This window comes from Micromys minutus, assembly GCF_963924665.1.
Source record: "Micromys minutus genome assembly, chromosome: 1".
Lineage (NCBI taxonomy): Eukaryota > Metazoa > Chordata > Mammalia > Rodentia > Muridae > Micromys > Micromys minutus.
Genome location: NC_137969.1, coordinates 35,731,492 through 35,858,391, shown reverse-complemented (window position 1 = coordinate 35,858,391; position 126,900 = coordinate 35,731,492). Strand labels below are relative to the sequence as shown.

At 44.2% G+C, this 126,900-nt stretch overlaps 2 protein-coding genes across 29 annotated transcripts; one reads left to right on the top strand and one right to left on the bottom strand.

Moving 5' to 3' along the window:
• Positions 1–9,963: 9,963 nt before the first annotated feature.
• Positions 9,964–11,997, top strand: FIGNL1 (fidgetin like 1; the record flags this gene model as incomplete). 4 transcript variants are annotated; one of them, XM_080919548.1, is made up of 2 exons in its annotated part: positions 10,061–10,148; positions 11,549–11,997. In XM_080919548.1, 2 exons carry the CDS (start codon positions 10,061–10,063, stop codon positions 11,995–11,997), a joined length of 537 nt encoding a protein of 178 aa, XP_080775674.1. The 4 variants fall into 4 exon arrangements, with proteins under 4 accessions (XP_080775671.1, XP_080775674.1, XP_080775673.1 ...); XM_080919547.1 differs by having other exon boundaries at positions 11,303–11,997; XM_080919546.1 differs by having other exon boundaries at positions 10,238–11,997.
• A 28,500-nt stretch (positions 11,998–40,497) lies between these two features.
• Positions 40,498–123,137, bottom strand: IKZF1 (IKAROS family zinc finger 1; the record flags this gene model as incomplete). 25 transcript variants are annotated; one of them, XM_080916711.1, is made up of 9 exons in its annotated part: positions 40,498–41,201; positions 48,269–48,403; positions 51,339–51,461; positions 55,383–55,550; positions 60,860–61,120; positions 69,096–69,155; positions 100,601–100,717; positions 108,015–108,068; positions 123,080–123,137. In XM_080916711.1, 9 exons carry the CDS (start codon positions 123,135–123,137, stop codon positions 40,498–40,500), a joined length of 1,680 nt encoding a protein of 559 aa, XP_080772837.1. The 25 variants fall into 25 exon arrangements, with proteins under 25 accessions (XP_080772837.1, XP_080772848.1, XP_080772855.1 ...); XM_080916722.1 differs by lacking the exon at positions 69,096–69,155; XM_080916729.1 differs by lacking the exon at positions 69,096–69,155 and having other exon boundaries at positions 48,299–48,403.
• Positions 123,138–126,900: the final 3,763 nt, after the last annotated feature.

The window sequence follows — 126,900 nt, the reverse complement described above, 5'->3', positions numbered from 1 at the left end:
ACCTTTAGATTATATCTGTGGCTGTTAACTTGTCCCGTGTGTGGCTAAAAACTAAATAAACAACCCATGTGCAATACTAACTGTATTGAGTAAGCACCTTGTTTTACACTGTATCAGACTCATTCTTGTGAACTTGACTACCCCTTTCAGACATTTCGTTGTCACGTGTTTAATGGAAGCCTGGTATGTCAGTTTCTGTTTGGATTCATTAACAACACTCAAGTTCTGCTTAGAGTTCATGAATTCAATTTCTAGGTATTTACTCAAACAATCTCTGAACTTTATATGGAATCATCCTGATTTTAGAAGAATGTTATTTTTTTCATAGATTTATTTTTAAGTGTGTGTGTATGTGTTGTTCAAGGAGGCCAGAAGAGGCCATCAGATCCTCTGGAGCTAGAATTATAGGTAGTTATAACCCATCTAATTGTAGGTGCTAAAAACCAAGTGGGTTTTCCACAAGAGCAGTGTGCATTCTTAGCTACTCAGCCATCTCCCCAGTCCCAACACATGTGTATTTTTGTTCTTTGGAGACCTTAGAATTGTCAATGAAATTCACATGAGGTCCTTGTCTTATTAGCATGTGTGTTGGTTTATATAAAATGTCCACTTGACATGCCTCCAGGGAATTTCTAATTCAGGTTGCCTATGGCCACTCCCTGAGGGATTATATTGATTATGTTACTTGAGGTGGTGAAAAACACCCCAGTATGGGTGGCATCATTCCTTGGGCTTGGGTCCTAGACTGCATAAATGGGAGGTAGAGGTTATCTAAAAGGCTGGGGTATTTCTTTCTAAACTGTCCGAATCTTTAGGGGAACAGAGTCTAAGATCTCAGTTTATGTTCAAACCCAGGAAGGATATAGTCTTGTCTAACTATGGCTTATTTTTAGCTTATTTGAGTTTCTACTGCTATGATAAAACACCATGACCAAAAGCAACTAGAGAAGGAAAGGGTTGAATTGGCTCACACTTCTACATCACAGCTCATGAATGAAAGAAGACAAGGAAGTAACTCAAGGCAGGGACTGATTGTACCACACTTGTGTAGGTGGTCTTATCTGTATAAAAACAAACAAACAAAAAACAAAACAAAAAACCCAACAACAACAACAACACACACAAAACAAAACAAAACAACAACAACAAAACCTGAGTAAGCTATGAAGGTAAGTAAGTGAGCAGTGTTTCTCTATCCCTCTGTTTGACTATGTCTCCATATTCTTGCTTTGAGTTCCTGACTAGACTTTTCTGGATAATAGACTACATGTCGTAATATGAAATAAACTCTTTCCTCCCCAAGTTGCCTCTGATCATGGTATTTATCACAACCAAAAACAAACTAGGAGAGAGTCTTCTCAGGATAGGCAGCAGTGGGGGACATTTTGTGCTTATGGAACAAGGTCTATTTTATCTGCCCTGGTAAATCTTGCCTTTGATCCTAACTATATGTTATCCAAGTGAATTCAGTATTCCAAAGCCAGGCATAGTGCTTAGTCCCAGCTTAGGAGCCAGAGGCAGCAGTCAGATGTCTTGAGTACAAGGCCACCCTGATCTACAGAGTGAGTTCCAGGACAGTCAAGGCTACACACAGAAACCTTGTCTTGAAAAATCAAACAAAAGAGAACGGAGAATGCTGGACATGTATGTAGCACGTGCGTTTCAATCTGTGCCTCCTGCAGCTGCTCACTGGAGCACAGTGACCTCTGGTGGCAGTGATGCTAGATGCTGCCTGTGTGACCTCAGGTGTTTGCCCGATTTCAGGCACTTCTACCCGGAGTTGAGAAAGCCCTAGACTTATCTGGACACAGCAGAAAGCCAACAAAAGGCTTATCCTGGAACATCTCTTGTCTAGAATGTAGCAAAGAGCAGTCTTCCTGGAACTGGAGATCCAAGTCTGGATGATCACATACCAGTCAGAATACAGAAAAGTCCGAGATAGGACAAGGAGCTGTCACCTCGTGACAAGGGAAAGGGATATAGGACAAGACCCCAAGGGAAAGCAGGACTGGACTTTTAACTAGGGAATCCAATCAATGGTATAAACTTAAAAATGGTCTTACTGGTACTCATACATGAGGAAACATGGTGCTTACCCGATATAGCATTTTGGCCTAAGGATTGCTTTACTGTTTAATAATAATATAAATCCCCCCAAATTAATAGTTTTCACTTCTTTGGTATCAAAATCTGTTTCCTGAGCACCTCTCTATGTGTGCCATAAGATACCCTTGTAAAAAGTAATGGGAAAAATAATACAAAATTACTAGCAGAGTAAGTTGCTTGCATAAACTGGTAATATTAAAAAAGGTCTTTTGAAAGAAACTTGTGTGGTTCCCAAAAGCAGACATGCAATAAACAGTCACAGGAAGAATTATGGTATGCCCCCATAACCTGCTCAAACTAGCAGAGGGATCCACACATGGAGCAGTTTTTCCTAAACACAGGAAATTCACAGCAGCCAGAGGCCAAAGTACCTCAGCTTGATTAAGTCCCTCTGCTCTAACCTCACAAGAAAAGTGAGCTGAAGTAAGTTGATATCAACCTGTTAGCTCCTTTCCAACAGTCTCTGCTCCCTGCTTTACGAAGCTCACCCTTCTGTTTCTGCCCAGTACAAGTTCTTGTTCTCTTTTGTAGAGTAAAGGTTGCCCCCCTCATGAGTATAAAGGCTAACGAGAACTTTGTCAGACTTGTTAAAATTCTGCTTCTGGTCGTAGGGGAGAGCACCGTCTAATGACAACGTTTCATTAGGACTGTGTGTTCCATTCTCGTTAGGCTGCTGTAGACTGTGTATCGAAGGAATGTCTGGGTACATCTCCAGTCTTTCACCAAGGCTGAAGTGGAGAGATATGGCAACTGGGAGAATTCCAGCCACACTCAGGGATTCTCAGAGAAAGAGCCAGATTTAATTTTGCCCCATCTTCTCTCTTATCTCTACAACAGCCTTCTTCTTACACTACCTACAAATACATTTTAATAAACATTTATTATTGTGTGTTTGTGTATGACGGGTGAAAAAGCACATGCACCAAGAGGACAAAGGACAACTGTGTGAAGTCAGTTTTTTCTTTTTCCTTCCACTTTTTCGTGGGTTCTGGAAATTAAACTAAGTAAGGCCACCAGGCTTGCACAGTAAATACCTTTATCTGAGACATCTTGCTAGCCCCCAAAACAAGTTTTCTGGTAGAGGATGCATATTATTTAATTCCTCTGATCAAAACAAATTAGTCAATGGAACTGTACACAGGCATTGTCTGAGATTGTTTATAAACTCATAGGTACATAAACAAGAGGAAGCTCTCCCATCAAGGATGGGTTCTGTCTGCTTAGGTGCCAACTTCTTCCTTGCAGCTCCAATAACTTCTGCCCAGGAGAAAAGAATCTACCGAGAAATTTGTGTTCTCAGTCAGCAAGTTTACTACTTGCATAGATTAAGCCTAAAACTCTTCCACAGTACACACTGGGTTGCGATCCTAACAAAGCCAATTTAAAAAAGACGGACGCTAGGGAATCAGGTTGCTTTTTGCAGGACTCCTGGTCTTATAAAAAAAAAAAAAGATTAAAAAACAAATACAAAACAAAACCCAGACTCAGTAGGAAACTGAAAGGCAATTTTGAATTTAGGGGGAAAAATAAGACAACTTAGACATCTCAGCAGCCTCTGGAGGAGGGAGACGGACGAGAGGAAAAGAGAAGACCATGCTTTTGGAGTTAAAGTTCAGAAAAGCAGGCAGGCTCAACAATACAGGCCTGGGAATGGTTGCATGGGGTAAGGAAGGTCTTCGGAGTGATTGAAAGTGTCCAGAACCGTAGGGCAAGCAGGGTTAGGAGTTTTGGTTAGTATCTGAAGGAGATAGGATGAAGAAAAGAAAAGTTAGGTTATTTCAGTGAAAACGGCAGGCTTAGCAACGAGGGTTGCAGACAAAGAAAAAAAAAAAAGCACACTCCCCCTCCTCTCCCCTCCCCTGTCGGACAATCAGCTCCCGACTGCTTGGAGCCTGACCCAGTGGCTTGTTATGCCTATACAAACAATTAAGAACCTAACCCTTGGTGACCTCTCCCCAAATTGCAAGCTGTTTTGGCTGGTAATAGAGAGGTGGGGGTGGGGTGAGGTGGGGCCCAGAGCTATGAGGGGAAAGTTCCATCGGTGACTCCAAGCCTGTCCATTGGTTTGGCTACCTACGATTGGTAAAAATAAATTAAAAATAAAATAAAATTAAAAAAAAAAAAGCTCTTTAACTCTTACTGGATCCCTGCCAGCTACTGCTTTGGTAATCTCGGTATTCCGTGTAATGCTGGAATTTGCTTTTACCAAATGTCCCAGTACTCGAGTCTTCCTCCTATCTGATAGCTGCAGACGACGTGCTGAGGGCTGGAGAACGCCGGCGCGGGCAGGCTCAGGAATGGCGGCCCGGTGGTCTTCCCCGCTCCCGGGTCAGTCTCGCCCTCCCAGGGGACTCCCGCTGTCTTGCAAGCCTGCGCTTTCTTTCCTCGCTCACTACCTCTCTCTATTTCATAGCACCTCGCTCGGCCAAAAGGACATATTAGAGCCTGAGGTGAACCGGAAGCCAAGGGACTGCTTAGGTGAAACCACGGCCACAGCGCGGGATAAAGCTCCCTCATAGTGCGCGGGCGGGAAACCCGAATTCCCGCGTTTGGGGCCTGGGCGGTGACCGCAAGCCTGTCGAGGCCCCGCCCTCACGATACGTGTCGCGCGCGCTCCTCGGCCCTTCCTCATACACGCATGCGCAACGCGGGCCGAGCGCGTCGCCGCGCGCAGGCGCACTGCGAAGGGCGCGCTTTTCGGTGGCTGCTGTCCCGGCAGGGAGCGCAGGTGGGCGCCGGTAGGCTGCTGTTCTCCGCTAGGCCGGCGGGCCTGGGCTGTGGTCGCCACGCCGAGCGTTTCTTTGGTTTTGTTTTGTTCTGTCCGTTCTTACACTCGGGTTGTCGGAGAGAGTGGCTTTGGGAAACCCGCGGTGAGGCTCTGCCTCTGGGTGGCGGCTGGGGTTGAGGGGACGGCCTTTGGGCGTGGCGGTTTGGGGTCAGTCATCCGCTGCTGCCTCCCGCTAGGACTGTTGGGAAGGCTGGAGCGGGTTTGTCACCCACACGTACTCATTTTGACTTTCGTGCTTTCGGCAGCCCTAACCACAGGTGAATTTCTCCGAAAGTCAGAAGTGCTCCAGCATCTGAACTTGGCGCCCAGCATAACATCCTCATTATGAAACCTTTTTAAAAAAAATTCATTATGTAGCTAATGTATATATTAAGTATATGTGAGTCGTATTTAGAATGGAGCCCCCTACCGGATGTATGTATTAATAGCTAGAAATCAGACACACTTCTGACCCCAAGCGTTTGGGATGGTTTCAGGCCATGCACAGTCGCTATGGCCTGAGGGAGCACCTTTCAAAGGGAAGAAATAATAATTCATAATCTCTTGTATTTCTAAGCTCTGGGGACTCTATAATGCTTTCAATAATTACAAAAACCTGTCAGCTAAATAATGGTATACACTACTCCCCCCCCCTCAGCCTTCCCCCCAAGTGAAAACACATAGTTTAAGAGATATACTCAGTCACTGCTGAAGAACAGATTATGCATTCAGAATTCAGGGCCTGGGAAATGGTTTAGTGGGTAAAAGCTTGAGGTCCTGAAGCCTGGGGCCCCTAGGAACTGACATGGTAAAAAGAAAAAACACAGTTCCTGCAAAAAGTTGCCCTCAGATCTAAACCCACACCCCTCCCCAGTAGATAATAACTAATTAAAACTTAGATGTCCAGTTTCTAAAGATAGGTTTTATCGATTCAGATTCTGTGCTCCAAATTCCTATGCCACGTAGCCACTAGTAAGTCAGAGTTCTGTAAAGTTCAGAAATGATGTGTGGCATATAGTAGGCACTCCAGTTTTTAATCATTTTAGTGGATACCATGGACTAGGTACTGAAGAAAATCTAAATATGATGAAAAGCAGTTCTTGTTTGCAGAAGCTACCTGTCTAGTTTGAACAACCAATAGCGTTCTAAATCAGAAAATTAGCGAAGTAAAGAAAATTGGGATGTAACTCGGATGTCCATACTTTATAGATTTTCTCAAGCGCACAAAGGTGGAAATGACTTAGAAGTGTTAGGTTAGTACCTGTGTTATTGAGCAGTGGCATCAGACTGTTTTTGGTCCTAAGTATCTGTAGTTGTAGGATTTGACTGACTGGAAAGGAAGTGAAACTTGGGAGATGACTAAATGAAAAGATGGTGGTAGAAGAGGACAATGTTTTTGAGAATGACTAAAATCGGTGATTTTAGTTGATAGACTGAAATGAAGCTATAAAGAAGATATTATAAGCATTGTGAACCTTTGTGGTTGATATTTCCCAAGTTATCTCTCCGTCAGGTTCTTATTTCTGGTGTTGTATAATGGAGAATAAAGTAAGGTTAAAGCAGATGAAAGCAGGGTTCCTTTCTTGCCTCAGGACTGTTGATCCAGTTTCCATTTAAGTTCCAGTCTCACTAGATGTTAAGTTTCCTATTGTAATAAGCAAAGATGCATGTATGTCGACCTATAATGTGGTACATTCTTTCCACAGCATTGTCAGAGATCAAAGTTATATTAACCAGGTGGTAGTGGTGTATCCTTTAGTTCCAGTGCTCCCGAGGCAGAGGCAGGTAAATCTCTGAGGTTGAGGACAGCCTGGTCTAGAGAGTGAGTTCAGGGCAGCCAGGGCTATACAGAGTAACCCTTTCTCAACAAACCACCACCACTAACACCAAACCCACCACCACCAAAGCTATATTAAATATAGCTCACATAAAAAATATTGTTTATTTAGCTATACTTCCAGATAAATAGGAATTAAATTTAAAATTTTCTTTGCTTTATCATAGTACTTAGGAAACCAAAAAGTTTTCTTAAAAGTCATCTTAGAATCCAGGCAAATTCTATGTTACAAAAACAGTTTTTACATTATTTAGTGATAAGTGGGGCACATTTATGCCAGGCTGTGCATGTGGTTGGTAGGGGACTACTTTCAAGAACCATGTAGGTCCTGAGAACTTTTAAGTTGGCAGACTTGAGAGCTGGTGCTAAGCCATCTCCCTAGCCCAGTTGTATATTTTCCTAAGATTCTTTCTAGCAATGTGAAGGGGATTGTGAGAATATCTCAGGAAAAATCTGATGTAAAACCCCTTTCTAGTGGACTGTTTGGTTTATTCTTGGAGTTCATTTTTTTAAAATAAGTTTTAATTTTTAACACTGAGAAATGGGGAAAATTTGAAAGATTTGTGGCATCATGTTTTGCATGTCTATTCATGATAAATCATTAAAAATATTAAATGTCACCATTTATTTCTATGTTCCACACAGCTCAACCTATGCTGATAACATTGAGAAGTATTCAGTACCTGGTAAAGGACATAGTGCTTCACGTGGAACTTGGCCTTGATTTCTGGCATTGGTCATAATCATCAGAGTTCTCTCTAGTAAGTCAGTTCTTTAATTCTCTCAGCTCAGTTTCTGCATTTGTATAGAAGGGGTACAAGTTTTCAAATCATTTTCATAATACCTGATTTGATTCTCACAATGGTCCTTCAGAAACATCTGAACATCCAAAAATTGTAAGCGGCTTGCTTAGTACTGTCTTTTTTCTTAAAAAGCAGTCTGAAGATTTCAAGCTTCATCATGGCATCTTCATACTTAGTTTTGACTGTTCCTCTCAGTGCTGCCACCTACCTACCCAACCTTTTCCCTTGTTCCTTCTTTCTCATTAGATCTCTCTGCCTTCCTATTACTTGTCCCATTGCCCTATCTCCCACCTCCCTAAAGATAACCACCTCCTCTCATGATCACCTTCTATGTCCATGGTCTACAAATATATATATGTAAATGCATGCACACACACAATTTCTAATTATTTCTGCATTCGTATTACATGGTCCATTGCTTCTCAACTCCCTAAAGATCACAACCTTTTCTCATGATCCCCTTCTAGTTCTGACCTACAGACACATTTGCTCGTGCACATACGATTTCTAAATCCAGATTCTGCATGTGACAGAATGAGATATTTGTCTTTCACAATCTGTCTTATTTTGCATAGCATAAGATTTTCAGGATTTTTTTTTTTTTAATGGCAACATAGAACTCCTTTGTGTATTTATATATCATCTATTGATGGACATTCGAGTTGTTTTATGGCTCCTGTAAATAGTGTAGCTATAAACATGGATGCACTATCATTTCTGTGATGTGTGGACTTAGAAATCCTAGTATATACCCAAGAGTACAATATTCAGGGTTTTTTTGTTTGTTTGTTTGTTTTTTGTTTTTTGTTTTGAGAAGCATTAATGCTGATTTTTCTAGTAGTTGCACAAATTAGCATTTCCACCACCAGGGAATAAGGGTTTCTCTTTCCCTACATCCTTGACAGCGTTTGTTGTCATTTGTTTTCTTGATGACAACCATTCTGACTGGGGAATAGAATCTCTAGACGGTTTTATTTTGCAATTTCCCTGATGACTAAGAGTACTAAACACTTGTGCAAGTATTTATTGGTTGTTTTTCTTTTGAGAACTGTTTAGTTCATTAGCACAATTTTTGATTAGAAGATTGAGGGGTAGTTTTTCAGTTCTTTATATATTCAGAAAGGGTATGCTTTTGTGTGCATGAGTGTGTACATTGTGGCCAAAAGGTGTCAGATCCCCTAGAGCTAGAGTCATGGTGGTTGTGAATAGCCATGTGGTTGCCCTGTTCTCTATAAGAGCAGCAAGTGCTCTTAACTGCTGAGCCATCTCTTCAGCTGCCTTCTACATTCTTGTAGAATCTTTTTTTGTAACTCTGCTCACTGTACAAGCATGAAAATGCAGGTTTGATCCCCAGAGCCTATGTAAGAAATCTGATGGCAGGTACTTGTAATCATATTGGGGAGGACAGGCTGGTCCTTGGGGTTTACTATAATCTATAACCTACTTGGTGAGCTCTCATTCAGGGAGGGACCTGTCTTCAAACACAAAGTGGACAGTGCTTGAGGAATCATATCCAACTCACAAGAGAATATTTTGATTCTTTTGTATTTAGTAATACTTGATAAATGGCCCAAAAATGTGATATAGTTTACAGGAGATTCCATTGGCTATTGAGAAGAATTTTTTTTCTGTTAGATATAGTAGCCTATAAATATTTGTTAAACTCATTTCATCTCTGGTATGGGTTAACTCTGAAGTTTCTTTGTTGATTTGTTTGGATGACCTATCTCATGAGAATGGGAAATTGAACCATTAATTAATTTTAAGTCTTTTTTTTTTTTTGGTGCATATTCTTATATGTACACCTGTGTATGGAGGCTCTCTATGGAGGCCATGTTTTGATATTAGGTGTTTCCTGTTACTTGTCACTTAATAAATCCTTCCTTTAAGTTGTTTATGAAATCTTTTGGGACAGAGTCTCATGTATCCCAGATTGCCTTTAACTTACCATGTAGCTGAAGGTGGTGACCTTGAACTTCTCTTGCTGAATCTACCACCCAAGTACTAGGATTATAGGCATGCATAGTTATACCCAGTGTATGTGGCTGGGCATCAAACACAGGACTCAGTCATGTTAGTAAGCACCCTACCAACTGAGTTATGTTTCCCAAGCCCTGTCTTTGGTTACCTTTAAGTTCTTTCTGTTTAAACCCATGAATATTTTCTCTGTAGGAAAATAACTTCATAAGTAAAACAATTTAGCATCTATGAAATCATTATTTGGTTGTCCTTAATCTTGAAAACTGTGTCAATGCATCTCTGTGTCACAGGTACTTGAAATACATGTTTAACTAGATGTTTCTTTTATAAATTAATAATCTGTCCTTATAAATGAACCTTATAAATCTGTTGTATTTTTTTTTTTTTTTTTAGCACAGAGTTTTATACTTTTGTTTTCTTTGTGAAACTGATTTGCCTTCAATTTTGTCTTGTGTTATAGAACCTTTGACATGGAGACATCCAACTCTAGGTCTGTGCAGGTGGACGAATGGCAGAAGAATTACTGTGTGGTTACATCCAGCATATGTACACCAAAGCAGAAGGCCAATGCATACCGTGCACTGCTACTGCGTCTTCAGGATGCATATGCCAATGCCGATATCTCTCAGGTCTTTGCTACCAACCTGTTCAAAAGGTACACAGAAAAATACTCCGCAATTATTGATTCTGACAATGTTGTAACTGGCTTGAATAACTATGCAGAGAGCATTTTTGCTTTGGCAGGATCTCAACAGACTGACAGTGACAAGTGGCAATCTGGATTGTCAATAAATAATGTTTTCAAAATGAGTAGTGTACAGGAGATGATGCAAGCTGGTAAAAAATTTAAAGAATCTCTGTTGAAACCTGCTGATGCATCAGTAATCATGTGTAAAGAGCCCATTACCTTTGAGGTTCCTCAACTTAGTGCTTGTGGAGGTTCTGAAGAGGCTGACCTATTAGCCAGTTCAGTTCATGGCACCGATATGACCCAAGCCATTCCAGGGAGTAGTCTGAGATGTCCCCCATTTCAGAGTACTCTGCTGCCTATGGCACCTAATACCACTAAGCCTTGTCTCACCTCCTCAACACCTTCAGGAGTGTCAACCTCTGCAACATTTTACAGGACACCATTATTTGGAAACACCGAAAAGGAAACTCAAAGCTTTCCTAAAACCAGCACAGGACTAAATATGTTCTTACCTAATCGGTCTTGTGTTCCTTCTGGCTGTGAAAATCCTCGAGAAAGGAAGGCTTTTAATGATTCTTACACCATTGACATTTTTTCCAATTCAACACTGAATAAGGCTTCTAGTAAAACAGAAGACAGTGGCCAAAGGGAAGATAGCTTGCCTACGTTTAAAACTGCAAAAGAACAATTATGGGCAGATCAAAAAAAAAAGGGCCATTATTCCCAGCATACATCTAAATCTTCTAATGGTGGTATGAAAAAGTCTCTGGGAGCTGGAAGATCGAGAGGGATATTTGGAAAGTTTGTTCCTCCTGTATCTAACAAGCAAGATAGAAGTGAGCAGAATGAAAAGGTGAAGCATAAGTCCAATGGGGCAGGGTCTATAGAACCAGCATACCTCACTGACGATCGTCTGAAGAATGTGGAGCCAAGGATGGTTGAACTTATTATGAATGAAATTATGGACCATGGGCCTCCAGTAAATTGGGAAGATATTGCTGGAGTAGAATTTGCCAAAGCCACAATAAAGGAAATTGTTGTGTGGCCCATGATGAGACCAGATATCTTTACTGGATTGCGAGGACCCCCTAAAGGAATTCTGCTCTTTGGCCCTCCAGGAACTGGTAAAACTCTGATTGGCAAGTGCATTGCTAGTCAGTCTGGAGCAACATTCTTCAGCATCTCTGCTTCTTCATTGACTTCTAAGTGGGTAGGTGAGGGAGAAAAAATGGTTCGTGCATTGTTTGCTGTTGCAAGGTGTCAGCAGCCCGCTGTGATATTTATTGATGAAATTGATTCTTTATTGTCTCAAAGAGGAGATGGTGAACATGAATCTTCAAGAAGGATAAAAACAGAATTTTTAGTTCAGTTAGATGGAGCAACTACATCTTCTGAAGACCGTATTCTTGTGGTGGGAGCCACAAATCGGCCCCAAGAGATTGATGAAGCTGCCCGGAGAAGATTGGTAAAAAGGCTTTATATTCCCCTCCCAGAAGCTTCAGCCAGAAAACAGATTGTAGTTAATCTCATGTCTAAGGAGCAGTGTTGCCTCAGTAATGAAGAAACTGAACTGGTAGTGCAGCAATCTGATGGGTTTTCTGGAGCAGATATGACACAGCTTTGCAGAGAGGCTTCTCTTGGTCCTATTCGTAGTTTGCATACTGCTGACATTGCTACCATAAGTCCAGATCAAGTTCGACCAATAGCTTATATTGACTTTGAAAATGCTTTTAGAACTGTGCGACCTACGGTGTCTCCAAAAGACTTAGAGCTTTATGAAAACTGGAACAAAACATTTGGTTGTGGAAAGTGAATACAGCGATTGAAGGGAGAAGCTGCCATCTAATAGTTTCTTTACCTTTAGCATAGGAAGCTTAGGGTGTGCTACTTATATTGTTTTGGAGTATATCCTGAGTTCTATGCCTCAGAGTAGAATGATAACCACTTGATTGGTATATAAGTATGCTCAATTTGCCTTCCAGTTATTACATGATATATAAGCCCATTTCATTTAAATAGAATGACCTTTTGTTTCTCAGTGAATTCAAATTAGAACTTTAGTCTGTAATAATAAAGTTTGTCAGTGAAGTATTAGTATGGTTTACATTTGAAACAGCATTACATTATTGGCTTAGAGTTACGATCTTACCAAAGGCTAGAATGAAAGCAACAGAAAGTAAACTACTTTCTGTTAACCTGTGTTGGTTTGTAACTTGTTTTGTGGGCTTTTTTCCTATCTAAATTAACTAATAAAAACATGGTTAGAAATAGCAATGTGTAATCTTGTGTCAGGGATGTAGCCTGCCTCAAACAAAAGATGAGAAGTGGTTTTCTCAAAGGATCTTGGAAGTTTTGTGTTACTATTTTATCTGATAATACGTATAAACCTATTATTTCACCCTTTTCCAAAGCTAAATGTTTTTAGATTGTTCCATCATTTTGTTTTGTAAAACATGTTTATTGTAGAAACTTAAGACAGAAGCAAAGAGAATAAAAATTGTTAGTTTATTACCACTTTGATGGAAATACTTAATTTTGCTATAACTTCTTTCAAATTATTTGTTTTAAACAGTCCTGTATAATATGTATATGATTTTACTATACTTTTGTAGTTGACTTGTGTTTCCTCTCCAACTGATATGCAGCTATGTTGGCATGAAACATTCTCTTTGCCTCAGATTTCCCACAGCAGTGATAGTTCAGGCCTATGCCACCATGCACAGTTAGCCAGTTCTTTTCTTTCTTTCTTCTTCTTCTTCTTCTTTTTTTTTTTTTTTTTTTTTTTTTTTGATTTGGTATATTTTGTTTTATTCAACTCCAGTCTTACAAAGTCTAATAATTTTGTTCCCTCTCTTGGAGGATGCTGGGGACTGAGCCTGGGTCCTTGTGCATGTATTTCTTTCAGCAGATCCAAGTCTTACTATTCCTGACCCAATGGCTTATGTGAGTATACTGATGAGTCATTCAGAGTCATTCAGGTTAGTTTAAACTATGCCTAAAAGCACACCACAGGCCGATGATAGCTTTGGAAACTATCATCCAATTACAAATGGGAGGCTTGTAAGAAGCTGGCTTTATAATTTTGAGTGCTATCATAAATGTCTACAGAAATAATTTTCCTTTACATACTCTTTCGTACAGATTGGCTATAATTTACTTTTTTAAATCTATTTTTAAAATAAGTTTTATTTATTTATTTATTTATTTTTTATTTGTTTTGGTTTTGTGTTTTTAAGACAAGGTTTCTCTGTGTAACCTTGGCTGTCCTTAAACTCACTCTGTAGACCAGGCCGGCTTTGAACTCATAGATCCCACTTGCTTCTGGCACTTTTCAAAAGATTTATTTTATTTGAGTACACTGTAGCTGTCTTCAGATACACCAGAAGGCTGTATTGGATCTCATTACAGATGGTTGTGAGCCACCATTTGGTCCCTGGGAGGTAAACTCAGGACCTCTGGAAGAGTAGTCAATGCTCTTAACTCCTGAGCCATCTCTTCAGCCCAACTATAATTACTTAACACAGGAGCTGATACTTTTCCTTTGTAAATATGGCAACTTTAAATGGAATTCAAACCTTTTTTTTTTTTTGTAACTTTTTTTTTTTTTAGATTTATTTGGAAGCTGGAGAGATGGCTCAGTGGTTAAGAGTACAGACTACTCTTCCAGAGGTCCTAAGTTCAATTCCCAGTATCCACATGATGGTTCACAACCATTTCTTATGGGATTTATGCCCTCTTCTGGCTTGTCTGAAAACAGCTACAGTGTACTCATAAAATAAATAATTTTAAAAAAGATTTTATTTTATGTATATGAGTGCTCAATCTACATGTACACTTGCATGCCAGTAGAGGGCATCAGGTCATAGATGGTTGTGAGCCACAATGTAGTTTCTGGGAATTGAACTAAGGACCTCTGTAAGAGCACTGTGTGCTCTTAACTGCTGAGCTGTCTCTTCAGCCCTGGAATTTGAAACACTTGAAAGTTTGTACTTCATGATGGCTCACAGCTACCTATAACTTCAGTGCATGGGGATCCAGTGCCCTCTTGACTTCAGCAGGCATCAGGTTCAATGGTACACATGTATACATTCAGATAAAAAAAATCAGTACAAATTATTTACACATAAAATCTAAATTTTAAAGTTTGTGTTTTAGTATAGTGTATTTCATTATTTTTCATTTACCTTTTATTTATACATTGTTGCTTTAAAACCCTTTGCAAATTTCCCCCTTTGAAATATGTGATTGTCACATTAGAACTTAAGCTACCGTTTTGACTTTTTTTATTTTTGTGTGTTTGTTTTTTGTTTTCAAGATAGGGTTTCTCCATGTAGTCCTGGAACTCACTCTGTAGATTAGGCTGATCTCAAATTAGAGCTCTGTCTGCTAAGTGCTGGGATTGAAGGTGTGGGCCACTACTACTGGCAACTCTTTTAACCTTTAGTTTTACTTTATGCAGATAGGTGTTTTACCTTTATGTAGGTCTGTGCACCATTTGCATGTAATAACCACAGAGGCCAGAAGAAGATGTCATATCCCTTATGACTAGAGTGACACAGACACTTATGAGCTGGGAATCAAACCAAGGTCTTCTGCGAGAACCTCTTAATTGTGAGCCATTTCTTTTGCTCTAACATCTCAAAATATTTCCTAATATCCAATACTTTATCCTTGTTAGGACTTGAATATGAAGTGTGCCTCACAGGCTCATTTGTTCAATCATAGTGGTGCTATTTTGGAAGGTTCCAGAGGTAAGACTTATTTATAATAAGTAGGTCATTGGGGTTCTATCCTTGGTGCCTTGTCCCAGGTTTTTGGTTTTTTTTCTGCTTTCTTTGTGTGAAGTGAAGACTCCCCTGCCACAGGCTCTGTTGCCGGATCACCTTTAGCAGAACCTTCTGAAACAAAAGAATCAGAATTGGGTACAGTTAAAAGTAACTAAGCCCTTTTACTATTCCTGGACCTTGGATCCTTAGGTATTAATTTGAAGAAATTAAATACAGTTTTTCTTATCTGGAGCTTATTGTCTTTAGAGACCATTTCAACACTCTTGTATCTTAAAAGTTACCATGATGTGGTAGACAATTACCATCTGCCCATTGGTGTTTTGATATTTTTTTTCTGTTTTTTTTTTTTTTTTTTTTTTTTTTTAGGACAAAGTTTCTCTGTGTAGTTTTGGCTCTCTAAGAATTTACTCTATAGACCAGGGTGGCCATGAACTCAGAGATCTGCTTGCCTCTGCCTCCAGAGTGCTAGAATTAAGGACATGTGCCACCATTGCCCAGCTGATTTAACTCTGTAACTTTTTTAAAAGTACACTGCAGCTGTCTTCAACCACAGCAGAAGAGGTCATCAGATCTCATTACAGATGGTTGTGAGCTACCATGTGGTTGCTGGGATTTGAACTCAGGACCTCTGGAAGTACAGTTAGTGCTCTTAACCACTGAGCCTTCTCCAGCCCCTGTAACTTAGTCTTAATTTTATCATTTTTTACTATTCCCTTCTTCCCATTGACAACACCTGTCAATACTGACTTTTTACTATTAGTCACCAACCACAGGCCATTCCCTTCTGTGGAGTTTAGTTTGTGTCTGGGAAAAATATTGTTTAAATATGTTAAAAATACATTCTGGAGGGAAAACACAGCATCTTCAACAACTGGTGTGAAGAAAACTGATATACCCACATACAGAGATGCTTCTCTCATTTTGCATAAAACTCTAAATGGATCAAGAACAACATAAGACCTGAGACCCCAAAACTGCTTAAAAAATACATATGCTTCAATTTATAAACATAAGTAAAGACTTTCTGAATGAGATAGTAGTACAGGAAATAAAGTTTAACAATACATGGGATTTAATGGAAAGTCTCTGTACAGTAGAGAGGAAATTGTGAATCAGCAGTTCACAGAATGGAAAGATGAGTGTAAATTTGTTGCAATTTCAGAAAAGGGAGGAAAGATTGGTCTTTCCAAAATAGTGTGTTTTAGGTGTTTCAGTATTGGATTGTTGTGGAGTTCCTGGACTGTACTTATAGTCTGCCTGTGGAAAGGCCCACTGAGATTGGTCTTGTAGGGTCCAGTCTTTAACAGTCAGGCAGCAGAGCAGGCTGTGGGTCAGCAGCAGTCTTCAATGGAGAAATTGCAGAGACTGGTCCTGCAGAGTTCATGGTCCATCAAGACCCACTAGGAAGCAGGGCTCCTCACATTAGAGTGATTTACAGTAGTCTGATTTTTGTAAGCCTGTGGCCTAAAAAGTGAGTTCATGCTGCTACCATATTCCTTATTTGGCAAAGCAGTGAGTTTTAGGGTGCTTAAGAGTTTAGTTCTGTTTTTACTTTAAAACTTGTTTGCTAACTCGTTTTTAAAGACTAAATCTGCCTTAGTTTATAAAGAAAAGTCATTTCTCTACATCCCTCTTACTAGCACATAGGGGCAATCACTTGGACCCACAGAGGACATCATGTTCACCTCACAGTTAAGGGCAATCACTTGGACCCACAGTGGAGTGGAGATCATGCTCACCTCACATGTTCACTGCTGAGCAAGTGAAAAACACTGCAAACAGTGTTAACCCTTTGTCCAGATGTGCTGTCATGTGCCTTTTATCCTAGCAGGCCAAGGTAAGCCTATCTTTTTGACTTACATGCTACCCTGATTTACATAGTGACTTCCAGGTTGTCCAGAGCTAAATAGTGTCTCAAAAAAGATGTTTCCAATGTAGGAAGAATGTGGACAGAATTCTGAAAATGTACTAAGATCCTGGCCCGTAATTTCAACACTGATCTAGGTACTGCTTGAAAGGGCTTTGCAGATAAACTTTAGTGGAACTAAAGATAGAATTATTTATATAAACCCAATGTAGTTGCATGAATCCTTAAAGCAGGATGTTTCCTGTCTGGTGGGAAAAGAGGTAGTCAGATTCGAAGCTCACTCCACAGTGTAAAGCCAGGGTTTGAGCGAGGCCTCAGCTGACCACAGGTCCCACACTGAAAACAACAAAACCAACACCTCAGGCCTATAATGTGATGCATAAGGCAATTCTTTGAGATACCTCCAGTAACTGTAGGCTGGTTTACAGCAGAGAAAGCAACAGACCTACCAACTAGCCTTGTGCTTTACAGAACTGAGATAACATTGTGTTGTGTAGTATACTAGACTTATGGTAATTTCTTAGAGCAGTGTTGTGTGACTGAAAATGTCCCCCATAGGATAAGGTGTTTGAACTGTTGGTCTCCAGTTGGTGCTGTTTGGGGAGGCTTAGTAGTTACTGTTCTGTTGAACGAATTATGTCACTGAAGGTGAGTTTGAGAGTTTAAAAATTCTATATTGTATTCATTTTTCTCTGACTTGCAATTTATAGACATGAGCTTTTAGCTTACTACTCTAATCTTCCTTGCTTCCGTCCACTCTACCATCATGAGTTCTTATCCCTTTGGAACCATAAGCCAAAATAAACTCTTTAGTTGCCTTGGTCATTCTATTTCATCACAGCAATAAAAACATAATATTTGTAAGAATGACAACCAACAAGCACCAATTCTAAGCACAGAATCAAGGAGGGTCAGAAGTGTTTTCAGTTTTTTGTGTATGCGTGTATGTCTGTTGTGAATGATTGCTGAGAATCCTGCCAAGAATGATCATCCTTCCCTCAAACTCTGTTAGCAGATCTTGGAAACTGCCTTTGTAGTTAGCACTTCACCACCCTTTCATTTCATAAGGCCAGGGCCATTGAGGAGACATTTAATGTACACAGTGAGAAATGCATATGTAAATGAACTGTTCTAGGATCCACCTGAACAAGTAAAAAGAAAGGTAAAATTAACCTGCCAAAGATCCCAGCAGATAGTGAATATGAAAACAACTTATACAATACTGGATCTTTTTCTAATACTGGGTTTTAGAAGCACAATAAGTCCTTATATTTCCAGAGCATCCTCATTATAAGTCACTCTGTTTCAGGTGTTCCTTCAGCTATATATTGGCCAGGGTGGCCAAAAACTTAACAGCAGGAGCCGGAGAGGTAGCTCACTGGGTAAGGGTACTGGCTGGTAGTTAAGACTGTTCAGGTTTGATCCCTAGCACCCACATGACTGCTAATAACTATTTGTAATTCCCATTCCAGGGGAGCCCTGGCCTCTTGACAGTACTAGACAGGCAAGTGGTGCACAGGCATGCATGAGGGCAGAACACCCATACACGTAAAGCAAAACAAAAATCCAGAGAAACCAAAACAGTATTTATAAATGAAGCAAGGTGGTTTCCTTTTGGTTCATTTATAGTGAGGAAGAGTTAGAGGGACGTAGGTCAACAAAGTAAGGTGGTCACTGCTTATCTCTAGAGGGCACTGCAAAGAAAAATGGTGAGAAGGCACAGACCTGCAGAGGAAAGGGGAGAATCCAAGGATTCTATAAAACATCCAACCCAGCTAGGTATGGTGGTGCACAGCACATCTTTAATCTCAGAGACCGTAGGCAGGTAGATCTCTGTGTTTGAGACCAGGGCAGTTAATCGGAAAAACCCTGTCTCAAAAGAAAAACAAAAAACAACCAAAGCCAAACCAACCAACCATGTATCCCCAACCCTGCACTGCCTCAAACCGTCCAACCCAGAGTCAGTTTACAAAACTTGTAGTCTGAAGGCTCCACTCTCATGAAGAGAAAAAGCTTTGGCTTTATCCAGTATTCAGTCTCCTGGTTTTACCAGACATTTGTTCATCTATCCCAGAAAGTGAGTGTGGGCATTCCTAGGGGACCTCTGTCACCCTACCCCATTATATTCAACCAGGAAATCATTTTTAGACCTTTGAAGTGCAGGTTTGGGTACTATTCTCTAGAACTGAGCTTCATGGGAACAGGCCGGTTTCCGCATAGCTGCCTCATGTAAGAAGGCTCTTCATCTTGGTATTTCTGCAGAGTCTGGCACTGACATTTAACACAGCCACCATCATTAAGCACTGTGCTGTAGCCTAGGTGTATTTTATCCTAGACTAAGATCATGAGGCAGCAGGAGTTACAGCCCTTGAATCCCAGGACTATGGAATCAGTATTTGGGTGTATACATACAGCGTAGTTATTCAAAATGGTAATGCACTCCAGTTAACTTAAAAGAAAACAAGCTTATTTTTAAGCCATTGGACATGAATAATTAATTTTAAAAATTAGGGGCACTGGATTTATAAGGGCTGTGAGGGTCCCTTTCAGAAAGTCCTCTTAGGAAACATTTCACATTACATATAGAAAATGGCTGAAAGAATGATGACCAACCTCAAAACAAATCTTTAAAAAACAGGTTAAAGGTCTCCATGTTTTGCACATATATAATATTTCAAAGTAAACCTCAAAATCAGAATCTATAGCAAAAACTCACTCATCCAATTCCAAATTGAGGAAAGCAATCAAAGCAGCTTTAAAAAGTAGCTGTGAGGCAAATATGGACTTCATCTGCATTTTAAGAAATTGAATGTTCAGAAACCCATTTTACAAAGGAATCTTTGAGCAAGCAACATATATGCATAACATTACATCTGTGACTACAGAAGTGGATAAATTCTATTTCATCCAAGTTTGGGTACAGATTTCTGTGGGCTCTCACGCCTGTAAAAAATGTCTTGGCTGTATGCACGTTTCTGACCCAGAGCAACAACACAGCCCCCAATGCATGGTAAGTATCTGTGTACATAATTTCACAGAATATCAAAAATTGCTGTAAGACGAGGGCATTATTACAATTTAAAGGAAATGATGCAGATAAATCTATTTTAATGGAGAAGCTTAGTAGATGCAAAATAAGTATGTCAGTGCTTCATTATTTATTCCTCTCAACTTGCCAAAAGTAGAGTGGGAAAATGCACACGATCCAGCCTAACATTGTATGCAAAGAAGTAAGAAAGATTTATTTCCCAGCCGTTCCTGTGCCTTGGACAAACTTAGTCCTGTGGGTAACTGATTTCAAAGGCTCTATTGTATTCCATTAGTTGCACTACATAATCTCATCTGCACTACTGTTGGGCATTACCTAGATAATCCAGTGCTCACCACTGGATGCAGTTCACAGTTCCCTTTTAAATGAATCATCTCCTTTCATAGTAGAATCAGTAATTTCATTTAAAAACTGTATTAGACTAAACAGGTACATCTGATATTGCTGTCCAGTCAGAAGAGTATGCTATGGCGTGTGTGTGTGTGTGTGTGTGTGTGTGTGTGTGTGTGTGTGTGCGTGCATGCATATATTAATTTATTCCCCCACCCAATTTTCTTTTGTAGTTTCTTACATGGGATTATATTCAAGACAGGTTCCCTATGCTGATTAAGAGAGTAACATATTAAGGTCCAGGGAGGGGTATGCCAGAGGGGAATATGGAAGGGTGTAGGGAACAGCCAACTCTTCCTAGCCTGGAGGAAGGAGAAAGAGTAAGGTGTAAGGGAAAGAGTATGGACTGACTTCACAGTTTTGTGCTGTTAACCTTTGCATAGTCTCCCAGGACTTGGTGGTTCCTCAGTTTTCTTGTTCAGCAACAATACATATACGATAATCTATAGGGAAACTACATTTCTCACACTTCTGAAGGTGAAGTTCAAGATTAAAGTGTCACACCTGGTGAAAGCTTTCTAGCTGCTTGCTAACATGGCAGAGGCAGGACAGGGCTAGACAGCACCTGGAAAGTAGACAGCAGCATGAGAACCTCAGGAACACTGACATGTGTCCTGCTCCTGGGACAATGACATTGGCTCATTCGAGAATCATGAGCATGGGACACATATGACCCAAATCACCTAAAGGGTCTACCTCCTAATGCCACCACCATGGCAATTACAATATATTATGAGCTTTTCAAACCATAGCACAAAGGTATCATATGAATCATCCATGATGCATACCAAGGAACCAACCCAGCAGCATTCTTAGTAAAACTCCAAAATGGAAATTTCAAGATAATTTAAACCCAGACATCTTGACGTTTAAAATAGCTTTATTAAGATAAATGGAAGCACAGTGATAACACATACTTAGGGTATATAATTGAATTATTTTTAATGTACTATTTACTTTTAATATTTAGTCAATGAAAGAAATAGTCTCACTTCCAATGAATGAAAGATACTGTTTATTCTAGAGACAAATAGGAATGAATGACTGCGAATATAAATTTGATCCCTCCAAATACCATAAACTTTTACAATAATTGAACAAAGAAGGCCATACATAAAGGTACCTTTTAATACATTAATAAATACATCAGGTCTTATAGCAAGATGGGGAGAATGCTGCTATAGGTCATGGAGTCCATGCTGACAATACTTTTAACCCTTTGAGTGCTGGAGTGCTAATACATTCCTAAACCTTTTTTCTTTTCTTTTTTTTTTTTTTTTAAGCCTGTCAGGATGTGGGTTAGGGAATGTCTATTCAGCAGGCTAAAGATCACCCAGGAAAAACTGTCATCAGCATTTACAAATAAAATAGTAACAGACCAATTTCTTCACAGCGTTTACATTTTACCCAGTCAGTGAGCCTTTGCAGACTTTCCCCCCTAGGATTTTATTTCTAGGAATTCTCATTCACACACACACACACACACACACACACACACACACACACACACACACACGTCAGTCATATTTTCTGTCACTGACCAGATACCTGAGCAGGAAAGATTTATTTTGATAGTATTTCAGAGGTCTTGGTCCAGCATGGTGGCCAGGAAGCAGAGAGAAAGAATGCCTGGAGAGCCGTTTACTTTCTCCTTCCCCATTTATCCCATCCTGGCCCCCAGCCTATTCATCCTCTTTGTTTTTATTTCTGGCATGCCTTCACAGATGCACCAGTAAGTGTTCATCATTAATCTCTTAAATGATTCTAAAGCTAATAATTACATTACCACCGTGTGTGTCTTAACTCTGAAAAAAAAATTTGTCTTTTGTAATTCCTTCTACCTGCTGCCCCTGACCCATAGTCACACCAGGTAACTACTGAACTGCTTAACATAAATATTAGTTTGCATTTGCTAGAAATTTCATAAATCACACATTGTAATCTCTGAGTTGATTTTGTCAAGGGAATGTAATTACTATGTTGGTACAAATATAGTAGGGTCTTTTTCTCCTTTTTAGTATCCATGATATGGATATAACACAGTGGGGTTTTTTGTTGTTATTTTTAATACATTCATGTTTGAAGGATGTTTGTGGTTTTCTAGCTTACAAGCATAACTGATAAATACAGAGATGAATGATTAGTATTAGTATTAATTTAGGTACCTTTTCAATAAGTGCACAAAACCTGCCATTGGGTAAAATTTTATTTCACAGAGAAATGACGTGGAAATGCTTATAGTACATGGGTTGGTGGTACCATGTACTCCAAGTGGATGTTCATCTTCCTGTACCTCTCTGGGTCTGTCTCACTATGAAGTTAATCTTGATAACAGATGGTAGAGTCAGCAGTGCTGAGGGCGTTGGGGGAAGGTGGGACCTCAGGGACTTCTGGAAGGTAGCTACCTCTTTGGAGTCCTGTGCACTGCACTGTGATTTGATACACCATTGCATTTTGTCTTCCCCTATGGTCATCCTGGAGACAGGAGATGCTTTTCTCCCACAGCCACAGAGGAGTCATGAAGCCCTCTGACAGCTCACCTAAACTAAGATTTGCTCACTTGGAGTTTGAGCCCAGATCTGTTAACATCTTGTCATTTTCTGTCATTCTCACTCATGGGTTAGTGACCCCAATTTGGTGAGTAGACAATTCTTAGAATCTTTAGTCTTCATTCTAAGCTAAGTTTTTGCGGTAGGCAGGCTCCACCTGCTCTTACTGGCAGAGGTCAGGGATGTCCATAGGAACAGCTAGAGGTTTCTGTGCTTCAGAGTGAGTGTGTCCCCACAGTCCTTGTGGGCCTAGCATTAACAATGTTTAAACAAGAATTGGTGAGTTGTTGAGTTTATAAGGTCAATTTCAAAATCAGGGTTTTAATTTCAAAACCAACACACAAGTAAAGGACACTGACAAAGCATATTTAACTAGGTGGTAAACCTGTGCCACCCCTTAACCAGCTGGGTTGCTTCCCCAACCTCCCTTTAAGACCATTGAAATCGACTTCCCTATCTTGCCTTCCATTGCCACTAGAGGGCGAGCGTGTCTCAGATTTTCCTCGGGACTCTGCCAAGGCCCTGGCGAGACTATCTGTGGAAAAATGTTTAAGTTTTGGTACCCTTGCAAGGAATTCCAACCCAGATGTTAGAAATTTTCAGTCTATTTATTTGCTAAAAAGCTCAGGTTTTGGGCTCTTGTATTTCAACAGTGATTTTAGGTACTTTAAAACACTTGGGGGGTGTCTCCCTCATTCACTCTGGGATTTCTACTGCTTAATCTTGTGTAGGTCTTGCACAGGTATCCACAGCTGCTGTGAGCCAATCTCCCAGCTCTCCTGTCAACTCTTACATTTTCTCTGTTCACTCTTCTGTGCTGGTCCCTGAGTCTTGGATGCAGGAGGCTAAGACAAACGATTCGTCCACAGTTGAGCCTAAGACTTCATCATCCTTGGCACTTGGACGAGAGCCTGCATTTACCACCACTCACTGCAAATAGAAAGCAAAGTTGAGAGCAGTGGTTTGGGATTGTATCCTATTGGCTGATTTCTTTCTTTAAGGAGTGTGGACTGGCCCTTCTTATCTCACCTGACTAGATTTGGTTTCATGTCATTTTGTCAAATATTAAAATAGCTGCACCTGTATGTTTCTTAGTTCCATTTCCTTGGAATTCCCATTTCCATAAAGAAATTTCTTTATCCTATGGTACTGTTGTTCCCCACTACCCGCCTGACACATGGTTTCTGTGTGTAGCTCTGGCTGTCCTGAAATTCTCTTTGTAGACCAGGTTGATCTCCAACTGAGATATCCTCCCCCTTTGGCCTTCTGTGCAATGTAATTAAAGGTGTGTGCCCCTATACCCGGCTTGATACTGCTTTTACTTGATGGTAAGGCATGTTTATTGGACTGCAGTATTCCTTCCAGTATCCTTTGCAGAGCTGGCTTTGTGGTCAATCTTCCTTTGATATGTTTTTATCATAGAAAGTTTTAGAAAGTATTTTATATTCTTTAATTAGCTTACAAGCTAGTGGACTTCCACAAGGCTTCAAGTATCCTTCTCTCTTTTCCCTGTTCTCCCCATCACCCTGTTCCCATCCCCACTTAAAACTTTAATCTGGACTATCTCCCTGTTCTTTATGTTATCTTAGGCCTATTATCTCTCTGGTTATATATATATATTTTCTTTTTGAAACAGGATCTCTCTACGGAGACCTAGCTGGCCTGGAACTTGTTATATAGACCAGCCTGGCCAAAAACTCATACAGATCCTCCTGACTCTGTTTCCCAAGGGCTAGATTAAAGGTATGCCTCACCACACTGTGCCTAATGGCATTTTTTTTTTTTTTTTTTTTGCCTGACCCATAAAGCCACACTTTTCCATATGGCTTTTGCATTCATGCTTCATTTTGGTCAACGTTTAAGTGTCTGGTGGCATAGGCCTGTAATTGCACTTGTTTGGTAGGCTGAGGCAGAGTGACTGCTTCACTTATGACGGTGCAGCTCAGATGCTTAAAGCCCAGATGCCGATGGGCTTCCCCTGCAGGTTGTTTCTATAGCCCTGACATGTGCTTTGAATACAGTCAGAGTGAACTGTTCTCTTCAGTCAAGGGGGTACAATGGGATTGTGGAGGTGTGGGAGGGAGGAGTGGCCAGCTCATTCTGCAAACACAAGTTTAAGGACTCAGTGGAAGTCTAGTCCTCAGCACAGAAGTATCACTGCATTACCCTTGCTGTGTATTTCACCATCACTTGAGCTGGAAGGGTCCTGTTCTCCATAGCCTGAGTGTATTCGGTGTATTTTGACCTGTGAAAGGTGAAGGTCTTATTAGCTACACAAGTAATCCCTGCAGCCTATGGCCTACCCAGGCACAGGCTGTTAGGGAACAGCCTACTGGAGTGCTCTGAGTATGAGAATGGCTTTGACTTTCTCAAATCCTTTTGATTCAGGACACAGAGAAATCAGTGTCATTCAGGGAAGTGTGCAGGATGGCCATACCAGTAGGGCTTAGGCGTTAGGATGGAAGCTTCCAGAATTCCTTCCTGCCCAACTCTACAGTCCAGTGTAGCCAGAATGCTTTACGGAAGGACCTGCTGACTGCAGTCTGTGTGCACGTTAGCTGAAGCTGCTGGGACAGGAGAGTGGAAATGCAAATACCTCCGGGAGGCCCGTGTAGTCCACAGAGTTTGAATGTGTGGAAATAGTGGCTTTCACAAGGAACATTTCTCTAGCTGCAGAGGAAATTAGGCAAGCAGTTTCTTTAGGAGAAGCAGAAGCAAGTGGAAAGTGATTTGCCTTCCTTTCCTCTTTCTCCCCTAGGAGGATGATCCTGCAAGAACTGGCTGAGAGGGCGTAGCTTGTCCTTCCCTGTTTCTAGAGATCCCACCCTCCCCCTGCTATCCAGTAGTTTCAGTTTTACTGGTTGCTAGCTGGTGGGAGGGGATAGAGGTCACAGAAACCCGACCAGGGCTCAGACTTACAGGGAGATGCAGCACTCCAAGCTACCAGGGTCATCTCCATCATTAATACTTTGAATGGGATCAGGGTGGACACTCCGCAGAAGCAGAGGACCAAATGTCATTTTCCTCCCAGGCAGAGTGAAAGGTCTATTAAAAAGCAGAAGTGAAAGTTGCTGCAATCTTTAAACAATGCGCCCATTAGGATACAGCAGTCCAGGACAGCTTTCTGGAAATCTCACTGAGAGGGCATGATTTACTTTGGGAGGAAATTCAGGCTTGGCAGGTATCCACCTTCTGTGCCATGTACTGTGGAAGATACTGGGAGTCCCAAGGAGCAAGGTAAACAGCTTCCTATCAGCTTTACCTCACAGAACTTGTTACATGCATGGGAGCACTCCTTGCTTGTGTCATCCAGTGTGGATGGCAGTCAGAGCCAGAGCCAAACCCAGCTTATTGAATATCCAGAATGTTTGCAACCAAGAGGTTGAAATTTCCATTCTAATTAATTAAGTTTAAATAGCTACACTTAGTTCATGCCTATGGCACAGCATTGTTATAACAAAATTCTATTTAGAGAATGAAATAAATGTTCTTCCCTGTCCTTCCAGCATCCCATGTTACAATGATTGGATTGGATGTATAACATCCCTGTCTCACAACATAAAGTTAAAAAATAGGATTGCTGTTTGTTTCTGCCAGGTGTGACTTCCCAAGCTCTCTGCATTTTATTTTCCCATGGCCTCAGAATATCCCAAAGGGCATATGTGTACCTTGGATGTACTAGTGACTAATTGTTACGGTGAGAATTTATCACACCCCCACACACTTTTAATGCTTAGGATAATCCTGCTGACATTATCATTTGCCCATTGGGGTCCTTGGGGTGGTGAAAGGTGTCACTTCCACTAGATGGGCGATCTCAGGTGTGATCCTCTTTTCTCTAAGAAGCAGGGGTAATAATTCCTTTGTCATGTGCTATTGTCATTGCTGCCACAAAAGTATTACTGTTTGTCCTATGAAAATACTCCTCTGATGACTGCATATCGTGTCTACAGGGAAGCATTCTAATCCTTAAGATGAAAAGATAGCTAGTTGATCCTGGCTGAGGCTCTGTAAGGAAGGCAGGGCAGTGGGAAAGGCTAAGTGGCCAGTTGAGGCAGAGGTCAGGCAGTTGACTTTTTCTTGTGGATATTAGGGCAAAAATCTGCCTAGTCCTCAGTATGACTTCATTGCGGCCACACTTTTTATTACACAATATTGAGACTAACAGAAAAACTAGTTCTAGGATATGATTTAGGAAACACTAATAGTAATTTTATTCTGTGTGAAGCTGAAGTCAGGTGCAGTGGCTTACAGGACACTGGAGGGCTTTGTGGTCCCAAGCAAGTTTGTAAGCTGAAGTATGTTGTGACTTGTGATGGGACACAGTGTGACATTCTAGTGCATGTATAACATGTATAGGGATCAGATTGGGCCTCAGACATTTATCACATCTCTGCTGGGACCATTCAAACTGCTCTTTACTGGCACTTTTGAAATGGTCACATTTGTATGCTTTTTACAGTGTGGCTGTTGTCATGAGCAGGAGAGAATAATTTTATTCTAAGGTTAGGTAAAAGGTTTTATTTAATCTAATGCAGGTCCTCTCAAAGAAATTTCTCCTTTAATTTCTGAACCTCACATCAGCTGGGAAGATGAATTCTTGACATCTTGCGCTGTGTATCATTTGACACGTCTGAGACTTCAAAAATAGTCACTGTAGTCTAACAAATACAGTAGTGCTGAGGCTTTTCTGTATTGTTTTTCCCCCAAAACATTGCGTCTACTATATCTGGTGTTCCAGCTGAATGATCAGTGTCAATTTGCTTTCTGTTGTTATGACAAACATCAGGACAAAACTCAACTTGAGTGGGGAGAGGGGCTTACCCAGTTTCCACATTCTTATCACAGGCAATTGTTAAGAGAAGTCAGGGCAAGAACTCAAGGCAGCAATCTGGAGGCAGGGACCTGTCATAAGGAGAGCAAACCTTAGGAGCTTCCCCAATGACTATAGTCTCAGCTTTGAACTGTCCTAGCTTTCTCACCATGGGTGACAAATGGGCCCCAGAAAGCAGGAGTCAGTTACATCTTGAACCACTTGAGAACAGAGATGTCAAGTGGCCTACAGATAGAGTAGGTTAAGGGTAATTTGACCTTACCCCACCATTGGCCAAGGCATTATATGAACAGAGCCTATCTTCATTCATGATTTAGAGCCTGGTGTACCAGAAAGGGAGCAACAGTGTGAGGTGGAGTATGGGGAGGAGGGGGGAAATCTATGTCCTGAGGGCAGTAGTCCAGGACTATGCCAGGCTTGGGAAAGATAGGGTCAGACTACTATTGGTCTGTCATAGAGCAGGGCTCTTCCTCAAGGGCCCCATTTACCTCAGTTATTTCCTGCCCATAGTGACATGCATGTTCAAAACAATTTAAAAACAGTCTTAGTGATTTTTTTCAGGTTAGAAATGTTTGAAAGGCTGTTTTAAATGTCAGTCCATTCTCCTCAGGCTTTCACAGGGACATGTGAAAGGGGACAAGAGTGTATGACTTTTCCTGAGACTTTTGGCCTCATTCCTCTTTTTGGTATTGTGCATGAGCTTTAGGAAATGTGGCTTGAGGGTGACTCCCTGCGACCTTGACCAAGCTCTCTTCTTCCTTCGCCTTAGTTTCACTACCTGAAATCAGACCACACCCATTTCCACCCTTACTCCAGGGGCTGTGCCACCCACAGCAGCACGTCAACTGCAGTCCAGGCCAGGGCCCATCTTTGTCTGGGATGCCAAGGGGTGCTGCTGCAGCTGAGTGTTGGCTACCTCTTCTGGTCATGCTCAGTACCAATGAGCAAGGTCAGCAGGCCTGGGAATCGTACCTGCTCCCATCCTATACCTGGTTTACTTCAGCGCAATAATCCAGGTTCAAGCTGAGAGGTTCAGGTTCCTGCCAGCCCCTTTGCCTAGAATTTTCTCACCATCTTTCTTTGCACAAGTTACTCTTACTTTTCAGGTTAACTACAATCTTAGTGGCTTCCTTAGTGACTTCCTGGCTTCCTAATCTGTTACTTTTTTTTTAAGAAAATGATTTGAGTTGGGTGTTGGTGGCACTCACCTTTACTTCTGCCAACAGTGAGGTAGTCAGGCAGATCTCTGTGAGTTCAAGGCCAGCCTGCTCTGAGGGGCTAGTACTAGGACTGCCAAGGCTACACAAAGAAACTGTTTCAAAACAATACAACAACAAATCAAACAAGTCCGAACAACACTCATCCCACAAAACCATTTCTTTTTTTTCTTTGTTTCTTTAGTGTGTGGGTGTGTGTGTGTGTGCGCTCCTCTATTAGGTGGATTGCTAGGATGCAATTCAGTTCCAGATAATTTCTCAGGTTTGACAGTGGAGAGCTGAGCCATCCTGATGACATATACTTTTTATAGAAGGCATGAGAAATAGTTTATGTATTTTTGTTTTCCAGTATGTGTTTTGAGGCTCTGTTGTTATGTATATACATGTTCAATACTGTTACATTTTCTAGGAGTGTTGACTACCTGTTTATTACATAATGCCCCTCCTAACTCCTGATAACTTGCCTTACTCTGAAGTCAGCTCTCTATGACATTAATATATTTACTCTTGCTTTTCATTGATGTTTTCAATTAACATCTTCATTCTCTGTTTTTTGAGAGCCTATGCTTTTAATAACAAGTAGAGGGTACAGTGAAAATGAGCATGCTAACATGATTGAGCTGAATTAACTCTTGTCCTCGAAGGTCTAATACATTTCTGTGATATTCTATAGCTTTCGATGTTCTAATGTATGAGCTTTTATTAGCTTAAGGTCAACAATTTTTCTTTAAAATTTTTGAATATTTCCCTTTTTATTTATTCATTTACAACTCTATGTAGTGTGTTATATTTGTAGTTTGATGATATTTCACTCGTTAACTCCGCAACTCTTTTGTCCCTAACAAGTCCTGCTATTTTCATGTCTTTTTTGTGTATGCACGACACCTACATTTCATTAGGGTTGCTTGCATAGACATAGGTGTCCATTGTTAACTTGAGCAGAGGTAGTTTAGTGGGTATACCATTGAGAAACATTACTTCCTGTTTCTTAGCAGTTGCCTATGGCTCCTCAGAGAGAGAAGGGGCCTTATGAACCCCTCCTGACTCCATGTCAGGAGCAGCTCTTGTGCAGGTTAGGCACTGCCTCAATAGCCCTGTCATTCTAGAAGAGAGTTTCACAGCACTCCTCTCCATTCCTGGGCTCTTTTTGTGCTTCTTCTAGGGTGTTCCCTGAACTTTGGAGGGGTAGTATTGATATTCCATTCAAGGCTCAGAACTTATCAGTCAGTAGTTCCTAATGGGGGCTGGAGAGATGGCTCAGCAGTTAAGAGCACTGACTATTGCTCTTCCAGAGGTTCTGAGTTCAATTCCCAGCAACTACATGGAGGCTCACAACCATCTGTAATGAGATCAGATGACTTCTGGTGTCTCTGAAGATAGCAACAATGTACTCATATACATAAAATAAATAAATTAAAAAAAAAAAGAAAAAAGAGAGAGCTTACTGCTTATCTTAGTTAGGGTTTTTTGTTTTTAAAACAAAATGGTTTGACCAGTCATGAGTTTCTGCCTTTACTTCCATCCACTGCAAACCAAAGCCTCTGACAGAGACCAGAAGCAGTGCTGCTCTGTAGCTATAAACTTAGTGTGGATATAAACACATCCTTAAGTAAAACCTATATTCTTTCCTTGTTTTTCACCAGGGCTGTGAATGCCCTCACCATAGGCTTTTGACCAGGTATGATTTCCCTCTAGTGGAGCAGGGCTCAAATCCAATCAGAAAGTGGTTGGTTATTACCATAACAATTATGTCATTATTATTTCAGTGGGCACATCTTACCTGGCAGGCTGGTATTGTAGTACACAGGGCCCACAGCTAGGTAAGATCAGAAGTAACTTTTCTCACCTAGCAGCCTACAACCTGTAGACAAGTCTTAGCTGGAATCCATTCTGCTAGTGTCTGTCTTTTAATTGGTGTGTTTTGCTCACTGGCACTTAATGTGACTGTTGATATAGTTTGATTAGCATCTACTACATATGTCACTGTTTCTTAATAGATTTTTCACCCTGCTTCTTTATTTCCTTTTCTTTTTGTTTCCCCTCTACATGGCACCTCTGGTTTTAAGTATCTTCCATATCTCCCTTATTCATTCTATCTGCTATCTGTTTTTCAAAAGTTGTCTGAGATGCCCTTAGTCTGTGGATCCTGACTGGTTGCTAGGGCCTGTCTGTTTAGTGCTGGACTTGACTCTGAACACCTATTAACCTTGTAGTCATTGGCAAAATTTTGGCATCCTTTTAGCAGTGAACCGTTATCCTCTCGTATCTCAGTTACTGGCCTTGGGACTTGACAGTCCAAGGGCTGGATTAGAGTCAGTGGAATGGAACTTGAGCATGCTTATAGGACTAGGCTATACCGATGTATTCTGATAGGAACAACAGTTGCTTACATTAGAAAAGTCCTGATCTGTGAATGATATTCTCTGCCCTGTACTTGCACTGAATTAACTAGCTTCTCTGTTTTCAAGGGGTTGTTCTTACCTTCTCTGTCTCATGGCTCTTCTCTCTGTTTTTCTCACACCAGGGCCACTGCCTGTTTCAGGATGAGACTTTGTCCTCAGTACCAGGACAAGCAGTGGCTCCTCCTGGAGACCCCAAGGTGAGAGCTGCTGAATTTCCCTCTCTCAAGGGTAAGGCTGAAGCAAGTGCAATAATGGGAAGAAAAGACAGGGGCTAGGGTCCAGATCATCACCTTGAACAGGACCATCTGTGAGCCAGGGAGCCCAGGACACAGGGATACTGTTATTATGGGGGGCGGGGGTCTGGGAAGCCTAGAACCAGCTCAGCTTCCTCCCTCTAAGCTTCTAGTCTGATGAGGACAGCCTACCACTTAACAGCCAGTACTAGGAATGATCAAATACAAAGTTACTTTAGGAACAGATCTGGTTTTGAAGAATCACCAAACACTGAGTACTGTGAATTCTGTTTTAGCAACCAGTGCAGTGTGGAAAGACTTTGAGGGCAAGCAGGGCTCTTGGAGTAGGATGGTGTGGGAATCAGATGTGATTTGGAAGATGTCTGAAAAGATGGGTTGGGAACAGGACTGTCATGATGGAGAAAATGATTTTTACCTGTAGATGAGCAACCTGTACTTTATGGTCCCTGAGGCCATGAGGTTGAACTCATAAGAAAATCTGCTTTATTTTCATATTCTGAGATATACAAAATTAAATCAAATGTTTTAAAAATCGAGTGAGAAAAGACATGAAGCCTGTTTTATTTGAATTCACAACTGAAGTAAACAGCTGCAACAAGAAGAGAGGCTTCAGTTTAGAACTTAGGCCTCTGTGTGCTGGTCCACCATCAAGGCCATTTTATACTCTGCTTTTGGGACCAACTAACCAGGAAGAAGAGGAAGCTTACTCTAGGCCTAACCTCCTGTCACAGGCTGTGCCTACCTCACGTTGTCCTGTTCTATCACCTGTAGAGAGTGTAGGTTTATAATTCTTTTCTCCCAAATTTTGTTATAAAACACACCGGCTGCTAAGGGATGTGCTCACTTGTACATGTGTGCCTGTGTGTATGTGTGTGGTATGTGTGTGTGTGTGTGTGTGTGTGTGTGTGTGTGTGTGTATTTTAACAGCAGTCTGGCCATTTTGCTGGTGGCTTAGGGAATTTGTTTTAGGCTAGTCTTTCCTTGGGCTAACATCTGTATAGCTCTATGAATGGTTTATATTAGAGTATTTGTCACCTCAAAATTTGGTAACAGTCTCAGTGGATATAAATGCACAATGGCTTTCCTGTGAGGTGTTATAAAACTAATATTAAAAATAGCTCTTGATGCTTGCAGAAGTGGGAATTTATGGGGGCAATAGGGAGTCCCTGGAAGGTTTAGAGAAGGGCCGTGTCTCTGTGGGTGGGAATCAGGGTGGTGCCAGGAAAGGAGGAGGCCTGAAAGGGGAATGAAACTGGGGAGCCCTGAAACCACACACCCTTTTTACTATGGGACTAGTCCACCCTCTACCCACAGAAAGCCACAGGGATAATGGCAATGAGGAAGCCCAGGCAGCGCTAGGGAAGCAGCAGAGTGTGGCAGCATTGGCCAAGCACACTAGTAGAGAGGCAGATGACACCAGTGTTGTTTGTGAATCTGGAATACCACATGACATGTGCCTGGGAGAGGTCTCAGAGGGAGCTCAGATGCTCACTTTGGGTGCAAGAGAGTGGTAGGCTGAAGAGAAAAAAGGCTACTGACTCATGAAGGGAGACAACAATAAAAATAAAACAACACCCCAAACCCTTTGACAGTCACACTTGTTACCTTGTTTCTAGCTGATTTGAAAAAACATGGGAAAGAAGAAGTGAAATTTGTTGAACTATACCGAGATCCATGCAGTTCACTTTAGGGGACAGTTTTGGTACCAAATTATCCCTATTATGCAAATTTCCTCCTCTAGTGGCTGGTTCCTGGTTGTGCCTGGGGACCATGGCGAGCACATCTGCTTCCCTTGGTGCCGATTCACTGAGTCCCCAGAGCTCATCTGCTCTGCCCCAGGTCAAGTGCCTACTATTAAAGAGAGTATGGGCTAGGGGCTCATTGCTGTACAAGGACCCAACAGACTTGTTCTTTTTGAGCTGAAGGTTAGGTATCCTGCCATAAGCAGCCCTCTCCCCAGACATGTAGAGTCTGTAGTCATTGGAAGAGTTAAAAGGTCAAAGGATGTCCATTTTGCTCCTGCTCTTAGCCTTGTCAAAAAGTGGAAAAAGCCAGGAGACATACCAGTGAGGGTCTTCTTTCTTTTTTATGTAAAATCTGGCCAACAACTTAAAACCAGATGAATTTTTGCACTGTGTTGCAGAAGCCCATGTCTTCTCTGAGACCTGAGGTCAAAGCCTACCTCTGCTATATTATGATCTCTTCCTACTCACAATCAACCTTCAGGGACATTTTGAGTCACCTGGATATCAGGGTTAGAGGCCTTCCTCAGTTGCCTTTCTCATTTGGCCTTTTTGTTGGACCTATAATTGGTCTCTTATTTTGAGGATGAAAATTGGGGATGCCTGCTCAGCTAGCTGGCTTTCCTTCCTTCATGCACAATTAGTTTCATTTTCTTTGTCAGCTCCTCCTGTTCATCTCCCCTCTCCCAGAACTGTTTTTTCCTACCCCATAGAGCAGCTGTGGTATAGTTCACAGTTTCTACTACAGCCTTGTACAATGCTGCCCAAGTCCATCGACCATGTGCAGGGTTCTAGAGATCTCCCACAGTTGTCATACTTAAAAAGATCCTGCTCCCTGCCCCAGGTTCTACCCACGTCCTTTTGTCCTATTTGGCTCTGGATCCAGGCCCTGTGCCCTTACTTCTCTGGGGCAAGTCTTGTGGATAGTGAGGGCAAGACTGACAAACTGACGTGACATGCCACCTATGGATCAATATGGTGATGGCCAGGCTGAGAGCTGCTTTGAAGGCAGAGTTATAGGTACAGGTATTTTTCTCCCTTTTTTGAGAAGGCCACTGTAGCTCAAGAGGATCAGACCATATCCACTTTTCCTTAAAAGGAACATTCCAGAATGAAGGAGCCAGGGCCAGGACCTTCAGCCATATCTACCTCTGCCCAGCACCATCTTTTTGTGAGACTTGGCCTCCTAGTTGCTATTTTTTATGTGTCAACTGGGGCAACTCCCAGGAAACAAAGTTTGGGGACCTACCAAAGTGTGGCTGGTGTTACAAGGGAAGAGAGGCTTGCTGCTTCCCCACTACAGCTATCTAGTCTCTGAGATGGGGATACAGATGAACTGCTGGCTTGTCTGGTTGTCACAGAAATTAAAAAAAGGGGGAGAGGCTAGTATATAAAAAAGTCAGAAAGGATGGATTATTTGAATTACCCAACCCCAGTGTTCACATTTTGTCAGAGGTTACTAGCTTTAGCCTGCATCTCTCCAGTCATCAGTGATGAGGAAAGGGATCTTGGAAAGGTTTGGTCATGTTTCCACTGTTGTATATCCTTAGCCTGCAGTGCAGACATTCAAACACAGACATCGAGGCCTCCAGAATCCTATTCTTAAATACCAGACCATACTCTTAAGAACATACCAAGAAGGACACTCCCAACCCCCATGAGGAAACTATACTCTGCTTTGAAACTTCAGTGCAATTACTGATGATGATCTGTGGGTAGAGACAGTAACTTGATCAGGTCCCCATTTTCACAAATCACTTTGAAACCCCAAAATGGTTGGGCCACAGTAACGTGACTCAGGAGGCAGGAGGCCTGAAAGGACAGTCACAAAACATCACATCATCTATGGATAGAGTCACTAGGGAAACCCACTGTGGTTGGTATGTGGCCTTCTGTCTTTGTAATGTATGCAAGCCATGTAGAATGTTAGAGTTGTCCACCAGGGGAACTGCTGAGGTACTGAGGGTTAGGCTACATGCCATTGTAGTTGCTTTGGCAGGATAGGCAAACTTGGAAGCTGGGCTTTTGAGAGTAGCAAAATGAACATCTAGACTTCTCACCTAATTCCTTCATCTGTGTCTAAGCTTCAGACCACTTGTGGGAAGACATTGTTCCTCTATCCAGACAACTGTGAACCCAGGCTCAGGAGTCATGGCTCTAACTGGCCCTCAGTGAACTAGCATTGATTGACTATTTGCTTCATTTACTGGAGGGCTGGCTACATACACCTCACAGCTGGGATTGGGGTTGTCCCATGAATACTTTCCACTCCAGAATATTCAGTAAGTGGCCTCTGGAAGCTGCAACTATACAATAGGAGTGAGATAAGGTAGAGTTTGAAATACTTCTGAGATACCAGTTCTGGGACACAGTCCTGATACCCGGCAGGGCTGAAGTTGATGAACTGGAGGCTGGGCCTTCTGTGTGCTAATCCTAGAGTGGGTTTGCTCAGGTTGGAGAAGGTAAAAGGTATGGGGCTGCTAAAAGTGGTGGTGTTCTAGGGGCCTTAGGAAACCCAGAGGTGAAGGGAGTAGCCTGGGAAAAGACACAAGAGGCGGATGCTGTTTGGCAACAGCAATGTTTGACCTCACCTCTGTATGGGGGCTGTGCCAGTTGGTTGCTGCTTTGGGTACTGGTGCAGAGAAAGAGCCAGAAGTTTCCAGAATGATGGAGGAACACAGAGTTCCCACTTTGGTCATCTGAGAACTTCCTCCGAGCTTTTTACTAATTGCTCAATTTTCTATCTCTTTTGTTCCTAACTCCGAGTCTTAGTTGAAGCCATGACAAAAAGGCAACTTTCAGAAACAGCTAAAGTTTTGCTTCTTTTTATGAAAGAGGGTATCCAAGACTGCCCTTGAACTCCCAGTGAAGCCAAAGACCCCCTTTAACTCCTTCCTCTTCCTCAAAATACTGGGATTACAAGTATTTGCTAACCAGTGTATGGGGATTGAACCCCAAGGCATTGGGCATTTGAAATGAGCACTCTACTAGCTGAGCCATATCCTTGCTGCCAATACTTTGTTTCTTGAGAATCGGAATGGGTTCAAAGAAGGCAAGGAGGTTTAACTAAGGAGTCACAGAACTTCCACATCATTTTTCTGCTGATAGAAATCTGAATTCTGCTGATCAAAATATAACTGAGAAATACTGGAAATGGGGCCAGGGACCATGGGCCTCCCACCTAGTCCTCAGTGCTCATTCCAGGCTCACAGTGAAAACAGCCCAGTGTTTTACATTTCCACACTCCCTAGGAGTGAAGTTCGCAGCAGTTTCCTGGCAATCTCTTCCAAAGTGAAGCAGATAAATGAGTGAGAAAGCCTTGCTCCATGGTGTCAGAGAGTCATGCTGAGGATAATTCTTGTGCTTGTTTAAAATGGAAAGGAATAAAAAGCAGGGCATGAAAGCTGTCATTCTGTCTGCCATTCTGTCTTGGTTGCTCCTCTTCTGCCACCACTTCACTATGATGCTGAGGTCCAGAGGTTTGCCAGTGACTCCTTAGCTGGCCAGCTGAGCTAACTGGCTGTGCCTCTTCCTATGTCTCTGCTCACACTTCTTGTTTCAAGGCCTGAGCGCCTCATCTCCTGGTCTCTGAGAGGCTAGAGCAGACTCGTACAGTGGCTGGGGCTTGTTTTATGCTAGTGTGTGGACTTCACTGGATGGGGCTGGCAGAGTATTTGTAGAATTTATTTGTTCTGTAATGGTCTTCTGTAGTGATCTAAAGCAAAATATGTACAAAAGGATACTCTATGTTCCCAGTGGAAACCACTTGTTCCCAGCTAAACAGAGATCAGTTAACATCATGCTAGAGTCAGGGCTGCAAAGATGACTACATTTTCTTACACTTCCATGTACCTGTCAGCAAGGAGGTAAAGATCTGAAGTGGTAGTGATATAGGAAGATTTGACCACACACAACATCATAAAAGAGTGTATTAGAAAGGACTGGAAACAATATTGCATATTAATATCTGCTCACACTTATTCACAGTGAGTGCTATAGCACCAGATGCACATGAGCTTCCTGGTTTTGGATGGCTATACATCTCAAGTCTAATTGTGGCTCACCGGAAAGAAAGAAAAAAAACATAGAAAGAACATGGATGTTCAAGGTGAGAGATGTGGAGTTTAGAGTTTATCCACTCTTATTGCTGTAAGTGATGGAGAAATAGATGGTACGTCATGATATGTCTACATAAATTCAGCTCAAGTTTTTTGCAAGATGATGCCAGAAGGGTCACAATTCAGTCAAAACCAAACAAAAGAAGAGCACAAAATGTAACAAAAGCATAAACAAACCCCCATCTTTATAACAAGCATCCTCTGCTTCTCATCGAAAGACTCTGATGATTTATTATGCAGTTTCTAAATTGGAACAGCGTGCTGGTATCTGAAGCAACTGGTGCTGGGACATGCCCTTGGTGATAATGCAATGGTAACATAGCGGTGCTCCTGACTCTCACCAGGACAGACACACACGTACACCAAGGTACAAATCACTGAAGGGACCTGGGACAGGAAGCTGGGGTAACAGGGAGGAGAAGGAATAAGAAATGGTGATTGCCAGCTGTCACCAACAAGTCAGCCTGCTCTTAGGAACCTTCTTGCCTCTAATAGCAAACACAACTGGAGGGCAATGGACTCTCAGCACACTTCATCACACAGCAGTACTCAAGACACACATCATACAACAGAACAAACCACAGAACAAAGAGTGAGGTCATGCAAAACCCTACTTTACCAGCTAAAGAAAAACATCATCAACTTTTGATACAGAATATAGCCACCTTCAAACATAATTTAATTACTTGTGGACATAATATGAAACCTTATCTTAAATACAATAGTTTCAAAAAAATGCTGTTACAATATAAAACCACAATAAAAGGTGTGCAAATAGACATTTATATTGGCTAAAAAAGGCAGTGAGAGGAAAGGGCAAAGCGTTCTAAAAAACAGCTTCTGAAGCCACTATTTACAGTTCTGCTTTAACCTCTGAAGACCGGGGTAGCGGTGGAGGTAGGGCTCAGAGCCATCTTCCTTGGACCATACTTAATGGCTTTCATGGCTAAGAACAAGAGTGAGCAAAAGCTGCCAGCGACTTGTAGGCTTGGTAGTTTGTCACTTGGAACATGAGTTTGGTCTGTCCTAGTCTTTTATCTGTAACTGCATATTGAACAAAGGGCCTTCACAGCTATAGTTATTCAAACTCTCCATTGACTCAGTGTAAATCATTATATTTGTAATTTTACTTTCACTTTCAAAGTGCCCTGTCGTTCTAGAAACAAAGAAACACACACTTAAGAGCTATACTTTTGTATAGTCTGTTCCTGCACTTGAACTCATAGAAGTATTTGAAGTGTATTTGCGAATGCTGATCTATAGAATTCATCAACATTCCAAAGACACAAGTTCAGCTTGAGGCTGCTGACTAAAAAAGGCTTCAAGTGCTTTTTATTTTTGGAAAAATCCCATACTTTCCAGTGGTTTAGAGTTTAGATCAGTGGTTTGCCCCCATGGAACACCTGGGAAGAGAGTTTTGGGAGTTTTGGGTATCAGTTAGAATGCTCCTGGCATCCACTGGGGAGTGACCAGGAGTAGTACTAAGTTCACAGAACAATGCCCACCAGTAATGGTCAAGCCCTGTACGTCAGGAGAGCTGAGACTGAGAACGCCATTTTAGCTCAAGGGCTGTTAGAGACAATCTTTCTTCCAGTTCTTTGGAATCACCTCAGAAAGTTTCTGTGAAGAGAGTGCTGTAAACATTTACAATTATAAGCTTTTTGTTTTGTTGAGGTGGTAGAGGGTAACAACCCTAATACTGACTCTTAAGAGAGGCCTTCCTGTTGAGAATCTCCAGCTGACTTGGCTTCAGCTTGATATTTCTCTCTTGGTCTGGCTATACCAGATCTCACCTCTACTTTCCTGTGATATATGGTGGGCATTCCTCTCTAGAAACCTGTACTGGTCACACTTCCTCCAAACATTACACCATTGTAATACCTCTACTTGATAAAGGTTGCGTGGTACCGTGTCCTATTTATGTGAAAACACATGCTACTTGGTGTTTATATTAGAGAGCTTCAGAATATTTAAAAACTTTGTTTAAAAGCATAGATATTTTGTGTTTTAGCCACTGAGATGCTGGGCTCATATATTTGTTCCATCTAGAGATGGTCATTGTGAAGAATGGTTTTATAGGTTTTCAAACATAATAACATACATCAAGAGTAGGGAAAACATTTATCAAGATAGCTGAGTCCATAGCTATTATCAGAAGAGGGATTTAGTTGAAGTAAAGGATGTGTTGTGTGCCTCTATGGAATATCAGGTCCTCATACTATCAGCCCAGAGAAGAACAGAAACCAAGATAACTGAGGATGGGGCTTGGAAGAGAGCTTTGGCTTCCAAGAAGTTTTACAGTATAAGACGTTTAAAATAAGGTCTCAATTTCAGGATTGGATTCTAAAATGCAGTGATGAGCTTTGGGGCCATCAACGGCATGAAAATGATAGAAGAAAAACGATCACAAGAGCACTGAACTCATCTTACTTGGCAATAAACTCTCAAGAGGTTGAGTGTGATCAAAGAGTCTGCAAGGTTCTCCAATACCTTTCCTTCAGCACTTTGCACAACTTGTCTAGATACTATATTGCCTTGCAGTATATGATTTAGTAGTATCTTTCAAAGTTCAACCTTTGTCCCTGTTCTCTGCACAGGCTGATGTCCCTGCTTCTCCTCCAGTTGCCTTATATCTGCTCCTCTGGCTCACCTGCAGAGCTCCCTGAGATGGCTCAACCCCAGTGGCTGTGCTGTTTTGGAGGATTTGGAGACTCTTTGGGGCATAAACTCTGTTTAGGGCAAGATACACCTTGCTCCTACTTGGATAATTGTTTTCTTAATTTCTCTGAAGTTTCAGGCTCTGTTTTGGAGGTGGGGTGGGGTGGGTGGGAAGAGTGTTAGGAAGCGACATAATCAAGGAAATATCAGCCAGCAGTCAACAAAACCGTCTAGAAGGATGGGTGTTCTGAATGTTCCTGATACAAGGCAATCCTGTCTCTAACATTAAAAACTTGTTTTCTAAAGGCAAATCAAACCCCCAAAAACCAACATAAAAGAACAAATGCTGCCTGCAAATCCACTCCCAATATTGTTCACTGTGGGTCCAGCTGCCGGGAAGGAGGTATACCCAGCTATCTTTGTGCTTCAGTGGGGCCTGGCTGGGTTTAGCTCAGGTGGTAGCGATGCTCCCCCCGTGTGATATGGGATGAGAACTCGTACCTGTCCTGGCTGTGATAACCACACATGTTACACTCAAAGGGATCCCGGAAGCCATGGCAGCCCATGTGGATGGTGTACATGACGTGATCCAGGAAGAGCACGCGGCAGTGTTCGCACTTGTACACCTTCAGCTGCTCACCACTCGTGCTGACCACACGGAAGGCGTCCTGCGAGTTCTCTGAGGCTGCCCTCAGCACCTCGTAGGCGCGTTGCTCCTCCTTGAGAGCCAGCCCATTGCGCGCATGCGGAGTGATGTGGTTGGTTAGGTAGATGAGGCCGCTGCGCTGTTCCTCAGCGTTGCTCTCTGTATCCGTGGAGTCTTGACAGCTGTTGCTTGGGGAGGCCTCTCTCTCTGATGACACAGACTTGGCCTTGGACAGCAGCAGCAAGTTCTCCACGGCGCTGTCCTGTGCTGAGTGGTTGGACCGTGGGGGCCCATCTGAGGGGGGCTTGTGCAGCTGGTACATGGAGCTGATGACTGGCACCACTTCGGAGTTACCTGGGGGTGTCTGCACCAGTGGGCGCAGGGACTCAGCCCCCAAGTAGTTGATGGCATTGTTGATGGCCTGGTCCATCACATGGGATGTCATCATCTCGTCCTTCTCATAGTTGGCACTGTCATAGGGCATGTCTGACAGGCACTTGTCTCCTGCGGGAAGTAGATGGTCATGAGTGAAATCTACACCCAGGAAGGTGTTCTAGTGTTAGAGCAGACAGGACATATCTGCCAGGGATAGGGAGGCATTTTGCCCAAGGACTTACGATAGTAGGTTCTTCAAGAAATTCTATTTACCCATTAATGACTAAGAAACTAAAGATTATCCATGTCAGCTTAAACAGGGCATATTTTACAGGGGTAAATTCCATCTTTCATTAAGTATGATAAAGCTAATACTATTATATTTAAATATTTTAAGACTGTTCTAAACGTGTACTATTTAATTTATCCTAAACACACAGCCATGAATTATATTTAATAAATTTAAGATATATTTCATTTATGATTTTAATAATCTAAAAAATGTACTCAAAGCATAGTTACATATTATTTATAATAAACTATATATGTGTTATTTCAAAAGTGGATGGGTTCCAATGCATGATGAAGTAGAAGGAATACTTAAACATAACTGTATGTACCCTTTCTTCATAGTTAGCAGTGGTGAATTAACTCAGTAGGAACAGGAAGCAGGAAACAGAGAAAATCTATTTGAGCAGGCTGGGAGGTGGGCACCGTTCACTTACTGTTTACAAACACATCTAATATTAAAGATGTACAGAACTAAGAAATCAGTAGCGACCAGACCTGATACTCAAGAAACGTATGGTCTTGTATGATTAGCTTGTAGGACTACATGAACTTTGCTACTGTCTGGATCTTCGATATACCTAAAGGCCCATGTTTTCAGGTATTGTCCAACCTGCGGCTAGTAAACCAGATGTTTCCCAGAATAGCCATGATTATGGCTGAACCCATTTGTAGATAATAATGTCTTATCACAATGTCAAAGAAGTTTAGTGTCTACCCAGGGACATACTGTTGAGAGACAAACATTTCTGCCCTGTGACTTTCTTGTGCTGCCTTGCCACAGAGTCAGCGCAACAGGGCCAGTCAACCATGGAGAGGGATCCCCCAGGGCTGTAAGTCAAACCTCTTCTTTTTTACAAATTGAACATCTCCAATATTTCCCTATCATAATGGAAAATCTGGCTAACACAAATCTTCCCTGGTTCTAGTAGAAGATGAGACTAGATTTGGCTTCAGATAATTAGTCTTGGAGTAAGATGTTTTATAGTGAAACAAAATGAATTTCCTTAAAAGATTTATTTTCTAAATGCATTGGTGTGAAGTATAATATGAAATCGTGACCCAGACAGAAGGTTCATTCAGTACATCGATAGTTTATATTCTCATTGGCAGAGGTAGTCACTGTGTACTATGTTGTAATGGTAAGAAGGCACATGGCAGCCTACAGTTTCAGATGCGTTTTTACACCTCACCTCCTTCAATGCCTTTTTTCCCCTCTCTTTGATATGTCTGGCTCAACAGTGGAACTAAAGGGAAAGCCAGTGAGAATGGATATGTATCCTTGGGATGAATCCTTGGATACAGACAGCTGGCTAGGGAGATACACACTAAATGGTGTCAGCAGACTCTACCCCATCTGTGAAATCCCACGAGCATAGGAAGGCTTGCTACCAGAGTGTTACATAGATTTCTTATCTCAGAAGAGCCATCTGGGGCTTTTTGTATCTTACTTTTGGAGACAGAAGCAGTGATGGTCCTGAGGGGACAGAGTTGTTGGGGCAGAGGCAATGCCCAAGTGCAGCTGGGATCATATACTGGAACCTTAGACTAGACTGACTTTATTCAAATAAAAAACGAGCACTGGTGAAGGGTCTGAAGAAAGTGAACTACCCAGCCACAGTGAGACAACAGACTGAGGTCCACGGGTGATGGCTGCTCATCAGGTGGTACCTGAAGGCAGGGATGGGTGGTGGTAGAAGATGATCCTAGTGTTTCATGCCAGCACTAAGGTCATCACTTCCCCCAAACTCTTTATATACAGTGGGGAAAGTATTCCACAATTCATAAATGTGCCCACAGTCTATGACAAAAATACAACCCAGTGACTATTAGTAATAGCCTTGGAATACATTCCTCCTGATTCAGTATCTTTCTTTGCATTGCCTTTCTTCATCTTCCTGGGTATGCACCACACAGTCTTGATTTCATTTGTTTTCATCTACTCGTGTCAGAACCAGCACACACTCTGATAATGACATACAGTGATCCTCAGACTATAGAAGAAACTTGTTAATGATTAGTTACATACTTTCAGAAACTGGACGGAGCAAAAGCCATGTGTACTGGATAGTAGAAACAAAGAAGGGATCTCTCTCTGCTCAAGGGGGAAGGTTTTTTGTTTGTTTGTTTGCTTGTTTTGTCTTCTTGTTTTAAATCAAGGTGATAACCTATGTCATTACATGGGCACAAGGAACTCATTCTGGTACTTGTATCTCATTTGCTACCAAACCCTAGCAATGGAGAAGGGTGTGGTCCGGAGCCCAGCTCTTAGCTATGCAAGTGTGTATTCTATCACCAAAGAAGGTGGTAGTTTCTTGTTTCTCCCCAGAGTTGTGGTTCTGTGGTTTTCTAAGCAACCATTGAAGCCTGCTGTTTTAAGAACATGATTTCAACAAGTGGGTGTTGCAAAGAAAGCAATCTACATTTTAGATGAGTATGGTGTGGCAAATTTACCCATAAAATTTCTCTACCCATATGTGAAAAATTAAATGCTACAAAACTCCCCAGTGCTCCAGTGAAATCTATCTGTCCGTCCGTCCATCTGTCCGTTCTTATACTTATTTCTACATCACATTCATCTATCTATGACCAAGGAAAGAATAGAAGGTTCTTGCCTGAGACTCAAGACAAAGCTTTGGGTAATGTCACTTCTAGAAACAGGTGGGAATCCATAACATTCTCAGCAATCCCTCCCAACCATCACACTGACAGAAAGAGTTTGAATGGGCTGAAATTTCTTTTTCAATCACGGAGCTGAAAGTTCCACTTGCAGGCAGCACATGACATCTGAGACCTTAGCACGTGGGCTGGCTGCCCTGCACAGAAGCAAAGGCCTTGAAGAGTGAAGCCCTTGTGGAGACAGAAGGCATGAAATGCTGGTTTAAAGCTTTAACCAAATCTGAAAACTGTGAGAGATGTCCAAGGGGAACATTTCAAACAAAAGCTGTGCTTGGCCTCACCTGAACTCTCCCAACATCATCCCTGGAATTCTTTCAGGATTTAAAAAAAAAAATCATAGTTCTCATAGGAAAAGTCTCATACAGTGGGGAGAACACTGAAATGTCAGTCAAGCCACATTAGACCAAGTAGAACAAGCAGGATGAAAAGAAATGCCATGGTTACAGGGAAAATATTTTTTGGCAAGAAAGGAAGTAAGACCAACCAGTAAGTCCATCCTAGGAGAAAAAGAAACTTAATTCCAGGAAGAGGAGAAATGAAGCATAATTACTTCACGACTTGGAGTAAAAATTTTAAAAAGTTTTAGCTATTTTAATTTTTAGAATATGCAAGCAGTCAAAATTTGAAGACATTCAAAGGCAATATTTACCCTTACCCCCACTCCCCCCCCCCCAAAAAAAAAAAACAGAATAGAGGAAGATTTTAGATCTCAGGCATTAAAATCAAATCTAATTCAGTACACACTTAATATGTGAGTCAAAAATAGCAAACAGTAGAATAAAACTTGCTAGGAGCTCAATTAAAGCAAGAAGCAGGGGAAATATAAAATAACAGTAAATAAACTTAAAAAGACAAATTAAAATAACAAAATGCTAACAGACATGGGAAACAATTTATCCAATCTAAGGAAAAGCAGCACTCTTGAATAGAAGTCATAATAGATAGAACAGTTGGTATTTATGTAAAGGAATGTTTCCAAAAGAGAAGGAAGAAGAAGAAAGGAACCTCTCACTTTTAAAGGCTTCATTTCATCCAGACTGTAGAACATCAAAGTGCTTCATTTAGGGAGAGAAGTAAAATCATTAAGAAAAAGGAAAACCAGGCTGAACTTGGCACCCACATCTTTCAACAAGCATCAGGCAACAGGGAAAGCTCTGCCAGTGTCAGAGGAGGAAGACTAGCCTGAGGCCACACTCCTGGGGTTACTGTACAGAGGTGGCAGATGGGCCTCCTCAAAGTCAAAGCAGCAATGGAGCCAGAATGTCTGCAAGGGTGCTTGAATGTAAAGTCTATTCAATAAGAAGATTAATCAAAATAAATGGAAATGGCCCTAAGAGACCTGGGTCTGATTCTTTAACCTGTTAAAGTGTACAGCATTGAATATCTAAATTATGTATGAATGATGATTTCTGAATAAAATGTGAGTAGATTTGTACAATGTAAAAATAAAAGCAACAAAATAACTGCCTTTTAAAAATAATGTTGATAATACTTTTTTTTCCTGACAGTAATTCTTTCTAGAAAGTACCATCCCTTTGGGAGTGAATATTTATTTGAGGATCCATTATCTCTTAAAGTTTAAGACATGTTGAATACGCTGTGGTCACTGTGAACTTATTTTCTAGCAATACATGGAAAGAGGGGAAGCAAACCAACATCTGCATCCCAAGCAAAACCAGTTGCAATCTTTCTGAGGTGGCACATTTAGGAACTTCAAAGGCATTTGCTTCACATCTTTCTATCGTAATCAACATATTACTAATCCTGCTCACTGAAATATATATGCCAGGAAGATATCTACAATGATGTTCTTCTAACTTAATCCTGGTAATTTCTGGATGTTGGATTTGCTTATCTGAAAAACATAAAATACTTCTATTAAAACTCTTTTTAGCTATCTAATCATCTCAGGTACACAATAGTCTATTATCCTAAACGTGGAGAGCAGCCTTTGTGGTCTACCTCTGTTCATTTTAGAGAGAAACTGACACAGTAGGAAGGGTGGACAGGAATGTCATCACATAGCACCGAGAGGAAGGCAGGCGTGAGAGGGGAAGAGGCACTGGTTAGTCCGTGAACTGCCAATCACCTCTGGGGGAACACCAACAGAGCACAGCTGCTGGGGGCCCTTCCTTGCACACTTCACTTCCGCTGTCCTGGTCCTCCTGTTCCCATAATGCCACTTCCTCCTGTGTTTAACCTCTCCCCTGGAGATTGCTCTCCACTCTCAGTGTTGCTTCACCAGTTTTGTGGATCCCTTTCACACAGAGCATGTGAATCAAGACAATGCCCATTCACCCAGGAGAGCCATGGTAAAACTTCAGATGCTCTGAAGCTTAAGGGCACGGCAGATGCTCATTACTAAAGCATGTGGCAAACTTCAGGCTCCTAATCAGAAAGAGGAAGTCACACCCTGCCTTCCAAGGTCAGTCACAACAGCCCTTGAACACATTTGCCTTTTCATTTTTTGCCAGTCTCTCAGATAGCCCACCAGACTCTCTCGATGGCTCCTGTCCTCTCTGCACCCCTCAGGGAGAAGATAGGGGCTCTGTACTTCATACTTCCTAAAGCCCCAGCCACCCAACACCTGGCTCAAAGATTTTCTCTATGTTTGATCAGGAAATGAAGTCTCCTTCATTCTTTTGGTTCAAAGGCTCGCATACATAGAGACAAGTCTATGAACAAAATTTCCAATAAGTGGTTTCTGTTTTGTTTTCTAAGTCTTCCCCTCCTTCTTCCTAACTCCTAGAACCTGACCTCTGTCATTCTGCCTCAGTGTAGGTGCCCTGGTGTGAAGGTGTTCCTGTCACCAATTTTTTATTTGCACATCCTCTGTAGCACAGATTCCATAGACTAGCCTGACCAGGGTGGCATTCTTGAAAACACATCAAACCCTGAACTCTTATTCACCAGACCTGCCTTCATCTTTTCTGCAAATGGCACAGTAAGCGAGGGAAGCCACATTTTCCTTCACCAACCCTACTCTGACCCCCATTCCTCCTTCAGCAAAGCATACTCTTTCCATTGCTACCCATACACCCCCCATCTCCCACTTCCAGGTAATTTTGACCCATGCCATCTTTATGTGCTAAGCTTCTGCTCTCATTGGGAAGATACCCATGATTTCTCTGTGATTCCAAATCAGACTACACTCCCCAGTTTGGCCCTCAATGACCATTACTGTTTTAGGAAGAGCATCAGGAAAAGACCTTGCTCACTGCTTTCCAGTGGACACTGGGCAAAGTTGGGAAAACACCTGTCCCATCATCATGCCCCACTGGTCCTGTCCCAGACCTCAACATCGGCATAGTTACTTTTTCTTGTCTGCCTAGACTCTGACTCCTTCATTGTCTGTATGGCACGGTGCTAAAGTCCAGCCCCTTTCACAAAGTCCACCTCAGCTTCAAACACTCCCCCCCCCCTTGGACATAAGGCTTTTCTTTCTTGACAATGATAGTAGCTGACCTTCATACTGAGGAATTCTAAAATTTTTACATCCGTGGGGGCATTTTATGCTCCCAATTGTCTTATGAGACACATAAACAATGAAACCCAGACTTGGGAAGGTTGGGTCATTTCCTCCATGTTGTCCCCATAGAGTTAACGAGCATGTCTGTTCTGACCCATAGCCTCCCTCTGGGGCTAGTGATGCCATTCAGGCGTCTGTCTCCACTTGTTCCTCATCCTCACAGTGTCTGCTATAGCTGTCAGGCATGAGGTCCTTGTCTATGACCTACTGCAGGCAATAGTGCCTCAAGGAGCAACTCACCCCCTCTGCACTATTCCACATAGCATCAAGGACAGGTAAGATCCAATGATCATAACAGCAAGTCTAGCTGTACCCGGTCATTGTCCTCTGAGGGGAATAGTCTACATTTGGTTCCCATTAGTCTTCACTATCCTTAAAGGGAAATAGTAAATGAGCTTCCTGGGAAAATGTGATTTAAAGCTCAGAAAGAATTGCTCTAACCATTGTCAGAGTGTCCACAGAAACTTTATACCAAAGGCTCCAAATGCTGACACCCTATCTAATTCCCGGTAAAAGGTTTGTCAGTTTGAAGAAAACTACTAGAGACAAATTCTACAGCGCTTAAGAAATATTAACCTTACCACTCCTTTTTCCAAAAAGGGAGATTTTTTTCTTTTCCACTACTTTCAAATAATTTTTATTTGAGTCTAGAACACCCACAACATTCTATGTTAAGAAACAGCAAACATTTAACTCTTACCAAGAAATTTCTGAGGCATAGAGCTCTTACGTTTGGCGACGTTGCTTGCCAGCCTGTCCAGAACGAGGGACCTCTCTGTTCCTATCTTGCACAGGTCTTCAGCCATCTCACTGTGGTTAGTTTCTTCCTTAATGACTAAAGTCAAAGATAGAGAGGCTAGTTTAGAAATGCTTGCACTTCAAGACACTGCTGTATTCAGTGTTATCCGCACATTTGTAAAGTGCCAAAAAGAGCCCCTGGCAGGACCAGCTGCAGCAATGCCAATGATTGGCCACCTGCTAGCACCCTGTCCTCCATGTGTTCAACCCACATTATCCCTAAAACCAAAATAACAAGCTGCTTATCTACTACCCAAGGCTGGACCTCAGTGAATTAACTGTGTTACTTTGGAGGGGCCTTTGTCAAGATTGCCTTAACCAACTTTAACAACAACTGTGAGAACCAAATATCATGAGGTCCAGAAAGAAACAAAGGATCTGAAGTCACCACTGTATAGGGAACAGTCCCCAACCACACAGCAAATGCCTCATGACCACACAGCAGTTGCCCTTGGTAGGAAGCCAAGCATTCACTAAGGGAAATGCAGACATACAGGATAGCTCAGTCCATCTCCTGTTCTATGCCAACTCTCCCCGACAATAAGTGAAGATACAAGTTTGCCTTCTGCATAGTCTCCTTTATCCTGACATCTAGTTAGCAAGGCAGGGATTTCTAAAATATGTAATTCCCTCATTCCCCAGAAACTGAGAGTGTAAAGTGATCGGCTTCTACTTTGTAACCAGCTCTTCCAACACTGGTTCTGCCTTGTGTGTTTCCCTTCTCAGACAGGCCATTGACTTACCATAGGTTTTTCTGGTTCTATCTAGTTCATTTTCATGCTACTCAGAGAGTTTGAGCCATGGCTCCATCTTCATGTAACCCTGTAACCCTGGCCTAGCCAATATTTTAATTTTTTTTCTGATAGATTTTTATAAGAAATGGTTATCAAATGTTAACAAGATGCACAAAAATTTTTGTGTTAAAACCATGCTTAGATTTTGGTGGATATTGATGGCCCAGCCTTCCTTCACTCCACCATCTTCTACATTTCCCCCTACCCGGGCTGAGCCTTATTCTCTACCCTGCACACCAACACAATCTTTATGCATTTTATATCTTCACTTAAAAAGCCTGCATTTCTAGTCAAATACTACTGCTGGCATATTCTTTTAACAGCTAATTATGAGGGTGTCTTGTTAAATAGCTCAACATTCAGCCCACTCTGATTAATAGGAGGAAATATAGACAGTCATAAAGTCTACTTCTAGAAGTCATTCATACACATGATTTATCAAGCTAATATGCTCATTTACATCTCTTCCCTTCTCTGTGAGCTAGGTTCAGTCACTGGCCCAGGTGCCCCATCAGGTGACACCACACCACACCTCTGAGCCCAGCACTTTTTCTCGGTCATTGATGTATGTGAGGCTCAGGATGGTTCCCATGAAGATAGCAGCAAAATGTAACAGGTATCCTCAACCTTTTTACTAAAGAAAATTGCGTTCAGCAAAACGAACCCCTTTCTAACATCTCTTGAGCTTACATCTCTTGAGTTAGGCAGTTTTAACTAATGGACCCAACCGAAATAGGTCTGTGGAGTAATGAGGTGACCTGAGGGGGATGAATGAGGATGGATGTGTTGATTGGCAGGTTGGACACTAAAGTTCACTCATTGGAGCCTCAATGCCATGTTTCCCAACCCAGCACAGACTGTATTTACAAGGTAGGCGTTGCAGTGATGAGATAGTGAAAGAAGGCGTGACCTAGGCAGTTACAGTTTGCAACCCCAGAGTTCCCCATATGCTGGAGTCCTTGGCTATAGGATGATCCAAGTACAAGTTGCTGGAAAACTAGAGGGGTGGAGTCTTTGGGATGTGCTTTCAACAAGGAGCATGGGTCCCTAGCCCCCCCCCCCCCGTGTGTGTGTGTGTGTGTGTGTGTGTGTGTGTGTGTGTGCGTGCTCGAGTGTGTGTCTGTCTGTCTTTTTCCCTGGCTTGTGAGGATCCCTCTGACAGGAGATTTCAGTGTACCTGTGCTCTCAGCATGGCCTGGCCAAAGCAATGTAGCCAACCAACCATGGGCTGAAACCTCCAAAATTCCAAAACAGAATTGCTTTCCTATTATTACCGCTTGTCTCAGTCACCCATTATAGCCATGGCGGTTGGCTGATGCTGGCTTGGGGGCATCTGTGTTCATCTTGTGTATCTTAATGTGCCACAGGCACAGGCATGAGAAACCCAGTGTAATTAAATGCAGTGCCTGGCTCTTGGGCCATGCCGAGGTCAGATCTCTGCTTCTTGCAAGAGTCATCTCAGTTCTTGAGAAAGAACTGGAGCGTGACGTCATGACTGCAGTGCTCTGGATCCCTGACAGCAGGCAGGACACATTAGAAACGGATTCTCACGACAGGGTAGGGCTCAGTATCCATCCCAACACTCTTCGTCAGGCTCAGAACCAGGACCTGCCAGGTCTCCCGACAAGTTCTGCCCTCTCCCCAAAGCTCAGTCTAAACCAATGTTTAGCTCCAGCCCAACAGTTCTTCAAAGACCTTCAAGAGTAATTAGTTTAAAAGAAAAAGGACTCATATTTTATTTGGGCTTTTTAAACACAAAGAAGCAATCCGAAGCAGCACTACTCTAGCTTGGTTATTTTGTTTCACTTGTGGTCGTTGGAGATCAAACTCAGGGTGCCTTGCACACCAGGCAGGCTTTTTCAACACTTAGCTTTAGCTTCAGCCAATTCATCTTGGTTTAAATCACCCCATACTTAAAAAACAAACAAACAAACAATGACGACAAAACACCCCACAACACAGAATCTTAAAAGGGTCACTACTGTTAAGGGAGGTCTTAAGACAGGTCGTGACTGGTCTATCGAGAACTTGGGGAGTAGAGAAGCATTTGTCCATAGTGTAGTTGTGGAGCTACTGGAAAGAAGCTCCCCCTGTGGCTGTGACAGGCCACAGAGCCCCCTCCTGACCCAGGTGCTGGGAGGGGGAGGGCCCAGCTCAGCAGGGAGCCTCAGCGCTTACCTGGGTACATGCCCGGAAGGCCCATGCTTTCCAAGTAGTTGTGGCACCGCTCTTTATGTTCCTCTAAAGAGCTTCGCTGTTTATAGCTTCGGCCACAATATCCACATTTGTGAGGCTTACCAACTGCAGGAAACACAACCGAGTTTAAGACTCCAAGTAAATATCGGCCCTCTGGGTAATGGGCCAGCAATACTTTTACAACAAAAAATAAAAAATGAAAAAAAAGTACTCTCTCGAGTGCCATGACTATTATAGACTTAGTCAAAATTAATGAATTTTAAAAATGTTAACGCCCAGGGGACTCAGGGACTGCACCACAAATTCATGCCGCCTTTTCCACCTTAACCTATGGCATCGTCAGGTTCTTCCTAAGTCACTGAAGTGTCCTTTAATAGGAAAAAGTAATGCTCCAGTGTGGACAGGAGCACAAGAAGAGAGTTCACATTCACTGTCAGTGTGCGCTTCTCCCCAGGCTGACTCCTCGCTGAACAGTAAGGTGAAAACTCAGGAGGCCAAACCAGGCTGCTCAAGGTCTCTAAGGAACCATGGCAGGAAAAGGCTTTAAAGAAATGAATATCTCTAAATTGTATCTTTCTATATAATACAAATATAGTTTACACGTGTAGTGTAGTACATATTATCTCGCTTAGGAATATGTAATATTAAAAAAACACAAAACGAGAAGGGATATGGATAAACCAAATTCATTTTCATATACATGGAGAATATACAATGTGTTTTGCATAGGGAGAGCTTAGGAGAAGCCTCTGTTTTATCCCCAAAGAATAAGAGATGATGGAACTTCCAGATCAGCGTTGCCCATGAGAACTCACCCTAACGCTCTAAGCATCCTTTGCATGTTTGTTGGGCGTATTGTTCAATATGGTAGCCACCAGACACATGGAGTTTCTGAGTTTGGCTAGAGGACTAACATTTTAATTTTGCTTAATTTTAATTAACTAAAACTTAAGTGCCACATATGTCCAGCGGCTTTTATGTGGGGCAGTGCATCGAGTTTAGTCCTTCCTGGGTTTTTTGAGAGGCATTTTAGAAGAATAGCAAAGGGTCCATGTGATACCCGTTTTTCAAGACTTTAATAAAGACCCCTGTTTTAGAGAAGACGTTCTCCAATTACTTTTTGAGGAATATAGATTTCCACATCAACATAACACTGTTATTTCTCATGCTAAGTATGATATAAAGTCATCCAAACAGGAATGCTTGGTAACCGGTCTAATGCAATGTTCAATCTCTTTCCCAAGTGAGCAGATGCTATGAAGATGTTCTCATGGAAACCAAAGCTTCAGGTACGGAATCCAAAGTAAATGTTCATTTTACTTAATTTCATGGGTATGGGTATTTCACCTGCATGCATGTCTGTGCCCCCCTGCTTTTTAGTGCCTGCCTGCAAAGGCTGTAAGGGGGAGTTGGGTCCCCAGGGACTGGAGTTACAGAAGATTAGGAATCACCACGTGGGTGCTGGAAATCAAAGGTAGCTCCTCTGGAAGAGCAGCTAGTGCTCCACCTGCTGAGCCATCTCTCCAGTCCTTATACAGCTTTTGTCTAGAGACAGTGGCATACCACAAATGAAGACATATGGAATGAATGTTGCATACGGCTGCACATTTATAGTCTATTGTTATAGAAATTAATACAACATAAAGACATACTCCATGTCCTTTCCTGAAAAATTTTTAATTTTAGTAATTTAGCAAATCAAATTACTATATAGTAATTTGCTATATATCCCTGTATAAATGGTATAGTGATTAACTTTAATGCTAGAACACAACAACCAAACTGCCTCTAACAAAGTTTGTCGTTTCCAAAAGAGTAACAACCCTGATATCAGCACAAATTCCATTTCCACAGTGGAGTCTAGAACCTCAGACCATCATCAGATGCCAAGAAAAACTATGGTTGACCCTAGCTTTTAATGACTGTGGGCATGGCCATCCATTAAAAGAAAATAGGCTACCCTGGACTTGGCAGACAAAGGCTGAAGTCCTCCTGTCCTGGTAAAATTGCTTTGAATAAAGAAGCACAGTATTTTTCTCCCACAGCTCTGTTCGTTAAGGGCATTTTCAGAGGATAGAGTCACCAACACACCAGATCTATGACAGACATCTCTTCCAGCCCATTGGTGACTCTGTAGCGGATATAGCTGCCAGCAGCCCACCACCTGCTTTAAATAACTACTCAAGTCATTAGCCACACCGAGGAGGATATCGCCATGCCTCAAATGCAATGACCAAGCAGGCAGGCAAAACACAATACCTGGCCCTGATTTCACAAGATGTTGTCTTGCTATCTTGAAGGCTGAAGGATCCCATCCCGTGCAAACCAGTCATGAAGGGGTGATGATGCTGTGGCTGGTATTAGCCTAATGGGTCTTGGAATTTTCCACTGGCTTGGGAAGCTGTGCTTGCTGCTGAGTGCACGATGCCTGCCAACTGTGTTTAGGTGACTTTCTCCTAAGTCACCTGCCACCTACATGGGTCTGTATGGCACTCTGCCTGTATCACCTTCACCTTGTGGAGCATGGGCATTCAGACAGTGAATTCCATCTCGGGCAGCCTTTGGTTCTTCTCCTTACTTGTAGAAAATGCCTGCCTCCCAGGTCTGAGCTAGTGTCCCACCTAGGACAGGGAGGTGTCTGTCCCCTGACACATTCTCTGACTGTCATGCTGCCTGAGAGGGCAGCTCCTCAACGGAGGGCACCTATTTCTTCAGAGGTACACTTTCTGCTGTACACTTTCGTGAGTCTCCTGAGTGTTCACTGTCAGGTAGGGGAGCAGAGAACAGGGAAGATGACTCACCACAGCCTTAGGTCCTTTCCTTCTACAGCTGCCCATCTGGAGGTGACCACTCAGCAGAAAAACCAGCTCTGGATAACACCCGTTCAAACGTGCACTGTAGCAACGCTCTGCTCTCAGAGTTCCCCTAAAGCAAACTTGGCTTGGGCTGGCCACGTCCTCTAGCCTTCCTGCTGTGGGAATCTCTCCTGATCCTTTAGACAGGACAGGCTGTCTTTTCTTTCCGCTCCTATAGGACCTCTACCATGCCAGCGACACATAGGATGCTGTTGAGGGGTTTAGGAAACATGGGGCAGGGAGATGGATAACGTGCGCCATGGGATGCAGCCGACCTGTTTGGGAAGGCGATGAGCTGAAGACCTTCCTCCTGTCACTGAGCAGTGACTGGTTATGACAGAGCACTCATGGAGGGCAGGGGTAAGGCCTGGTGCTCATAAAGCCGGTGTAGCACACGACACCATGCGACAGCGCAGAACGGAAACAGCATATGTATCCTGACGTACTGACTAGATTGCAAGCAAACAGCACACAGTTTCTGGACAAAATCCCTATATCTCAGACCCAGAGGCTCGTTGGGCTACTGGATACGATGTGATCTCCTTAAAGAAGAGTCTGTGTGTCAGGTTGGGAGCATTTTGACATCTGTCCAGCATTTATGTCGATTGTGTTCTGAGACTGTAGAGTATCTAGGACATCCTTACAGGGAAATTTTGCTGTCTGCAGTTTTCTGACAACTCTAGACGGAGCAGTCCCGTCAACACCTCTGTTGGTTTCCGGCCTGGGAGTTACTCTCTGGCTGGGGCAGTGGGCCTTGGGCTGGCAGGGTTATCACCTGAATAACCTACCTGCATTCCCTCTGCAAAGGTTGTTACTGCTATTCAATAGATTCCACACAAGCCAGTGATACATGTGGCTTAGCAATCCATGTTAAAAGGATATGTTTAGGGCATGAGCAATGTACTTCAGAAAAAAAACCCCACTTACCTGACATGGTAGGAGGAGAAAGCTCTTCTAAAACACACAAAGAAGGTGGGGTTTCCTCCTGTGTGCACCCCCACCCATTTCCCCAAGTTCAGTAGGAATAACTGATCACCACCAGGTAGGAGGCCAACACCCCCAGAGGGCTGTGGACTGGGTGGATTGGCCGGGAACATGGAACACATGATCCGGGGCCCCTACACAGAGATGGTCAGGGCCTGACACCGCTGCCATGCCCAGGAAAACCTACCGGAGTGCGTCCTCAGGTGGCCAGTGAGGGCGTCCCTCCGGCGGCAGGCATAGTTGCAGAGATGGCATTTGAAGGGCTTCTCGCCCGAGTGCAGCTTGATGTGCCGCAGCAGGTTGCCTTTCTGGGTAAAGGAGGCCCCACACTGGTTGCACTGGAAAGGCCGTTCACCTGGGCGACAAGGGAAGAGGGAAGCCTGGTGAGCACTGGGCGAGAGCTGCAGGGGAGGTCGGCCGGCCGCAAGAAAGTTGTTTCCCACGGGCTTGGTGACTTCCACCGGCTGCAGGTTTGATAGAACATGAGGCTTTCAGACTAAACCTGCCAGCTACTTAACGCTTCACTGGCTGGGTCAATTTGATCTGAAAATCTAATTTTTTCCCCCTAAATCAGAATGGCACATCACAATGCAAATTCAAACTCATTTAAATAAAGTGACTGCAACATTTTGTGATGAAGAGTCACTCTTCCTGATCAGCAGTTTTGGAATAAACCAATATCCAATTTTGCGTGTTGTGGCATTTGGTGGGGTTTTTAATGTGGCTTTTTTCAAAGGGTCTTTAAAATATGCCACTGAAGCAGCAAAATAAAAAGGAAACTCATTAAAAATGCATTTCAGGATCACAAGTTCATTTCAGCGTTACATTCTTATATTTAAATGAAAGGCACTTCATTATAACAGTTATAATAACTTCTTTTCATTTACATTTTCCCTGTATTTTCCCTTTCAATTTCTTCTCCATTACCTGTCTGTCCCTAAGCAGGCAAATCAGGAGAGAGACAGACAGAGAAAGTGTGAGCGTGAGAGGGAGACTGGAGAACGACTGAACACAATGAGAAGTTCAGGAACAGGACGGCCGCGGCCTGTCCTCCAGAGGGAACCCCTGGCTCCCATGCTTGGCAGCCCAGCCTGAGGCTTCCCGCCTTTCCCTTTCCTCACAACTCGGAGATCCTTCAAATTCGCTTGTGTGTCCAAAGCGGACAAGTCATGTTCCAGGTACCGATCTTGCTGCCCTTGAAGGCGTTACCAAGGAGGTTACTCAGGGTAACCCAGGGCTCCTGGGATGTGTGCCCAAGAGTTTCAGCCTACACCCTGGTTCTGGAGATGGTGCACCAGCTACTTGTGAATAAGGAGTGTGGGACTGTCCTGCGGGGTGGACACTAACTCAGCCTTTAGCTCTCGGGATGATGTGCCCATCGTGTTCCTTATAAAAGCTGCTTCGGTGGACCATTATGTATGGAAACCCATGTCCCGAGACGTGCTTCTCTTAAGGATAAACAATGTGTTAAAAATACCCAATTTCCCCAACTAGGAAATGGAGAAGCAGAGAGTTTTTATTATTTATTTATTTATTTATTTTTATCATAGTTACTGAAGAATAGCTCAGGTGGTGCTGCTAAAACCCATGCAAGGCTAAGTTTTAATGTGCATACCTGGGTTTGGATTTCCTAATTAACTCAGAAGCCTTTTTTACTGGGCAGTGCAAAACACAAAAGTTAGAACTAATTTACACTGATATTTAATGGCCAGTCAGAGGGTTCTTGACACTAACCAGTAAGTATTCAACGTTTCCCAAAATTCCTGTCTGGATAGACCCAGCTGAACGTGAAGACACTGTTTAAAGTCAAGGAGGATGGGGAATGAAAACTGAGATTGCCTCGTTAAACGTGACCATCACCACGTCTGTGAGACCCAAGTGCACACTCAGCTGACACTGTGTTCACAATCGGATGAGTGGCAAAAAGGAAAGTGAGCAGTGCATGCAGGAAGATCAGTTGGGGAACTGGGACATGCCTAATACTGTATACCCCTTATTCAGAGAGGGTGGGCCTCAGGCTGCATGGGAAATCACATGGAACAGAAAGGCTCAGGAGACACTCTTGGTGATCCCAGCAGCAAAGTCACTTGTGTAGCAGCTGAAGGACCCCTTTCTGAGCTGGGGAGGTGCTCCAGGGCTATGTCTCCCTGATGTGATTTGAGCTGGTGTTCTGGTCAGTGGGAGGCAGACAGGGCTGATAATTCAAAGCACATTGCTCTTCTACGGCAAGGGAAAGTAGGCGTTCTCTGGGGACTGAGATATGCCTTCTCACTCGAGTCAAAGCACCTTCATGGGGATTGCTTGCTCGGTGTCTAAATCTTTGCCACAAAACAAGGTAAGGCAGAGTTACTGCAGATCTAATTTCCAGTTGCTTGTATGGGCATGAATATACAGCCCGTGGTGGGGAGTCTTGGAGACCACATCTCTAAAATGGGCCACATGGTATTCTACTCAGTTCAGGTGTTCACATAAGGGGTGTGTTCCAGGAGCTGGATCGTAGGATACAGCCCACGTCTGTTGCTGTTGCCAGTGGCCATGGCCCGTTTCCTGAAGGACAACAGCTTGTGGCTAAGTTAAGGTTCTCTAAGCTTGCATCTACCTATGTTTAACTGGGACAAGACATTAGACAATGCAGATTCTAAATTTAATTTCTGTCCCAGGCCCTCTACACTTTTTATTGTGTCACAATTTTTTGACCATTTACTTGGAAAATAAAGAATATTTTATTCTTTAAAACAACAACAACAACAACAACCTGGTAGAACCGTCTGAGGGCCTGTCTGCAGAAGGTAGATTTTTAAAAAAGTGTGGTAAACAATGCCTGTGTAACTACCACGCCTGTGGCAGCACGTTAGGCAGGAGACCACAGGAAGCCCTTCTGTTCTGTTCAGGCCACTTCCTGGCCTTTCCCATTTAGAATAATGATGTTACAGGTGGGGCCCGCCCGCTGCACTTCCTGTAGCTTCCCTAGGGTGAGCCTCATACTCATCCGGAGATGTTGGTGGGTAGGGTACCTTGGGGTTGTGACACTTGAATCAACTATGAAACCGACTGAGCACCCAAGGGGAAGTGATGCACTGGTGCCCACAAGCCTTTCAGAAAATGTCACCCAGTGACAAGGGCAGAGGCTGGGCTACGCACTTGAGATCCATGTTTACCAGGAAAGGGGCTGTGGAGCCGTGACCTGGTTGATTGGGTCATGGGCAGTAGGAAGAAGAGAGGCTCTGGCACACATCCTGGCTTGTCCACTAAGGCAACACGTCCTACATCAGCTCCTCAGAGGCCACAGTGATGGCTCTGCTTATGGTCCTGTCCTCAACAGCATGTCCCCAGAGGCTTACTGTGCTCCAGGTTCCATGCCCAGCATTCTTGGGGACTTCTTAGGAATGCTGGCTCTCCAGATTCTCCCAGGAACTGAGTTGGGACCTGCATTTTCTCCAGATTCCGAGTGATTCTCAGCTAAGGGGTGGGGTGGAGGGTGGTCTCTACCTTCTGTAAGTGTAGGAATGCAGAGCCCAAGACTTAGCTGACACATTCCTCCCGGGCCTGGAAGGTGAAACCTGTCTGTCCTGTCTGGTTATTCAAGCCCAGCTGTGTGTGTGTGTGTGTGTGTGTGTGTTTGTGTGTGTGTGTGTGTGTGTGTGTGTGTGTGGTCTCTTCCTGTTTTTAAAGTGCAGGACTAGGGAGGATTGATACAGTGGGTTGTATGCTCCTTTTTCTCTAAGTTATCTGTTTTATAATTGAAGAACTTAGCATATTAGGGTAGACATGATACTTAGTCACTATTTGTTCTGGAAAGTACGCAGTAAATATCAGGTCTTCTCCCAGATCTGTGGATGGCAGGTTTAATCATTACATGTAATTCTTCTTCTTTTTTTTTTTTTTTAAATCAAGGCAGGCAGTCATATTTTGGCATTTTAGTATGCCAGATTTTGATTCATTTGTCAAATATCTCTCTGAGGGGATTTTCACTGTACAGCCAGAGGTTTGCTTCCCATCAGCAATGGTTTGCTACAGGCCCTAGACTGGTTAAGCATCTGTCACAGGAGTCTCCATGTTAATTTCCACCTCATCATAGAGGACAAGAGCAAGGATAGCCTCACATTTGGTTTTCTCAGGGCTGGGTGTGCCAGGCCTATTTCAACGGGTAACTGAAGGACTAAAGTGTCCCCCTGGAAAAGCCAAATCTGCCTAATTTTAAAGGTAAACGTTTGTTGAAGAGAAACATTATTAAAAATCATCGTATAAATCATTTCCACATGTACTATCTATGGAATATACAATTTTGGAATACCTCTATTCCTTGATCACAGCATTACTGCTTCATACGTGTTCTAGCTCCACGCTACTTTTCGGATATTATGCACTTGATGGGTCCCATGTAGGAAGCAGACAAGGCCGTCCTTTTCCAGCCACCTTCCTCACCTTTCTGAGATGTCTAATAAAACATGCTGTCATTCATCTGTGTTTGTTTTTCTCCTCCCTCCTGGATACTGCATTAGCAGATGCCAGCCTCTCATGTCCCAGAGAAGCCAGTATATGGGCAGTGATAGCCCAGGGTCTCTGAGTTTGACATATAAGCTTTCTGTGGCCATGAGAGTTGGGGGAACATGCCAGGTTATAATAACCTATCTTTCAAGAAACTTCTACGGAAAGAAGAGTAATGTTGCTCTTCAGCTCCAAAGAAGACTTATGCCACGCAAGCAATTGTGCTGAACACCATGAATGTTTTATAGGAAGCCTCTTTAGTGTCCTTAGTAATGGTGGAGTGACAGTTATGTTGAACAAGTAGCTGACTGTTCATGCACGTGTGGAACAGGGGTCATATAGCCAACTGAAGCTGGGCAGGCTTCCCACAGTGCCAGTGTCAGGGGTAGGCGTGGTTCCTGAACATTTACTTAGTTTTGTATAGACAATTGCATTTTCTTATTCTCTTAAAGCCTTGTGCAAACCTTCTACCATAACAGGAGTTTGGCAGAAAGTTCCCTACCGCCCTGGGATGAAAACTTGTGGCAGTATGGCCAGCTGACCCAGAGATTCAGACTGTGGGGTGAACCCCTTTATGCTGACCTGTACTCTTTCTGAAAAAATACGTTTTGCTGCTTGGCCACTACTCACGAGTGCTTCTGAACAAAGAAGAGCTGAGTGTTTACGAGATTAAAAACAAGTGTTCTGTGTATCGTTTCCCATCTATGTATGGGAAATTTGTGAGGTCAGTTTTGGTGCATCTCTAGCTTTTGATCTCAACTTGTGAAGGATGGCTGCTTTGCACATGAGAGTCAGCACTGTGGCTGTGATTTCCTCTTTTAAGTAAATATCAGGGTCTCGAGGCCGACACACATATGCTGCTAGCCTTCTCTTTCATTCACAGGGTTGATTAGGTATATGCTGAGAAGACCTTTCAAATACTGCCCCAGAATAAGAAAAATTGTGCTTCAGAACAACTTGGGAGCTATTCAGAGGCAACAGCCACCCGGCTAGTCAATTGGGAACATGCCTCAAGACCACATTCCTTGCCCCACCCTTCTGCACTTCCAACTTAGGAGCCTTGTGTGTGGTAGGCAGGTGCTAAGCTGCAACCCCAGCCCTTGACAGTACATTTTGTTCCTTCAGCCCCTACAGGACGTCTGGAGACATTCAAGGGAAAACTCCGCCAGGCCTTACCAGTATGACTTCTTTTGTGAACCATGAGCACATTGGGCCCGATGCAAATGATCCCACAGATATCACACTTTAGTTTTCCGTTAGGAAGTCGAATGCCTCCAACTCCTGACAAAGCCGAGCTGCCTTGGTCCCTGTGGGAGCCATTCATTTTCTCTCCCGAGGCATCAAGCATTCGTAAATCCTCTGCACATTCTTCCCCATTCATTTCACAGGCACGCCCATTCTCTTCATCACTCTGAGTCTCTACTTTAACATTACTGGCTGAAAGAGACAACACAGGAGGCCACTCAGTGTCATTGCAAAAAAAAAAAAAAAAAAAAAAAAAAGTCACAAGATAGCAACACAGCAGAAACAAGGCATCAAATAGACATTTGGAGCTTCTGAGCAGTTCTGAGCTTCCAGAGAGCGTGGATGGCACCCAAAGGGTACACTGAGGGTGCAGGGGCAGAGTCAGGTCTGAACACGGAGCATCTGGTAAGGCAGGAAGGGGCTGTTATAGAGATTATACTGCAGGGGGGGCTTGATGTACCTGGGAGGGTGCCAGGGGACCTTGAACTGAATTGTACATGTTCACAATGTGAACACCGGGCAGTAGGTAGGTAGTGACTTGGTGTCTGGCACACGGTCAACCTCCTAGGACTGGTGAACGTCAGCACAACCCATAAGTATTTTCTTACACATGTGCACAATGAATTTGGAACAGCTCTTTGCTGTTTGGAGCTCTGATTCCTAGTCCCTTGCCCAAGTTCCATTTTCTTGGCAACTGGCTTTCTTTTTGATCTTATTTTGGCATACCCCAGCCTGTGACTGAGGGTAGAAGTGTCCCCCTTACGTCTCCTTCATTTGCTGGAATAGTTTATGAACACAACAGGTAAGAGTCTTTCAGACAGAAAGATGCTTGTAGGTTAACAAAGATAAACACCTCTACTGACTCTGCAATCCCGGAACAACACATGCAGTTTATTATCTGCCTATCTATTTTAAAAGAAAATATAACACACTGCATAGACATGCCCCTGAAACTCTAAATTGAACAGTGATGAATCCCACATGCAATGGCCAGTAGAAACTGTTCATTATTTCTCACAGTGTTTTTATTGGCTCAGAAGAGTTGGAAGGTATGCTTTTCTAAGTAAAGATAATCCAAGTAGTGACTGTGTGACGTAATGAAGAAGCAGTTATTTGTGTGTGTGTGTGTGTGTGTGTGTGTGTGTGTGTGTGCTCATAGGTATGCACACTGTGTGCCACTTTGTGGGACTAGAGTTACAGGCTTTGGTGAACCACCAAATGTGAGTGCTCAGAACTAAATCTGGGTCCCCTACAAGATGGTCAATTACTATTAAGCATTGACTCACACCTCCAGCCCTATTTGACATAACTTCTGAGGAGCATTTTCTTTCTTTTGGCCAAGGATTCTTAAAGTGTGGCCCCCAGAGCAGCAGCCAGGACATGACCCAAGAGGATGCCCTGAGATGGGTACTCCTGGGTTCTCCATGCTACTTCCCAAATTCTGGGGTGAATTCAGCCACATGTTTGAATAGACGCTGGGGGTGGGGACCCAAGGGCACTTTACAATGGAGAATATCCAGTTGGTAGCCCACCTACTTCACAGTCTGAGAGATGATCTTATTTACAAAATTTGTCTTGACTGGAACATTCAAGGTCCAGACACTACCGGAAAAATGGCTGGCCTGGAGGCATTGCACCTTTATTTAAAGGCGCAGTGATCTTAGGCAGGTCATCTAACTTCTCATTCCTTTATTCCTCATCTATAAATACAAGGACTACCATAGCCCCAGCCAGTCTGGGGCAGCTGAGAGAACTGAGGAAAGCAGCAGGTGACTGGGTCACAGCAAGTGGCATCCACACAAGCCCCTGCCCAACGTATTTATTGTACTTACCTCATACTAGAGCTCTGGTACTTTAGTGGCCCTTGCCATTGAACCTCACAAGAACTCAAGAGGAGCACCCCATTACCATTTTGTAGAAGTTCAGTTCAAAGAACCTGCTGTGGTCACACAGCTAGCAACTGTCAGATCCAGGGGGCAACCTCAGCACTGGGGTCTCCAGTACCTGCTTACTGCCAACATTATCCTGATAGCTCTGTGCAGAAGAGACTTACTGGCAGGCAATGGGATGAGGCGTACAAACGGGAACATGGGCTCTGGGGTCCTGGGAGTGAGAACGGACCCTGAGGCTGAATTTGGACATGTGCATGGCAACACTGAGAGACTCTGTGATGGGGAATTCTCACCAAGCCTTTCCCTACAAGGCTCTGATCCGAGGCTTTGCAAGTCAGCAGTCCTTACTTCCCTCAGAGGCTGGATCCTATCCATGTGCAAGAGAGGGAAGGTCTCCTGTTCACACCATGCAGTTTAATGATGCTGGTCTCTGGAGGATCAGAATTCTTAAGTATCTTTGGTAGATTCAAACACACCAGAATCTGCACTCACATGACTATGGTTTGGATAAACACTTTCTGGAGGCTCATTCAGGGTGAGAACCTGTTCTGAGGGGGGACCTAGTGGGAAGTCCTCAGGTGGCTATTGGTGTGCCCTCAGGAAAGACCGTGGGACTCTTTTCTCCCAGACACTTTCTGCTTCCAATGTTCAATGCATAACTGGCTCTGACGAATGTTCTCCATTGTCTGACCTCACCAGAGTCCTCCCTGCTGTCTGGAACCTTCCGAGCCAAACGAAATACACGTTTCTCTATAAACTCCTTGCTTTGGGTTTTCACTTAGTAATACAAAGATGACTAGAAAGTGTTCTTTAAGAAAACAAAGACAGGCCCGGGCTAGAACTATGCTCTGTCAAGCCACACAAGGCCCTTACCAGATGTAGACACCACACTCAACTTCTTATCCTCCACAATCACAAGCAAAATGAACTTGTATTGTTTATGTGTTAACTAGTCTGTAGAATTTTTGTTGTAGCAATGGACCATAGACTACATCAAACTTCTTCTCTTGGAAGAATTATATATAAAACTACAAAAATCTCAACCTCTGGTTATTTTTCAATTACATCTCTTTTTTTTTTTTCTTCCCAAGTGAAACTAGGTAGTCAAAGATGCCATGGAGAAAATCTTAGCTGATGCGGCAGGTTCTTAGTCATGACAGCTAAGCCACAGCAGCAGAGTGTATGAACAAGGTGCATCAGCAGCTGGATAAAAGCCACCTTGTGAAAGAACATATCTTGGGATGATCCCCTTAGCATGGTCCTGACTCCACTGGACCCTCTAAGGTAAAGGAGGCTGTGACCCTGCTTTCCTGAGCACACTGCATGCAGGGCCGAGAAACACATGCCAGCCATAAGCATTTTTTTTCTGCATAAACAAAACCAGCAGAGTTCATATGCAATCCTCTTGGAAATTTCTTGGCACATGCCACTAATGCCTGTTTGGGTGCTTCCCAGAGAAGGCCAGGACACCGGACTGCACGGCAGTAACCTTCAGGCTTCTCATACAAGGAGCAGCTCTTCTCTAGCAGGCTGCTTGCAGAATGAGGACGAGTGGAGAGTCAGGAGGAAGCAGGTTACGAGTCATGTGATGGGTGATGCTTTAGAGGGCACCGGCTTCCTGACAGCCACTACTAGTGCTACTATGGCAACTGCGGGCTGGGCTTTGGCATTTCTGCCTTACAAGATGGTGCTGCCACCAGCTGTGACAGCATCAAAACAAAGTTACCTGAGGAGGCATGAGGGTTACTCACAAGTTGTCCCAGGTTCAGTGTGGGTACCGGATGCAATAGAGGAAAGAAATGCATGGGGGAAAATAGATGGATGGCTGCTAAGGACATACAGAACAAGTTTCAAACAACTTGATCTGATCTATATTGGAGTTTTAATTATATATAATTGTGTGTGGGCATGTAGTATGTGTGTGTGTGTGTGTGTGTGTGTGAGAGAGGGGGGGGGAGAGAGGGAGAAAGGGAGGGAGGGAGAGAGAGAAAAAGAGGAAGGGAGGGAGGAAAGGGGAGAGAGACAGACAGACAGAGAGAGAGGGAGGGAGGGAGGGAGGGAGGGAGGGAGAGAGAGAGAGAGAGAGAGAGAGAGAGAGAGAGAGAGAGAGAGAGAGAGAGAGGGAGGGAGGGAGAGAGAATCCATAGTAAGGGAAGGATGACCAGTAATCAGACAGTTAAAAATGGAAAGTTTATACTTCTGAGAAAGAAGATACAGTGTCTGCAGATGCCTGTGGGTGTGACCAAGGACCATAAGTAGTGGGACCCCAGCTGGTGCCCACAGCAGGCCTTACATACACTGACATCTGAGCTCCATGGCAGCTGCTGAGCTGGGAGCTGCTGGTGTGACTCAGACATCCCCAGCCATATTTTGACAGAAGAGAATTTTGTAAGAAGCAGGTTACACGGTCAGCGTGAGGAATTTAACATTTCTCCTATGTGGAGTTTTTTTTTTTTTTTTTTTTTTTTTTAATACAAAGATGGGGAAGGCCCTTATATCTCTGGTGGGGGGGGGGGGAGGCAAAGTGGGTGCTTGCTAAGTAGAAGAAATCTGACAGCTTTCTAGTCAACCAAAAAGGTTGTCCATGAAAACAAGGGACTCAGTCTAGAACTGTTTAGCTGTGGTATTCCTTCAGTGAAATGATGAATATGAGGCTTAGACTTACACATATTTTGTAAACTCTATCCCTATTCTACTACTTAGAGCAATGAGGAGCTTGATGAAGCGCTTCATTAAGTTGATTAAATTATACAACACAAATGGAGTCTTGTGAGTGTCCCCCATGCTCCCAAGACAATGGGTTCAACCTACTCTTCCAGCAACTGATAGATTAACGGACGGATGAGGACAGTCTGGTCCAGGCTGGTTTGAGTGTTTACAAAACGTGGCTTTTGCTAACACGGGTATTTTCAAGCCCCTTATAAAAGCTACCTCAGTTGCTACTTAAAATTGAGGAAAGCAAAACCCTTCTCATTATGTATTTTAGACATACACCACCAGCTAGTAACCCTGTTGTCCTAAGAGGATGCCCCCCCCCCCCCGACTCCCGAGTGTGGCAAGGCCTTTAGCATCTAGGAAAAGCTAGACTCAAAAAAATCTGGAGAAGAGAAGGAACTCAGGCCAGCAGGAGGTGAGAGAGGCCTGGTGTGGCTGCCAAGTGTGCTGTACTCTTGTGAATAATTGAACATTTTTAATGCAGAGGTGTAATGTGCACGGGCAGGCACTGGCTTACAGATGTGATGTTTACACTGCCATTTCTCTTTCAGAATGCATCTTAATATTCACTGGAAAAGCAGATTTTATTTTTTGTTCAGTATTTTAAATCGAAGACGGGAGATGTGAACATGCATCTTTACAATAACTGTAGGTAATAAGCAAAATGGAATAAAATCTCTAAGGTATATTTTGATTTATTTGTGGTAATAGGTGGAGCTCTGGGATACACATGTATGTGCAGATGGGTGTTTTTGTGTTTCCTCTAAAGACTTATGGAGACAGCGGTATGGTGCATACCTGTAATGCTCGCAATTAAGAGACAGAGGCAAGGGGTTAGGAGTAACCAGACCATCCTCCATTAACTACATGGGGAACTTGAAGCTACTCTGAGATACATGGCATCTTGTCTCAAAAACAGAACACAACGTAAGCATTAGTTAGAACAATTTGTATAACTTAATATCATTTAAAAATAGTTAAAATAATAGGGTTTCTATCTAATCAAGCATATTTTTAGAAATACACTTATTTGATGCTTGGCCTTCAAATGCAGTGAAGTCAGAGATAAAAATATATCAGAAAATGGAAAGTTGTTTAAAACAAGTTTAAGGCATATTTTAATTTTTCTCATGTATCTAGGAACTCAAAATGGGATAGAGATAGTAGAGGAGGACAAAGTGTGTTTTAACTTTAAGAAAGGAGCCTGTAAGTCAGTTCTTCAACGTGACCACAAGGTGGCGATATTGGCCCAGAACAGTTTGGTTGCTGTTGGGAGGAGACTTGAGGCTCAACCAACCATTTGTTCCAGAAAGATACTTACAACTGAAGGGAAAAGGAAAAGAAATAGAGATAGTATTACTATGAACTCCTCTGTATAAGAAGACAAACATGATATACATGAAAACATTTATCATATCTCAGAACATCTCTGTCATTTTTCTCATCCTGAAAACCTCACCCAACTGCTTTAGGTGATGCTGTGCTTTGCCCACTCCTCAGGTTTAATGAAAACATGTCTTAGAATATTCTGTCTTACTATTATGTGTACCTGACTTACTCAAAACATTCCAAAACCTGTGACTGGTCAGCTCAAAGTTAACATGATTTCCTGCCCTGGCACATTCACAGCTTACACATAAAAATGTAGATGTGTACATACATGCCTACAGGAAGAAATACATCTCAAAGTCTTACCTTCACACTGAACTGAAGGAAAAATTGATAAGAAAAACATTTTTAACACACTTCTTATATTCTGGAAAGAGAAGTCTATCTGGTCTTTGACCAGAAGCATACCTAGATGGGTACGGCTACATGCTGTACTTTCCAAGTGGTATCTGACAACAGGGCATCATAAGCCCTATGTTACTGCTGCTGACACCTCAATATTAAAAATAGAGTTGTAAGATGCCAGCAAGCTGGTCTTAGGGTGTCACCTGGTGGTAGAGTGTGTTGACCTGAATCTCTACTCACTGACAAACCTCTCCTCAAACTGATACCAATACCGTCTGTTTTCTGCTGCTGCTCCTCAGTATTAAATGTTTTATTGATACAAGGTCTGAAGACTTAACACCTAAGGGGTTTAATAACTTGTAACACTTTTGTATTAATTCCACTTGCATTAAAAAAAAAAGGCCTTTTCTTTTTTTTTTTAAACAACTTTTAAAAAAAAGTACTTGACAAAAAAGCCTTTTCTATTCTTGAAAATACTCCTTACAGTTGCCCAAATATACTTATTTTCAACTTTCAATACATACATTAAAAGATTAAATTACCATAGAGTTTTTGGCATAGCAGCTCAGAGGAGAGCCGGCTAGCCTGCATGCATGCTAAGATGGTGTGTGCTTACGTGGCAAGCTACCACAGAAGAATGGGCTGGAAACCCATGAGTTTTTCTTCTCTGTTCTGAGGTTAGCACTCCAGAGCAAGGGAAAGATGGTGCACTTTTTTTTCCTGTCATACAAAATTGCACAAGTTATCTGAAAAGATGTTGGTTTGTTTGATGCTGACAGGAAGCATGGACCACAAAGCTGTTGATTGCTGCTTTGCTTGGGACCCCGCTGAGCAAGTCTCTCAGTGAGATACCCACTGTGGCTACTTTACTTCTTTCTCTCCAGATGCCTCACTTTCATGTCCTCTACTCCTCTCACTATCTGATCCTTTCTGGTGAGCTGGCCATGATGATTCTTGATCCCACACTTCCATGTTTCCATGGAGGCAGAGGAGGCAGGGGCAGAGGAGGCAGGGACAGGGGCAGAGGAGGCAGAGGCAGAGGCAGAGGCAGAGGCAGAGGTAGAGGAGGCAGAGGCAGAGACAGGGGTAGAGGAGGCAGAGACAGGGGCAGAGGAGTCAGAGACAGGGCAGAGGAGGCAGGGGCAGAGGAGGCAGGGGCAGAGGAGGCAGGGACAGGGGCAGAGGAGGCAGAGGCAGAAGAGGCAGAGGCAGAGGCAGAGGCAGAGGAGGCAGAGGCAGGGGCAGAGGAGGCAGAGGCAGGGGCAGAGGAGGCAAAGGCAGAGGCAGAGGAGGCAGAGGCAGAAGCAGAGGAGGCAGAGGCAGAGTTAGAGGAGGCAGAGGCAGAGGCAGAGGCAGAGGCAGGGGCAGAGGCAGGGGCAGAGGAGGCAGAGGCAGAAGAGGCAGAGGCAGAGGCAGAGGAGGCAGGGGCAGAGGAGGCAGAGGCAGGGGCAGAGGCAGAGGCAGAGGAGGCAGAGGCAGAGGCAGAGGCAGAGGCACAGGCACAGGCAGAAAGGTCATTGCAAATTTAAGGTGAGTCCAGGCATCCCAGAGCAGACTAGACCAGCCAGGGTGAATAGGAAGACCCTGCCTCACAAACAAAACTGGAACCAATCAAGCAACCCCCTCACCCTTTACCTTTGCTCTTTATTGTATCGGTGACATACCGGAGGATGGGTGCTTAATGATAGAACGGCAAACACTTCATCACATTTTTTTCAAGTTATAATGGAAGATGTTATTGAGAGAACATGCAGGTTGTGGTGTTGGTGTGATAGAAATGACCATGAAATGAACATCTGTTTTCTAGAAGTAAAGCATATACTTACGAGAGAAAGATTTGGGAATTATTGCATGAAAATCCCTAAAGCCATCAGCCCCATATGCAACTGCAATAAAGAAGGCAAAAAGAAAGCCAGGTTGTAAAATCATCACAGACACAGTAAGAGTGTAGAAGACAGCACTGCTTTGAAAACGAATATTATTATGTAAAACCACTAGCTAGCTGCTAATTTGTTATTGTCCTCACACAAGCTACAGAAAAGTCACTCCTCAGAGCAGGACCCCTGAACTGTGAGCAAGCTCCCATGGGCTCAAGCAGCTTAGAACATCCTAGAACCAGGAGACACCATTCAGTAGTTCTGGCTGAGAGCACTCAGCCACGTCACAGTATCACACGGGAGAGCGCACATCTCTAGAAATCAGCGTGCTTCCTCACAGGTGGACTGCCCCGCAAATGCTCCTCATTGGCTTTCTAATTTCTTTTTTGTCTTAGAAAGTATCCAGAGAAAATTAAAACACTTCCAATCAGGGTGTTGGATAAGGAATTGTTGCTCCAAAAGGAGCTACCAGGTTTCTGTACGTTTTGCTTAGCACTTGCTTTTATAAATGGCACCAGGTCCCCGAACTCGTAGTCTTCCGAAGGCAGTTCCCAGTGAGTTCCAATGCAAGACCTGGTATATTGTGCACGTGTGTCTGTATTTGCATATGTACATGCGTGTGTGCACACACATTTTTTTCCCCAAAAGTGTTACCCAGAATTGTATATATAAAGTAGCTGGCTAAATTAAACTTCTGGGATCAATTACTGACTCAGTAGTTAAAAAGGGCTGATGGGTTTCAGGAAAAAGACATATTTATCAAATTTTGCTTAAATCATTGTTTCTCAAATTTCTTTGGCCACAGACCTTTCCCTTATTCCCCGTGAAAAACCTTATTTATATGGGTAGTATATGTGCATCTGTGTAATGTGTATGTGGAGACATGTATGTATGTGGAGACATGTATGAATGTGGTATGTATGTGGAGACATTAGTGTCTGATGTTTCCTTAATTGTTCTCAACATCACCACCACCGCCACTACCACCACTACCACCAGCACCAGCACCATCACCCCCCCCCTTTTTTAAAGATTTATATGCTTATTTTATGAATGAGTACAGTGTAGCTGTCTTCAGACACACCAGAAGAGGGCATCAGATCCCATTACAGATGGTTGTGAGCCACCATGTGGTTGCTGGGAATTGAACTTAGGACCTCTGGAAGAGCAGCCTGCTAAGTCCCTCTCCAGCCCCCATCATCATCTTTTGAGACAGAACTTCTCACTGAATTTGTAGATTGCCAATCCAACTGCACTGGCTAGCCAGAAAGCTCAGGGATCCTCCTGACGCTCTCTCTGTCTCTGTAGGGATTACAGGTGTTCACTGACATGCCTGGATTTTACAGTTTTACTATAGAACATGCAGACTACTCAGGTGACTTTCTCCTCTCACCCAGATGCAGAGTCAGAAGAGTTGGGAGGTTGTTCCACCTCTTTCAACTGGTAACTGTCCCCTCCTGTTGGGACATATAGGGTCCTTCTGTGTAGGCTACAGTGCCCTGCATGACTCTAGGCATGCAGGGATAGAAAGAGTAGGCAGTAGAAGTATGCCAAGGCCCAGAGAACAGGATGCACCTGGGCTCCCTCCTGCCTCCTACTCCTGTGCCCTCCAGGCACCAGACAGCTGCTCATCTCCAAACCCACCAGCTCCCCGAGGCCCAGCTTCCTTCCCACATCTCCATGTGTGTCAGTCAACAAGGTTGTAGCTGAAGAATCCACCAGAGCTCTTCCAGGACCACTCGCAAAGTCCAATGATTGTCCCAGTTTCTTTGAGGTGCCTCAGTTTCCCTATTGTGCTCCAATCCTACCCCTGCCAAAGCCCAGTTTGTGCTCTGTGTCACTTCTGCCTGTGCTTCCTGCTCACCATCAGGCACCTGCCCAGGTTGTGCGTGCACTGTGGCTGTGGCCTTTGGGCCCCCATCCCAATGCTTCTATCCACTAGACTGAGGCTGTCGCCTTCCTTGATTGTCTACCATCTGACTTCCCCCTGCTCTGCCAGTCTCTGGTCTCCAGTGCTCTCTGAGAGGAGAACTGGACACCTGTGTCAAAGCTCCTCCTCTTCTGGCAACTGCTATCAGAGATCTCTTGGCAGATCACACTATTCAATAAATAAAGGGATGGACCTTCGGAAAATGCTAGAACAAGTAATAACCAAAGCTCACAATTACTCATGCTTGCAAATGCCGTGGTTCCTTTTTAACTATGCACAGTTTGTGCCACAGCCACCCCACAGCCACCATTTGCACACATCTTCCTGGCTTAAGTGACTTTCTGGGTCTTGGATGGAGACACCCAGCTCATCTCTTCCCTAGAACCAGACTCTACTCTCTGGACTCCTCGTGTCTGGTCCTCACAGATTACGGAGTCTGCAGGGTCTGCTCAGTGATCCTATCTGGAAATGCTTTTCAGAAGGCCCTTCCTTCTGGTCTTTGGTCTTCACATGAGCCTATTGCCCAGCTCTGAAAGCTCATGTGGCCTGACCATAGCCATGAAAGAGGCCGTGGTTGACTAGTATTCAATGTTACTTTGATAGCAAGCACAGGAAGTACAGGGTATCTGTGCCACAGCTCAGCTAGAAAGTGCTCCACTTAATAACTACAAGAGTTGGATAGTTTCGGAAAGCCACATCCAGTAATTGAGATGTGTCAGAGTACAGGGCAGAACACATTGGCTTTCACACGCAGTTCCAGGACATGTATATTTAGAGCAAAGCCAACAATGGGGAAAGTAATTTTTTTGACATTAATTTCATTCATTGTCATGTATTACTACAGTATGTGTCTACTGGCTCTCCAATCAGATGGACACCCTGGCTTCCACTGGTTCTGGATGTTCTTGAACTTAGACATTTATAAGTCCAGAGCAAACAAAGGTTGCTATGATCTCATGGAAGGAAGAGGTAGGGTAGTTGACTACGTTCAGGTCAGTAGAGGCACCTCTCCTGGCTGGAAACTGTATCATGCACTGACTATCGGAGCTCTCTTTCCTTATCCACCAAGTGGGAATAATCCCATCTGTTCTGTCAGGTTTGCGTGCCGAATCATGATAATACTCCATGGGCCTGGCTGACGCACTGAGAGAGGACAAGTAGTTAGCTTTGTGCTTAGCACAAAGCCACAGGCTGGGAAGATAATGCCTTATCTGCTTGTCCACAAAGTATCCTATGGGCCTATGACACTGACTACACCCAACTGCCGTTTGTCACCTTCCTCAAACGGGAACAGCAGCAGGAAGAGGGCATGGCACCCACCCAGGACAGTGGAGCCAGAGGATGTCAGGCAAGCACCGTCTGTGTGTTCCAGCACTAAAATCCCAAGTGTTCTTTTGCTTCAGTATTCTGACGGAACCCCTCTCATCTGCGGTGTGCCTGAGGCCATCTTTCCTGTGCTTCAGGCTGTTGGGGAGATGGATATTGGGGTTGTTCCCAACATCAGTTTGTCTTGCTCCTGGGTCCGCCTGTCAGATTTGCTTCCAGACCACACAATGTAGAGAACACAGCAGAAGAGGGCAGTGTCTCTCTGTCTGGTTGTAGCACACCTGGGTTTTACCTTTGGTGCCGAGGGCGGAACCCAGGGCTGTGAAGACATGAGGCAAGTGCTCTCCCAGTGATCACCCCGCCAACCCTGTCCTTCCTGTCTATATTTTACCAACATGATACGAAATCATCACAGAGAACAAATTAGGTTAGGAAAAGCAACGCATGACTTAGAAAGACAGAGATGGACTCAGAATTTCCTTTAGAGAGGAGGAGGAGAGAGCAGAGAGTAACAGTGATGGTTCTATCCATATTTAAGGAGGAAGCCACAGTTATCACCATTTGTAATTCCCCCAGGTCCTGACACTGAGGTGTTATCTATTTTATGTGTGAGTACACCGTCACTGTCTTCAGACACTCCAGAAGAGGGCATGAGATTCCATTACAGATGGCTGTGAGCCAACATGTGGGTGCTGGGAATTGAACTCAGGACCTCTGGAAAAGCAGCCAGTGCTCTTAACCACTGAGCCATCTTTCCAGACCGACACTGAGCTGTTCTCGGCCCTCTTACACACCGTTCATGTCAGCTAGATAAGGGTTCTGGGTCTTACAGATCCACAGTTTAGAAGGTTAGATCTGGTTGTCTGGGGGAAAAAGGCTGAGAGATATTTTATGAATGTTTTAGTTTCTTGTCTATGTGTGTGTGTGTGTGTGTGTGTGTGTGTGTGTGTGTGTGTGTGTATTAAAGAAGTGCTACATTTTTAGCAAAAACATTACTTCTTTACTTGTGTGGTACAAAGCATGCTGAGTTGCTCTGAGGAAGTTCCTAAACATCACCTCTAGGACCTGTGATTTAAGAGGAACCATGTGAGCAAGAGAAAATTACAACAAAGATGAAAGTTTAAAGACAGAGAAAAGGAGTATTCCGACGAGCAAGGTGAGCATGGTGCGGGCAGAAGAAGGATCATTATTAGAAGGTGCTTGTCCTGTGTCTCATAGGAGGGTGATGTCATTTGAGGTCTTGGGTCTGAGTTAAAAGTTGAGAAACTCATTTCCCATTTCATTTGGAATTCTGTGCCAGAGAGAGACATCTTTACTAGATTGCAGAAGCCAGTATACTAGGGATAGAATATACATGGGAATCTTGTTGTGTAACTAGACCCTGCATCAGAGCACTAACTCATATGGCACCAGGAGGCTTCTGCGGTTATCTTCCAGAACTCAGACCCTAGAAGAGCTGGGCAGACATAGTCAGAGGCACCCACCACAAAGTGAAGAGGTGGCTGTGTTCACCAGAGAAGTGCAGAGGTATGGGAGGAAGGCAGCCTGGGAGGGTCCCATGACAAGTTTAGGTGTTCTCAGTGAAGAGGTATGGTCCAGATAATGAGTTTCCATCCTCTGCTATGTGTGAGCTAAGTGAAGAGGCTACACATGGGTACACTGGCTTTCCCAGCAACATGCTTCTAAGAGCATCAAGTTGAACTGTCTCCTAATGGCAACCAGCAGTTGGCAAAACGTAGGGCTGAAAACCATATTGTACTTGACCTGGCTTCCTATATATAGTTCAGAAGCATGCAGCTCTCACATGGCTGAGATGTAGGGTCTGCTGGTCCTTGAAAATGAGGGGACGGACACATACAAAGTGAGCTCAGCATTCTACTTCCAGAGTGCTCACATGAAGAGAACACGAGATGGGTAAACTCCTTGCTGCTCTTTGTACATTCATGGCCATTCCCTCCCATCCCCAGAGCTGGCTTTGTGTCAGCCCCAAAGATTCCAGAGGCTTAGGCTGAGCTTCAGGGTAGCTGAAGATAATGTAATCTCTCCTGGGACACACAGGGTGGATCCTCTGCTGTCTCTCCCTTCCAGAAGCCAACGGGCTCCTGTCAGAATTCCAAGCAAAGAGTGACTCAGCAAAGAAGGGGGGAGAGATGGGAAGGATGTCTGTCTTCCTGCAGCTCTCCCTGCCACGAGCCCAGGTGTTGGCTTGCAATGTGTGCCTTTGTCTGTGGAGAGGCACGTATGCATACTCAGGGTAAGAAATTGGGATTGGGGTGGTCAGCAGGCTTTTTTGACAACTTCGCACACTGCAGGAGGCAATGAAACCCTAGTTTTACTTTGGTTATTTCTCTATGTGAGGAACAGAGAAGATATCCATATGTGCACAGGAGAATGAGCTTGGGTCAGTGGCCGGGATGGGGAGGGATATACTTTGCTGGCCATGTGTACTGGAGTACAAGGTTGTGTGCATACAGGAGCCATCACAAGGGTGCACTAGTACAAGCACATAGCACATAAAGGTCACACAGGCAGCTCAGTTAGTAGCTGAGAACACATATTTACAGGGACATTTTCATGTAGGGTGAAAACAGTACAGATAGGAACCCATCACTACTGTTCTCAACATGAGATTAGCTTATCCCCGTGCTGAGACATTCTCCAGAATTCTGGCTCTGGGGGACTGGAACAGGATGATATTCAGAGGATGAACTGGGCCACCGCAATATTTAGGAGTCTAAGTAAGCTCACCTTCCTTCCTTCTTTCCTTCCTTCCTTCCTTCCTTCCTTCCTTCCTTCCTTCCTTCCTTCCTCCTTCCCTCCCCTTCCCTTCCTTCCTTCCCTTTCTTCTCTCTCTTTCTAAATCAGAAGTGTGCTTTAATTTTATGAGAACTGCAGCTGACCAAGGAACTGCAGCTGGTGGCACAATTCAATTTGGGGGTTGCTAATTCTAATGGTGAGACGGCAGGGCATGCTGGGAGTTCAAGCTCACCACAGTCTAGAGGTAGCTTACTGCTAACTTTAACACAACAAAGCCTTTGCATTGGATGTTTCTTTTTGTAGGAGGGTCTTCAAGGCTTGTTCTCCCTTATATTTTTCTCGTTCTCTCCTCTCTTCCTTTCTGTCTAGACTTCTTTTACAAAAACTAAGCATTACACATACTAACTAAGTTCTTTCCTGTTTAGCCAACAGAGTGAAGTTTTCATGTGTTAGCAATGACCATGGTCCTAACATCTGGCCTCTGAGCTTTGGAAACGGCCATGAAAAATGGGCCCACAGCGGCAAGCTCTATTCAGTCCTATCCCTACATGATCACCAAGCTTCAGCTTCCTCACAAGGAAATCGAGAAAAATACCTGTCTCTTGGCTCCATATGGTCTGAGCAACCAGAGAAGACTTCCAGAACCCAGGAAATGCTAGCTGCCCTTTGTTCAGGTGCCATTACCTTTCTCTGAGCTTAGCTCATTACTCAGAAACCCCTAGCTTACTGGTACTTTCATCAAAATGTCAGATCTCTTGGGAAGAACCTTCAAATACCACATGTTTTTCCTAGTAGGGACCAGCCATTTCTCACCAGCCATCTCAAAAAGTCCTGTCCTTATCATTAGCATTTCTTTGAAATGAGAGAAATTTTTTCCCTCCCTTTCCTGTTTTTCTCATTGTATGATTCAGTAGCATTTTATTGGGAAATGTATAGACATGAGTAGTTTAAGTCATGTGCTCTTCCCAGTTAAAAATCAGATGTATTAAGCACTCAACATCTAGGTCAAGGACACTGGTTCCACCACAGTCCCCATGGTAGCCAAAGAGCTTTTTCTAGGTGAAGGAGCTGTGTTGAACATCTACCATACATTCTGCCCAAGGTTATCAGTGAGACTCAGAAAGCTACGCAAGCAGCCCAAGTTCATGGGACATCATGGCCGATCTCCCAGGTAACGCCTGAAGTCCTGACATGTTTTCATTTTAAATAAACTTCCTGCTTCTAGTAGATTATGAAACAAGGCCTTTCTGACAAGCCAAATATATCATTGGAAGAATAAAGAATAAAAAATAAAGCCATTCCAGAAATATGCTTATAACCCCCAGGGGGTCACCTACTTTCAAATGGATGGAACTAGAGACTATCATCCTGAGTGAGGTAACCCAATCACAAAAGAACACACATTGTATGTACTCACTGATAATTGGATTTTAGCCACAGAAAGCTCTGAATACCCAAGACAATTCACAGACCTTAGGAAGCTCAAAAAGAAGAAAGGCCAAAATGTAAAAGCCTCAGTCCTTCTTAGAAGGGAGAACAAAACACTCACAGGAGGAGGTACAGGATCAAGTGGAAGAGCTGGGATTGAAGAGGAGATGTTCAGGGGCTGCCTCACCTGGGTATCCACCCCATGTGCAGCCACTGGGCTCAAACACTATAGCTGATGCTGGGAGGAGTTTGCTGGCAGGAACCAGATATGAGTGCCTTCTCAGGGGTTCTGCTAGACTCATGCAGCTGAGCATGCTTGCAGCTAACCATCAGACTGAGTATGGGGACCCAGCTGAGGGTGCTGGGGTCAGGGTGAGGGGAGCATGAAGAAGCTGAAGGGTGTTGGGGCCTCATGAGAAGAACAATATTGTCGACTAACCAAATCCTCCACAGCTCCCATGGACTAGAACACCAACCATTGAGCACGCATTGAGAGGCCCATGGCTCCAAATGCACATGCAGCAGAGAATAGCAGTGTCTGGCATCACTGTGAGAAGAGACCTTTTCTCCAGTGAGGGCATGTTTTCCCAATGTAGGGGAATGCCACGGCTCTGAGGTGGAGAGGGGGATTGGGAACTAGTGCACCTTCATGAAGACAAGTTGGGGGGAGGAGAGCGGGGTGGGCGAAGGGGATAACATTTCAAATGTAAATACAGAGAGTATCTAATTACAAAAAGAATAAAACTTACTTAAACAAAACAAAACATTGTAGGAGAAAGATGTGTCCCTGGCTCAGGAGTTTTTAGCTTGGCAGCACTATAACAATAGAACATAAATGCACCCACTGCCCAAAAGTCATCATGGAATATCAGCAGAAATGGAGCATGCGCTGTGAGTTCATAGTGGGGCTTATCACAAGTCATGGCTAGGTGAATCTAGCTAGGAAGAGACTTGTAGTGGATGTGCAGGTAAGCCTCTGCCTGCTCAGAGTTATGGAGACAGTGTTCTGAAATCCAGGGTGTTGTAGTAAACAATAAAAGGATGGTGGCCTAGAGTGCCAAATGGTGTGGGGACCCAATGTGTGCGGTCGGCTCCACACTGGAGCGGCGTCTGTGGAGTGAGACCTCGGGGACCACTGAAAGGTTAAGCCATCCTTTTAACATTTACTGTAACACACTGGGTGGGTAGACCGGGAGCCATCCTAGGGCCTTCTGGAAGCTGGAGTTCCAACACAAGAGGAACTGTCTGAGGTGCTTGTTCAGCTGGCCACATGGTAGGAACCGGCTTTGGGATAGAGAAACTTCCAAGGAAGGGAGGAGACCATAACACCCCACAGGCATAAATAGGGAAGTTGGGAAGCAAACGGAGCAGGCGTTTCGGAGGAAAAGCAGGGTTATGAGGCAGTAACTGAGAGGCCCTAGCTCCAACTGCCACCGCAGCAAAGGATGGAATGCTACGCTGTGCTCAGCACACTTCTGGACTAGCAGCTACGCAGCAGGAAGCCCTGGCTTCCAGAGTCTCCATTCTGTCCTCATCCCTCCCTGCCTCTCCTACCCTATCCTCATCACCATCCCCGGGAGGGAGGGCCACAGTTAGTGATTGTAACTGGGTTTCCACATCCTCCTGGCTGTATGGTAAGAGCCCGTGAAGAGGAACGAGGGTGAACACTGAAATGTAGGAATGCAGGGAAAGAGGAAGCTGCTCAAGACACCAGCCCAACTGAAGTCAAAGAACTTAGGAGAACTGACAGAAAGGGAAGCTAGAATAGGGAATCATGCTGGGGGCTCAGCAGAGAGCTTGGGTCACACACCATACACACATGCATACAGACACACAAACACAGATCCATGCTCAGACACTGGCACATATGCCCTACACAACCAGACACAAGGAGATGCAGCCATAGGTACAGGCACGGGGAAAAATATACCCGACATACATACAAACACACATACACACCTCCTTCACACACACATAATTGGCATGCCCACAAAAGGTTGTCCAACAGCAAACATGCCATTAGACTTATATAGAAGCAGAAATACAAGACACCCACACACACAGATATGTCTTCTCACACACAGGCATGTGCGTGTGCATCTAAGCTCTGTGTTCCTGCTCTCCACAGAAGCCTATGACGACCACCTTAGTCTTACCGGCTGAGAGGGACCGCTCAACTGTGCTGCCCGGCACATTTGTCTTTATCTGCTATTTAATCCCCAAATCTACAACTCTTGATACTTCTGGTAGGCCATTCAGGTATTTGTTTTCCTTGTATTTAAACAGCCAGAGTAGAAACCACACTAAGATTTCCTTACATTATAATGAAAATCCAGTCTCAGGACGGTGTCAAAATCAAGCAAACAAACAGCAACAAAAAACACACCACCGAAACAGGACACATAAGCTTATTTAGAAAGGGTGCATTAAAAAGCCTCTACAACTCAGCTTTTGATGAAAGAGAATTTCCTAAAAGAATGAGAAAGATTCCACATCGACATGTTTGTCCGCGGCACACTGTTTGTGGAGATAATCAGTAAGCACAGAGTTGGGTCAAAGGCAGCCCACCGGTAGAGCGTGGACATCACAGAAAAAAACAGTCCTTATCTAACATGTCCACAGGCCAGCAGCAGAGCCAGCAGGCCCCAGTGGGGAGGCAAAAGCAGCCTGTTGCTAATGCTCGAGAGCATTATCGGCTACGTCACTGTTGTCTTCGCAACAGACCGACGCCCAAAAACTACGCCAGGAGCTCCCGAGGAACTGTTTCTATTTGTTTATTGTCCTGCAGTCTAGCATCTGAACCCTTGGAGGGACCCTCCAGGAGAAAGCCTTGGGTTAACTGAGAAAGGTTTGGAAGCTTTGACCTCAGACTTGTGGCTTAGAGCACTGTGTGGCGTCCTCTTGTGTCCCGCCCTGGGAAGGCCATGCACGGAGGGGGTGAGGGCGCTTCTGTGCGCATGTGCGCTCTGAGCATTCTTCACACACGATATTCCTATTCAGACACTACCCTGTTCAACCCCACACTAGGTCCCAGGCAGATATGTGCCTGTATGGAACACGTGTGTTTCATTGTGAAGGGAAGATCAGATGGTTCAGTCCTTCCCTGGAAAATGGATGCTGGGGAAGGTTTGCCCAGTGGAGGCTGGTGGGAAAGGCTGTGCAGAAGAGGGACTCCAGACCCTTGTGTCCACCTTCTGCAGAAACTCAGGCCCATCCTCTACCTCTTATGCTGCCTTCTGATGGGCACTGTCCTGCCCCATGCTCTGGATGGTATTTTGTCTGTGTCCCATATATAAACCATCATATTTTTTGACCTACAAGTATATAGGGAAGCTGGCAATCCCAGGTAAAAGAGAAGAAATGATAGAGTATGTAAAAATACCTGCCTGTAGATTTCTGTCACTCCATTTCCCCCTTGAGTTCTGACAAATATTTTCAATTCTAAATGTTGCTCTTTTTTTTTTTTTTTTTTTGTTCTACGTAGATGTATATGATATTAGGGATGCTGTCCGGGGGTGCCGTGCCCCTGCTTTTCTGGTACCTTCCAGGTCACGCTCAGAATGAGCAGCCCAATATGGCAACCTCAAGCTTGTCATATGCTTTCTGGGCTGGATTCAAAAGGCTGAGAAAAGAGCTGTGCTTGGGCAAAGAGGTTGCTCAACTCTCCCATGCCACCCTGAGAGCTGTAAGCCAGGTATCCCAGTTCTCATCACACACACTCTACAATGTCCTCTCTGTCCTCTTCCCTTAGTCCCAGGACCACCAGCTGCTCCCAGCACAGGAGAGCTGATGAATTCAAACACACAAAAGGTAGACACGGTCCTCTAACTCTCATGTGGCAGAGGGACTCAGCAGAGCTTAGGAGACAGTACTGTTCAGACAGAGGCCAGGGATCTGTATCCTCCCCACACCCTAGCTGAGTGCCGGGCTGGTTTTAGGGTAAAAGGTTCTGGGAATAAGGGCTATTTGGGAGACTGTGTTCCCTGAAGAAGTCAGGCCAAAGTTGTGGAACAAATGTCTGGGAGGAGAAATACTAAAAGAGTTGTTGAAACTCTGTAAGAAATGAAACATTAGCATCTCACTAATAATTTAGATATTTATGGAAATAAACACAAACATAATAAAAGCAATACAGTTGAAATCAAAAGCCATATCAACCATGATGACTGTGCCACCACAGTCTCTGGGAACTCACTGGTGACCTAAGCTTAGGTGGGAATGCTGGCTCTGGTTACCTGCACTTATCTGTCCCATTGGTGACCAGAATACCCTAACTGTCGTGTAGATGACTTAACTTGTGTCCCTGGATGTAATCATGTAATATGATGTCCTACCTGTGTCATGTCACATAGATAGATTAACCACTATCACTGTGTCACCAGAGACTACACTAAATAGTCAGCCATGCCATGTGGTGACATCCACAGTGGCAGTGTTGGGGGAAAGGGCCGAGGTGAGGGAGATCAGGCCTATCAGTCCAACTGAGTGAACGCTGCAGCTATCTTCTGGTGTAGGAATGCACACTCTCCCGGCCAGCCTGTCCTGCTGCAGCCTCTGGGAGTCTTATCCTTTTTTTTTATCTCATGGTCTCATGAGGCAATCTGATGGTGGAAGCAAGGCCAGGTCACACACTACCCGTGAGCAGCATTTCATTCTCCAACAACGAGCTTAAACAACCCGGAACAGTTGACATTTGCAAAGTTACACTCTGCAGGGACAAAACATTCATGTTTACCTCTCATATGTTGCCAAACAATGTCGAGGAAGGGTTCCAAGTGAAACACCTTCTTCACAAATACAGAAACCTATTTGGACATCAGCTGAGGAGGTGCTTGCATTTCACGTGAACTTTGAGGCTTCTGTCACTTTTATGTGACAGGGATACAGCAGAAGCTTAAACTAGGAAGACTCCAAAGACAGCAGAGGCTGAAAGTGACAGCTGTGTGGCCTAATGATGCTAAGCTAACGTGTACACTCAATAATTCCCATCTGTCTGCATCTTGCAGTGAAAAGGCCCCAGGATGGGAGAGATGACAGCCAAACACTAGGACAAGCAAAGTTCTGAACCAAAACACATGCGTTTCCTGACAACTCCCTGAGACACCCACTCTGAGGATCAGAACCCTGTTTTTACATCATAGTGGGGGGAAAGACAGTTTCTTATCTAATCTCCATCAGCTTAACAGAGGAAGAGACAGAACTCAGTATGAGAATAGAGAAGACAAGTCAGAGCCAGGATTACTCAGGCAAGGCGACTTATTTTTGGTAGTGTGCAGGACCTGCAGGATAATAAGCAGAAGCATGTTTCCTCCCCAGGGTCCTAACAGTCTGAAATCTGAATGGAAGTGAAAGGTTCTGGTCAATATGCCTGGTACATGGGAGGCAAGCAAAATGCTTGCTGAAGGAATGAATAAATGAATGGAGGTGTGGGAGGGTAGCTCAGTGGTATACCATGTGCCAAGCATGCACAGGGGCTGGTCTCAATCAACATCATTATCAAAAACTGTATATATATTATATAATATATATAATAAATATATATTATATATAATCTTTAAAGACTGTCGGGGCAGGGGGTTTCAAGCACATTCAATGAAAATTCTGTACACACAGTGGTTCAAGTCTACTGGAAATGGAATAGGGCAAGATGAAGTAGTTGAGAAGCGTTGGTCTTGAATACCACGCCCACCTCAGTACAAAATTAAGGGACTCTATAGTATATTGAACGCATGAGAGCCTGTGTGTCATACATGGCACAACAGTGCCGAGGTGACGAGGAGCTCGGTGAGTGGCTATGGCATTAGACACTGGGGGAACAGCCAGCCCTGTCCACAGATCTGTGCAAAGATAGCTTCTAGTGGAGAGCAGCTTTGTGCCAAATGCACAAACCCCGGGCGGGGCAAGAGTGTGCCGAGGACTTCCAGAGCCATGCTACTAGGAGAGTAGATGTGAAGTAAGCACAGAGCAACCTGAGATTAAAAACAGGAAATAGTGAACTGAGTGCCCCTTCTGGGAAATGATGAAATGAAACGGGTTTCAACCTTAAGGTGTAACCATGAAAGGCTGAGTTCAATTAAGGTGGTTAAGCTGTATGCGAGGGCATCCTTTTAAACACAAAACCCTTACTGTTATTAAGGTTCGAACCATTCCGCCAGTATCACGAGAATACAGCGGTGAAGTCCACAAGCCATTCACCACCTCACACAAACTACCTGATAGAGGGTTCAACTCCCGAACAGCTGCAGAATGGTGGATCATTCAGGGAACTCACAGAGTTCACCGACGGTCAGTGTCTACGGTGCTATCCAGAGCTGTGAACACATCACACAGATTGACTGAAACAACTGGGAAACAGAGAGAACGCCTTAGCCCAGAAGCAGCGTTTACACTCACAGAGTGGGTTTGAGATCTGTGACTGTGTCAAACAAATGCTCATTCTGTGTTTTCGACCCTTGGCTCCCAGGCCAGCTGCCCATGGCACCTCCTGTGACTCACCTGCACCCAGCACCTGTAGATGAAGACCAGAGAGCAGACCTCCCAGCAAGGCTTTCCTACACACTGACAAAAGGGCAGTTGTACTGATCGTACCCAAGATCTACATGTATGAGTAACCCATGCAAATGAGAGGGACTGAAAGAAGAGAAATGATGGCAAGCCTAACAGCACGAATATTTTCACACCTCAGCGACACATTTCTAACGGTCAGGAGTGAGCAGAGCTCTCTGTGGGCAGCGTTCCCACCTCCGGGCAATGGTGAGCAGCGTTCAGTTCCTGAGGGTCTGTAAGCTGCAGGGCCCCTTGCAGTAGATGCTTTTTAAAGAACATGGTCGAGCGGTGGGATCTGCTTCTGCACTGGCATACTAGATTCCGAGGAGGGTGCAAACCAAAGCCTGAGAACCTACTACAGCAGCCAAAGGGTCTGGACCAGCAGTGAGGAGGAAGGCTTGTAGGTCTTTGCACGGTATCAGGGATCAGACTCGAAGCTCAAGGAGAAAAAGTACGGAATATGCTATGGCTCCACCTGGCCAAGCATCCCAGGATTTCAGACCTGAGTTCTGAGACTCAACTGAGCACAGTTACTCAGAGCAAGCAACTCCATGCCGACCCCAGGGCAGCCACTCTCTACAAGTCCTGCTCATGCTCCCTGAAGCTGACAAAGTACTTCTCACTGGGGAACCAGTTTTGCCTTTTCAGATTCGCTTCTTTCATTTCACATGGATTCTCTCAGCCCTATGGTTCTCTGAGTACCTTTATAAAATGAAACACACAGGCCCTCTCATTTGAGAGCCTTGACTCAAACTGTACCTGGAGGGTCCTCAAGTGTCCTGTGCTTATTTCAACCAACTGCATAACATACCCACTCCTCATGTTTTCACAGTAGTGGGGATTGAACCCAGGGCCTTGCACAAGCCAGACAGGTGCTCTGCCTCTGGGTCACCTCGAGTCACTCAGAGATGTTAACATGTAAGAATCAGGACTTTCAGTGTGACAGTTTCTCCACTCCTTTTCAAGATAGGATCTTGCCATGTAGCCCTGGCTGACTTTGAAATCGCAATCCTCCTGCCTCAGCCTAGCCATGAGTGGGTTTTTTAACAACATTGATTCATGCTCTAAGCTTTCTTAGAAAAGGCTGTGACAGTAGGGATCATTTGATCAGGAGAAAGCTGCACAGTCACCCTCAACAGTACAGATTCTGGGTCCCTATTCAGAATAAGTTATTGGAAGATTATCGCTGGCTCAAGCCTTCCTTCAGGGCTTTCAGTCATCCCCAAGCCAAAGCCATATTTAAAGACACATAACACACCATTATCATCTAAAGACTACAGATGTCTCATCAAAACTAATTTCTATCCTTGCTTGCTGTGTGCACTGTCTTCTTCTTCTTCTTCTTCTTCTTCTTCTTCTTCTTCTTCTTCTTCTTCTTCTTCTTCTTCTTCTTCTTCCTCCTCCTCCTCCTCCTCCTCCTCCTCCTCCTCCTCCTCCCCCTCCACCACCTCCTCCTCCTCCTCCTCCTTCTTCCTTTTAATCCTGTCCCCTCGGAAAAACTCAGGTTCACCTCATTGGCCCCCATTTTCCTCATTATATGCCTCGCAAGTATGTCTCCAACAAAACTAGGCTAGATGGCAGATACCTGGCCTCGGAATGGCATTTAACAAGTATTTGTTCTTCGGATAGCAATGAACTTCAGGGAAAAGTCAGCAACAGCTTAAAGAATTAGAAAACTTGGGTTCATAGCCCTGTGAGATCCAAAGATCAGAAAACCAAGCCCTTAAGCTAACCAGCCAAGTAAGTGAGCATGACATCTGGCAGCTCCACAGTGTACACCTGTTCAGCCTGTGCCGGGGCTTGGAATCTGACTGTCTACAGCACAGAGGCAAGGTTTCCCACAGCAGCCACAGCCCACACACCCCGTGCGCTACCTCTCCCTGTAGTTAGCTGTATATTGTTCAGAGTGTCATCTCCCTGCTTGTGTGAGTAATTTGGGACATTTTCCTGAAAGACTGGACATAAACGTTGTTATACAACTTCCATCCTCTCTTGTTTGTTTTACCGCATATCTACCCACAGATACATTGCTGACTGCAACCGTATCTGGCATAGTGGCCTGGCTGGTTTGTTCTTAAACAAAATGGTGGCCCAGCTTAATTGTTCCAGTGAGTAGAGCTCTTGCTTGCTGTGGGTGATACCCACACTCCTTTTTTTTTTTTTTTTTTTGAAAGAAAGCATGTAATTGACAGCTTGATTACAATTTCTGAGGTTTCTGTAGGGGGGGTGTCTCTGCAAACACCACGGCCAGCAGAGTACCCACACTTTTAAAAGCCACTTCACTCTTCTTCAAAATTTCATGCCATAGTGGTGAGGAAACAGCACCTTTTCAAGGTGCTTTACCTCAAAGAATATGTCCCAGTTAGCTTTCCACACATGCCTACCCTCTTCCTGCTTTCTTTCCTGAAGTGAGAATTTCACGAACAGCTCAATTAGGGGGCATCTCTGTCCAGCCAACCTCTTCCTGTCCTGGTTGGGGGCATCTCTGCCCAGCCAACCTCTTCCTGTCCTGGTTGGGGGCATCTCTGCCCAGCCAACCTCTTCCTGTCCTGGTTGGGACACATATGGGCCTGAAGAGATTGTGTGGTGCCTCTGGGTGCAACAGTTTGGGACCTTAACTTTTCTGATAAACTCAAACACTTTCTGCCAGCATTTATGAGTATGGAGGTTTGGGTGACAGATGGAAAAGTCGGGAAAGGGCATTATTGCTTTGGAAATGCCCCTGGCATACAGTAAAAAATCCTGGGATTTATGCCACTCTTTCTAAACCCAAAGCTATATGTTGACATCTTGATTATATAGCAAAACATTCTGCCTTCCTGGTCAGGTCCTATTTCTTTCAATCGAGCTTCCCTGGTCTGAAGAAAGGGTGAGGAACTCCATCAGCACCAAGGGAACATCACTGAACACAAACCAGGAGGGCTGTACGAACAGCCACAGCCACCTCTCCACTGCCTGTGATCACTGAGCATTCTTTCTACCTGGTTCCCCTTTCACTTAACCTTTCTAAGAACTCTGTGCGCTGATAAACCATCTGCTCTTGAGTGATTTGACACACTGTGTGGCATGGTACAAAACCTTTCAACGGATTCCCAGAAAACATGGATTTCAGGAGAAAATCAATTTGTCAGAGTAAAAACGAAACTCAACGCAAGACCTGGTGGAGGAATCTCCTTGTAAAATAAGCTTCACTGGAATAAGAGAACTGAAGAGCACAGGGCAGTTGGTTGTTTTTACTCTTCTAACTGATGTGTAGTGGGTGTTTTGGATCTCTTTAGAGAACTAGATTTTGAATGGTTTGAAAACATGACTTTGGCAGTAAGTGTTCTCTTCTTGCAGGTTTCTGTGTTGTCTAAGGCACAGTGACCAACGCAGAGCCCTTAGCGGCTCAGCAATGCTAATTTCATCACTCCTATATTTTATCCACAGATTATCACACTATCAAAAACAGAAAAAGGGTATTTCAGCCATCTTCCACATAGTGACTAAGAACTTCTTTAAGGCAGGGGTCCTGTCTTATTCTACAATGTCCATGTGTCTGACAGTTGCAAAAGGCTGCCAAAGACTGAGCTGAGACACATTAAACCAAGCAGGATGAAGATGAGCAGATCCTGTTGTTCAGCCGAATGTCAAAGGTTCCAGAACAAAAAAGATCTATTTGTGTCTTCAGACCTCTGTTGGGGAAGCTGCTTCTGAGCTGCAGGTCAACAGGAGACAAGGGATGTGGCTGCAAACCCTTCACACATTTCTTGGAGCACACCAGGGGCGAGGGAGGTGTCCTTCCTACTCAGCCTTCTGTTCTCAGAACTGTAAGGGTTTATAAACAATGAGCGCGTGCTTAAGAAGTCACGAGTCCACAGACCACTATCCACGAACCCTCTGGATCCATGGCTAGCTGTGGCATGCCACCACATTGATGTAAGAGAAGTGCACATGGGCACACACCCTGTAGAGGATGAGACTGGTGAGGAGGAAAGCAAATGCACTGCAGCTCTCCACTCTTTGTGTTTACTATACTTCGCGTAAGGAACTGTTAGAAGAAGGGGTGTTTAGTGAGCTAGTGCACGTCTCTTCTGTGACTGGAGGAGCTCTCCCTGCTGAGGAAATCGTGATGAAGCAGACAGAAGCAACAGACTCCAGATGCACAGACTTAGCCCAGTGCTTGCCGTCTCGTCCCCCATGCTGCCAGCATGCACAGTGAGTGACCCGCCTGCTGATGGGTTTAAATGGACCTCAGAGTCCACACGGGGTCTGGGTGGCCTTTTACGAAACATGTTTCTCAAGAATAGGGACCTTTAGGCCCAGCAGCAATGTGATATTGTTCACAAGCTGAGCTTGTGTTTGCCTTGCTCTGTGGGTTTGGGGCATGGGAGAAAAGCATCAATATTAAAGCCAACGGTGTAGATTCACTGTCTGTTTCATCCATCTTCGGAGAGAAGCTATTACATGAATGCATCACTTAACGACACGGATACTCTTGAAGAAAAATGCATTCTGAGGTGGTTTCACCCCCGTAGAATCATACAGTGTGTTAAGTACAGACACAGACAGCGATGATATTCAGTATATGACATCAATGGGACTGTCACACATGTGGCCCACTGGTGACTCAAATGGCATTTTCTAACCCATGGCAGTTTTCTTGCCTTTCCCAAGAGAACAGTCATACTACTATCAGATAATTCAATAAAAGCAGCTCTGAACTTCACTACACTCGGCTAACTGTTTCATAAACATTGAAGTGAATTTGTCTAAAGTCAACAGAACACTTTGTGGCACAAACTATATTCTTCCATATTTTATTTCTTATCTTTCTCTTGTTATTTTCTTGCCTCTCTATCCCTGACCCTTTCCTCTTTTCTATCAAAGGGTAGATTCTATGACCTCATCTGAGGGCGCCTGGACAAGTGTCTGCTCCAATACAGCCCTTAGTTGTCTCTTGAGCTCTAGAATGCTCAAGCCCTTAGATCCCCCATCCATTAGCTCCAAGTCTGAAGAGCATCCAGAGGCAAAACATGGTGTACACTTAACACTCATTCCAGGGTTGGAGGTAGATTCAATGGCGGTACTGTCAAGACTACACAGGTTTATAAGGAATATGCTAGTAGTCATCCAAATTTTCTTTTGTTTTTTTCTCAACTAAGTAGATAGAACAAATCCACTTCTTCAGGCTTTGCTATAGTAAGGCTCAGTTCATAGTCTGAAGCAGTCAATAAAGGAGGGAGGGAAGTCAGAGGTAGAAAGAGGGAGGGGACAAGGGTAGAAGCAAAGGAGGGTAATGATGAGAGGAAGGCAAAAGAGTGGGCAGAAAGGAGGGAAGGGGAAAGAATGAAGGGGAGGGAGGAGAGAAAGAGGACAGAAGACTGAGAGAGAAAATGGAAAGACAGGTGGAAGGGTGGGGAGGGCAGGGGAGAGGCAGGGAGGGAAAATCATAAGACAATAACAATACAAAGCCACAATGGCAGATCCTATCTCAGTGCTCTGGATCCTGGTGAGCTCAGGAAACCCAGCAGTCACATGCACAGACACACCCTGTCTCCCGAACTGTCAGAAGTGCAGTGGGCAGTGGTGTGCACACAACTTTGAAGGCTCGAGGTCTCAGATGGGCCGAGGTGTGGGAGTGAAGCCTGAGGGGTGGGAACACCAGAGCCATCTGTGCCTGGGCCTTCAGAACAGCAGTGGATGCTGAGGCAAATCCTAGGCTTCATTTTAAGCTCAGGAAGGAAGTTGGCCTCTATTTCTCCCTTAAAAATCCTTCCCAACACACCCTTTCCTCCCTGTTTCCTCATCAGGTTGCAGCAGCGTTATTTATTATTATTATTTTTTGGAAGTAGCAAGAGGGTTCAGCGGCCACCATCTTCACAGCAGTCACAGTGTGTCTCTGAGGCCAGGTTTGGTGGGACCTGACACCTGTGATATTCTTCTGGACTGTGCTTTGTTTATGAATCAACTGCCATGTTTTGAAGGCATTTCATTAAACGAATAGGCTCACAACAGGACATGGGAGAACATGGGACTAAAATGAAGCGATACAAACAAAAGCCAGAAGTATCCCGTCATACGTGTGTCAGCTGGGCTCGGGGAAGTGGATAGGCTTTCCAGGTTCCTGCTCTTCCATTCCTACTGCTCTCTGGGTGGAAGCAAATGCCTATGGGGCCCATTGCTAAAACACTGATGCTGAGCGGAATTCAACAGTACAAATGGGCAGGACTGAGACTGAGGAAAAGATGGAAGAACTAGACGATAAAACTCAGCAAGCAGTCACATCCTATTTTTCTACAATGTAATTACATGCTTTCCTCAGGAACTGTCAAGATCCATCTGCCTGAGGGCTGGGGCCACAGCTCAGTGCTGGAACGCTGCACTGGGAAAAAATCAGCCCCCTCCAAACAGCTGGCTTCAGCCCAAAGTGAGACGAGATATAAGCATCAAATACACACTGGGCTCAAACACTCACTCCAAGGGAAAAGTGCAAGTTTTCAACAAAAACAAAGCCTATTTATAGCAGGTACATATTTGTAATACTATTGGTTATATTGACTAAACAAAATATAATAACACTAATCTTATCTGTGGCATTTTTCTTTCTTTCTTTTCTTTTTGAAAAAAAAATTTCTTTCTCTAGGGAATGCAGAAGCATCTAGCACTTAGATTACTGCATTCCCAGCCGACTGCGCTCCATTAAGACAGGCAACCACAGAGATGTATTCCAGAAACACCGGCTACCACTCATCTGAGACTCCTGACCCAGACAGGGACTGCTCCGGGTTGAGGTGCTTGCTTCAAAGGCTTGAACTAAAGGCGAGTCCCTCTGTCTGTCCAGGGGATGACAGCGGTGTGAGCATGTGCATTGTCCTCAGGCCCAGGGCAGGTTGAACTAAGGGTGAATGTTCGAGAGGCATTCATTCCACCAATACCAAAAGTAGTTAGTGAACTACGAAAACCAGACGGAGAAACGCCAACCCCAAACAGGAGCTTCTATACCCACAAGCACAAAGTCAGAGTTCAGTGACCACAGAGAAGTGATGCTCCTCCCAAATTGTAAGAAAATGCACATGACTTTACGGCAACCCAGCATCTTCTTAGGATTAAATAAAGCCCCTGCACTTAAGTCTCAGCTTTCTCTCCCCAACACTGATTTCCCTAAAGGCTATTCCGTCTGCCACACGAGGATCAAACAAGTGGCTACCGCACCAGGCAATAGTTAACTGTCACCATTACACATTGTGGTGCAAACAGAAGCCAAGAGAAGTGTTCCGGGGTCACTGTGGATTCTTATTTCTATTGCAAGCAAGAGTGTGGAGACACGGTGAAGGCCGTCAGCATTTTGCCAGGTTCTAAGGATAATAATAACAGTAATCATATGGCTGCCTGCAGGGCTGTAATAAAAGTCCTTTTCTCATTTCAGCAGGGTTTCACTTCTAGGGTAACGGTCTCTCATTTGGAAAAAGTCAACATCCACAATTGCCTGGGCTCTTCTGGGCAGCAGGAGTCGTCCTGGATGCCGTCCATGGATCACATGATCACACCTCATACCCTGCCTGGATGGGGAAGATGCTAGGCGTTCAGTGCTTCACTGGAACCCTGGCCTGGTGACTTCAGTGGAAATCGACAGCCTGCAGCCACATTCCCTGTAGGGGAAGTACTCTCCTGGCAGCCTGCCTTCCAGGGACACACCCCAGTCCTGTGCCAGAGATGCCTGCCTTGACCTGACTAATAGGCATTGCGAATGCTCTTCTACCACAGAAGTGAGTTCCAGCAAGTGGGGTGCTCCAGGGTCCCCAAGAGTCCAGGGTCCCTCCATGGTAAGGTGAGCTTTTGATCATTTTCCTCCACATTTGTACACTGCTAAATCTTACTGAGAAAGTGTATTTACAACCACCACAGGTGCAGGGAGCAGCGAGGGGAGCCACCTCTTGACCTGTCTACTGACGTCCCGGTGGGACGTAGCTGATGGATTCAACACAAATGCTCCTCTCTCTTCATGACAAGGCAGAGGGCAGTCGCTGCCGGAGGCTCCATTTGTGATACCAATGGCAGGGAGCCCCTGGGAGCCAATTCTTGTGAGTCAAATTTGGCCTTTACTGCACAAATAGCTATCCAAAAATTACCCCCCCTCAGAGTCATGATATGAAAATCGTTATCAAGCCAGCTCTCAAACCCCAAACCAAACGAAACAAAACAAAAGAAGCCCTAACTTGTAACACTGGCCAAGTGTCTGTGGTGTAAACACTTCTATGTGGTGGACTTGAAGATGTTCTTTAACAGTTTGGCAGCATGAATGGATCTATTGAGGTCAGGTGACTCTACCTGGCCCCCTGATAACTGGAGAATATGTTTTGAATTACTTCTAAGAACACACACACACACACACACACACACACACACACACACACACACACACACCGATTATTATCTGTGATCTGTTGAGTTTCTCTGGTAGAGGTCAGAAGCTGGAACTCAACCACTCAGGGCAGGAGGAGAGAAGCTTCTCCCCACCCTTTGCCTCCCCCGCAGGCATCTTCACGGGGCTCAGCTGCTTCTGGGCGACTTGAAGGGTGATGGGTAGAGCCTGGTGTCTCTGCTTAAACCTTTCTTCTTTTGCATAAAAGGAAGGGAAGCTTATTTTTTTTTCTGGGTTATATTTATACTTCCCAAATCAGAAAAATGTCCTAACCAGACAGGAGGACAGGTGGCAACTGGCAACCACAGCACAAAACTTTTTTTTTTTTTTCCACTGCTTTCTGAAACCCCGTGCAGAAGGAAAGTTAACGGAATGTCAGTTGAGCCTCTACATACAGAGCCACCGACTCTTTCAACACAGAGAACAAAGCAGAAAATAACACGGAGACCAAACCCCAGAAACAGAACGTAGTGCTTGTCTATGTGTTCCAGGGCCTTTAATCTTGGACTCCCCTTCATTTCTCTCAGTAAATGAAGGGAACACAATTCGATGTTTGAATTTCAGTGGTCAGAGTACAGTGAAGATAAGATGTTGTGTTTTATTTATAGAAACAAACCGCTTTGCGCAGTTAACCTGTATCTTTGGAGACACAAAGAGAAAAAAAAAAAAAAAACCGGAAAAAGGGGCTGTACATTCAAGGGTGGGGTGCTTGGGAACTTTTTTGTTTTTGGTTTAAATTCTCTACAGTGTACTTTTAACTTCTTACGTTGGGTTCAGGAACATTACAGATCAGAGTAAAAAGTCTTAACCAGCTGAAGATGTCCTGTGTGAACTCGAAAGCTCTTGAGTGTGGGAGATGCTGAGGGAAGTGTGGATGACATTTGAGTCAGCTTCTCACCTGGGAGCTGTTGGGACATGTGGGTATCGCAGAGACTTGGGTGGGGTAGCACTACGGGTCCCTGTGGCAGGCACAGCCCCTACAGAGTCACAGTCCCTTTGCTCCAAACAGCAGCTCTGGCCTGTGAATCAGCATCCTAAAATAATAAAGGTGCTGAGCACCAGATCGTGCCCTGTTTCCTCCTAAAACCCTCTTGCCAGACAACTCCTCTTCCCTTTCCATCCCCAGTAGGGCAAAGTCCCATCATTCCATCCGCAGTGCTGGGACACTGCTCTACCCTAGGAGAAACTGTGCTGAGGACCCCTCAGGTTGAGAATCCAGGCCAGTTCTATCTGTGGGATGAGGTGTGAAGATGGACTAAAAACTAACAGGTCCAGGAAGCTCTGGTTTGAGTCAGTTTCTCAGAAGGAAGACCCAAAGAGAGGAAGGAGGGCATCATGGGAACCACCCTGCTTGTTTCCCACGTCTCTTCTTAGCTCAGTCTGTCTTTCTCCAGTCTTTCCTACTTCCTGAGTTTTTCTTTTGACAGGATTTTTTTTTCTTTGTAGCCCTGGCTGTCCTGGAAATCACTCTGCAGGCCAGGCTGGCCTCCAGCTGAGAGATCGTCCAGCTTCTGCAATTAAAGGCATGTGTCATCATGCCTGGTCTCCTGCCTACATCCTAAGGTGAATTTAAATATTCTCACCCTAAAGCACCAGCCTGGGAATCCTCCCCCTCAGCCAGCGACCCTCTCAGCTCATGTCCCCACCTCATCTGATCTGCCCATCTTCCCCACGCTACCCTCCCATTCCCTGTTCTTCTGCCTGGTTTCTTTGGCAGTCTGGTTACTGCCTGAAACTTGTTGAGCTACTTTTGGAAAAAGCACAACTAGCCCAAATTCTCCTTAGAGGGCACTTCCTAAGCTCTGTTTGACCTTTCTTACCTTTGTCATGTGCCTTTTCTGTGGCTTCCATCCTATAATTCTTCTGAGAAATTCAATCTGAACCACAGGACTTGCTTTCTGTCTCCTTCCCAATACCGCTTTCCTCTACAGTTAAAGGCTAGTTTTCCTCCAAGGCTTCCAATGTGTGCCTGAGGTTCTCTCCCTTGTCTCATCTAGCTGAGTCTATGTACAGATGAAACTTCTGCCTCTTCTGTCACTACATTCCAGCTAATTCCCTAGCTCAGAACTATCACAATTCTATCTTAATCAGTGTTAGATTACTACCACTGTTGTCACAATCACTGTAGTTGGTCACTACACCGGTGGACGTATACCAGGTCAGCAAACAAACCCCATCTCTCCCTGCCTTCTCCTTACCCACACCACCTGCTGGCACAGGTTCAAACACCCTTCTACAAGACCAGGACTCCCAACAGTTGCTCTCACGGGAACAAACCCTACTGTGGAGAGCAGCCCTGAGCCAAGATGTTGGGAGGGGCTTCTTGCCAGTACCACTGCTCACACCCCAGACTAAGATGCCAGGGTTCTTTTGTGTCTCTACTTTTGCTTCTAAGCATTTTTCCCTCTTTCCTCAACTCTTCCTACAGCCAAAACAGGTCTATTTCCCTCTCATACTCCTGAGCATACCAGCTGCTCCACAAATCTGAACCCTCTGTGAACCCCAATCCTCATCCCAGTTAGGAAAAAACATTTCTTGGATATTTCCTCTAAGGAAAACTCTTTCCTGTGAGTTTATCATTGTGTAATTGTCACATAGGCATTGAAGCTTTCTCTTTAGCTGTCGAGGTTTCCAAGGCAGTGGCGACCCCATCTGATCCACTAAAGTGCTCTAGAAACTGTTCTAGGATGAGTTTCCCTCATCTCTGAGGTCCAGACAACCTAAACAAAGCTGGGAGCTGACCCAGACGACATCTACACAAATACTAAAATGAATTCAGCAGGGGTTGGGGCAGGGCTGTGCTTTGCACATGAGTGGCTCTGTTATGGGTCAGATACTAAAGAAATTTCAGGCTTTCATGGTCAGCAGTTTACAGATACAAGGCAGTGAGTGAGTTGTAGAGTGACCTTTGTGTTCAAGAAGAGGCTAGGCCAAAGTTTGAGGCTATGTTCTCCCCGGCCATTCATTAGCATATATGTTTCCATTCTTTCTCTGCCTGGACCTGGCAAAGCTGGTTTAGGCCTCTTATGCCCAGAGTTCAAGTTAATGGTTCAGAAAAGTTGTTTCAGAGACCTTGAGTTCTCTGTTGGCACCCAGGGTGTGATTTCATGTCAGGCTTAGTGTCAAGGCTTCTGCCCCATGTCACTTGCTAATGAAACCTCAGGCCAAGGGTTACCCAATTGAGATGATACATAATTTTTGTCATTGGCACATCATAAGTTATTGACATTAACATTATGTCATTAACAACATCATGCATGCTGTCTGGGGTGAACTCCATGCCAGGGTATAGGCTGCATGTGTTGCGTAGGTAAGGTAAACCGCACATCTCCTAGGTGAAGAGATGGCAGTCACTGCAGAGCTGAGGAGTTTAGGACACACCAGAACCAGAACCAGGGCCTCTAACCATCTGTAAAGCATCTAGCTGAAAGGCAGAGTCTCCAAGAAAACAGCCACGCTGTACTGTCGAGACCCACACGTCTGAGCTAGTGAGAGAGCTCAGAGGGTACGGGTGCTTTCTGCCACGTGATCAGACGTCAGTCCCTGGGACCCACGCGGTGGACAAAGAGAACTGACTTTTGCAAGTTGTTTTCTGATGTCTACACATGCTCCCACAGCACATGCAGAGTGCACCTTCACATAGCCTAACATGATTGCAATAAGTATGAAAAAACCCATAGCTACACGTTTATCTCACAACGCATAGCACATCTATGCATGCTACACACACGCCGCACTGTGTACAGCATAAAACTACACAATAATGCTACACAAACTGTACCAGCTACACACATAAATACCACATACATACACACTACACAAAGCTCCCTGTACACCATACACAAATAACACATACCACACACATAAATAAACCACATACATCCCTCACATATAAACACTACACACAAGACACAGACATACACAATATCACACATATATTACACAAATCACACATACCACAACAAGCCACACACATACATACCACACACATAGCACAGACATACATAGCACACACACACCACACAAGTCACACATACTAAATATATACCAGACACACTACTCACACATTACTACACATCATACAAATATTCATACTCATTATAGATGCACACTATAAACATAGCACACACATACATTCTGTGTATATATGCAATATAATACATATACCACACTCATCACAACAAACACACATATACACATACCACACAGATATATATATATATATATACCACACATCACACACACACACACACTATATACACCTTATGTATACATAGCATGTACACACCATAAACACACAGCACATCTATATGTATACACATTCTTCACATACTTCACACATTCATACCATAGATATACCATACATATTAATGTATCAAATACACATACATATAATACTATATATCTTTATGTGCATTTACCATACATGTGCACAAATATACATGTATAACCATATGCCACACAGAAAAACATAAACACACACATATCTATCATTCACATAAACACATCCATCCATCATATACACAACATGTAATCCCCACACACACAGAAGCCAGCATGCACACACAGGTGCTGACTAACACATTTGAGTTTCTGTTCCCTCCAAGGAAAGGTTTGAATTCCTGATGCTTGGTCTCCCTGTGTACACCCAAGCCCAATCCACAGTGGCAGGTGATACACAGAGCCCCTTCAAAGGTCAGGCATAACCAACTGTTAGGAAGTTCTGTGAAGATCGGTGTGATTCCTGCTGGTTGACAGATTAAGAAAGACGCAGAAGGCCAAAGGCCTGCTTGGGAGCCATTCTCACCCCTCTGGATAGAAAGAGAAGGTGGCTGGGAAAACAGCTTTCACACCACTGCTTTACTGTCTCATGTTTTGAGAAATCCACAAAAGGGGAGACTTCCTAGCCGGCTCAGCTATGCCTATGGGGGCGTGTGTACCAGCGGCTTTTACGAGCATTCCAAGGTAGAGATAGTGAGTTACAATATGAACAGTCTAGAATTTTACAGATCTACACTGATACATTGTGCTCTGAAGAGGGGCAAAGAAGGGAGAAAGAGAAATCAAGATGTGCCTGGAGTCACCCTACATACTTCAGTCATCCCCAGAGCGTAGAAACAGTGGTGGCAGCAGCTCCCGAGGCTGGCGACACTGCCCGCTTGCGGCAGCTGCTCAGATGCTGCTAGATAATGCTTCTTCCAGGCTGAAGTGGGGCTAACGCTTCAGAGGAGATGCATTTCACCGATAAAAACAACTTCCTCTGGCTGCTGATTAGATAACTGGGCTCACATCCGTACTTGAAGCCAGCTGCCCACTCACCAGCCAGGCTTGCTGTCTCTCTTTCATCTCTAAAAAACTCGCTCCAGCCTCTCTTCTCTCTCTCCTAGGTCTAAGGTCATAGCTACCATCTACCCGGAGGACCATCCTTGCTTGCCTAAAGCTGACCCTTATGACAGGAGATAGGCAAGGAGTGTAGTGATGGGGTGGACAAGCCTGGTGCCACAGTACATTTAAACACACCACAGTAAATCCCATACTTTTGTATTCCAACCAAAACTTAATGCTATCCATATGCACACACAGGAGAGGACACTGGCACAGGACAATTAGCTGCAAAGTATGTGACAATATATTTTTAAATCCTCTCATGTGACACAGTAACATGTACATTGCCTATATGCGATGAGAATTTTAAAAGATTTCTTATGGTTCCTGCTTCAGCCCTGCCCCCATGGTTGAGCCAATGTAATGAATCAAGAAGGAGGAGGAGGAGGGGGAAGGGGAAGAGGAAGTAGGAGGAGGAGAGGAGGAGAAAGAGCCAAACAGAATAAAAATCAAGATCAATATTTTTATACACTTCATTATTTCAGGATTCCTAGAATGAAAAATGTAGATTTTCCTTTGTATCTGTTTCTTCTCCTTCCATCTAAGCTAAGTAGAGCAAAACTCTGGTGTAAGCGCCCGCTGAGAAGCTGTAAAGGGTCAGCCTCTCTCAGATCAGACAGATGAATGTCAGACTGAGATACAGAGATACTGAAAGATGCATATTTTAAAATGCACCCTCTCAGAGTTCAATCCCATTCTCTCCTGTCTGGGTTCTGCACAGGTTGTCCGGTGCACAGTCATGGGCCCACCATCCCCTGTTTAGCAGAACCCAATTTCCAGCTCAGCCTTGGGCAGGCCTTTTATTGGTTTTTCCCTTGGAATCTGCTAAGCCCCACATTGGCTTGGCCATCTCAGGATTTTTGTGCGTTTAACCTGGAATTTCACCTTGCATTCCAGTTTCTCCCTCTGCTCCCTATGGTCGCATTGAACTCAGTGGAGATCTGGATTTTTATCACTGTTTGGCCACAATCCCCAGCTCTTCAGTTGGGAGGACAGCACAGCTATGTTCCCTTCTAGGCCACAACCGGCAAGAGTAAGCCCAAACCAGGAGAAAACACAGCAGAAAGAAGGAAGACATATCTTACTGAGCAAAGGAATGGAGTGTTGAGCCGTCACTTTTCCTTTATCATTGTCCATCTGCTCTCTAGACATCAGCCTGGACACGGTCCCACAGGACGGCTCTTCCAGGGCCCTGGAGTCGTGTGTCAGTGCAATCGTCTCTACTCTCCCTCCAGCCAACCAGTGAGGCTTGGTAAACTCAGGTTTGCCAGAAGAGGTGAGTGACTACTTCGTCAGCTTCAAATGGTTTCAGACGCAACCACTTCAGAGAGCTGCGAGTTCTCTCATTATTAAAGAGACCACTTCAGAAGAACAAGCCTCAGTGCCATTAAGCAGACCATTCCGATGACTAAATCCCTGCTTTCCAGAAAGTTCTCCTCTAGGTCTGACTTAAATTCTTCAAACGGCACATCAAATCTTTTTTTTTTTCCCTCCTTTTCAGACGTTGAAGAAAATGGTGGCCCAGCAATGGCGCTTGTATTGCTGTGCCTCTGGCTGTCACCGTCCCAGTGCTTATACATAGATCTGCAGTGTTCTTTCAGCATTATTACAGAAAGCAGCAGTATGTGGAACCCTAACTTTCCAAATACCAGTCAGAGGCTGCTTTCTAGTGTCTCCCACCATTGGTTTTCTTCCTCGGCCTGCTCTTGTCTGGGGCAAGAGACTCCTGGTATGGGTCCGAGCTGTCAGCAGCAGACCCCCATCTCTCCATTGAGTGACCCAAACTGTTGTGTCCTCACTGCTGGCCAGCTCTCACCGTGCATCCTTGGACTGCTCACTCCAAAGGCTCAAGCTCTCAATCTGAAGTCAGTCACCTCTTTGGCACTGTCCTACCCTAACACATTTCTCTCCTTCTTGGCGGTTTTCAGTTTGCTAGTCTCATGGGTGTGTTTTTCATTAATGGACACATCTCTTTCTTACGCTCTGTTGTCTGCCCTCATCTCACTACTGAAGCAGCCTGGGTCTCTCTTCTCTAGGTCTGTAAACACTGTGATGCGTAACACACACTTTCTCTATCTTTAGTCTCTGCCCGCCATCCCGCCTTCTGCTTTGTTCTTCTGGCCCACAAAGCCATTCAGGGGCAGGCAGTAGCTGCTCTTGCATACACGAAGAAAACTGAAGCTCAGAGAAGATGAGATGCCCTGAGGGTCACAGCCGGTGACCAGACTCTCGGATGTGTCCCTTCTGAGTCTTACCCTCTTGTATGATCACATTGCTCTTACTGACTCCTTGTTCCCATGGTGACTCTTGCTTCTTTCTGTTGTCCTTTCTAATACAAGATTCTCATGAACCACTCCATAAGACAGTGTGGTGAAGTCTTGCTTCAACGTTATTTCTTTATTTCCTTTAATCTGTAAATATCCTCTACATGTTACACCATTCTACTTACATGTTATGAAACTCACAGCCTATAGCCTACATGTGGAAACAGGTGGGTTTCCTTCAACTAACATGGAAGACAAGGAGACGACCATGTAGTGTAGCTGGGGGTATTTCTATGGTGGGTCTTCTCACCCCTTTCCCATATACTATCTGTCCTTTAGGCTTTTGCTCGCAGCTTTTCTAGCAAGTGATGGCTTTTGTTGGCTTCTAGTTGTCCACAAGGAACTTTGCTCTCTTAGTTTGTGAGGCTCATATCAACTAGACTCCTGCTGTCTTCAGGGCCAAGTCAACTGCTACCGCTAAACCAGGCCAAATGTTCGCCAGGGCATTTTAATTTTTCAAGTTTGAAAGGACTACTTTCTAAATTTCATCAGGAAAGGCAATTGAACTGAAAATTGTACACAGTGACAGTCAGAGTGACAGGGAGAGGAGACCCTGGAAATGACAAGTCCAGTGGAACACCCATACCAAGAGCACCTGGGACTGAGCACTTGACTCAGGAAGCAAAGGGTCTGTGAAGAAGCCAGCCAGCAGTGTCAGCTGAGACTGCTCCCAGCTCACACTACATGACCAAAGGGACAAGGTGCCAACAGCATGTTGTGGACACTCGTGACTTGTTTATCTGTAACATGTGAAATACACATGTCTTCCCTGCTCTCCAGGAACCAGCCTTGTTTTCAGTTCCTTAAATCATGTCTACAGTGTGATGATTCTGCAGAGGCCCCACGGCAGCTGTGGAATTTCAGGGCAAGCCCACCTCATTCTCCACAAGAACTAAGTCATTAGTTTGACTCTGAAGTAGGGGCTCTCCCTGTGTGGCGTGCTCAGAGGACAATTTCTTCAGTTTCCCAGAACGAGCCTCTCACAGGCAGATTGTGAGCATCTGTTTATGCCTCGAAAGCAACCCCCACCACACTGGGTGCTTTTAGGACTAAGCGAAGGAGATCTATATGCTCTAACACTGGCCGAATCCCTTGATTTAAAATGACCTTTAATTTAAATTAATGTGTGTGTGTATGTGTGTGTGTGTGTTTCATATAGTTCCATGTAGTTCAGCAGATAGTAACACCAAGATCACTTGTAGTCAACAGAAAGCAACCTTAAAAATAAATACCTCAATTAAAACAGATTACCCAAGTTCCAGCTTGAGGAAACCCTGTACCTACCTGACTCTACACCGCAGCCATTCCCTAATTATATGGTGTAGCCTGCAGGACAGCAGGTCCATCCACTTACCAATGCCTCGCTCACTCTTGGAGTTCTGCTGTGCCCCAGAAGTGGACAGGTCCTCGGGGACAGGCATGGGCTCATCCCCTTCATCTGGAGTGTCACTGACTGGAGGGCTCTCCTTTCCTGTAGACACAAAGCAGAGCTTGAGCTTCTGGCAGACATTGTCATCTTCTGGGAAACCCTCAGTGACTGGATTTCACCTTGATGGCACGCTAGGGCAGCATGAAGGGGTTCTGCTCTGAGTTAGTGCTTCCCTGCTAGGGCAAACACATCTTTCTCTTTCTAGGAATGAATATCACCGCCAGAGAACAAAGATTTACAAAAGGAAAACAACAACAAAAAGCAAAACAATATGGATGACTTTAGCAGTTCCTGGCACAAAATTACTACATAAATATTGATATATTATGGGGCCTATGTGGTGACCTTTTTTTTTTTTTTTTTTTTTTTTTTTCAGAGCAAACCAGCTTTTAGATATTCTCAATATACTTTGTCGATACAGACCTATTTCTACAGTTTTATTTACAGGGTTAATGAGGAATGAGTTGGATTATTTTGCTTCTTTTGACCCTCTGTATTGTTCTCCTGGTTTTGCACTGCACCTGCCTCCAGCCAGTTTTGGACATATCCTTAAAGATCACCATGATACATATTTTTGAAAGTGTTACTGCTGGGCCAATGGCAGCTGTCTTTCTGAGGCTCTTCACATGCTTTGACAAACTCAAAGACCACACAAAGATAAAAGTTTGTTATACTTATAAAGTAGGGTTCCTCCCTCCCTCCCTCCCTCTCTCTCTCTCTCTCTCTCTCTCTCTCTCTCTCTCTCTCTCCCTTTCCTCCTTCCTTGTTATTATTGGATAATAATATATATATATATGTATGTATATATATATACATATACACACACATATGGTATATAGATCCTTCCCTTTCTCCCTCCCTTTTTTCTTCCCTCCCTCCCTCACCCTCCCTCCTTTCCTCCCTCCCTCCCTCACCCTCTCTCCTTTCCTCCCTCCCTCACCCTCCCTTCTTTCCTCCCTCCCTCCCTCCCTCCCTCCCTTCCTCCCTTTGCTATTATTTGATAATCTCATACATGTGTCTACAGCTTTTTGGCCATTTTCACTCCTAGCTACCCTCTCACTCTCCTCCAATCCCATCTCCCTAGCAACCGTTGGCTGGATTAGAATGAAGCTTGTCTAACTCTGGGACAGGAAAATTGAGATCGACAAAGCGAAACCGTCACTGGTAGAAAATGCTCTTTTCTCACCTAGGCTGGGGCTCTGAAAGCGTCCACCTTCCTGGAGCTGATTTGGAGTGATGACCAGACACTAACCACACAGGAGAAGCAGTGAGTCAGGCCCTGAATCGATGCTAACTGACCCACTATAGCTAAAGTACGGCCCAAGATCCCGAAGGTGGGCTACTGGTGCACCAGTTAGTTCACCAGATATGCGCCCGCTGAGTTGGCAACTTGGCCCAACAAGCGAAATGACCTCCCAACAGACACTAACCCAGACTTTTCGGAGCATATATAAACAACATGCCAGTGAGCAGAATAACCCGAGAACACAACCAGACATGGTGTGAAGATTGGGTCAACTCCCAAAACTGCACCAGCATTTTTAGGAGCCGGGAAAGATCAGTAAAATAAGTCCACGAGACAAGCTTTACTGGAATCTTTAAAATAGAATCTGCGCAGGCCCCAAAGACATGCCTTGGGGAAGAGTGCTCCAGTCTTTACGGAAAGGACTTCACAATGTACTGTCCCAGGTTAGCTATGATGAGAGCAACTGGCATATTTTCAGAAAGAGCATTATTGGGTATATTTGGAGAGCTGATACAAGATAAATAGCCAAAGATGGGGTAAGATTATAATAATTTCCCAAAGAAAAACAAAAAGCCCAGGAGACTGATTGAGAGCGTTCACATTCTGCTAGAGTCTTGGCACAGCAGTCGGCACTGTGTCCCTCGTCCTAAATAAAAGTCCTTTTCAGTAACAGAGGTAGGACAGGTGGCTCCATTTCTCATCCTTGCAATAAGCAAGGAAAGCCTCTGACCAGGAGAGAGCAGAGACACACACACCTCTTGCTTTCTGAACCTCCAAAGAGCAAAGGGAAGAGGAAAATGATAGTTATAACTTCAAAAAAAAAATCAAAAGAAACCATTATAAAAAGAACCTCCTCGAGATTGGGGGTGGGGCCTCCTGGCATCATAGCCTAAGAGTGTTTACATACAGAGTGAACGGAGTCCTGGGGCCTGTGAGTCACCAGCTGGCATTAACATTGAGTGGGAATGGGAGCCGGAGAGAAAGAATTGCTTTGACTTGTTTTGTTATGACAGTCCACCGTATGATAACTTTGGTGTCGTCCGTGATACTCCCGGGCCCACGGACATACCATGTCACACTCGAGCTGGGGGAGGAATATGTGTAATAAAGATCTAAGTTTGGCCAACAAAAGCATGCCACACTTTTCAGTCCAATTCATGCTGAGTTGCATGCGAAAAGATTCGTGGTTTTTTAAAAGTGTGGCTGACCCATCTGTGAAAGGACAAACTCAGCTCTGTCATAAGGACGATGTTCATAGTAACAGCTGGATTCCCCAAGAATCACTGAAGTATGCACTGAAAGGCCATCTCTCCAGCATCCTCGTCTTATATCTTGGTACTTTTTATTTTTCCCTACATAGAGGACAAGGAGTAATGAAAACAGCAGGGGTCGTGAGTCTAAAATGCTGTGTGTCAGACCGATCAATAGGAACTCTCAGAACAGAAGAAACCACACAGGGAGAAGGAAGAACAACAGGTCAGTCCCCATGTGTGTAGGGGTATGGAGTAGAAAACCAGACCGAAAGGAACACAACCAGATGTACTCAAATGGCAGCCAAGAGTGTGGCATTAATTCAACGCTGCCTCACTCACTGATGGTTTTTAAGAGGTCCCCTGATTTGCCTAAAAGCCCCGCAGTGTGACTTCTGTTGCAGAGACATTCACCACTCTGGGGGGCTTGATGCCCAAGGACCTTTGCATTTTTTTTCTTACTGCTGGGAGGTTTTCCTGAGGAAAAGTTACCATTTCATGGAAGCCTTTCTGATGGGCAAAACCATTGTGTATGTTGTCTGTTGCCCCACCCACTATCTGAATCATTCCTTCAGAAAGGCAAGTGCTAGGTAAAGCCAACACACCCCACTTATGAGTACAATGATCTGGGTTATAGGTCTGATGAAAGCAATCGGAGAGCGGATGGGAAAGAGAGATGGTCCTACTTTAGAACTCTCTCCTCAGGTATAACAAGAGGCTAAAATTCATGACTTGGGCATAGTTCAGCGGGTCATGGTGAAAATAAAATTAATCACGGTCATGAACACTGACTTGGTAAGTAAACATTTGGTAACCTGTAGTACACCGCAAAAGCATAGGTGGTACCTTTACCAGGCAGCAAAGCAAGACAGCAAGTGCTTAAGTCAAATGAAATGATTCTGAAAAGGCAAGGAAAATTCCACTTACTCAGAAAACAAAACATGGCGAAATCATAATCACACCACTTTTTACTTTACTTGCCTGCTGCCTGTATATCAACTATAGCTTTGAGAAGTTTTTGTGGTCAAATTAAAGGAATTGTGTCCTTAATCTGACACTAAAAGAAAGTGATTTCTCAAGTACATTTTAATTTCCCCAGCTACCCAGCAAATCTCTAGGATTCTCCCCCAAAGACATGCACCTTTGATACATAGAGGGACGTAAGGGGACATGATACCTGAGGGTTATAGATGTACCCACCACAGAACCACCACTCGAGGAGAGTAAGTTACTTCTAGCATTGGGCTGAGGTAGGCTCAATCTCTCTGGCTCCCTTTGGGACTTCCTGTCAATTTCTTACAGGCTGAGTCTTAGCTTCCTGCAACTTGGAGCTAACTACATCCTCCTTCAGTGGGTTTTTATAGGGTAAAAATGAGAAAATGCTTAGGATGTTACTTGAGTAATTCCAAGTGCTCAATCAATGTGATTTACTATGATTAACTAGGTAGGATACTTTTGTTATTTAATATATATGAGGCTCCTTTCCCCTGTACAGATTATGCATGTCTACAGGGTGTACTCCTTGTGTGCACGTTCCAACAAACACATTACAAACAGCATTAAGAGAATATCAAATACATAGTTCAGGTGATGGGAGCCAGAGGAGCCTCCGAGAGTCACTGGCTGGAGTCCCCGCTTAAAGCTTAAAGCATTGAGGGGCTCTTGGTGATTAATTTATGACTTTATTGCATGGTCCCTCAGTGTAATCTCTGCAGAAGACAGGGTAATAAGGCTGGGCACACCTGCAAGTTATAGTCAGTTCCTATCAGTAAGTTTTCCCCGTCTAATGGACTTAAGTCAGTGAGCATGATCTGCAATGACCGTCAAGTTCTAGGATTGATGAGGCATCAATCAGAACACAGTCTATATTTAGAGTACACCCCAAGGAAAAAGAATCCAAGGGCTTTGAAGACCAGGGTCTACTGGGGTGGATGTTTCTAAGGTATTGCACATGTTAGGGAAAATCCTACGAAACTGCTGGGTTTGAACATTTTATGAAAAAGAAATGACTCAGTATCATATTCTTCAGTTTCTTATGAAGAAAGCTAACTCCCAAGCTCAGTGGCTTGTCTAGCAAGAATAAAGTCCTGGGTTCCATCTATAGGGCTGCCAGAGAAACAACAAGAAAAAAATAAAAACAAAAACAAGTAACAAGTCAACCTTCCTACATGATTCCTTCTTCCTACCTTCTTCCCAGTCTTAGCAGACGAAGGAGGAAAATTGCTTTGAACTGTGAGACTATCAAGTAGTGTGTAATTCTTTCTTAAGTGTGACACATTTTATGGATGCTTGAATCCTTGTTCAGGATGCTCAGGGTTGAACAGAACTCAGTGGCCTTATCATGGCCGGTGAGGGGGTCATTCCTTTGTTATGGGCATACGGAGAAAATTTCAGACCAAATCCTTTCAGACAAAAAGGAAAGTGAAGTTTTTTTTTTTTTTTTTTTTTTTTTTTTTTTTTCCCCAGGCTGTTTTGTTGTTCCCGCCCCCAACAGTCCTCTTCTTCAGGGCAGCCTACAGTACACCATTCGGTATAATGTTAAGGGCAAGGAAAGGAAATTCAAGAAACTAAGGCTTCTGGAAGTCTTGGGATGAAAATGGAAAAATGAGAATATTGACTATTCCTCATAGTTAACATGTTAGAGGTGGTTTTCAAGGCTGGGGGATATTGTTTCCTTATTGTTTTAAATTTGTTACTGACACCCAATAATTGCTCACATTTTGTGTGGCACAGTGTGATGTTAGTCATGCATGTAGTGTAAAACCCTCAAATGTCTATGTGTGGGTGGCGAACCCACCAACCCAGACTATTCATTTATAGGAGCAAATTCAGAAGAAAGAGAATTTGTGCACGTGCCTTTGGTTTTTAGTCTGGGCTCTTTAACTTAACTCAAAGTTCTTCTAGTTTATCCATGTTGCCCTAAACAACAGGATTCCATTGTTCCTAGGTAAATACTATTCCATTATATACACATACCACACTTTCCCCATCTAGTCACTGATGGGCAACTGGGTTGGTTTCATTTCTAGCCTAATGTTTTGACATTAGGACATCAGAATATAAGTGACATATGGACCAAGAGTGTGGACCACTGAGTGCATCTTGTAAAATAAAAGCTCAGAGCTCATCTGAGGTCAAAGCAGCAAAGAAAAGCAGATGGATTTCTCCCTGCCCTTGGAGTTTCTCCACATCCCTGTTTTTCTTGTAACACTCAGAGCAATCCAGCTATAAGGGGTGAACCCTATAGGTGAGAGCTTTCAAAAGTACAGCCAATCAAAGCTTCTTTAGGTTCAGCACACACTGTTTTCCTGGGATTTGGGGGACAGCAAGCAAAAGCTAAATACAAAGCTTCAACAAGCTAATCAGCACCTTTTCATTTAACTGATCTTCTTAAGAAGCATAAAAAAAAAACGAGGTTAAATAAATCTACAGAGTACAAGAAAGGAGCAATGTCTTCTTCCTGCCCTCAGCGCACCAGTCTTCCTTCTAAGATTCAGCTTCAGGGGGATTCCAGGTTAACAGTACACTCTAGAATCACTGTAACGGTTCACGCAAGCAGGCTTGTGTGATTTATGGAATATTTCCACATGGAATCATACTTTGTACCTTTTCCACTTTCACACACACTTCAGATCTCTTCCCATACCTGCATTTCTATATCCTCTTCCCTTTGAAGAGCCGAGGATACAGGTCTGTGCACACACCATAGTTTTAAAGTATCAATGACAACGCCACTATGAGCATGTGCTTAAGTGTTTTCTCCACTTGTGAGAGTTTATTTGTAAGATGAATTCCTTAAACTGAAGTGGGTAGGAGGCATGCTATGAACAAGATCTGTTTGCAGGGTGAAGACACCACATTCATTACTTTCAGCCAGAAAAGCATAAGATGGACAACCTTTTGAAACTGGCCATTCGTTATTCTTTGCATCATGGGAAATTTAAGTCTGAAGCTTGCAGTGGGACAAAAGAGCTGAGGAAGCACAGGAGAAACACGTCTGACTTGCTGCAAGCCCATCTCCAGAGGTGCAGAGCTTGGGACACACAGGTCCTCCAGGGAGCAGGGAAACACCACACGTTAAGGGTGGGTCCCCTCAGGAGAACCCACCTGGACCAAAATGCAAACTTACAAACAAATCAACAACTCTTCCTTCCAAATTGAGGAGGTAGTGCAGCTAAGGCACAGACGGCAGGCTGGCCTGTGCCATAGAGAGGACAGGTTTCTGGGACTGGGGAATTGCCTGGAGGCTCTGAAACAGAAATGCTGAATAAACCTCCAAGTCTGGGAAGTTTACTTCCAGGTACTGTCCAGATACAGGGCCAGGCAGTGCGGGACCTCACACATTCATGCTGGTGGGAGCAGGGCAGGATGTATTGAATGGCCGTCCTTACTGCTGCCCACTGGACAGCCTGGAACCCAATCTCACCTTCCTATTAGCTGAGTGTTTCACTTACTAGGTCTGATAAGATGAGAAAACCTAGGCAGCTAGGATTTGCCGTTTTCACATGAGTGTTCAACTCTGAGCTGGGCTCCTGTTACGATGCTTGGCCCCCTCTTCCTCTCTTTTCTTTTAATTCTTTAAACGCCATGTTTGGCATGTGTTTTGTGTGTTTGGTAGACAAATCCATTATAACTGTCTCCAAAAGTACAGCATTTACTTAATCCTTTTCGAATTGCTGTTTGAGTTCACACTGATTAATCTCATTTGGGAGGTTTTTCTGTTCAAGTTCTCTAAACATGGACACACATGGCTCTGGGCCTTTTCTTTTATTCCAGCCTTGCTAGGTCCCCCAAGCACAGCCAGCACAGATTCTGGACATATAACTATCACCCAAGGTCTCACCTGAAACTTGGGACATATCTTGACCCTCATCGACATCCATTGTCTTCAGATTATCTGAGAAAGAGAAGAGAGAAATGGATTTTACTTTAAAGCAAAAATACACACACACACACACACACACAGAGAGAGAGAGAGAGAGAGAGAGAGAGAGAGAGAGAGAGAGAGAGAGAGAGAGACTTATGCTATTTAACAACAAGGCTATCTAGCAAGAATAATGCATTTTCCTCTTCACATGCTTGCTGGAGTATCAGACTAGCACAGACCTTGATCCTTTAAAAAACAGCATTACAAAGATTTATAAAAATATCATTACAAGCACAGGAGGACCAAATTTGTTATTTATTGTTAATTTCCTACTGCATAATAACCCAAAATGCAAACTGACTGCAACAAAATTAAGCAGAAAATTAAATGGCCCTGGGTCATTGTAGGCACAGAATTCATTCTCTTGGCTGATCCATAGTTATGTTCTTTCTAATTTACTGAGCATGCATCGATGAGCCTTGAGTCAGCTTGGTGACACGCGTACAATCAGCAATCAAAAAACGAAGCAATTTGCTGAAGAATGTCTCATTTACCCAGGCAGGCTGCATATCTGAACAGCAACGCACTACCTCCATCAATAATGAATACACCTTCAGCCTGGCAGATGGGCAATGCGTGCTCCGTCCTTGCCCCCCACTCCCCAGCTCCACTGCAGGCTCCACCAGCACTCTCTCACAGACAGAGATGACAGAACAAGCCAGGAGAGGGCTCAAACCTCCTGCTTAGCAGGCCTGTGGCTGGCTCCTCATCTTGGTTTGAACTGAAAACGCCCATAGGACTTAGGACGAGGCTGTCTCACCGTGGCCATGGTGAGTGCTCCAGAAACTGCACACAGACTACCACAAATACCAGGGAGGGACCCAGAGACAGAGGCAGAGAAATGAAGGCAGTGGACTTGGCTCCTGGGCCATACCTCAGGGCACTCAGGTACCCTTGACACTCAGTAACTTGATAAGAAATCTATGGCCAGCAGAATACAGTGGCGACATCATTGAATTTGCTCACCGTGGTCTGCTGGACATTCATCGCTGTCAGCAGACTCAGGTTATCTGCTGAATCTAAGTCAGGTCCCTGGTTTTTTCCTGGGTACCGATGTCTCTTTGGCTCAGCTTTGGGCCTATGGGCCGAGGCCTGCTTTTAAAAGAAACCTGGAAACTGATGGTGGATTCCAGTTGTTTGGGAAACTGTGTAGACAGGGGCACATATATACATACTTTTATATAACACAGAATCATATGTAAGACATGGTATGTATACATGTAACACATGTTTCATATTAATATATGAAAGTATTGTTTGTTTTATATATGTATACATACACATGTCATATAGCTATATATGTAACTTATGTGATATTATATATATAATTAAAACTTTATATACCTTTTTATCATTATTAATTTTTTGGTATATGTGGAATATGTGGATGGAATACTTTTTTTTCAAGAATATTGTTAGTCATGAGGAAGACATAAGTAGCAGCCATGCTTTCTGGAGGAAGAAGGGCTTCATCTGTTTCTGAAAGGCACATCCTTTGTCTCGGTTGCAAGGATTTTCAAGGCTGATACGGAACTTAGGAGAGCAGCCAGGACCACAGGGAGACAAAAGCCCTGTCATAGTACAAATATGCTCAGACCCCTAAGGAAGGTCCAGAAACCACTGAAATGAGACAAATCAGTCCCAGAGAAGATGGCCAACCAGGAGTAGCCAGAAGCTCTGTGCCCAGAGTCCCACAGCCCTTCGGCACAAAACAAAAAAAAAAAAAAAACAAAAACAAAAAAACCCCCAAAAAACACCCCCCCAAAATCCAAAAAACACAAACAACAACAACAAAAATAAAAAACCGGTTAAAAACTGCAATAAAAAAGGACTTAGAGGAGAGGCCTGTGTGGTGGACTGGGCTGCACAAGTGAACACTGAGGCCTTATTGCTGCAGCTTTCTGGACAAACCCTCTGATTTCTGAAGCTCATCCCAAGGTCTGAGATGTTCTAATGTTGGTTGGTGAAGTAGAACTTAGTAACTAACTTCAATATAAAATATTGAGAATGAACTTCTTGTGACATGAATGAGCTTTCTTTCTTTCTTTCTTTCTTTCTTTCTTTCCTTCTTTCTTTGGGGGAGGAGGTAAGAAACTCATGTAAGTTCCACCACTTAGGATCAATCATCTTTTCTCTGTGTGTTTCTATGCTTTTCATAAAATAAGACACTAAACATATTCTAGAGGTACTGTTAAAATGCTTTCTTTAATACCCATTTAATTTAACCACTATACAGCACCATCCTTGGACTTTAATGGCTATGCAGTAAAGGCTTGATTCACGTGATGGTAGCGCAGTGGTAGAGTACAGCCAAGCTACTTCCAAGTGAACTGAAAACAAATGTTCCACCAGGGCTGTGAGCATGAGCACCTGCTCTTCTCTAAACAAGTCACCTCGTGGACAAAGGAGCCAGCTGTCATGCATCTGGGGGACAGACAAGGGAGGCCACTGACAAGTGCCTGGAGCCAGTCCCCGTGAGCGCTGTGGTAACACATGTGCATGTCAGGGTCCCAGTAGCTCGCCTCTGCACATGGCTGTTCAGCAGGGTCACTTAATGACAGACCCCCGCCAGCCAGGACACATGGACCCATGTGACACAGTCTACCTCACTTAGATTTGCATGCACATGTTGAACCCCACACTCTCTGGACTTGTGACTAGTACAGCTGCCAGCAGGGTCCCTTGCTTCATTTAAAGTTCAGCCATCAACAACATTTTCAGGTCCTTGATAATTTTTAAGCTAAGGGCTGGAGTCAGTCTATACTGTGTCCTATGAATTCTGCAGAGACTTCATAAGCCCCTCAATCGTCCCCAAACTTAAGATATGCGTCTTTCGGGTAAACACTAAAGAAGTAACCAACGAAAGCAGAGTGAGGGGAAAATGCCTTTACCCTCTTTCAAGGTAAAGTTTACAAAGGACATCCCTAAGTGTCCTGAAGGACTCTGACCCATGCTGGGCACTATGCTGACCACCAGGCACTGCTTACAAAACACCTACAAACTACCTCTTCTGCCACATGGAAGCACTACAGGGCATTTGAGGAGGAAGGGTAAGATCTAAAGGGCCAGAGAGATGTCTCAATGGTGATGCCCTCAAATCCGACAACCTGAGTTTGATCCCTAGGAGACACAGAGGAGAAGAGAACTTATTTTCACAGGTTATCCTCTGATCTCCACATGCATACACTCACACACACACACACACATACACACACACACACACACACACAGAGCCACACACAGCCACACACATACAGAGGGAAAGAGGGAGGGAAAATGAATATATTTTAAAAACTTAAAAAAGAAACACTTTAAGCTCAGTTCTGTTATGGTCTCTGAAGAGCTGTCATTCACTCTAAGGAGTTAATCACTAAAACAAATCATTAGCATCTTGCGGTCTGGGCATGGGTGTCAGGAGGAGTAAGCCTGTCACAGAAATGTGCTGTGGTGGTCCACTTAGCATAGGAAGAGCAAGCAGTCTCAGGAAGCAACCCACCAGAGAGCACGCCACAGTGTCAGTAAACTAGCTCTCACCTGGGCAGTTCTTCTAAACATGAATGCTTTTATTGTTTCTTTGGAGCAGGCAGTTCTGAATCTTGCACAAGGGGAAATAGATGCAGAGATAAGTACAGGCCAGCATGGCAGAGGCTGCCCAAGGCTGGCTCTTTAGAAGAGGGAGCAGCGAGGCCTTCCTTATAACCCCACTATCCCTCCAGATCTCTTTGCATCTCCTGTCTTCTTCATCTAACTCTCTCCTCTATTTTTGTGTCTCCCCCGAGTCCCTCTTGTCCCTCTCCCGTCCTGTCTGTTTCTCTTTTCTTCCGATTAAACAGGGACAAACAGGTTTCATTTCCTTGATTCAGACAGAAGGAATCAACACATCCCCAACATTAGAGAAGAAGCACAGGAGGAGAGGTGTCAGGCTTCAGACTGGACAGGAAGGACCCCACTGCTCTGGGGACTGGGCAGGAGGCACAGATTCAAAACTTCTGCAAACCATGGAAATCTCCCTGGGAGGCCACAAGCCTTTCCTCTTGACACACTGAGGCCATTGCCACCAGGCTGGAACCTGGCTGGCTCCAGAGAGAAGCATCCAACAGCCCTGGGCAGTTGCTGTCTCCAGGTAAGCCGCCAGGCCAGGTCTTCCTTACTGCTGGCCCATTTCTATCTGTAAGGCCTAGAGGAGGGCTTAGTAGTGCCCAGGACCACACAAGTCCGCAAAGGGTGCTGGCAGACCTACCCTCAGCAGGCATCTCTCCCTGTGGTGCCTTATGTCCTAACCCAGTGCCTTTCCCAGAATTTTCACAAGCTGAGCCTAGATTTATTAAATCAAATTTAAAAAAAAAAAAAAAAAAAACTAGATGCCAGAAACCACAGATGCCCTTCTCTGCAACTTACCCACACAATATGTCTATCAAGAGGCCTGCTAAGCACGTGGCGTGCAAAGCTTGCCCTGGGCAGGAGTGGTCAGTAGATGTTAGCCTGTTACCTGACCTGTATTATACTTTCAGAAGCTTTGAAAAATGTCCCCTGAGATTTGAAAATTGTGTACATTAACTTTTGTATTTATTTTCACGACGAATGTCCTCCTTCTCCCGAGACTGCTTATTTATTTCTCTGGGCAGTGATACTCTCAAAGGACCCTTGAGGACTTTGCCTCTAACAAGAAAAGCAGTACAGGTGTCTCTGAGGCAGCCCATTACATGTGAGGCATTTGAGAGCTGAACTGTGAATAAGCTTTCTGAGCCTGTGGACTCCCTGCCTTGCCCAACCTTTTTTGGGCAGCCTAGCTCAGAGTTCAGCAGGGAGCTGGTATCCAGTGCTGATTTGTCAGTGGGATCTGCCTTATCGCTTCCATTTTGCAGAAGAGAAGAGGCTGTAAGCACAGTGAAGCAAGAGTTTCCTGACCAGAGCTACAGCCAACAAACAGCAGAGCTGAGCTCCGCACTCCCAGTCGTCTGATGATAGTATCTGCCTTCTTCTTCCTGCTCTAAGAACTCCATAAACACATCACAGTGAGGACAAGATCCACATGTCCGAGAGACAGAGAAAGGTGCTCTTTACATTTGGCTAGAATATAAACTCACTCTTTGCAATAGCCCAAAACCTAGACAAACTTCTTCCTAACAGAACTTGTACAGAAACTAAATTCTGGTCATACAGTTACACACATCTGCCCAGTGGTTTTCTTTCTTGCTGGTAAAACTGTCCTAGGGATACTTGGGACTAACCACTTAATACTCAACAATGCTTATCTGAAGGCAGGAAGTAATGGGGGACAGGGTTGAGCCCAAGACTATCACCTATTAAACATGCCTAGGTCACAAACCTCGTTAATAAATCACATTATTCTGTGAGAGACATGTCTTTCTTTTCATATGTACACTGAGCATTTGTTTTTCTTTTTTCTTTCTTTTTTTTTTTGCAAGTTTATCATATCACTGTGAATTATGCTGTATTTTTCAAAAGGGATGCTCCAAGAGAAAGGGCAGCAATATGAAAGGTCTTTGTATCTCCTCAGAGACCTTCTAGGTTTGTGTAACAATTTGACAAAACAGGTTGGAAGAACATAAAAACTTCTGAGCACTCCCATTTCATCTCTGGTTCTTTTCAGTTTTCAAAAATTAGCTGCCAATCTACACGTTTTCATGATTATCTCCCAGAGCTTTGGTGGCGCAACAAACAATGAAAAACACAATTTAAACAGGAGCATAGGAATCCGATTTAGCGTTCACCACGCCCCTCCTCCCACAGCCAGCTAAGCTGCAGAAGGCCCCAGCAGTTTGTTCTGTGAACCTTTGTCTCCAGGGCAAATCACTCACATGTGCAGCCCTGGCTTCACATTTTTCCCTCTGTGGGAAGAAACTGATATGCAAAAGAAGAAGGGTCAAAAGGAAATGAGGAAGTCTGTTAAAAATACAGCCAAGGGGCTACAGGAACACCTCAGCCAGTAAACACTTGACAGGCAAACAGGAGGACCTGAGTTTAATCCCAGGAACGCTCAGAGAAAGCCTAGCATGCAACTGTAATTCCAGTACTGGGGAGGTGGGGACAAAAGGTCTATGAGGCTAGATAGACAGCAAATTGAGCCAGCCAGGGGCAGACTCTAACCTGGAAACATAAGGGGAGAGACTGAGGGAGATTTTCCTTTATGACCTATGACCTCTACACATACTCATGCACACCATCACACACAGGTGCGCGCGCGCACACACACACACACACACACACACACACACACACACACACACACACACACGGGGAGAGAGAGCACACAAAGTAAAGATTGTTTTCTAATCAGAAGGCATGACTGAGCACCTGTTCTGTGACATGTAATAAAAAATGGCGGAATAAGGTACTGTAGTTCACCCTTGTAATCCCAGGCACATGAATTTGAGAGCAGCCTAGGCTACATATGAGTTTATGAGTTTTAGGCTAGCCTGGGCATTGGGATGAATTCCCAGGCTAGAGTAAAAAAAGGGAAGATGTTGGATATTACACAAGAAAGGGTATTTTAAAAACAGAGACAATGGAATTGGGGGTGAGAGGCTCACACGTGTGCTGACATGACAGTCAGTGGTGCCTTGGCTGTCTTCTCCCTCTGGCAGGCCATGTCCACACAACCCACTCTCAGCCCCTGAGGAGAGGCATGCAGTTGCAATTAACATGCTCTCTGATTTGGACCATCAACACTGGCTACTTCTTAAGTGGCTTCTTCAGATGTAAGCAGCTATCCACACTTTATCATCTAAGGGAAGACAAGTCCAAGTTGAGACGCATTGTCTTCTGCCCTCTTACTGTGGAAGACGATTATGTATGGCCCAGAGTAGTGTGATGAAAAGGATATGTAGCACAAATGAGACTTGTATCTTTAAAACACAGCAACGGCTTCCACAAGACTGATCCACACAGATAATTCCCGAAGCGCTGACAGTTTGTAATCGTTATTGTGATTGTTATGAAGAGAACCCAGTTCTTCCAACTTCCTATTCCTTCTAGTTTAAGAGATAAGTACAAACTTAGAACTTTGTTTTTAAGTCAGTAAGAGAATATGGTGTCACAAAAAATACAACATCTCACTGTGACTTTTGGCAGTGAAATTATATAGACATACAAGTAAATTCTGTCAAGTGGATCCTTGTAAATACAACCTTGAAGATGAATGTGCTAGGGGAAAACCAGTTGTATGTCCATAGCACTAGCAAAGTGCGCCTCTGATGTGCGTGCTTCTGCCATGCTATTCTATTTTAGCTAAAAGGGCTTAGCTACAAACTGGGTCAGTTTGTTTGCCAAAGGCTTTATTTTCTCTGGGCCTAAAGAAGTTAAGCCATGCAGAGCTTCATAGAGCTATCCTATTGTTTGGAAGTCCTTGGATGCAGACTGACCCAGTGTAACCGAGGAGGCGCTCTGACTTGACTGTTCACTGTGATATTTATTAAGGACTTCCTAGGTCCAAGCATACATTGCCTTTCATGTTACCTATTGTCTCAGCGAGATGGGGCACTGCTCACCCTTCAGGTCAGCACCAACACCGAGCTCATGTGACAAACACTGGCCTTTTATTTTTTTTTAATATGAAAGCCCACTCTGGTACACCCCAGCTAGCTGTATTAAGGAGCATCTAGTCTTTGCTCCAGACAGGAGTAAGAATTACTGAAGGTCTGCTCCTTGTCTCTCAGTTAGGGCAGGCCACATGGACTCTGTGGCCATTTTCCCAAAAGTACCGGAACTGAGGTTGGTGCTATTGACAGCACTTATAAAAGTCAACTATGGTCACGTAAAATGAAATAACTTTTTGTTTTAATAAAATCTACTAAAATATTAATTTGTAATGTGTTCTTTTTTTTTTTTTTTTCAAAACTATGTTCACAGTATTGCAATTTAGATCCAAAAACTGAGTTCCCTAAATCACGTCATGGTCTTTTAAGGGCTTTGGTACTTTGGAAAGTTATCTTGCTCACCCAACTTCTACTGGGAAAGGGAGACTCTTGTAGTGTCTATAGAAGGGAAATCAGTATATGATGACAACTACGGGCAATAAGCTTGACAATGACAAAAAAAAAAAAAATGCCACCTGGCTATCTGCATTGGCCTTCCAGTTAGATACTAAGAAACATCTACATTTCTTTATATAAAAAAGTATTCTATGGTATGGCTCAGTAGCAGTGTCCCCTGATCCAGACTAGGAAGCATCTTCAAGATAGTCATGCCAATACCACACATCATGAACAAGATGGAGACCCATGTGAGACATGTGTCCACTAAACCCAGGTTATCTGGATGGATTTCATAATCCTTCACCTTCAGCCTGCAAGGTCCTCCTGCAAACCCAGGAGACAAGGGTCATCAGCTGAACCTCATGGAACCTCACAACTTCCTCATTTGTATGGTTACAAAAATCGGCGTGTCTATTTATAATCGGGCAGAAACTGCGCTGTAGAAAGCCAAACACAGGGAAGCTCGGTTTTCATGCCTGCGTGGACTGTTCTGCAGTCTCCCAAGGGACAGACAACGAGTTTTCAGTGCTCCAGGTCTTTTTCAGCTCATTACGTTGACAAAAGTCTTGTGTACTCTTAAATCAAGTGAAAAATCCTTTAGATTCCATCAAACACATATAACCTGACGGTAAAGCACCAACGCATTCTTGGTAGAGAAGAACTAGAACTTTCCAAACCGTGTTTTAAAAAGTAACTGCCAACCTTGGCTCAAAGGACCCGAGGCACTGAACCGCTGGGTCTCATTTGATGAAGCAGGAGACACAATTTGCCTTTACTTTAGTTTTCTCCTCTACCCAAAACTCAGCACAAACAAGGGAGAAAAGTCCACCTTTTATTTTATTTTTTTCAGGCTAAAAGTGGGGCTCGCACTAGGGGTCCGATGGCTCTCTGTAGTTTCCATTAAGAACACTGGGGCACTTTTTAGAGTGTCTCTCACATAAGCTCACAAAAGGTCAACTCCTCATTTCCATGTCTCTTAAAGATGATAAATTAAACATTTTTTTCCCCACTAGGTCAAAGGAACGGTCTTGTCGAATTTTATTTGTTCCAAATTTACCAGTGAAAATGTGATACAACAGAAAATGATCTAAAGCTGCTGAGGTGGGTCCTCACAGAATGCCTAGCATTGGCAAAAGATTATTCCAAAGCACACTGTTCGTCTTCTAACAGTTTGAGCATAACAGAAAATTCCATAAAGTGTAAGTCAGTACGGAATCTTAAAAACGAAGTGCGTGCTTCACACACACACACACACACACACACACACACACACACTTTATATATACAAGGAGTTTGAAGGACATTCTTTGTTAATTGGTCGTTCCAGTAATTTAGCCGAAATACCACAGACTGCAGAAAGAGAAGGAACGGGTCTGAAGCAGCACGGAAGGAAGCCTGAGAGACAGGGTCAGATTTCTCACCAGACTGTAAGTCCCTTACACCTAACCCTCCACCCACCATCTTAAACTTTTGCTTTGGAAAATGGCGGCAAGTCTCAGATTTGCTGCTGAGGTGAGCTGCTCGAAAGAAAGAAAGAAAGAAAGAAAGAAAGAAAGAAAGAAAGAATGAAAGAAAGAAAGAAAGAAAGAAAGAAAGGAAGAAAGAAAGAAAGGATTAATTGCTGCACACTCCATTGAGAGAAGATGAAGAAAGCTCTTTTACTCTAATTAGGGCCCATTTTAAGCAATTCGTTAAGCCATGGCCCCGTGCCACAAGCCATCAGGAGGTGGGGCATGGGTCTAACTTGAGAACTGAACACACAGATGGAGCCTAATCATGCTCTCCATCACCCCAAGACAGGGAGCTGGGCAGGGGCGGCAGGGAGGCACTCTGGATGATGGCTGCTCACCAAACCCCCCAGCAGGACATGGAAGGAACACAGGCTACCTCAAGCCAAGCAAGCACAACAAGAAGCCAAACCATGTGACACTCACCAACAGGCTTGTGCCTCCCCAAAGCCAAATGAGAGCTGTCTCTCTCTGCCACACAAATCCAGACTTGGTCCGAGTGCCCTCTGAGTGGCCACTTGGGAAGGACCCTGGTCCCTGGATGAGCCTCAGATCCCTTTTCCTCCTCTTCCAAGGTCCCAGTCCGGCCTTCGCACACCACTGGGGTTCAGAAAAAGATAGAACCAGCCGCCAAGTATGCAAAGAGGGAGGGAAGCTAGGTTTTCTCTCAGGGAAGCACACACAGGAAGGGAGCCTATGCTTCCTGTCTTAACCAAACTGAGTTCAGAAATCATTCGGATGTCTGATTTGTCAGAAAGAGAGTGGGAAGGGGTGTGCTTTTCGTCAACGGGAATTATGACTTCCCCGTGGCAAGACATGGTCATGGGAGAAAAGCAGCCCCCTGCCAGGTCTACAAAGAAGACCAATTGCCTGAATGCCTGAGACTTGGGTTTTCTTTTTTTACCCCCTCCTCCCTTTTAAGAACATTTATCACCAGCTGGTTGGCTGAAGGCACCTTGGTATTCACTTATTTTATTACAGTTTAAAATATGAAAATAGAAAAATGCCAGTGAAAATAACTTGCCAGTTGTCTTTAGATCGTGCCTCAGCCAGCTGTGTCCCTTTGAGACATTCCCATAAAGAACTAGAAGGACATCCCCCAAACCTGGGAAGATACCCATTTCTCCTTTTACAAGTATATTGCAAATCATATTTTTTGTTGGCTAATATAGTTTACTTATAACATGTAGTAGTACTGTGTGCAAAAATGCTTACAAATGCCTTAGCATAATTTTTATGTTATCATCCAGCTGATAAGGGCCGAGTCAAGCAAACATTATTGAAGAGAGGACACTGAAATTCTAAGAACAGAAGCATTTGTGCCAGTAATGGCATGGAGAACCCCGAGGTTTAAAGCCATTTATTAAAGTAACAGGAATGAGGGGAAGCAGTGGTTTATGTGAAGACTCAGTGTGAGCATCTCTCATTAGCATCGAAGTGACCCATCCTAAGACCTAGATTGTTTTTAAAGTGTCCCCCTTTTTAAAAGCAAAAAGCCAAGATCTCTTTTAAGATGTGAAATGGATTTCTGATTCTCTCCCCGAACCCCCAGGAGAAATCACTTGTTGCAATCACATGTCATGTGTTTTCCTGTGAAATGTAAGGATCACATAGCACACTGATGACATGAAGTTAGCTGAGAGAGCTCCGGGAGAGAAAGCGGTTCTGTTCACAGGTTTCTAGCCAGAGAAAGAGCTACAGCTAAAAGGAGGAGCCATAGTGTCCTAAAATATTTGTCTGTCTTGAAATCAGGCATCAGGAACCCAGAGGCTTTTGGTGTACTGTTGGAGGCTGAAATCACATCCCATTTTCCTCGGAACAAGGCAAGTACCACTTATTTTATAGAGAGACTGTTTTTAAATGTCAATATTTCAGGGACATAATGCTCTTCACTCTAGCGATGATGACTCTTGACTAACTGCAGTAACAGTACACAAATGTGCAAAACTTGGTAAGCACTCAAAATTACCTAATATTATAAAACCAACATTATGCCCCAACTTGCCATTCCAGAGAAATCATTTTATATTTTAAAAAAGTAAAAAGATGAAGGAAATTAATTTCCCATCTCAGGTGTATTTAATGTTAAAACTTCTCTCATTGCTGCTTTCAAGCCTTTCTCAAAACATGCAATGTGTGATCTGTGCATGTGCAACCAGGTGTGTGCACACATGTATACATGTAATTTATTTCCTATATATTTATATAAATAACCCCGACCTATCTATCCATCCATCTATCCATCTATAATTCTGTCAGATTTCAGAGGTTCTGACATTCTCCTGAACAATGTGCTGTTATATTAACTAAATATGAAACACATAAATTCAAATCAAGAAAAAAAAACTTCATCAAACCTAAGAAACATCATTCTTACACTCAGCCTCTAATGAAGCAAAGCGAGTGTACCAAGGGCCTATGGCCCTGCTGGGCTTTAGCTCTTTTGGACTCTAAATTAACTGGGATCCAATTTTTCAACAACGGAACAACCACCATTTGCTTTCCCTTTAGGAGACAGAACACAAACTTCTCAAAAGAGTCAAATGTCACACTCGTCCACACTTGCATTACCAGTCTCTGTCTGCTTGTGATGCTACCATGGTGGGCTATTATTATTGTGATGGCTTCTAAATTTGGGGAGAAATTTGGGTCTGGCCCTTCAATTAGATCACCAAAGAATTATACAAACAAGTTCTTTGGAATTTCTAAACTCTCGGTTTCAATGATCACCATGAGCAAGACCTCCAAAGCCACCAGACTTACAGCATTTTGGCCATCAGTTTGTGCACTGCATGTCTGGGAAGAATGTTTTATTCTACGATAAAAAAGAAACAGCCATGTATGTTTGTGGGGAAAGTTGAAATTATGCATGTTTTATCAAACGGCTTGTATAGTCAGTGAGGTGCCCCACTGTCACTGACACGGATGTGCCTACATTATGTCCTCCACAAGTTCTGTGTATCATAGGGTGCTGGTCCAAGTAAGCAGATGAACCTTTTGTCACGGATGTTGGTCCCCGTCTAAATTTTGAGTCATATACCAAGTAATTCGATTTGTCACTGAAACATTTTGGACATGTACTAACATACTATGAATAATGTCTAAATTGTTACTTTGAAAAATCTCATAAAAATAGAATGAAATCAATCTCATAGAACAAATATCTTCAAACAAAGAAACTGAACCAGGCTCTGGGATTTTTCTTACTGACTTCACTCCCCTCTCAATTCATAACCCAAACGAACCAATCGTTAAAATCATTTCAATGTCTTAAAAATATATTATACATTTTCAATTTTAAAAATTCTTCTACAGGTAGGTTAGGCCAATAAAGGGCTATTTCCCTAATACCACTTTGGTTCTGTAAGTTTAAAACAAAGCAGCTCAGAGATGAAATAGGTTGTCTGCAGCAGGGAGAGAAATTACTCGTGGGTTACTTGGGCAAAAGCACACGTTAAAATTCACTCTGGGTGGGCTCCAGCCCGAAAGAAAATGGAAACTGCTTCTGACTCAGACCTTTTGACTCGATACGCCTTTGAGTCACCAGATGCCATATCTTCCACTCCCAAATTAGAAGGAAATCAAAGGCTCCTAAGATTCCTTGGGAATCACCAGCGATGCTTCGCAATTTTAAAAAGCACATTTCAAATAATTTGCAAGCGTCCTGATGCCTATTTGATAACAGGGTCTCCCTGTGATAGTTTAACGACCTGGTATCAGACAGTGCGATGAGAAAAAGTACATCCTTTTTTTTTTTTTGTATAATACTCAGATCATTTCTGCTTCACACAAAGCAAACTCAGACAGGATCTTATCAGTAAAGCAAACAGCTCTCGCTTCAAAAATAAGGAAAGTCTTTACCTATGACTTTGAAAATGCTGGCTTCTGTAATCTCGCTAGATATGTCGATATAAGCCTAAACATAAAAGCAGGACATGCTCTTCGTGGGACCCCGGGCTACTCAGAAGTGCCTCAACTGGCCTGGTCTCGCACCTGCAGCCCCAGCCTAAGACAGAGGCTTTGACCCCAGTCAAAGCTCTCACCGTCCTCAGAAAGGAAAAGATAGACCTGAGCGACCCGGACACTGGATTTCGAATGACTTTTCCTTTCTTTCTTACTCCTAATTGAAAAAAAAAAAAAAACCCAAAAATCTACCAGTTACCCCCAAGTTTTCCTACTGAAATTTAATTCGAAAACACTCACGTGGATTTGTGCGCCGCGCTTTGGGGGCCAAGAATAATCCTGGGGCGCGAAGTGCAGCTGGGGATCTGGGGGCTCCTGTACCCCGCGGGACCCACCCGGTCTCCACCTGCCGCGGCCGAGTGTCCCGGGATGGGCTGCACTGCGCCGGGCTGCCGCTGTCGCCGGCCCCGGGGCGCGGCCGCGCGGGCAGGCACTTGTTAGAGTGCCCTGCTAAGTTGGCCGCGGAGCAATTCCCAGCTTTCTTTCACAATGACTTCCTCAAGTTGCTCACTCGCATTGTTCCCCATTTCTCGCCACACTCCCCGCCCCCCGCGGGCTCCGACCCCGCTCCGAGCCCCGGGCCGCCCGCCTGTCCCGCACGACAGCGCCGCCCCGCTGCCGGCGCACCTGGCCCGGGCTCACCGCGCCGCCACCTGCGGCCGCCCGGAGCGCGCGCCCCTCGCCCCGCACTGTGCAAACTTTGGGCTGGCTCACGCGATCCGCCTCCCGCTCGGCACGTCCCACAGCCCACCCGGCCCGCGCTCACGCCACTCGGCTTCGGGACCCCGGCGGGGACGCGGAGCCGGACAGAGGAAGACACTACTGTCCCGTCCTCGCGTCCGCCGCCGGGTCCCGCTGGCAGACGGCAACTCCGCGACCCGCGGGGCTGCGCACACAAAGTTTGCAGCCGCACGGGGCTCGGGCCCGGCCACCGCGGGACCCGGGGCGGCTGCGGGCACCGGCCGTACCTGCTGGCGCCGCCGGCGGCTGAAGCCCGCTCGCCCGCGCCCGGCCCGCTCGGCGCGCTGCCGCCACCCCCGCGCGCAGCGCGCCCGGGCCCTCCCCTCGGCGCCAAGCTTCCTCATTCCAGCGCAGCATCGCGCCGCTGCCCCGCGCGGGATGCGGCGGCCCGCGCTTTGCCCGCGGGCAGGTCCGGCTCAGCCGCGCCACCGCGGGACCCGCGCTCGACCCGCAGGAGTGCGGCACGTGCGGGGCCCGCGGGGAGGGGGAGGGGCCTCCCGGCCGCAGCGCCACGCGCGGGACAGCCGGGCGGTCGTGACACAGGCTCACTCGCCCAGTCGGGGGACACGGGGCACTGTAAAAACACTTTCCCTGGTGTCTAAGAGCAACCGCTGCCTGTCCACAGCCGAGACCCTGAAACTGGGACCCCTGGGCTCCCGCGTTCGCGCTCAGACCCCATGGTACTGATGCCCACCCTAGAGGGTGGGAAAAGTTGATCCAGTGCGAGTGAGGAGAAGGTTCAGTTCATTTTCCCAGACAACCAATGGAATACCTCTCGCGTCTCTTCCCTCCCACCTGCTCACAGCAGAAGTTAGGATGCCGCCTTCCATCCCGGCCTGTGTGCACGCGCCAGCGTGGAAGGGGTCTGTGGGCAGAGGTGGGAGCAAGGTAATCCTGCACCACGCTCCACGGCGCCGCAGACCTCTCCCTGGCGTGTCAGGCACAGAGTGCCTGCGTAGAGACAGGACTGCAGCCTCTGAAGGCGCACCCTTCACACTCTACATCACCATTCAGATTAGCTGGGCCACACCCGAAGGGGGCCAGACAGGCGTTAACCCTAGGCACAGGGAGAATCTTGAATTCCACAGACACAGCAGTGTCCCTGTTTTAGCGGGGGAGGGGGGGGGCTTTCCAACCCTCCCCCCCCCCCCCCCCCCCCGCAGTAAGGCATAAAATAAAACTCTGGAGTACCCTTGAGAGGAGGGCAGGCAGCTACAGTGGCTGGGAGGAAGGTTCTGGGCCTCAAAGGGATAGACTGTGCAGGTGGAAAGGAAGCCTCCCAGGTGGCAAGAGGAGTGAGTCACAGGGACTGGCAGAAAATGTGACTCCAGGGCAGTTGTGTGTGGTCGGGGACACAGATAGTTGTGGTCTGGCTGCCATAGCAGGACCCATGTACCTCAATGACATTCTTGGCCTCTACTATTTTGGAGAGAAGTCCTTTCAACACATAGACAAAGTTTTCTTGGACAGCTTAGACAACATCTACCAGTTTGTTTTTGGAAATGTGCCACTGTACAGAGATCCTGAGCCAAGTCAACTCCTGGGTCAAGTCCCGGGAGGCCAGACTTGTAAACTGCCCTTCGGTCTTACATCTAGCTCTCCCTTTCCCTTTTCTGATTATTTTGTGAGTGTTCCAACGTAATTGTCTTTCTTGTGTCCAGGAGTTGCCTTTAAAAGGACTCACTGAGGTGCAAGGTGCAAGCAGAGGTGTGGTAAGGAAAAGGTCTTGGATATCTCTAGTTCTTAGATGCTCAAGAGCCATTAGACATCAGGTGTCTCTTTAAAGGCTAGCCTAGTCCTAGGGAATGGATTCAGACATGGTCATCCTGGCAAGGTGTGTTCTACATCTACAAGTCCAGATTCACCTGGCCTTTCTGATATCATCATGGCCTTACATCCTCCAGGCCCGTTTCCCTATCATAACTTGGAGGGTAGTAACAAAATCTCTCCAAAGGGATCATTTGAGACTTAAATCTATATGGAAGATGCTACCGTAATGTTCTTGAGGAGCAGACTGTCATCAAAAGTTATTATTCAGCCCATTAACCTCCAACATCTCTCTGAGGTGGGGACAAACTGCAGTTAGGTTCTAGGGTCCCTTCTCTTACTCCCCCACATGCAGGTGGAGTTAAAATAACATTGTAATTTGGGGGTCTCTGGATGGATACTAAGAGACCAGAGGTCACTAAAACATGATGCCTTTAGAGATAAAAATGATAAATTTTATGCTGTTCATTTTGTTTATGAATTAATAACATATATTGCCATTTTAGAAATGTTAAGAGGAACACTTTGCCACTGCTGGTGAGATTGCAAATTGGTATAACCACTCTGGAAATCTCTGGAGGTTCCTCAGAAAATTGGACATAGTATGCCCTGAGGACCCAGCTATACCACTCTGGACATACACCCAAAAGATGCTCCAACATCTAACAAGAACATATGTTCCTCTAGGTTCATAGCAGCCTTATTTATAACAGCCAGAAGCTAGAGAGAACCCAAATGTCCTTCAACAGGGGAATGGATACAGAAAATGTGGTATATTTTACACAATGGAGTACTACTCAGCTATTAAAAACAATGACTTAATGAAATTCTTAGGCAAATGGATGGAACTGGAAGGTATCATCCTGAGTGAGATAACCCAATCACAAAACAAACACAAAGTATGCACTCAATGATAAGTGGATATTAGCCCAAAAGCTCAGATTACCCAAGATACAACTCACAGACCACATGAAGCTTCAGAAGAAGGAAGACTAAAGAGCAAATGCTTCAGTCCTTCTAAGAAGGTGGGGGGGGGGCAAAAATATCTACAGGAGGAAATATGGAGACAAAGTTTGAAGCAGAGACTGAAGCAAAGACCATCCAGAGACTGCCCCACCTGTAGGCACAGCCCATATACAGCCACCAAACCCAGACAATATTGCTGACGCCAAGAAGTACATGCTGACAGGAGCCTGATATATCTTCTCCTGAGAGGCTTTGCCAGAGCCTGACAAATACAGAGGCAGATAGATGCTCATAGCCAACCATTGAACTGAGAACAGGGTCCCTAATGAAGGAGTCAGAGAAAGGACTGAAGGAACTGAAGGGGTTTGCAACGCCTTAAGAACAACAATACCAATCAAGCAGAGCTCCGAGGGATTAAACCACTATCCAAGGTGTACACACGGAGGGACCCATGGCTCCAGCTACATCATAGGATGGCCTTGTTGGGCATCAGTGGGAAGAGAAACCTTTGGTCCTGCCAAAGCTCGATGCCCCTCCCCCCCAGGGTAAGGGAATGTTAGCTCAGAGAGGTAGGAGGGAATTCATGGGTGGGGGAGCACCCTCATAGAAGCAGGGGGAGGGAAGATGGGATAGGGGGTTATGGAAGGGAAACTGGGAAAGTGGATAACATTTAAAATGTAAATATATCCAATAAAATTTTATTTTTATAAAAGAGTTTTAGTACTTAATGTGTTCAGAAATAACCACTGAATTACCACTTTGTTGGCTTGAAAAGGTTTTTGTTGAAAGAATCAACACCACCTGTGGAATTAACCCCAGGCTCCTTGTTCAGAGCTTAGTCCTATAAGGACTCAGTTGGAGACTTTGTTCTCACAAGGGCTGGAAGACACTGTGAGGGAAAGTGAACTGTAGAGTAAAAGGGTGTCTGGATACTGTTGAGTCAGCTCACAAGTCATCTGAAGTTTCCTGAAGCTGCCTAAATGTTCCCAGCTTCAGGCTCCTGTCTTAAATGGACACCCTCAACAAGGGGTGTTAGGTGAAACTTGATGACATAGGGCAAGTGCTTTCATTTTAAACATTATGTCCTCCCTCCCTTCCTCTCTCCCTCCCTCCTCCCTCCCTCCCTCCCTCCTTCCTTCAGATAGGTTGCATGTACCCCAGGCTAGCCTCAAACTCATAACAGAAGAAGACATTGAATCTTCATCCCCCTGGGATCATCTTCTGGGATCACAGGTGTGCCACCACGTTCCCTAGGCCATTGTTCAGGCTGATACAGCTTTCTTCAGTCTTAAAGAACTTGGGAAAGCCTCAGTCTAGTGGGTTGCTTGCTTTCCTCCAGGCATCAGGAAACAACATTTTTTAAATAATGAGAAAAGAATGTTTTTGGTAGATAATTTTTCTATAAAGTTAGCTCAAGAGAACTTTGCTAATCCACTTGAGAAGGAACCGGGGCAAGATGCGGGAACTGAGTTGTGTGAAACTGTTGTAACAACGCCCAATCCTTTGGTTTCTTTTTCCCAGTTTTCATGACTTCCAGCTTCTGCTTCTTCATCTTTGAACATCAGTGGTGGCTGGTAGGCTGCGTGACGTGACGTCTGTCCTGGATCCTGGGTTTGGGTTCCCATCCTGGTTTCCTTCCTTTTATTCACAGACCACAGGCTCCCACTTACTGCTGAAGTGAAGGAACAGTGGACTGAGGGGTCAGGTGAGGACCCCTTGGCAGGGGCTGGCTGGGAGGCCCCCAGGAGCCCAGTGGAAGTCCCTCTTGTGAGCTCCCTTTGGAAACCAGGCAAAGGTCTTGTCCTCTGCTTCTGAAATGCAGAGATTCATATCCCAGACTCATTAACACTCACTCATGAC